General features: G+C 38.3%; 1 protein-coding gene and 1 pseudogene across 3 annotated transcripts; one reads left to right on the forward strand and one right to left on the reverse strand.

Moving 5' to 3' along the window:
• Nucleotides 1–55,365: 55,365 nt before the first annotated feature.
• On the reverse strand, nt 55,366–96,109 carry LOC141582934 (eukaryotic translation initiation factor 1A, Y-chromosomal). 3 transcript variants are annotated; one of them, XM_074392388.1, is made up of 9 exons: nt 95,844–95,894; nt 74,024–74,090; nt 72,590–72,745; nt 69,392–69,475; nt 66,181–66,284; nt 64,365–64,415; nt 61,051–61,132; nt 59,341–59,432; nt 55,366–56,732 (listed from the first exon to the last, which is right to left on the reverse strand). In XM_074392388.1, the coding sequence occupies exons 3-9, from the start codon at nt 72,603–72,605 to the stop codon at nt 56,727–56,729; spliced, it is 435 nt and encodes a 144-aa protein (XP_074248489.1). In that variant the 5' UTR covers nt 72,606–72,745; nt 74,024–74,090; nt 95,844–95,894; the 3' UTR covers nt 55,366–56,726. The 3 variants fall into 3 exon arrangements, with proteins under 3 accessions (XP_074248489.1, XP_074248488.1, XP_074248487.1); XM_074392387.1 differs by lacking the exon at nt 74,024–74,090 and having other exon boundaries at nt 95,844–95,908; XM_074392386.1 differs by lacking the exons at nt 72,590–72,745; nt 74,024–74,090 and having other exon boundaries at nt 95,844–96,109.
• LOC141582939 (etoposide-induced protein 2.4 homolog pseudogene) lies at nt 78,118–79,515 on the forward strand (annotated as a pseudogene).
• Nucleotides 96,110–144,179: the final 48,070 nt, after the last annotated feature.

The raw sequence follows: 144,179 nt of genomic DNA on the forward strand, positions 1-144,179 counted from the left end.
AGTTTCGCTCTTGTTACCCAGGCTGGAGTGCAATGGCGCAATCTCGGCTCACCGCAACCTCCGCCTCCTGAGCTCAGGCAATTCTCCTGCCTCAGCCTCCTGAATAGCTGGGATTACAGGCATGTGCCACCATGCCCAGCTAATTTTTTTTGTATTTTTAGTAGAGACGGGGTTTCACCATGTTGACCAGGATGGTCTCGATCTCTTGACCTCGTGATCCACCCACCTCGGCCTCTCAAAGTGCTGGGATTACAGGCTTGAGCCACCATGCCCAGCTTGCTTTGCTGTTTTAAAAGAGCAGGTCCCTGGGTATCTTGGAGGTGCTACAGGAATGATGGAGTTGAGAAAAAGTGATGGTGATAATGGGACAAAGTTCTTGAACAGGTGTGAGGGAACTAAGATGTACAGCCAGGAGTTTGGGTTGCTCTGTGAGAAGGAGGTGACAGTAGAGGTGTGGCTTGGAGTGAAGGCTGACTAGAAAGAGGAGACTGTTCCCATCAGACAGATTGTATTTGATTTTAGTTCACTGGAGTCTCGCCATAAAAAAACAAAGATATCTTTTGCTTTGTTTGGCAACTCTCACACTCAGGATAGAAGGGTAGTGACACCCTTGCATGGGTCACTGCAGGCAAACTCAATTTCCTGGGCTTAATGATCCTCCTGCCTTAGCCTCACAAACAGCTGAGACCACAGGCACTCAACACCATACCCAGCTATTTTTTTTTTTTTTTTTTTTGGTAGAGATCTGATTGCACTATGTTGTCAAGGTTTAAAAAAAAAATTTTAATAGTCTACCATTTCCTTCATTTCAAAGTGAGATATTATCATCATCATGCATAGGTGTCATTACAAAAGAGTGCATACTTCCAACTGTTTACTTCCTGCTGAGTTTCCCTAAGTATCTTTTACACGAAGATAAGTGTTCTTAACAAAACCCTGTTCTTCAGAACATTCACTTCACGTTCTACCTATAAATATTCTTCATCTCTGTTGCTGCTATTTCCTCCCTCTGTTATTCTCCAGAGGGGAACAATAACCTCTTCTTGTGGCTCACTCCTATAATCTTAGCACTTTGAGAGGCCAAGTTAAGTGGATGACATGAGGTCAGGAGTTCCAGACCAGCCTGAATATGGAAACCCTGTCTCTAAACATACACAAAGCACCCAAGTATCCTGGCAGATTGTAGTCCCAGCAACTTGGAAGGCTGAGATAGGAGAATTGCTTAAAGTTGGCAGGTGAAGGTTGCAGTGAGCCCAGATGGCATCATTGCTCTCCAGCCTGGGTGACAGACTGAGACCCAGTCTCAACAACAACGATGACAAAAAGTCTTTATTTTTTATTTTCATTTTTAAAGAGAATCATCTGTTCAGTGAGCTACAGCTTAAACTCCAAAAATAAAATAAAATGGGAGCTTAAATGGACAAGGAAATGTGTTTTTGTTTGTGTATGTGTTCTGTTGCACAGGCTAGAGTGCAATGGAACCATCTCAGCTCACTAGAACCTCTGCCTCCTGGGTTCAAGCCATTCTCCTGCTTCAGTCTCCCCAGCAACCAGGACTACAAGTTCATGACACTACACCCAGCCAATTTTTGTAATTTAATAGACAAGGTTTCACCATATTGGCCAGGCTGTTCTTGAACTTCTGACCTCATGATTCACCCTCCTTGGTCTCCCAAAGTACTATGAGTTACCATGCCTGCTGGGAAAATATTTTTAAGAATCACTGCAATGAAGAGTCCATCCATCTGAAAATGTAATTGTGGTCACAGTCAAGCTTCCACTACAGCAGCAGTCAAAAATGTTTTTGGCAGCAAGGTCTGGTTTTGTGGTGGTTTCATGGAAGGCAGCTTTCCACAGACAGTGGACAGGGAGTGGGAAAGGGGATGGATTTGGGATGAGACTGTTCAACCTCAAATTAACGGATATCAGTTAGATTTTCTTAAGGAGTACATCCCCTAGATCTTTCACGTGCACAGTTCACAATAGGGTTTCTGCTTCCGTGGGAATCTAACCTTGCCACTGATCTGATAGTAGGCAGATCACAGGAGGTAAAAATTGCCTGCTTGCCACTCCCCACCTACTGTGCAGCATGGTTTCCCAGGGGTGGGGACTCCTGCACTACAGCACAAAGAAACCTCTTTAGAACTAGTCACCACTCCTATACAACATATTATTGCAAGTTCTGGCCAGAGAAATAAGATAAGAAAAAGAAATAAAGTGTATTCAATTAGGAAAAGAGGAAGTCAAATTGTCTCTATTTTCAGATGACATGATTGTGTGTTTAGAAGACCCCATCATCTCAGCCCAAAATCTTCTTAACCTGATAAGCAACTTCAGCAAAGTCTCAGGATACAAAATCAATGTAGATAAATCACAAGCATTTCCATACACAAACAAGAGACAAACAGAGAGCCAAATCATGAACAAACTCCAATTCACAACTGCCACAAAGATAATAAAATACCTAGGAATACAACATATAAGGGATATGAAGGACCTCTTCAAGAACTACAAACCACTGCTCAAGGAAATAAGAGAGGACAGAGATGGAAAAACATCTCATGTTCATGGTTAGTAAGAATCAATATTGTGAAAATGGCCATAATGCCCAAGTAATTTATAGATTCAATGATATCTCCATCAAGTTTCCATGACCTTTTTCACAGAACTGGAAAAAAAAAATCTTAAACTTCATATGGAACCAAAAAAGAGACTACATAGCCAAGACAATCCTAAGCAAAAAAGAACAAAACTGGAAGCGTCATGCTACCTGACTTTTAAATATACTTCAAAACTACAGTAATCAAAACAGCATAGTACTGGTACCAAAACAGCAATACAGACCAATGGAACAGAACAGATGCCTCATAAGTAATGTCGCATTGATCTTTGACAAACCAGACAAAAACAAGCAATGGGGAAATGATTCCCTGTTAAATAAATAGTATTGGGAAAACTGGCTAACCATATGCAGAAAGCTGAAACTGGACCCCTTCCTTACACCTTATACAAAAATTAACCCTAGATGGATTAAAGATTTAAACATAAGACTTAACACCATAAAAACGCTAGAAGAAAGCCTAGAAAAATCATTCAGGACATAGGCAAAGGCAAGGACTTCATGACTAAAACACCAAAAGCAACGGCAACGAAAGCCAAATAGACAAATGGAATCCAATTAAACTTCTGCACAGCAAAAGAAACTATCATTAGACTGAACTGGCAACCAATAGAATGGGAAAAAATTTTGCAATCATTACATAAATGCAAATAAATATGAAATTGAGATATCATCTCACACCAGTTAGAATGATGTTCATTAATAAATCAGGAGACAACAGATGCTGAAGTGGATGTGGAGAAATAGGAACACTATTACAGTGTTGACTGGAGTGTAAATTACTTCAGCCATTGCGGAATACAGTGTGTTGATGTCTTAAGGGTCTAGACACAGAAATATCATTTGACCAGCAATCTCATTACTGGGTATATATCCAAAGGATTATAAATGGTTCTAATTTAAAGACACATTTACAAGTATGTTCTTTGAGGCACTGTTCCCAATAGCAAAGACTTGGAACCAACCCAAATATTCATCGATGATAGACTCAATAAAGAAAATGTGGCTTATATACACCATGGAATACTATGTAGCCATAAAAAAGGATGAATTCATGTTCTTTGCAGAGACATGGATGAAGCTGGAAACCATCACTCTCAGCAAACTGACACAAGGACAGAAAAGCAAACATTGCATATTCTCACTCATAAATCAGTGTCAAAAAATGAGAACACATGGACACAGGAAGGGGAACATCACACACTGGAGTCTGTTGGGGGTTGGAGGTCTAGGGGAGGGATAGCAGGGGGTGGGAAAATTGGGGAGGGAAAATATTAGGAGAAATACCTAATGTAGATGATGGGGAAGGGAGGCAGCAAACCACTATGGCATATGTATACCCAGGTAATAATCCTGCAAGATCTGCATATGTACCCCCAGAACTTAAAGTAAAAAAAAAACAAAAAAACAAAAAAACCTTGAAGATTAGAAAGGAAGTGTCATGTGTATATTTTGGAGATGTCCAGTGTTATGGTTGTAAATAGGTTAATATTACTTTTTTTTTGTCTGCAAATGCTTATGTATATTAGACTGCTCAATAAATACTTATTGATTATCTGAAAAAATTAAAAAAATAAAAATAAACAAAGAGTCAAATAAGCCTTCACTGATGATTCCCTAATGGTTACAGGCAGGATAAATATGAAGACCGATATCAATAGACTGTCCCAAAATCTCTGCTCAATTGGGCTCTTTAATGGATGGTATTCCATGAACTGAGAAAGGTACACACCAACAGTACTATAGATATGTATTTTTATACTTTCAGAAATATTAAAGTGGGCTTTAAGATTTCTGTTAAGAAAAAACTTAAACATTTTCTTGATTTAAGAAAAAGGTTTTAAACAATGCAGTGAGTACTTGATGATAGACTGTACCTAATTGATAATGTCATATTTTGATGATTGATGTGTTGTTTTTACAAATCCACCCATCACTATTTCTAGTACACATTTCATGAAGAGAGACTCTTGCACATTAGTCCTGAAATGTATGCTTCCTGGAAGGCTATCTAGGGCTGTGAGATATGGCTTGATTTTAGGTGTGGTCTAAGCAGGGTCTAGCATTTCCTTGCCTTCCCTGAGAGGATGTGGTTCACATGGGGTCCTGGGAAGCCTGTAATCTCAGTGGACCCCTTTCCTGTGAACACTGCCCATCATTCGTGAGTCCACCAGGGGTAATGAATTTGATGATGCAAATCGACCTGAATGTCAACCAAGCCAAAAACACCCAAAATAAAAATGCAGATGAATGGGGGAGGGGGAAGACCATTGATCCCTCCTAAGATTAAAGGCACCCATTGGTTCTTTTCAACAACTCATAGCATATCATCACTTCTCTCTTCCCTCAGAATAGAATCAAGTGCTATACAATCCTTTTGAAACAATCCTATACAATCCTTTATGTGGTGCATTACCAATTTCTGTCTGTTTCTACTGTTTTTAGTGGGATTCTCCTATCCTCAGGTCTGACCCAAGATACCCACAGCAGGCGCCTTTATTCGCATTCTATGTCCTGGCCAGGCACAGTGGCTCATGCCTGTAACCCCAGGACTTTGGGAGGCTGAGGCAGGTGGATCACAAGGTCAGGAGTTCAAAACCGGCCTGGCCAATACGGTGAAACTCTGCCTTTACTAAAAACACAAAAATTAGCTGGACATGTTGGTGCACACTTGTGGTCTCAGCTACTTGGGAGGCTGAAGCAGAACAATCTCTTGAATCTGGGAGGAAGAGCTGCAGTGAGCCAAGATTGTACTACTGCACTGCAGTCTGGGTAACAAAATGAGACTGTCTCACGGAAAAACAAAATTCTGCATCTTTCCAGTCCCTGGTAAAAGGATAATCCAATATCAACATGTTACTGAAAGAGAAACTACTTTCATTTGAAAAATCTACGTGGCATGACAACAGCAAATGCACATTCAGTCCTGCTCCCTGATCTTCTCCATGGTGGAAATGCAGGAGTTGCTGTGGGCAGAGGACGTGGAGTTGGCCTTGCCCCTGTTAGTTGGTTCTCCAACTCCCATCCTCCAATCTCAGTATCCAGAGTGCATCATTTCAGAGATAAATGCTAAGAAGAAGAAGAGGCAGGAAGAAGGTTTTGTGCCACAGACTCAGAAAATTGAACAGAAGACATGGGTTCCTTCAAAAAAGAAAACATGCAAAGAGCTTGAAATCAAATGGCTGAGAGCCCTGAGGATGGCAGACATGACACCCTTCCTTAGGTAGGGGAACAGCCAAAGATGTCTGGTTGTGGAAGAGCTCACAGTCCACTTGGGATACACGATGGACAGCATTTGCTGGGTCTGCCCAGGAAGCCTATACTTGCTCAACTCCCTCTAGGCACTGCTCTCAACTAGGTAGGGACATTGGAATCGTGGCTGTTCAGGCATCCCAGAAGGTTACCTGTGTATTCCAGATATGAACGCACTTGTCAGAGGATCTGCTGGCCAAGTACTCCCCATCAGGGCTGAAAGCTACACTGTGGACAGGCTCCTGATGCTTTGTAAGTATGTGGGTGCAGATGCTTCATTCCACATTCCATAGTTGCACCATAGAATCAAAAGCAGCACTAGCAAAGTGTGATAGAAAGCAAAATCATGTACACACAGCAGTTTCTAAAAGTTCTCCATGATGTGTTTTGGATCTCCAGGAGTTGTCCTTCTCAGCATTTGTTTTAAAACAGTAAACTGAGGAGCTTTTTCTCTTCTAAAATATAATTCAGAAGTATTAAAAACAAAGCCATAGTCATTAAACACATAGACAAAAGTTCTTATTTTTGATGTTCTTATTAGAGAAACAAATTGATATCTACATTCATTTGTGCACTTCCTATAGATATGAACAGTCAATATTTTTGTAGAATATTAATCTAGTTAATTAAAATGGTCCTACCATTTAAAACACAACAGCTAATAATACTAAATTAATGCAGAAACTATATTTGGAAAAATGCCCAATTAAGAATAAACATTCAAAAAGTTTTTTTAGGCCAGGCATGGTGGACTGCATATGTAATCCTGGTGCTTTGAGAAAAGAGATGATAGGCTCCTTTGATGAAGGAGTTGGAGACTAGGCTAGGAAACAATGGTGAGATTCTATCTCTGTCTATTGATATATAGAGAGAAATACACACACAAAAAACACACACACACACATATGTATATATGTGTGTGTGTATGTACATGTACATATACATATGCACACACATATATGTACATATACATGTATATATACATGTATATACACATATACACGTATATATACATGTATATACACATATACATATGCAAATATCTGTGTGTCTATATATATATATAAATAAAAAATTCCTTTTGCTTGAAAATTCGTATATGTATATATACCCATATATCTATATACATGTATATACACATACATATATACATATTTGTATGTATACTTGTGTGTGTGTGTGTGTGTGTGTTTGTGTGTGTGTGTATGTATGTGTCTTCAAGCAACTGAAATTATTGTATTTTTTTGAGACTAAGTTTTGGTCTTGTTGCCCATGCTGGAGTGCAATGGCACGATTTTGGCTCACTGCAGCCTCTGTCCCCAGAGTTCAAGTGATTCTTCTGCCTCAGCTTCTTGAGTAGCTGGGTTTGCAGGTGGGCATCACCATGCCTGGCTAATTTTTGTATTTTTAGTAGAGACAGAGTTTCACCATGTTGGCCAGGCTGGTCTCAAACTCCTGAACTCAGGTAATCTACCTACCTTGGCCTCCCAAAATGTTGGGGTTACAGGCATGAGACGCCACACCTGGACCAAAACCAGGGTTACGTGAAAGGGAGGATGGTTTTGGCCCCTTCAAAGTGAGGTACCATTTCCTTTCCTCTGAAGGGCTTCAACACATGGGCAGGGATATAGTTTAGCAAAATTCCTGTCATCGTTGTGTAGGGTGGAGCTGTACCAGTTGTGCTGCCTCCACTTACCTTGTCAAAATGATGCTCGAATTTGGGTTGCTGATGGCAGGCCTGGCGGGTCTCCACTTGTTGGTGTAGATCTCTTTGCTCTGAGCCTGAAGATCATGGATGCACACGTCCTGCTTCATACTCCAGATCTACAGGACACACCAGCCACAACATAAGCAAAAGTTGTTCATGCACCCAGGAATGATGTGGCATAATTCTTCTGGGGTGCACATGAGCCTGCTGGCCCATGGCGGGGTAGGGGTTGTCCAGTGGTGAGAAACCCTGCGGGGAGGCTGGGATTCTCAGTGGGACCCCAACTGACAAATCGGAGTTCACCAGATGACAGAGGAAGGAGCCTGGTCAGTAACAAATAATCCTTATGGAAGAGTGATCATGAGACTGACACTGAGCTCTCGGGATTGTGTGGGATTAAGCAGACCACCCTTGCGATGCCTACTCTACCTTCAATGTCATGTTATCTGAGCAGGATGCTAGAAACATTCCAGAAGGATCGCATTTGATGGTATTGACTTCGTTCTGAAAAAGAGCAGGGAGTCCGAGAAAGACCTCAAGGCCTGTGAGTAGATGAGGTGGCCTTCCAGCAGTGGGCAGCAGCATGCCACTGTTGCTGCTGAAGACCCTTGGCTTCAGCCTCACATCAAACAGCACGTCCAACCAGCCATGCAGTTTCCTTTTTCTCACTTTGTCTTTTTCATTTATATAAAACTACAACTATATTCCACACATCACCAGCCACTCTCATCAATATTTAAGAAGAAAACATTCCCTGAAAGTAAGGAAGGCAAGTAAAGAATTCACATACCATAAATCTCAGCAAATAAAACCACAGTTATTGTAAAAACTGGGCTTTGAAAATTATTCTCCTATGTACTTTTTAAAAAAATTTTTGAGGCAGAGTCTTGCTGTTGCACAGGCTTTGAGTTCAGTGTCCTGATCCTAGTTCATTGGAGCCTTGACCCTCTCAACTCAAGTAACCTCCTGCGTTAACATCCCAAGTAGCTGGGACTAAAGGCAGGCAATACCACACCCAGATAATTTTTTTTCTCTTTCTTTCTTGATAGAGATGGGTCCCTGAAACTGCTCTTGAACTTCTGGGTTCAAGTGATCTTCCCAACTCTGCCTGCAAGGTAGCTGGGACAAAAGGGAAGCACCACCATGCTCGGCTATTTTTAAAAAATATATTTTTATTTTACAGAAATCGGGTTGCCCAAGGTTGACTTGAACTCCTGGGGTTGAGAAGTTGCTCTGTCCTCAGTCTCCCAAAGTGCTGGAATTACAGGCATGTGCCACCATGCCAAGTCTCGTATGCAATAATCCAACAGTTTCTTTCCATGTCTACACCCATTACAAGGCATTTATCTTCTGCAGGTGAGTGGAGGTGGAGGGAGGGATAAATACAAGAAGTGAACCCTCAGCTATTGTCGAGTTTAAGTGGGGTAAAGTCTGACTCAGGTGAAAGTTTACTGAAATGCAGATGCAGGCAGTTACACATGTGCAAGGGAAAACTGACGCAAAGAATGAGCAGCAGGAACAAACATAACACAGGCAAAATCCTGGCCATGGGCTCCTCATCCACTGCAAACAGCCACATAGCTAAAAGCACAGGATGAGCGCTCTAACACACAGGCTCAGAACACAGGGAAACCCTGAGATGAAACCCAGGAGGATAAAGGCAAAAGTGCCCAGGAACCAAGGCAGAAAAGGACACAGCAGGTCAAACACATATAAGAGAACCATACACAGCAAAGGCTCATCTGGAAAGCACTCTGCCCAGGAGAAATGAGGGGGCAAGATCCTTCCTGGGGAGTGACATTAGGGTCCCATATGCCCCAGGCAGTCCCACTATCTGATGCCTGTTTTCCTGACCTGCCAATTAACTAACTTCACACTGAAAATTAATTTCCTAAATAATTGCAAACTCCTAAGGGCTCTAGTTTGGATGACAAACTGTATGGTCAGGCTGCTTTCTAAGGATACTGAATTTTGAAAGATGTGAACTGGACAGTGACAAGCCACATGTGTGCTCTGTGTGGTATGCGTGCCCCACAAAATGGAGGAAGAAGCCTTATGACCAAAGAGCAGGCTGCTGTGAAAGCGCAGGGAGGGTGGAGGAGGCTGGCTGGAAAGGGGGCTGACAGAGTATGAGTCTCCAAAGCTCTCTATGAGTACGGATATGTGTGCCTGGAGCAGGCTGCTGGAATGGCCGGTAGGACAGACATGGCCTGCTAAAGAGGGGACTGTGAGCATATTTACATGTCTGTAATCATGGATGGGTGTGCCAGAAGGCTGTTGGGGGAGAACCTGGAAAGGGTGGAGTAGGCTGGAAAGGAGGCTGAGACTGAGTAGGCTTAAGTGTCTGTGAATATGGATGAATGACCCAGGAGCCGGCTGCTGGAAAAGCCTAGGGAGTGAAGAAGGGGGCGGCTAAAGAGTGAGCTAACATCCTTAGGTATCTGTAAGCATGGTTATTTGTGCCAGGAGCAGACTGCTAGGAGAAACTAGGGAGGGCAGGGGAGGCTGCTGAAGAGGGGGCTGGGAGAGTGTAAGCATACTTAGGTATGTGTGCTTGTGAATGTGGGTGATAGGCTATCATGGGTGGCACTGACTGCAGCTGCTGAAAGGAAAAGTCACAGGACCAGAATGTGGAGCTGGTTACATTGGCCTTTCTGTATCCAAACCCACACAAAGGAACAAATTTCTTCCTGAGAGTGGATCCTCCAGCCTCCAATCCAAGTCCCAGTTCCTGTGTGGCCTCCAGAGCTGATTATTGGGTTTCCACTCAGTCTCACTGTCTTGGAACTTTGTTCAGGACCATCGGCCACAGTTAAGATCCATTTAAAGGGCCAACTTCTATGCTGGCAGCAAGGTCCAGGGCAGTACAGTTGGTAACCACAGACAGTGTGTGCAGCTCTATTCAAAACCTGAGGATAGTCCAGGGTTAGAGGAGAAATAAATTTAGATCAGAAAAAGAGAGTCAGTTTGGAGCCAGGAGTTTAATAGGACAATAGGTGTCTGTGCTCTAAAAGTGTCTTTCTTTGTGTGAGGAACCTTGGGCCAAGGGCAGGGAGAGGTTGGCGCTAGGAGAATAAGGAAGGTAATTTACATTGGTTAAGTTAGTGGCATGATGGCAAATCTCCAGGAACTGTGATCATCCTCTCCTGCTTGAACAGGGAACCCCCACACTACCCTTGCACAATGTACAGATATTCTGGGTGTTGGTGAACAGAAAGACAAGATGCCATGGGCCCTCCTGGGGCTGCTGTTGATGTACCCTGAATTTTCTGAGAGAGGCAGAAACAGAGGCCAGCAGCCACTGCCAGAGCTGTGGCATTCACATGGGCAGTAGGAGCTCCGGAGGTGCCACGAATCCTCCTCAGAGGGTGGAGAGGACACATAAACGGTACTGAAGGGTAAGGAAGAGTCTGTGTTGGACTGAGGGCTGCTGTGGGAGTCTAAGTCAAGGAATGTACTAGGTAGGAAGTAGTATGGGTTGAGGTGCTTGGTTGCATGTGTCTTTAGGGGGACAGAGGCACAGGGTGTGTTTGGACACTAGACCAGAAGGTTGAGGCTAATAAATGGGTTTGAAAGCAGACCTGCAATTGCAGAAATAAGGTTAGAGAGCATAGAAATTGATGAATTTGACACAGAGATTTAGTGAAAGAGCAGGAGAAGCCTCAAAGGCCTCAAAGGGCTGTACTACAAAAAGAAATTTGTTGAGTTAGCTGTTGTTCATATTGTTGTTGCCTGGCATATAACAGGACCTTTTTCAGTCTCTGCTTGCTTTCAGGGTTTTCTTTGTCATTGATTTTGATGTTTGATAACCATAGGCCTAGGTGGGTAGGTGCGGTCCTGTTTATATTTATTCTGCTTGGGATTTCCTGTGCTTCTCAAATGATGATGTTTTCTACCAAAATTTTTTTAAAAAGCATTATTGCCTCTGTGAGTAGCAATAGCTGCCATTTTGTGATCTACTCAGCCATGTTGTGGTTTGCATAAGTTTCAGTTTAATGTTTCCTGTTGACAAGTTTCAGTCTTTGTTTCCTTGCTGATAAGTTTCAGTAATGTTTCAGTTTCTGTTTCTCTGCTGATAAGTTTCAGTTTCTGTTTCCTGCTGATAAGTTTCTGTTTTGAAACTTATGAAGGCGGAATTTCCCAACTGCAAGCTTCCTTTGCCCCGCCTCTCTGCCTGTGCCTATTTAAGCTGTGAGCTTAGCAACAATAAACGAGACTTGATCAAACCCCTGTCTTGTCTCCATTCTTCACATCTCCTGTTCCCATCCATCCCCACTCTCTCCCTTCAAGCTCCTGTTGTTGTCCTGCAGGTCGGGACATGCCTCAAATGATTTTCCTTTTTTTTTTTTTCTTCTTTACCTAGTATGCTCATACCTTTAGGCTGCCTGATATGGTCCCACGGGCCAGTAAGCATCGATTCATTTTTCAGTATTTTATCTGTTCTTCAAACTGGCAAATTTCTATGATCTCTAACCTCACTTCTGCAATCTTCAATGTGCTGTTAAACACACTGGTGTGGTTTGGATATTTTTCCCTGCCCAAATCGCAGGTTGAGTTATAAAAATCCTGATGCTGGAGGTCAGCCCTGATGCTGGAGGTCAGCCGTGCTTAGATTAAGGGGGCAGATCCTTCATGGCTTGGTGCTGCCTTCATGGCAGTGAGTTCTTCTGAGACATGGTGATTTAAATGTGTGCAGCAATCTCTCTCTTGCTCCTGCTTTGGCCACGTGAGACTCCTGCTTGCCTTTCACTTTCTGCCATGACTGTCAGCTTCCTGAAGCCTGCCTAGAGCAGATGTTTTCTGTACAGCTGCAAAACTTTAAGTCAACTAAACCTCTTATAAATTACCAGTTACAGTCATTTCTTTATGGCATTGCAAGAACAGCCTAATGCACCTACCTACTAACATTTTCAATTTGACATTCTACTTCTCAGTTCTCAAATTTCCTTTTAAAAAAAATAATTTAAATAAATGGAATCTCACTGTGTTGCCTGGGCTGGAGAGCAGTGGTGTGATCACAGTTCAATGCAGCCTCAGCCTCCTGGGCTGACCGTACAAGTGCATACCACCACACATAACTAATTTTTAAAATTTGTTTTGTAGAAAAAGGGTCTTGCAGTGCTGCCCAAACTTAAACTTCTGGCCTCAAGTAATTATCTGGCTTCAACCTCCCAAAGTGCTGGGATTACAGGTGTAAGCCACTATTGCCAGCCTTCATTTGTTTTTCAATAATATCATTTTATAAAAATTTATTTTAGATGTGGCACATCTATTCATTTATTGTGAGCATCCTTCCTTTATGTTTCCTACATTTTTCTTATAGCTACTTTAAAGGCTTTGATGCTAAATCCACCATGTAGGTCATTTCCAGGTCAACTGTTCTTACTGCTCACCACAAACCAGGTGACTCCATCCCCCTGGGTTGGCCACAACAGCTCAAGCAATCAAGCCCTGCAGATGAAATAGTCTACTGCTGTAGTATCTTTTAAATCTAGGCATACAAGAATTGGCCCCCACATCACATTCTCAAAAACTCAAATCCAATGATGAGAGCTCCCACTTACTGTGTGTCCCTGGAAGGTTTTGGCTAAGTGTTCACAGCCGAGCCTGCACACATGGATACACACATCTGGGCTACAGAAGGCAAAGGCCATATTGTTCTGCCAGTCCACATCAAGGGCAGGGGCTGCAGCAGGGAGAGAAGACATTTGCAGTTATTCACTCTGCACACAGCTCTGTGGATTTACAATGAAGAGCACACTCAGGTAGCCTCTTTCATTATTTACTTATTTTAGAGACAGGGCCTGCTCTGTCACCCAAGTAGAGTGCAGTGGCTCAACGGCGCATGGCAGCCTTAAATTCCTGGACTCACTGGGTCCTCTAAAGGGTCAACGGATCCTCCCACCTCAGCCTGCTGTATAACTGGTACCACAGTTGTCTGCCACCATGCCTGGTGAATTTTTTTTTGTTTGTTTAAAAAAAATTTTTAATAAGCATATTCAGAATGGCAGACAAGGAATGGGAGAAGGGAATTATTTTACAGTGCAAAATTACTATGCATAAATTTAACATCTAATTTGAAATTTTAAATGCCTATTTAAATACTGCTTCAAATACATTTTAAAACTCAACAAACCTGTATTGAACTGAATTGCAGATCCTCAACTCTATTTGAAAATATATCATGAAACAGAAAATATCATTCCTAATGAAAATAACAGTGCTTTGTTGGGTGTGGAAATGAGGCGGGTCAACTAAATCACTATTAACATATTTCTTTTCCCAATGTGGTTTGTCAAGAGTTCAAAATTTCTGAAATGTACTAAATCTTAAGCAAATTTAATTCATGATATTACTAAAACCTTTTAAATAGTGCAATGACTTATCAAGTTATAGTGGCTGCATTATGAAGAACAAATTGCTGTGTGAAATACGTGTACAAACATAAAATACATTTAGCCTGGTGAATTTTAAAATTTTCTGTAGAAATGCGGTCTCTCTACATGATCCCAGCTAGTCTTCAACTCAAGTGATCCTTTGGCGTTGGCCTCTCAAAGTGTTGGGATTACAGATGTGAGCCACTGCACCTGGCCAAGAAGCTCCATTTAGTAACATGATAAAAATGTTACCAGAGTGAATCTGGGCATGGTGGGTCATGGCTCTAATCCCAGCACTTTGGGACCCCAAGGCAGGCTCATCATCAGGTCAAGAGATTGAGACCATCCTGGCCAACATGGTGAAACCCTGTCTCTACGAAAAATACAAAAATTAGCCAGGCATAGTGGCGCATATCGGTAGTCCCAGTTATTCAGGAGAATGAAGTAGGGGAACAGCTTGAACTCAGGTGGACGTTGCAGTGAACTTAGATTGTGCCACTGCATTCCATCCTGAGCAACAGAGTGAGACTCTGTCTTAGGAAAAAAAAAAACCAAACAAACAAACAACAAAAAAAAAAACAGTCCCTAGTGTGATCGCAGTTTCTCTCCTTATGAGACCTTAAAGACCCTCTCCCGTGATATTTCCAGGGATGACAAGAAGTCCTGGAGGAAAGCCCTCATGATACTTCCTGTGGCTGAAAACCTGCAGAATCTCCAGCTCCCATGGCACAGGTAAGAAGGACGGGTAGGAGGGCTTCCCTGCCTTCTGTACACCTGGTTGCTTCCCCCTGTATCACTGTTAGGAGATAATTTGATTCTATTTTAGACAGAGAGGAGAAAAAAGGAGAGGAAAGATTTCATGCCCTATTTTCAGGATTCCTCAATATATTTTTATAAAACAGCCTAAAACACATTAATGCATTCCATCGAATGTGAAATAATTACAATCAACAAGAACTTCTTTGGAGATGAAATGGGACGTAAGCTTCAGGAACCAACACCCTCCCTGACTCTGAGCCCTTTTCAGGTCCAGGTGGTTCAGGATCACAAAGACAGAACAATGCAAAGCTGAACTCCCCTTGTACTTTAGTTACAGCTATGGGTCTTGTTCTCTACCTTCTGGTTTATTTCCTAGGATGGCCACTGGAAATCTAGCACCTTTCCAATGCATCAAAATGTCCAGGGCCCTAGTTAAAAGCCAGGCCCTGGTTCTGTCATCATAGGGTCTGCTTCATAGTGCTGGACCCATATGGGTGGCAGCAAGGGCACTGAAGTCCCAGCAACTGCAGCTGCAGATGTTGCAAGTAGTGCCAGACAAGGGCAAATATTAGCAAGTCGAGGCATTTCAGGAGATCAGCAAAGTACCTGGGACACAGACTAAGCTGGAGGTGTGGATGTTCCCATGCTGGGGACAACCCTGTGCTCTCATTCTCTTCTATTTCTGGGGAAATGTGGCTTCCACGGTTCAGTCCTGTCCTCTAGCAGAGAGTGGTTGGGTAAGAAGCTGTGGCTGTGAGTGACCATTCTACCTCCTCTTAGGTGCCCATAGGCATGCTGAGCTCACATCCGTGGGCTGTCTCCACTGCAGAGATATGCCATTAGAGCACTCGCTAGACTCACTCCCATCTCATGACAGAGAACTGATGAGCAGAAGAAAAGGCTGTGGGATGTGAAGATGGGAAGACACAGGAGAAGAACTGCATTTTAAAACAATTTCCTCCCTTCCCCTGAAAGCTCTGAGCAAACCCATCCCCTTATTAAGGATCATAAAGCTTCTCACATGTAGAGGACCTCTACAACCCAGCCATGTGCACAGAACCCTGAGTATCAAAGGTAATGATTTAGGGATATGAAAAGTACTGTGCTCCAATACATGAAAAATGCAGAGAAAGCCTCTTCCTTCCAGGGGTTCATGGTAATTTAAAGGTATAATACCTTAAGGAATAGGGTGCCCACAGTTTTGAGGGCTAGACATCAGCATTTAACCACCTTTCATAACCTTGTGCTTTCCAAACAAGCCCACAGAAATTACTTTTAGCTACTTAGTGGGTGTCACAATGCCCCAGGAGAGGAGTTGGTGTTACAGCAACTCTGCCCAGCCCAGAACTGTCATTGATTTACGTAAATTCTATGGTCCATTCTGTTACTTAAGCTATGTTCCCCAAGGTAGCCACAAACACAGAATTAGCCAATACTGAAGCACTACTTCTAGGGGAAATAGAGAGTTAGCTTCTGCAAAACTCTGGCCACAATGTCGTCATCAACTGACCAGTGCAGAAACTCATTTTATGTGCCTTCCTTCCCGCACCCCGTGCCCCCCTGCCACTGGTCCCTTGTACATGGGGTCTCAATGAGTTATCCAGGCTGGAGTAGTACAATTATAGCTCTCTAGAGCCTTTGAACTCTTGGACTCAATTGATTCTCTTACCTTAGCCTCCTAAGTAGTGTGTGGTACCATGCCCAGCTCATTTAAAAAGATTGTCTTTTTGTTTGTTTGTTTGTGTTTTTTATGTTTTGTTTTGTTTTGTTTTGTTTCTGAGGCAGAGTCTTGCTGTGTTGCACAGGCTGGTCTCAAACTGCTGACCTCAAGCAATTCTCCCACACTGATTTCCTAAAATTCCAAGATGACAGCAGTGAGCCACTGTGTCCAGCTGTGTGCATTTCTTAAATGCAGTCAGTGTTGAACTGAGAAGAATCCAACTTTCTCTGAATATACTAACCATCGACTACCTCTCTTCTTCCTCGGTCTCTAAGTAAGAGGTTTCACCCTCCATGTGCTATCATCTGTTAGTGCAGGCACCCCATTAGCTTTCCCATCCAGCCCCACCCCCAGGTGGAAGGTGCGGGTGGGAGGATGCAGGTGTCAGTAGTAGTCTCTTCTGCAGCCAAGATCATCTCTTTCATTTCTTCCCCATCAGCATGTTTCTTGATAGTTCTTGACCCATTTTCCTGTTTCTCATTTACAACATCATGTGAGCTAAATGGTGCAAATTCCTGGTCTAGTCTATGCTTGAGGCATACAGTTTAATGTACCCAGAAATGTGACAATATGGTAGTCCAGGAGATAGTGACCAGCACCTGATAACTCTTCCATCTAAAAAGAAGGCCCCCTGTCCTCAGGCAGTAGGCCCCACTCTGAGCCAGCTCCTGCAACCAGGATGCTTGGAACCATATGGGTGAATGGCCAGTAAAGGCTAAGCTATGGTAGGGGGCTCTGTGCCCTCCCTGCCTTGCATGGGCCACTGTGGTTCAATAGCCCTCATCCTTTTCTTTTTGAAGTACTCAGAGATTTACAGGATGCTGCAAAGGTAACACAAAGAGGTCCTGTGTCCCCTTCACCCAGGTTCTCCTGAGGGTTATTTTTTGTGTAGGTAGCTATAGCATTGTATCAAGACTGGAAACTTGACATTGGTGCAACTTGCCTGTAGAGTGCTGTGTGTCAATTTATCACATGGGTAAATGTGTATAGCTGCAATTGAGACCCAGAGTGTTCCATCCTCACTAAGATCTCCCTCAGGCTATTGCATTGGCAAGCCACCATTCCTTGTACTCTTCCTAAACTTCCTTACTGCTGATCCATCCCTGGTTTCCATTATTTTTTGTTTGTTTGAGAGGGAGTCTTGCTCTTTTTGCCCAAGCTGGAGTGCAATGGCATGATATCAGCTCTCAGCAACCTCCGCCTCCGGGGTTCAGGTGATTCTCCTGCCTCAGCCTCCCGGGTAGCTGGAACTGCAGGCACCCACCACCATGCCTGGCTAATTTTTTGTATTTTTGCTAGAGACAGGGCTTTCACCATATAGGCCAGGAGGGTCTCAAACTCCTGACTACATGTAATCTACTCACCTAGGCCTCCCAAAGTGCTGGGATTACAGGCACTAGCCCCGTGCCTGACCTCTATCATTTTATTATTGTGAGAATGTTACATAAATGGAAGCATGGGGCATGTAACTCTGAGAGTGGTCTTTGTCCCTCAGCAAAATGTCCTTGAGATCTTGGGCTATAGTGCATCAAGTTAATTTCTTTCCAAGGCTGAGACCTACTGATGGGAACTGAGTCTACCTCATGGCCAGCCAGATTATATGTGAGAATAACACCATGCAATTCAGAACAATGCAGTTTGTGGTCTTATTGGGCCAAGTGGATAGCAAATTCTTCAATGTGGCCCTGGGGTCACTTTGGGAAAGACTATTTTCTGATGAAAGATTTTACAACTTCCTAAGATACAAGAGTTAAAGGAAACAGCCAAGTGTGGTGTCTCACACCTGTAATCCCAGCACTTTGGGAACCCAAGGCAGGCATATCACATGAAGTCAGGAATTCAAGACCAGCCTTGCCAACATAGGGAAACACCATCTCTAGTCAAAACACAAAAAAATTAGCTGGGCGTTGTGGTGGGCACCTGTAATCTCAGCTACTTGGGAGGCTGAGGTGGGAGAATTGCTTGAACCTGGGAGGCAGAGGTTTTATTGAGTTGAGATTGCACCACTGCACTGCAGCCTGGGTGACAGAGTGAAACTCCATGAAAAAAAAAAAAAATTTAGAGGAACCTCATTGATATTTACCTTGGTCATCTATTTCTCTGAAAAACAGAAGCCAGAGCTTTGTGCATTAGATATCTTCCCTTACTCCCCAGATCTGCATGTCTGGCATTTCAGGGCTGTGAACCTGTCATGTCATCCTTCTTGCCTACAAAGATAGGTTTTGCATTTAAGCCAAATGTGATGGAATTCCACCAGGAACGGCATTCTCACTAGCCAGTTGCTTTCATTTGCACAGTCTATAGCACACAGTAGCAAGTGTCTGGCATGAAGATGACACACAGATCACAGGTTGTAGCTGGGGTTGCCAGGGTCTGGAAAGACATAATGGGTACAGGGTTTCTCTTTGAGGTGAAGAACACTTCTGGGATGAGTATGGCATATGCTACCTGCATTTGGAGACATTTGTCTCCAGTATGCTCAGCACCTTCCACCTTTATCAATGGTATTCAATTAAAGCAACACCAATAATGAATTTCACCAGTAGCCCTAAGAAGTATGTTTTATGTAGGCCCCAAGATGTGCAGGAGTGGTCATGGAGGAGATTTTCTCCCTCTCCAGGGAAGCAGAGCAGAAACAATGTCCTCGCTGGGTCTCTTGCACTCTCTGAGCTGCCTATATGAGGAAGAGTCCCTGTTGCTGTACCACATGTAATAACAGATGTGGGCGCCTACACATCATGCCTCAACAGGACTCCTGGCTAATGGTCTTGTTTTCTGCGGGACCCATGTACCCTGCGTGGCCCCTCTCCAGGCACTGAGATGAGCTATGTCATCTGGGAGAGTCCTTAAGATTAGGTCTCCCATTCAGAACACCTTTTAAGCACCCCAAACTGTCTTACAAGAAAGATATTCAGATCTCCTCCTGGACAATGCTCCTAAGACAGCTGATAAAATAATCAACTTTTGCCACACGCATTACAGGATTCCCTCAAGATGGTACAGACATTCATCATTAAGGAAGTGGCACCCATCCCCTTTTGTCCACTTTAAAGCAGTCTACAGTCTTCCTAAAGTCTCTTAGCTCTGGGGGTGGCCACCAGTCTTCATTTTAATGGAAGAGGACACAGCTAACAACAAGACTGAGTTACACAGATAAGGGAGTTGGGAAAGAAAATGCAGACTCGGGAGGAAATCTGGTAAATCAGAGTCTCTGCAGATTCTAGACCCCTGCTGCTGCATGTGATCTGGGCTGGCCCCTACCATGCAAAGGGTTGTGGTTATGTCCAGAGCAATGGCTTCACATATATGCAAGAAGGCACTAATACTGCAGGGCCTTGGCTACCAACTGAGAATTTAGGTTTCTGAACAGTTGTTGCGTTTCCCTAACAGATGCAAGTGGCTCACTCTGCTAACACTTGCACAGTGTATTTATACCGCATACCCACTCTCCTTTGGGGGTCTACAGTTTTGGCTTGTGTAGGCAGTGGGTGCCTATGTGACCAACTCCCAATAAAAACTGTGGGCACTGAGGCTCTATGGAGCTGCCTGCTACAGGTAAAGTTAAAACTAATTTCTGGAAGAATTCAGCATGGCCTGTGACAGTCCACTAGCAGTAGACACTTTGAAGCTCTGGATTTGGCCAGGTGCACAGTTTCCCTTTACTGACGTTGCACTAAATTACTGTGCTGTTGGAAACTTATTCACAATGCTGAGTCTGTTACAGTCTGCACTGTTATCAAAATGCAGCCTTCAAAAACTCCTGCCTCACTATCCGGCTATGGCTCACACACAGGGTGCAACGTCTGATAAGGTGTTTAAGAATTTCAGCCAGGGTGAACTGGTTAGGACAGCATACTTGGACAGGGAGGTGAAGCCAGGCTCTCAGGGGTAAGGCTTGTGCAAGGGAACTCCCAGTTTAGGCAGAAGGCTGCAGGCAGAAGTACTGAGCACCTCACCAGTGTCTATAGTTAGGAGTTGGCCTTTGAAGATAAAGACAAGGTAAGCAGCCCATCTTAGAGCAGGGATCAGTGGGACAGCTCATGATCTAGGCAGGACACATGTATAACTCAGCACAGCGAATTCTAAGCATGGCTCCCAGGACAGGGTCTCCTTTGTCTCTGCTCTAGTTTTAAATTGGTTTTCTGATGTCTGAGTTAGTTGGTAGTAGGTGTACCGGGTCTGAGCAATTTTTATGCTGTGACTATTCAGCTGCCAAAAAAGAAATTTAAAAATTCATTATCATGTCTTCATAGAATGCCAAGCATCTCTAAGGGACTGCTGATAAGAAAGCTGAGTGGACATTGGCGTGTAAAGTGACCAGGAACGCTGACCTGAATGCTGCCTTTCTTTGATCTTATTCACAGTGGGTTCTACAGAGGATCACAAATCACATCTCCTTATCTAAAGATATCAGGCAAATACCATCTAATAACCATGTGTACAAGGGTGACTGGGGATAACCAGGACCAACTGGAAATTTCCTGCTGGAGATGAGACATTTTATTAGAATGTACCTTTCCATGGTATCACTTCCATGCATGTAGGTAATTGCCACTGTTAAATGCCATCATTCTTTCCAAATGTCCCCAGCCTTCAAACAGCAAGTCCATGGCTCAAGTATTATATTCTTATTGGAGCCACCTTTATATCAGGCTTTTTAAAATTTTCTGTTTTAGAGACAGGGTCTGACTCTATTGCCCATGCTAGAGTGTAGTGGCTTGACTCCATCATATGCTCACTGCAGCCTCAACCTCCCCAGCTTGAGCAATCCTCCTGCTTCAACTTCCTGAGTAGCTGGGACTACAGGCACATGCTACTACACCCAGGTCATCTTAAAATTTTTTGGCAGACATGGGGTCTTGCTATGTTGTCCAAGCTGGTTTTGAACTTCTACTCTCAAGTGATTTTGCCTGCAAGCTTGAACTCCTAGGTTCAGTACTTCTGCCTGCAACCTTCTGCCTAAACTGAGCCTATTACAGACATGAGCCACAGCTCCTGTCCCATATCAGGATTCTCAGTTCAAGCAAAACTACCAGGCATTCAAACTGAAGAAGTCTCTCCTGGGAGTGCCTTAGGGTCCTGGTTTTGGGCTCCTGGGCAGGTTTGTTTTTGATGGGGACACCTGAAATGCCATGCTTAGGAAAACCAGCCTGGAAAGTGGATGCTTTTGTCACAAGTAGCAGGAAAAATCAGTTTTTTTAAATTGTATTTATTTGTTTATTTTGAGATAGAGTCTTACTCTGTCACCAGGCTGAAGTACAGTGGTATGATCTTGGCTCACCACAACCTCTGCCTCCCCAGTTCAAGTGATTCTTATTCCTCAGCCTTCCAAATAGCTAGGAGTACAGGCATGTGCCACTGTACCTGGCTAATTTTTGTACATTTAGCAGAGACGGGTTTTTCACCATGTTGGCCAGGATCTCGATCTCCTAATCTTGTGATCCATCGCCTTGTCCTCTCAAAGTGCTGGTATTACAGGTGTGAGTCACTGCTCCTGCCCTTTGTTTTTTGAGACAGGGTCTCACTCTGTTGCACAGATCTGAATGCAGTGGCACTATCTCAGTTCAGTGTAGCTTACATATCCTAAGCTCAAGTGATCCCCTTACCTTAGCCTCCCAAGTAGCTGGGACTGCAGGCACATGCCACCATGCTCAGCTAATTTTTAAATTTTCTGTAAGAGTCGAAGTCTTGCTCTCTTGTGCAGGTTGGTCTTGAACTCCTAGGCTCAATCAGTCCTCCTGCTTTGGGTTCCCAAGTGCTGGGATTATAGGCATGAGCCACCACACCTGGCCAATAAAACATTTCTTGAGGATCAGAAAACTGGACTTTTGGTCTAGTCTCAGCCTGCTGAAATGTAACAGTGGTGGAGAATGCCTTGATGTGATACAGGGGCACTGTGCCAATGTAAGAGTGGAAACGCTGCAGGTAGCACCAGGGCCAGGAAATAGAGTAGAAGACCTATCAAGCAGGAAGGTGCCCATGGAGGAGGAACACCAGTGGGCCCTACAGAGATGTCCCTGTCAGTGTGAAGAATCACACGTAACAATAGCATATGCCTGCAACAATAACCATATGCCTAATGCAACAATAGCCATATGCCTGCAATTGGCCAACTTGGTTAAAGGCATGTAGATATCTCTACTCTGTCAATATGTAGGCTTAACAGGTACTCCGCATTAGAATTTCTTAAGATTTTTTAAAAAATTGATACAGAATAAATTTGAACTTCAGGTCTGGCCCCAGCCTGTTGAGATTTAACAGTGGTGGAGAGGACAAGTTACCTTTCTGTACTGAAAATTTCTTCCTTAATAGACACCAACTTCTGGAAGTTCATGAATATAAATTACTTTCTTTGATGTAGGATGGTCATACTGGTCCATTCTCACATTTCTAATAAAGACATAGCCATGACTGGGTAATTCATAAAGGAAAAAGGTTTAATAGACTCATAGTTCTACATGACTGGGGGATTCTCACAATCACGGGAGAAAGTGATGGAAGAGCAGTCATGTCTTACACAGTGGCAGGCAACAGAGCTTGTGCAAGGGAACTCCCATTTATAAAACCATCAGATCTCATGAGACTTATTCACTACCACGAGAACAGGATGTGGGAAACCACACCCATGATTCAGTTATCTATACCTGGTCCACCCTTGACACATGGGAATTTCAGATTTGTGTGACAGCACAGTCAGTGGGGTGCAGGCAAACAACTATATCCACTATAAAAACAAATACAGCCATTTTCTTAATTTTGAAAACCTGAGGATCATGCCCCATATCCCTGCACAGCGAATAAATGGCCTGTGCTTACAAGCTGGGTATTATTTTAATCTCCTTTTCCTACTCCATAATTGTGGATCTTATCAATAAAAAGCCAGTAGCGGCCAGACGAGGTGGCTTACCCTTGTAATCCCAGCACTTTGGAAGGCCAAAGTGGGTAGATTACAAGGTCAAGATCTCAAGACAATCCTAGCCAACATGGTGGAAACTTGGGTCTACTATAAATTTGTAAATTAGCTGGGCATATTGGTGCATGCCGTACTTCCAGCTACTAGGGATGCTGAGGCAGCAGAATCACTTAAACCTAGAAGGCAGAGTTTGCAGTGAGGCATTCAAGCATGGCAATGGAGTGAGACTCCACAGTCTCCAAAAAACAAAAAACAGAAACACAAAAACAAACAAAACCTCAGTAGACAGGTTTCTTAATTCTACCCAAGGCAGATGGCCTTTAGGTCACACTGTCTTAAGAGAAGTGATATTAATAGTCTAGGAGAGCTTTCATTAATGCTAGATCTGATTCTTTAGCCAGAGAAACGCTTTAAGAATTTGTTTGGTGGTGCACACACATGCGCATTCTCCCCTGGAAGAGTGCACATATGCATGCTGTGAACTTACAAACATGCTGAAGTGATATCATTAAGGGTTCAGTGACTAGTATGTCCAAGTGTAGCAGGTTCTGTGAGTAGAAATTCGGTGTCTCTTACTGACTTGCTATGCAATTGTTGGCAATCACCTAACAGAGAATGATGTCCTGGAATTTTTGCAAAGAACAAAGTGATGTCCAGTGACGGGGGCCAGGTGCCCTCCGCAGAAACTGTGAGTTCAACGATTCTACCATAATTTGGCTCAGTCAACACAGAACCCTGGAGGCTAAGACTAAACATGTCCACAAATGAAACACTTTTATTTATGATGGGCCATAACATGTGTTATAGAAGAGTTCTCAAGATTAGCAGTGCACACGGTTTCCTAAAGTTGAAGATGAGAGGAAAGAAGGTCAGGTTGAAGGATTGTAATGGTAAAAATGGAACGGGGAGGTCTTCCAACTAGATCGTAAACAAACAGTAGGGAGCAACTTCTAAGACATTTATAACAGGTGGGTTTTTAAGAAGACATTAGGATTTGCCCAGATTTAGAAGAAAGCAATGAACGCAGAAAGGCCGACTGAGCTTCAGAGCCCATGCACTCACTGATTCCATGTTCTCCGTTTTCTTCCCTGTTCACTGTGGCCTCAGTTCTCTGGTGCATTTTGCTGGGCAACAGCGGCTCGGGTCATGGTGGCAGGTTTGCTGTTTCTGCTGCCTCCGCAGCTGCCACACTGGCTTGCTGCTGAACTAGCTTCTGTCCGAACGCCTGCTGCCGCTTCTGCATACATCAGAGACAAGTACTCTATGAGGCAGCCGTCGAACACTGTGCCATCCTGGGGAAGCAAGCCAAGGGACAGCAATCAACTCCTGCAGTTGAGAGGTCTCGGAACTCGTCTCTGCTCTGCAGGAAGAAGAGGCACGGGAACAGGAGCATAAACACTTGGTTCCCAGCAGCCAGGTGGTCAAGAGGGAAGCAGCTTGTATCCCAGCCCTTGAGCCTGGGGTGAACGGATTCCATGGTGTGCAGAAGGCAGGAAACTGTGCAGGTCGAACTGTTTATAAGAACTAGGTATGACAGCTGTTCTGAGTGTCAAAACCAGTTGCAGCATTCAGAACAAAAAGGCCATTTGTTCTTGACAAAAATGTGCTATCGCTAATGCAATGATTCTCACTGTAGGTGACTGTGCCTCCTTAGGGGACATTAGGCAATGTCTGCAGATACTTATGGTTGTCACAACTATGGAAGGAGAAGTGCTCCTAGCATTTGTTGGGTACAGCCCAGGTATGCTGCTCAACACCCTACAGTGCCCAGGATGGCCCCACTACAGGAAATCAATTATGCAGCCCCAAATACTGAGTGCTGCAGTAGAGAGGTTCTGCCCAGGTGGTATCACTTGCGCAAAATCTCTGCAAATGGCTATCCACTATATAGGAGGGTAACACTTCAGAAATCAAGCCGAAACGACATGCCCACACCATTCAGGACTGCATTCTAGGTCCATCTGTCCATGGGATTTAATAAAACACATGCACACTATTACTTGAAATAATTCCCTGGGTTCAGGGTTGAGAATAACTAGAGCCTTGACACAAAAACATCATTTCATTCTGACTCATCTCTTTTTTCTTTTAAACATTCTTTGAATCTGATTTCCATCTATCACACACACACACAATTCCACACATGTTTAAAAATACAGGAGGAAGTTGTTTCCTTGTGAAGCATGCTAGATATTCAAATCACATGAAACTCCATGCCCTGCGGTAGTGTCTGGTGCACAAGCAAACACATTTTCTTACAGTGTAAACTTTAAGTACCTCAGGAACAAGGAAGAATTTGAAAGGCTCCTGTTGAAGTTAGAGAATAACTAAACAAAACATCACCGCAGATGACTTCTAATTATAAGAGAATATTCAAAATAAGTAAAACATTACAACTTACATAAAGAAGCAGGCTTATCACCTCCTCAGCCACTCTTGGCTCTGATTCTGGCCATGGACTGAGAAATGGTGATCGATTCATTACAAAATTTCACACTCCCTTTCTCCTTCAGAAAAATAGGTTCTTAAGGTAGGGAATTTAACAGCAATTCACACTTCACTTCTGACACAAAATTTCCTCTCTATAATGCATATACAGGGTAACAACTTTGTAATTATACCTCATCCTCTCTATTTACATAAGGCATACACCAAGTAACCAAGGGAATCTTCTAGGGGGAATTTAAACTGTAATAGGGCCCTTGAGCCCATATGCTCAGGCCTGCTCCCACACTGAATGCACTTTCATTTTCAATAAATTCCTTAATTTATTCCTTGTTTTGTTCGTGCACTTTATCCACTACTTTGTTCAAGATGCCAAGAACCTGGACCCTCCACCAGTAACATATTTTGGCAAGTCAACCAGGAGAAAATTCAAGGAAAGGTAGGACCAAAGTCTGGGATTTCTTTATCTCTTTCCTTTCTCTCCATACAAGGGAATTCCTCTCCTTCTCTTTTTCTTTCCAACTCAGGACCCTTGCTGGGCAATGAGTAAACCTGAAAGCACTGCAGGTTCCTGGCTGTGGGCAGTGAAAATGAAGGGGTTTCCATATAGATGTGCCTAACTGCCACTACTGAAGATGGCAGGAAAGGATATAGAAAACAGTAGCAATAATTGCAGGCCATTACATTAATTGCCTCACTAAAGAACTAAAAATATCAACTCTATCACTTTAAGTAAAACAGTGACTAAACTCAGCCTGCATTCCTGAGTCAGCTCCCTCACAGAGCCATTGGTGCTCACCTAAGGTCAGAGAATATCAACACGCGAAGATTGGACCCCAAAAGAGGAAGCTCACAGGAATCCTGTAGACCTCAAACTCCTAGGAGGATGATCTTGGCAAGGTTCTGAGGTCAAATAATAAGCCCTCCTTAGAATTTTCTCTAACAGTTGCAATGCTGCTTGACCCCAAAATTGTTCAGAATCTGAAGTTTACATTCTAGTGGGAAAGTGGGATGGAATTTCATGTGTCCATGCTATTGTACTGCTGTTCTAACCAAGAGACTTGCTTAACATGTGATGCCCACTTTTGGTAAGGTTCGGCCCCAGTGCTGTTTGGAGTCTGAGAAGGTTTGGACTTTAAAAATCAGACTGCTATGTTGACTGCTTTACCTGAAATCTCGGTCCAGAGATTTCACTGGATTATCTGCTGGGCAAAGTAAAACTAGTAAGCTTGTATTGCTGTGTCATGGCTAAGGTTCCATGCCATTGGATCTCCATTTATGTGTGTGTATACATTTCTAGAAGTTTTTATTTCTATATACACTTATAGTTACATGTGTGTCTACCAAACTGTGTTATAAGTAAAAGAGCTCTCATAAATTAAGTCTAAATAATTTTCAAATTTATATGCCTTAAGTATAACTTTTCTAAATAATCTAGCTTTAAAATCATAGGAGGAAATAAAATTATAAATGACTTCACAATTCTCAGCATATATTTTCTCTGAATTTTGTGTTTATCTTTGTTACCTGTACCTTGAAATCCCCAAGCCCCTTTCCTTCTTTCAGTTGTCCTAGTTTTCTAGAAAGAATGAATGTTCGAATTTCACGTATGTTGATTAATGTCCTATGTCTCCCTTGTTAAAAGTAAAAATGAAGTACAAGTGAATCAGATAATTGTTTTGGGTAAACTTTTTCTGTAAATTAAAATCTTAAGGTTATTTTTTATGATCATTTAATATCTGAGTCATTTCCAATTAAAAATGGGTCGTAAGATGGAAAAAAAAATATGTTTCTAAAACAGTAGAATTTTTTTTTTTTTTTTTTTTTTTTTGAGACGGAGTTTCACTGTTGTTACCCAGGCTGGAGTGCAATGGCACGATCTTGGCTCACCACAACCTCCGCCTCCTAGGCTCAGGCAATTCTCCTGCCTCAGCCTCCTGAGTAGCTGGGATTACAGGCACACACCACCATGCCCAGCTAATTTTTTGTATTTTTAGTAGAGATGGGGTTTCACCGTGTTAACCAGGATGGTCTCGATTTCTTGACCTCGTGATCCACCGCCTCGGCCTCCCAAAGTGCTGGGATTACAGGATTGAGCCACCGCACCCGCTGAAATTGTTTTGTACTCAGAATTACATGTTAACCAGAATTTTTAGCTTTAGTAAACTGAAACTTTGGTGAAACCCTAAAAGCAAGAAATCTTGAACTATCAAATATGGGCATTTATAGAATAAATAAATAAATTTATTTATTCTATATAAAAATAAATTTATTTATTTATTTATTTATTTATTATAAATATTTATATCTATAAATAAATATCTATAAAAAAATATTTATATCTATAAAAAAATTCTGGTTAACATGTAATTCTGAGTACCAAAATGTGCCAGAAATGGTTGTTAGTGAAAATGAAACAATCTTATTTAATTCAGAAATTAATATACATTGCCTCTGAATTTTATGTTTATCTAAAAGCTAGTTTAAATTACAGATGTAAAAAGGTTATTTATGAAATGTGTTGAAAAAAATCATTAGGTAGGGGAGAAAGATGTGGAAAAAATTTAAATGATAAAATATTCTTTAAAACTTAATAGGAAATTAGAGACTTGGCTAATTAACATTTTTCATAGTTACAGCTCTTGCTCTGATTAAAATAAAATAAGAAGTATTGTAAAGAAATGTATTGGCAGCTTGGCGATTCTTCTTTTTTTTAATGTAGTTTAGTATAAAGCTGGATTTGCTGGAGAGCCAAATTTTATTTACATGTTTGTGCTCCTTCACCCTGTTTTTACTGCTTTGCAAAGACAGTACTGGAGTACTTATTGGTCATGTGTCTAAAGTGAATTTCACAGCAGCACAGGATGTATAATGATATTGGTAAACTTCAAAATATTAAATTGTGAATCAGTAACAAAATATTGAACATGTGAGTTTTTGGGGTCCCTATGTAACATTGTAGTTTTAGGGTTAGTTGATTAGGAAATTTGAGCATTTGTTTCCTATTCGGATTTACTTCTAATTTTTATTCATTTCCTGTTTATTCTTCTCTGATTTTCCTTGGGTATGCATACATGTACATATATATATATATATATATATATATATATATATATATATATAATCATGATGTTTTTAAATTCTTAGTGGAAGGCTTATATTTGTTTCTGTGAATATCTTGTTTCCTATGCACTTCTAGCAAGGAATTAATATGCATTCCCTCCATTTTTCTTGAATTCCTCAGCTACCTTTGTTGGGTCCACAGGAATTAATTAAGCACACCATTTTTCTATCTTTAAACAAACTTTTTAGATTTTAGGTTTCCAGTGTGCTGAGTATAAGCATGTAAATAAAATATGAGTAATATTTTTCTTTCTCTGCCTAATTTCTCCAAAATTTGTAAACTATTTTTGAATATTCTTAATTTATTTTTTTAAAAAAGTGTTTATTTCCATATCATCAATCAGGCTTGCTAGGGCAGCCCAGGGAGAGAGAACCGAGAAACCTGACATGACAGCAAAAGGGTTGGAATTTCTTCCCAGTCAGTCTCAGGTCTCTTTGTCTGTGCAAACTGTTTAAATGAAAAGTAAAATTCACTGTTTATGTCCTCTGAAAGATTTAATTAATTCAAAAGTAGCTTAATTAATTGGCTTAATAATATAAACTTAAATCAAATATTTTGTCAGAAAAGTAAAAAGTGTGATGCCTTTTGTTTAGTTCATGTTACTTGAGCAATCTTTGGAAAATAGAGATGGGTTTAAAGTTTATTGTTAAGATACAGTTCTTTTCAAAATGTAAATATATGATCTAAATTATATTCAGTATTAAGTTAGCTAAATGCTTTTTGATCATAAACTGCATATTTGACTTTTGAGAATTGTTTAACTTACCTGCTTTTGAGCTAGGTAAGGCCTGGGGACATGTACAGCTGACCATGCCACTGGTTGTGCTGGAAATAATTATGTCTTTTCAGCACCTAGCACATAATTACCATAATTGAAGTCCTTAATCTATCTTGAGTTGAGATAAAAGTCCAGTTTCCTTCTCTTACATGTGACTGACCAATTATCCCAGCAATATTCGTTTAAAAGTTTGCCCTTTCCTCACTTTAAGTTTTTGTTTGCTTTGTCAAATATCAGTAGGGTGTAAATATTTGGGTTTATTTCTGGGTTCTTTATTTTGTTCCATTTTTCTATGTGAAAGGTTGACCAACAGGATCGAGAAGCAGATTCAGGGTCAGGTTTATCAAGTTTATTTTAACCTGCCAGGCTGGCTACTTCACCATAAGCAGTAAAGCAGCAGCCTGGCTTACAGACTGTGGGGGTTATACAGAGGATTTGCAGGTAGCCAGGTGCTAATAATCTAAGAAAAACTGCCTCTTGGTTCTTAAATCCTTAACTGGGTCACCATCCTGGGTTTGAGAGCCGGGTGAAACCACATCCTGGAACCCAGGTGCCCTGTTTGCAAGGTGTGAGACTGTTTTTGCTGTGAGTGTGGCTTAGCACAGGAATATGGGAAAAGGGGTCTATGGGTTTGTCTTGCTGTGACCTTAACACTACATGCCTATTTTAAACCAGTACCACACTGTTTTGGTGACTATGGTCTTATAATGTACTTCAAAATCAGTAGTGTGATACCTCCAGACTTGTTATTCTTTCTTAGTCTTGCTTTGTCTAGGCATACTTTTTTTTTTATTCCATATGAATTTTAGAATTGTTTTGTCTAATTCTGTGAGGATTAATGGTGGCATTTTGATAGGGATTGTATTGAATTTGTAGATTGCTTTTGGGAGTCTGGTTAGTTCCACAATATTGATTCTAACCTTTCATGAGCAAGTGATGTGTTTTCAATTGTTTGTGGGATCTATGATTTGTTTCAGCAGTGTTTTGTAGTTTTTTTGTTGAGGCTTTTCAAATCCTTGGTTTATACCTATATTCACATACCTATGTATCTAATCTATATTTATATCTCTCTCTATATATAAAGCTATTGTGAAAGGGGTTGGGTTATTGTTGGTGTATAAAGAGCTACTAATTTACATACATTAATAGTGTATTCAGAAACTTTGCTGGATTATTTTATGAGTTCCAGGAACTTTCTGGAGGAATCTTCAGGGTTTTCAAGATAAACAATTCTTTTGTCAACAGTGGCAGTTTGACTTTCTCATTACTGGTTTGGATGCCCTTGTCTGACTGCTGTGGTTAGGACTTTCAGTACTATGCTGAAGAAGATGGTAAGAGTGTGCATCCTTGTCTTGTTGAAGTTCTCAGAGGGATTTTTTTCAACTTTTCCCAATTCAATACTATGTTGGGTGTGGATTTGTCATAGATGGCTTTTATTACATTAAAGAATGTCCCTTGCATGCTGATTTTGCTGAGAGATTTAATCATAAATGGATGCTGGATTTTGTGAAATGCTTTTAATTAATCTATTGAGATATTTGTGTGTTTTGTTTTTAGTTATGTTTATGTGGTATACCACATTTATTGATTTTTGTGTGTAAAATCATCCCTGCATCATTGGTAAGAAATCCACTTGATCATGGTAGATTATCTTTTTGATATGTTTTTGGATACATTTGGCTAGTATTTTGTTAAGGACTTTAGAATCTGTGTTAATTAATAATTATCAGTCTGTAGTTTTCCTTTTTGGTTATGTCCCTCTCTGATTTTGGTATTAGAGTGATGGCGGCTTTATAGAACAAATTGAGGTGGGTTCCTTCTTTCTCTATCTTATCATTAATGTCAAAACATTTGGTACTAATTCTTTAAATGTCTCGTGGAATTATGCTATGAATCTGTTTTGCCCTGGATGTGTTTGTTGTTGGGAATTTTTAAATTTCCATTTCAATCTTGCTGCTAGTTATTTGTCGGTTCAGGGTATCTAATTCTTCTTGATTTAAGCTAGCAGGGAACTATGTTTCCAGCAATTTTTTTATCTCTTCCATGTTTTCTAGTTTATGTGAGTAAAAGACTTCATTGTACCTTTGAATTATCTTTTGTATTTCAGTAGTGTCAGTTGTGCTATCTCCTGTTTTGTTTCTTAGTGAGGTTATTTTGGATTTTCTCTGTTAATCATGCTAATTGCCTATCAATTGTATTTAACTTTTCAGAGAATCAGGTTTTTGTTTTATTCATCTTCTGTATTGTTATATTTGTTTCACTTATATTTAGTTGTGCTCTGATTTTGGTTATTTACTTTCTTATGCTGCATTAGGGTTTTGTTCTTGTTTTTCTAGTTACTTATGGTGTGACTTTAAAATGTCAGTTTGTGCTTTTTCAGTCTTCCTGATGTAGGAGTTTAGACCTATAAAATTTCCTCTTAACAGTGACTTTGCTGTATCCCAGTTTGGTATGCTGTATAATTATTGTTGTCAGTTCAAAAAAGTTTTAAATTTCCATCTTGATTTTGTTTTTGACCCAATGCTCATTCAGGAGCTGCTTATTTAATTTCTATGTATTTGCATGGTTTTGGGGGTTCCTTTTGGAGTTGATTTTTAGTTTTATTTCAGTGTGGTCTGAAAGAATGCCTGAAATAATTTTTCTTGACTTTTTTGAGGCTCATTGTATGGCCTATTATATGGTCTATCTTGGAGAAAGTTTCATACACTGTTCAATAGAATGTCTGTTCTGCAGTTGGTGGATGAAATGTTCTGTATATACCTGTTAAGTTCATTTTTTTCCAAAGTATAGTTTAAATCCATTATTTCTTTGTTGACTTTCTGTCTTGATGACTCATTTAGCGCTGTCAGTGGAGTATTGAAGTCTCCCATTGTTATTGTGTTACTATCTTGTTTCTTAGGTCTATTAGTAACAGTTTTATAAATTTGAGAGCTCAGGTGTTAGGTATGTATATGTTTAAAATTGTGATATTTTCTTGCTGGACAAGCCCCTTTGTCATTAGAAAATGTCCCTCTGTCTCTTTTAATGGCTGTTGTTTTAAAACTTGTTTTGTCTATTGTAAGAATAGCTACCCCTTCTTCATTTTGGTGTCCATTTGCATAAAATACCTTTTTCCACTTCTTTACTTGTTTACATGAGTTCTTATGTATTAATGAATCTCCTGAAAGCAGAAGATAGTTCGTCAGCTGAACTCATCAATTTCGTGGTGCTACCTCTTTAATGTGTAGCATTTAGGCAATTTACATTGAATGTTATTATTGAGATGTGAGGTATCACTGCACTCATTGTACTATGTGTTACCTATGTACTTTATTATTGTTATTTTGTGCTTTTTAACTTGAATTTTTGTTTTGTAGATATTGTGTGAATTACAGTTTAAAGAAGCTCTGTTGTGTTGTATTACTAGAATTTGCATCAATATTTAGACCTTCTTTTTACCAGTTCTTGTAGTGGTGGCTTGATAATGGTCAATTCTCTCAGCATTTGTTTGTCTGAAAAATACTGTATCTTTCCTTCATACATGATCATTATTTTTACTGGATACAAAATTCTTGGCTGATAATTGTTCTGTTTGAGGAGGTTGACGGTAGGGTCCCAATTCCTTCTAGCATGTAAGATTCCTGCTGAGAAATCTGCTGTTAATCTGATAGAATTTTCTATATACTTTACCTGGTGCTTCTGTCTCAGAGCTCTTTTTTTTTTTAATTATTGCATTTTAGGTTTAGGGGTACACATGAAGAACATGCAAGATTGTTGCATAGGTACACACATGGCAGCGTGATTTGCTGCCTTCCTCCCCTTCACGTATATCTGGCATTTTCCCCATTCTATCTCTCCACATCTCCCCACCCCCCGCTGTCCCTCCCTTATTTTCTCCTGACAGACACCAGTACGTAATGCTCCCCTCCCTGTGTCCATGTGTTCTCCTTGTTCAACACCTACCTATGAGTGGGAACATGTGGTGTTTGATTTTCTGCTCTTGTGTCAGTTTTCTGAGAATGATGGTTTCCAGGTTCATCCATGTCCCTACAAAGGATGCCAACTCATTGTTTCTGATGGCTGCATAATATTCCATTGTGTATATAGGCCACATTTTCTCTGTCTAGTCTATCATCAGTGGGTATTTGGGTTGGTTCCAGGTCTTTGCTATTGTGAACAGTGCTGCAATGAACATTTGTGTGCATGTGTCCTTATAGTAGAACAATTTATAATCCTTTGGATATATACCCAGTAATGGGATTGCTGGATCAAATGGCATTTCTATTTCTAGGTCCTTGAGGAATCTTCACACAGTCTTCCACAATGGTTGAACTAATTTACACTCCCTTCAACAGTGTAAAAGTTTTTTATTTCTCCACATCCTCTCCAGCATCTGTTGTCTCCAGATTTTTTAATGATTGCCATTCTTACTGGCCTGAGATGTTATCTCAATGTAGTTTTAATTTGCATTTCTCTGATAACCAGTGAAGATGAGCATTTATTCATGTTTGTTGGTCTCATGTATGTCTTCTTTTGTAAAGTGTCTGTTTATATCCTTGGCCCACTTTTGAATGGACTTGTTTGTTTTTTTCTTGTAAATCTATTCTAGTTCTTTGTAAATTCTGGATATCAGCCCTTTGTCAGATGGATAGACTGCAAAAATTTTTTCCCATTCTGTTGGTTGTGGATTCACTTTAGTGACTGTTTCTTTTGCTGTGCAGAAGCTGTGGAGTTTGATTAGGTCCCATTTGTCTATTTTGGCTTTTGTTGCCAATGCTTTTGGTGTTTTGGTCATGAAGTCCTTGCCTATGCCTATTTCCTGAATGGTTTTGCCTAGATTTTCTTCTAGGGTTTTTATGGTTTAGGTCTTATGTTTAAGTCGTTAACCCATCTGGAGTTAATTTTAGCGTAAAGTGTCAGGAAGGTGTCCAGTTTCTGCTTTCTGCACATGGCTAGCTTGTTTTCCCAAAGCTGTTTATTAAACAGGGAATTCTTTCCCTGTTGCTTGTTTTTGTCAGGTTTGTCAAACATCGGATGGTTGTAGATGTGTTGTGTTGCCTCCAAGGTCTCTGTTGGAGAGACCATAGGTCTATATCTTTGTTTTGGTACCAGTACCATGCTGTTTTGATTACTGTAGCCTTGTAGTATAGTTTGAAGTCTGGTAGTGTGGTGCCTCCTGCTTTGTTCTTTTTGTTTAGAATTGACGTGACTATTTGGGCTCTCTTTTGGTTCCATATGAAGTTTAAGGCAGTTTTTTTCCAGTTCTTTGAAGAGAGTCATTGGTAGTTTGATGCAGATAGCGTTGAATCTGTAAATTACTTTGGGCAGTGTGGCCATTTTCACGATATTGATTCTTCCTAACCGTGAACATGGAATGTTTCTCCATCTGTTTGTGTCCTCTCTTACTTTGTTGAGTAGTGGCTTGTAGTTCTCCTTGAAGAGGTCCTTTACTTTCCTTGTAAGTTGTATTCCTAGGTATTTTATTCTCTTTGTAGCAATTGTGAGTGGAAGATGGTTCTTGATTTGGCTCTCTTTAAGTATGTTATTGCTGTATTGGAATGCTTGTGATTTTTGCACATTGATTTTATATCCTGAGACTTTGCTGAAGTTGCTTATCAGTTTCAGGAGATTTTGGACTGAGATGTTGGGGTCTTGTAGATATACAATCATGTCTTCTGCAAATAGATAATTTTACTTTCTAAAATAGACAATTTTACTTTCTAAAATAGACAATTTTACTTTCTCCTTTCCTATTTGCATACCCTTTATTTATTTTTCTTGCCTGATTGCTCTGGCTAGAAATTTCAGTACTATATTGAAAAAGAGTGGTGAGAGAGGGCATTCTTGTCTATTACCAGATTTCAAAGGGAATCCTTCCAGCTTTTGCCCATTCAGTATGATGTTGGCTGTGGTTTGTCATAAATAGCTTTTATTATTTTGAGATATGTTTCATAAATACCTAGTTTCTTGAGGGTTTTCAGCATAAAAGGCTGTTGAATTTTGTCGAAGGCCTTCTCTACATCAATTGAGATAATAGTAGTTTTTGTCTTTGGTTCTGTTTATGTGGTGAATTATGTTTATAGACTTGCGTATGTTGAACCAGCCTTGCATCCCAGGATGAATCCATCTTGATCATGTTGGATAAGCTTTTTGATGTGCTGTTGCAATTGGCTTGCCAGTATTTTATTGAAGATTTGCATCTATGTTCATTATGGATATTGCCCTAAAGTTTTCTTTTCTTGTTGGGTCTCTCCCAGGTTTTGGTATCAGGATGATGTTGGTCTCATAAAATAATTTGGGAAGGATTTCGTCTTTTTGGATTGTTTGGAATAGTTTCAGAGGAATGGTACCAGCTTCTTTTTGTATGTCTGGTAGAATTCGGCTGTGAACCCATTTGGACCTGGGCTTTTTTAGGGTGGTAGGCTCTTAATTGCTCCTTCAACTTCAGTCCTTGTTATTGGTCTATTCAGGGTTTCGACTTCTTCCTGCTTAGGCTTGGGAGGAGGCAAATGTCCAGGAATTTATCCATTTCTTCCAGGTTTACAAGTGTATGTGCGTAGAGTTGTTTGTAATAATCTCTGATGATGATTTGAATTTCTGTGGAATTTGTGGTGATATCCCCTTTATCATTTTTTATTGCATGAGTTTAGTTATTCTCTTTCTTTTATTATTAATCTAGCCAGTGGTCTCTATGTCAATCTTTTTGAAAATCCAGGTCCTAGATTTATTGATTTTTGAAGGATTTTTTGTGTCTCTATCATCTTCAGTTCTGCTCTTATCTTAGGTATTTTTGGTTTCTGCTATGTTTTGAGTTTTTTTGACCTTGCTTCTCAAGCTCTTTCAATTTTGATGCTAGGGTGTCAATTTTAGATCTCTCCTTGCTTCTCGTATGGGCACTTATTGCTATATATTTTCCTCTAGAGATGGCTTTAAATGTGTCCCAGGGATTCTCATATGTTGTCTCTTCATTCTCGGTTTCAAAGAACATCTTTATTTCTCCCTTCATTTTATTGTTTATCCAGTCAACATTCAAGAGCAATTTGTTCAGTTTCCATGAAGTTGTGTGGTTCTGAGTTAGTTTTTGAATTCTGAGTTCTCACTTTATTGCACTGTGGTCTGAGAGACTGTTTGTTATGATTTATATTTTTTGCATTTGCTTAGGAATGATTTACTTACCATTATGTAATCAATTTTAGAATACGTGTGATGTGGTGCTGAGAGGAATGTATATGTTGGATTTGAGGTGGAGAGTTCTGTAAATTTCTATTAGGTTTGTTTGTTCCAGGTCTGAGTGCAAGTCCTGAATGTACTTGTTAATTTTCTGTCTGGTTGATGTGTCTAATATTGACAATGGGGTATTAAACTCTCCCAGTATTATTATGTGGAAGTCTATGTCTCTTTGTACATCATTAAAACTTCCCTTATGTATCTGGGTGCTCCTGCATTGGGTGTGTATATATTTAGAATCATTAGCTCTTCTTGTTGCATTGATCCTTTTACATTATGTAATGTCCTTCTTTGTCTCTTTTGATCTTTGTTGCTTTAAAGTCTATTTTATCAGAGATGAGAATTGCAACTCCTGCTTTTTTTTCTCTCTCCATTTGTTTGGTAAATCTTCCTCCATCCCTTTATTTTGAGCCTTTGTGTACCCTCACATGTGAACTGGGTTTCCTGGATACAGCACACCGATGGGTTTTGGCTTTTTATCCCATTTGCCAGTCTGCATCATTCGATTGGGGCATTTAGTCCATTTACACTTAGAGTTAATATGGTTATGTGTGAATTTGATCCTGCCATTTTGATGCTAGCTGCCTGTTTTACCTGTTAGTTGATGCAGATTCTTCATTGAGTTGATTCTCTTTACCATTTGGTATGTTTTTGGAGTGGCTGGCACTGGTTGTTCCTTTCTACATGTAGAGCCTCTTTCAGGAGCTCTTGTAAGGCAGGCCTGGTGGTGATGAAATTTCTGAGTACTTGCTTGTTCACAAAGGATTTTATTTTTCCTTCACTTATGAAGCTTAGTTTGGCTGTTTATTAAATTCTGGGTTGAAAGTTCTTTTCTTTAAGGATGTTGAATATTGGCCCCCAGTCTCTTCTGGCTTGTAGGGTTTCTGTTGAGAGAACTGCTGTGAGTCTGATGGGCTTCCCTTTGTGGGTAACCCAAGCTTTCTCTCTGGCTGCCATTAGCATTTTCTCCTTCATTTCAACCACGGTGAATCTGACGATTATATGCGTTGGGGTTGCTCTTCTTGAGAAATATCTTTGTGTTGTTCTCTGTATTTCCTGGACTTGAATATTGGCCTGCCTTGCTAGGCTGGGGAAGTTTTCCTGGATAATGTCTTGAAGAGTATTTCCAGCTTGGATTCATTCTCTTCATCTCATTCAGATATACAGACAGGTATTGATTGACTTATGACCTATGCAACTTACAACCATTCGACTTTATGACCACATTTGCTAGACATGACTGCTCTGTGTCTGGCAGCCCAAATGTTGCCCAGCTGGGCAATAAAATGTTTTGTACATGTTTGTATATTTTGATATGTTTTGCAATTGGGAAAATGTTTCCTATGGTATTTTTTACACCTGTATTTGTATTTTTGTATGCACCTGTATTTTGTAATTTTGTATGTTTTGCAAACATTAAATCAGTTGTACTGGTAATGCAGCATTTTACTTAAACCTGACAAATGTAAAAATAAGAAACAAAATTGTGTAGAGATGATACAAATGGCATAAAATGAACAAAGAAAATTATGATATATAAAAATAATGAAAGAAAATTATGATAAAATATGACTTAAAGATTTTCATAACCTCATTTCACAGTACTGTACTGTACATATAGCCTACTCAACTTACGATCGAATCATCTTATGACCAGTCTGTCAGAACCAATCGTGGTAGTAAGTCAAGCACTAGCTGTATCAAACATAGATTAGGTCTTTTCACGTAGTCCCACATTTCTTGGAGACTGTTCATTTCTTTTTACCCTTTTTTTCTCTAATCATGCCTTCTTGTTTTATTTCATTGAGTTGATCTTTGACCACTGGTATCTTTTCTTCTGCTTGGTCAATTTGGCTGTTGAAACTTGTGCATGCTTTGCAAAGTTCTCGTGTTGTGTTTTTCACCTCCATCAATTCACCTATATTCCTTTCTAAATAGTCCATTCTCATTAGCATTTTGTTAATTTTTTTTTCAAAGTTCTTAGTTTCTTTGCATTGGGTTAGAACATGTTCTTTTAGCTCACAGAAGTTTTTTATTACCCACCTTCTGAAACCTGATTCTCTCATTTCATCACACTCATTCTCCATCCAGCCTTTTTCTGATTCTCATTCTCCATCCAGCCTTTTTCTGATTGTTGTTCTTTTGTGGGGGTGGGACCAGCCGAGCCTGATCACCTGGATCCCTGTCTCTGAGCATTTTTTTTTTTTTAGTTGAACAGTGGACTCTCTCCCAGGTGTTCCAGTCACCTGTTAAAAAAGGTGCTGGATCTGTATGATTTTCCATGTGGTGACTCACTGCACTGGCTGCAACAGCGGCACTGAGATTTGTGGTGCTTTTTTTTTTTCCCCAGGAATCTCCTGGCCTGGCTCACTGTTCAGTTCCCTTTTTAATCAGATGAATGGGACTTTCCAGCGCTCTAATTGCCAGCTAAAAGGGCACCCGGACCAGTGTATTTTGTATGGAGAAGTGCTGCACCCGGGCACAGGCAAAGCAGGGTGCTGGCCAAAACAGCTGCACCAACCAAAACAGCTGTGTCAGCCAAAACAGCTGCCCTGGCCAAAACAGCCACACCAGCCAAAACAGCCATACTGGCTACCCATGGGGCTTCTCTGCCTGGGAATCTCTCCTCGTCTGTGGGCAATAAAAATCCATCTGGAAATGCGGCGTCCATTCACCCTCTGTGCTTTCACTGGGAGCTGCAATCCTGAGCTGTTCCTAAATGGCCATCTTGGCTCTTTCTTCATAACATCTATTAAGGACAAAGACTCTCCAGGTCAGTTGTTGAAAAATAAATTCCAATGCCGGGTGCGGTGGCTCAAGCCTGTAATCCCAGCACTTTGGGAGGCCGAGGTGGGTGGATCACGAGGTCAAGAAATCGAGACCATCCTGGTCAACATGGTGAAACCCCGTCTCTACTAATGGTGCAAAAATTTAGCTGAGCATGGTGGTGCGTGCCTGTAATCCCAACTACTCCGGAGGCTGAGGCAGGAGAATTGCCTGAACCCAGGAGGCGGAGGTTGCGGTGAGCCGAGATCCCGCCATTGCACTCCAGCCTGGGTAACAACGGCGGCGAAACTCCGTCTCAAAAAAAAAAAAAAAAGAAAAGAAAAGAAAAGAAAAATTCCAAACCTTGGGTCTACCTTTTCCTGGATTTTCTCCTGGCTGGCTTGCCAAAATATGTTTTCTAAGCCTTTAGAAATCTCTTCTTATTTTTACCTTAAGTCAGGCTTCCCCAAACTACGCCCCGCGGGCTGCATGTGGCCCCCTGAGGCCATTTATCTGGCCCCCAGCCTCACTTCATGAAGGGGCACCTCTTTCATTGGTGGTCAGTGAGAGGAGCACAGTATGTGGCAGCCCTCCAATGGTCTGAGGGACAGTGAACTGTCCCCCTGTGTAAAAAATTTGGGGATTCCTGCCTTAAGTTTACCTGAGTTCTTATGCGTTCGTTGAGTCTCTCATGTATAGCAGACATTTGGTTGGTGATTTTTAATACATTCTACTATTCCGTATCTTTTAAGTGGAGCATGTAGGCCATTTTCATTCAGTGTTAATATTGAGATGTGAGGTCCTTTTCTATTCATCATGTTACTCATTACGTGGACATTTTGTTTTTTAAATTGTGTTTTGTTTCATAGGCCCTGTGAGATGTATGTTTTAAGGAGGTTCCATTTCATTACATATTAACTTTTTATTTTTAAATGATTTAGGACTTTTTCCAGCAGTTCCTGCACCTCCCTAACCTCCTACTTCTAGTAATCTACAGTTTTTATTTTTCCCATATTTATGCTGATGTGTACTCAATGCTTAGCTTCTACTTGTAAGAAAATGTATTTGATTTTCTGTTTCTGGATTAATTTGATTACTATTATGACTTCTAGCTCCAGCCATATTGCTGCAAACAATGTGATTTCATTCTTTCATTCTTTCATGGAATTTTACAGCACATGTTTTCTTTTCTTTTCTTTTTTTTTTTTTTTTTTTTTTTGAGACGGAGTTTCGCTCTTGTTACCCATGCTGGACTGCAATGGTGCGATCTCAGCTCACCGCAACCTCTGCCTCCTGGGTTCAGGCAATTCTCCTGCCTCAGCCTCCTGAGTAGCTGGGATTACAGGCACGAGCCACCATGCCCAGCTAATTTTTTGTATTTTTTTTTTAGTAGAGACAGGGTTTCACCATGTCGACCAGGATGGTCTCGAACTCTCGACCTTGTGATCCACCCGCCTCGGCCTCCCAAAGTGCTGGGATTAGTCTTGAGCCACCGCGCCCGGCCTCTTTTTTTTTTTTTTTTTTAATTGCATTTTAGGTTTGGGGGTACATGTGAAGAACATGCAAGATTGTTGCATAGGTACACACACGGCAGTGTGATGTGCTGCCTTCCTCCCCATCACCTATATCTGGCATTTCTCCCCATGCTATCTCTCCCCAACTCCCCACACGCTGCTATCCCTCCCCTATTTCCCCCCAACAGACCCCAGTGTGTGATGCTCCCTTCCCTGTGTCCATGTATTCTCATTGTTCAACACCCGCCTGTGAGTGAGAACATGCAGTGTTCGATTTTCTCTTCTTGTGTCAGTTTTCTGAGAATGATGGTTTCCAGGTTCATCCATGTCCCTATAAAGGACACAAACTCATCATTTTTGATGGCTGCATAGTATTCCATGGTGTATATGTGCCACATTTTCCTGTTTACCACTGATTGCCATCAAGGTTGATTCCACAACTTAGCATGGTGATTAGCATACGAGTGCCCATGTCTTTTTGTAGAATAATTTATTTGCCACTGACTATACACCTAGTAATGGGTTTGATGGGTTGAATGAGTTTTGGGTAGCTGAGTTTTGAGTTGTTTGGGAGATTTCCAAACTGCTCTCTACAGTGGTTGGACTAATTTATATTATCACCAACAGTGTATAAGTGTTTCCTTTGAACTGCAACCTTGCTAGCCTCTGTTGGTTTTTGACTTATTAATAATGGCTAATCTGACTGGTGGGAGTTGGTAGCTCATTGTGGTTTTGGTTTGCATTTCTGTGATGATTAGTGATGCTGAACAGTTTTTCATCTATTTGTTAACCACTGTACAACTTATTAAAAATGTTTGTTTGATGAGGATAGCACTAAATCTATAAATTACTTCGGGCAGTATGGCCGTTTTTACAATATTGATTCTTCCTAACCATGAGCATGGACTGTTTTTCCATCTGTTGTGTCCTCTCTTATTTCCTTCAGAGAACTGGAGAAAAAACACATTAAACTTCATATGGAACCAAAGCAGAGCCCCCACATTCAAGACAATCTTTAGCAAAAAGAGCAAAGCTGGAGGGATCACACTGCCTGATTTCAAACTATACTATCAGGGTACAGTAATCAAAACAGCATAGTACTGGTACCAAAAACAGAGCTACAGAACAATAAGACAGAACAGAGGCCTCGGAAGTAACACCACAGACCTACAACCATGTGACCTTTGACAAACCTGATAAAAAGAAGCAATGGGGAAAGGATTCTCTGTTTAATAAATGGTGTGGGGGAAACTGGCTAACTATGGGCAGAAAGCTGAAGCTGGACTCCTTCCTTTTACCTTATACTTAAGCCTTAACACCATTAAACCTTTAAACTTAAGCTTTAACACTATTAAAAACCTAGAAGAAAATGTAGGCAATAGCATTCAGAACATAGGCATAGGCAAGGACTTCATGACTAAAACACCAAAAGCAATGGCAACAAAAGCCAAAATAGACAAATGGGATCTAGTTAAACTTCAGAGCTTCTGCACAGCAAACAAAACAGTCATTAGAGTGAACCGGTAACCAAGAGAATGGGAAAATTTTTTTGAAATGCATCCATCTGACAAAGGGCTAATATACAGAATCTCAAAAAACTAAAATAAATCTACAAGAAAAAAACAAAACAAAACAAAACAAAACTTCAAAATCTCATTTAACCAAACTCATGCTTGAAGTCCAGAAACCCTGGGCCTCTCTTCTGCCCATAGCCCTAGCTTGCATCAAAGTCAGAGGCTCTTTCCTCAGCCCATTTGAGTAAAATCTGGACATCATTTCCTCTTACAAAACATACCCTCTTCTAACTCTCAGCTAGGAGAATACCTCCCAACATTTTCTTTTATCTGCCATCTCCTCTGTGAACAAGCAGAACAGGTCCTCCCAAAGCCCCATGAAGGAACCGCCAACAGACTCTCCTACCATGAGAACAAGTCTTCCTAAAATCTCTTAACTCAGCAGGCCTTAAACTGAAGTGGGAAGGTCCTTTTCAAGTTCTTCTCACAAACCCCACTGCAGCTAAAATCTCAGGACGTATCTCTTGATACCCTCTTTCCAGATTAAACAGAGCTCCTGAAACACCCAGTCACCTGCCAGCTGCAATCCTCCACCAATTATTTAGTACTCTTCTCAGCCCAGCAAAACTCTACCTCACTCCTGTTCCTGAGGAAGACCCACTGCCGTTTCCTCCCTTCTCCTAAAGCCCCAGGTACTTCCCAAATCCCTAAAGAAACTTAAATGCCCTGCCCCTGCCTATCCTGCCACTTTACCCTCTTCCTTTACTCTGTCTTTGAAGACATCTGGCTTTACCCCCAAGCTCCCACTCTTTACTCTCCTTGGGAGTGGATAAATGACATATTTTTCCAAGACGTTCTGTACAACTTTCTCCAGATGAAATGCAACTGTTAATGCTTTTTACTCACTCTTTTCCTGTCTATCCTTCCTACTCCCTTGGCTGCCCTGCACCACTGCACCCTGGCTACCTATCATACCTACCTACCTCTACAAAACCCTCAGCTTAACCCACTCTCTGCTGAACCAATCCAACTCAAACCTAGCAAAGAAATGCTAGCTATGCCTCTCCCTGACAGCTACTACGTATACTGCTACTCCTACCCCTGCAAAAACTTGGGTGTTTACAAATTTAACCTATCATCCCCAATATGAAAGTAAAATCCTCTCCTAGCCCTTAAACATGCACCTATTAGCCAAATTTCCCATCTCTGAAACAACCAAAAATACTTTAACAGGACAGGCAGTACAACTTCTGCATTTCTGTATTTCCAATCTCACCCAATATACAGACAATAGTAACAAACCCATATAAGGCCCTATAACCATGAATACAGATTTAACTCTCTAAGCCCTAATTTGCTTTCAACACAGTCTGTCTTCAGGTCTACCTCTGGGGCACCTATTGTTTCCATCAATGCCACTGTACCTTACAGTTTCAAGCCTCAACTGAGTATGAAAACTTTCAAGTCTTCCAAGCTGCTCCATTTAACTGGCCTGTTTCCAGGACCTCCTAGAGTCTTTTGCAATTCCCTACTTATGAACAATGAGGATTTTGCAGTGGGAGGCATATTTGTTACATGACTATACACCCGTGGACTCTTTGCAGCATAGCCCCCACTCCTGAAGAATGACACCTTATACTCACATTTAACCACTCTTATAAATGGATCCTAGAAGATAAAAAATGATTCTTTCTCCAGTGGGAAAAGCAAAATACACAGAGTCACGCATCCTTCCCCACTAACCTTTTTTAGCCACTTACCAGAGCTGTCCTAGCTAGCACCGTAGGCACATGGGAAAATAAGGGTAAATTCGCACAGCTTTTTGATACAGTAAGCAGTTCTGTCTGCCCAACCAAGGCATATTTTTCATGTTTGGAATCTCAATTTACCTATACTTCTCCACTAATTGGACTGGCATAGGTAATCAGTACCCTATTCTTTTTAAGCCCCCAAATAGACATTGCTCAAGGGAACCAAAGCTTACTAGTCCCCATCAAAGTTCAAGTCTGCCAGCTCTGAGCTGTACAGCTAATACTTCTACTAATAGGACTTGGAATTACTGTGGCCACAGGAACAGGAATAGCAGGGCTGTCCACCTCTCTGTCCTACTTTGCACCCTTTCCAAAGACCTCCCAGACAATCTGCAAGACATAGTAGAATCCATTCTTACTCTTCAACCGCAAATAGACTCTCTAGCAGCAGTTACAGTAAAAAAAAAAAAAATCAAGGTTTAGACCCCCTCACTGATGAAAAAGGAGAACTGTGTACCTTTTTTAGTGGAAGAATGCTGTTTCTGTACTAACCAGTCAGAAGTAGTATGAGATGCTGCTTGACAGTTAAATGAAAAAGCTTCTGAAATCAGACAGTGTTTCTAGGACTCCTGGGCTAATCTTTGGAGTTGGGCAGTCTGGCTCCTGCCACTAGCTGGACCTCTGGTTTCTATCCTTCTCCTTCTAGCAATTGACCCCTACCTACTACAACTCCTCACTCTTGGCCTTATTAAAGCTTTCACCCATGAAACAATACAAGCTATATTGCTGCTCCAAGAATATGGATAGTTCCAGGAAAGGCAGTTCCTACAATCTAGTCATTCTCCAAATGTCACCTCTGTCCAGCCAGAAGCAGACAGATGACAAAGGCACTCCTCCTCTATTATCTATTAAAAGGCTGGAATGTTAAGGACCAAGCTGCCTCAGAAAACCCTCTCCATGCAGGCTGACCCCTTACCCCATTCTGATTGCTCTGCAGCAGCATTCCTGAACTCCTATCTGGGTGCCACATCAAGGCTGTCTGAAGTGCTACAATGAAGCAAAGCTTGATTACAGCAATCCCAGGCAGCTTGAGGGAGGACAGAGAAAGCAAATGTTTATCCATACTTGTAAATTCCTGTTTGATATTTACCTTTAAATTTTTTTTTGTTTGTTTTTTAAATGCTGTCACAAAGTCTCAGGATAATGTATTGTAAGTCTGTCACAAGTTGAGAAACTTTCTCTGTACTTATTGCAAGCTGATAGATTACTTCAGTTCTGAAACTCCTTTTTGCCCCTTTCAACCCAAATAAATCTCTAGTTTTGCAAGCTCAGAGCTGCCTCCCTGATTGTTATGTGGCAGCTTAGCAGGTTAATAAAACTTGTTTACCTGACTTTAGGTCTATTCTCCTTTCTCTTGGCTAATCCTACTGTTTGCTTGTTTCTAATCCGTTTAGGTGCAATGTTAGATTGCTAACTTGAGAACTCTCAAACTTTCTGATGAAAACTTTTAGGGCAATAAATTCTTCTTTTAGCATGGCTTTGACTGCCTCCCAATCATTTTCCTAAGTCTATTTCATTAGTTTCAATGCTTTAACTTTTATTTGTCTTCATTTTAATGTCCACCTGGAGTTATTAAAGAGGAATTTGCTTAATTTCCCTGTAGTTTGATGGGTCTTCCTGTTGATCTCTATTTTTATTATAGTGTGGTTCGTGAGTGTGCCTGGTATGTTTTTTAAATTTATTGAGGTGTGCTTTATGATCAAGCATGTGGTTAATCTTAGGATATATGCTGTGTGCAAATGAGAAGAATGTATATACTGTGCCTGTTGGATGGAGTGGTGGTCTGTAGTAATCTGTTAGATCTCATGAGTCAAGGGATGCGTTCTGTGTAAGAATCTCACTGGGGACGTTGACATCTTCCATTATAATTTGTGGTTGTTTAATAAATCTGGGTGATCCAATGTTGAGTGAATATACATTAGGATGGTATCATTACATCATGCCTTTTATTGTTTTTCTTAATTATTAGTGGTTTACGGTTTATCTAATATATGAATTAGCAATTCCTGCTTTTTGTCCTCACCCCTCCCCACCTGTTTTTAGATGGAGTTTTTCTCTTGGCTCCCAGGCTGGAATGCAATGGCATGATCTCAGCTCACTGAAACCTCCACCTCCCAGGTTTAAGCAGCATCTCGTACTACTCCTGCCTCAGACACCCCAGTAGCTGGTATTATAGGCACCATGACTGGCTAATTTTTATATTTTTAGTAGATACAGGGTTTCACCATGTTGGCCAGGCTGGTCTCAAACTCCTGACTTTAAGCGATCTGCCCACCTCAACCTCCCACGGTGCTGAGATTACAGATGTGAGCCACCATGCCTGGTCCTTATCCTATTGTTTTACTTTGTGCTTGTGGGTACTATTACATGTGAGATGAACTTTTTGAAGACAACATATATGGGTCTCATCTTTCTGTCTATCCTGCCACTCTATGTCTTTTAACTGGGACATTTAGTGCATTTACATTTAAGACTGGTATTTATATGTGTGATTTTTATCTGACAGTGTATTTTTATCTTTCGTTGAAAACTTCATTGTGTAGTGGATTTATAGTACCAATGGGCTATGTGCTTAAATGTGAGTTTGGTGAGAGGTGTCATTCTCTGGAGTTGTACTAGCACTGAAAACTCTGGATTACAAAGATATCTTTATTTAGAATCCTTCCTGCTGCTGGTGTAACTGGCTTCACAGTGTCAGACATACCTCTGAGTCTCACCAACCCAGATTTTAGAGTCACCATTAAATGGTACCTTATGTCCTGCAACCAAAGTTGGCACTGAATACAATTGCCAGCTGTTCCATAATTACATGATACACTGCTGCTTGGACCCACATGTTCAGGCATACCTTTGTCCATAGATAGCCCAATACTATGCTTCGCTTTCCAGTGTTTAAGTTACAGTTATAACCTGGCTCCCTTGCCCCAGCCTGCTAGAGGGTGCCTCATAATCATAGGCCCTGACTTTGGCAATCTGTATCCAACCCTACCAAAGAGAATGAACTTGTACCCTAAGACCTAGGTGTTATAATAGATTTGCAAGATCCTAAGGTAGAACCCTGGTTCCACAGGCGCTCTGAACACCTGAATCCTAAAACCCAGTATCACTATTGCTGCTTGTAAATTGTGTCAAACCCGACACCAAAAAGAATCTCTCAGCTAAGTATTTTTACCACTGGGAAAACTAGTATTTGTGCTATATGTTCAGAAGTCAATGCAGGGGCCCGGTGCAGTGGTTCATACCTGTAATCCCAGCACCATGAGAGACCAAGGGAGGTGGATCGCTCAGGAGTTGAAGAGCAGCATTGGCAACATAATGAAACCTCATCTCTACAAAAAATACACACATTAGCTAGGCTTGGCAGCAAGGCTGTAGTCTCAGCTACTCAAGGGCCTGAGGCGGGAGGATCACTTGAGCCCAGGAGGTAGAGGCTGAAGTGAGATATCGCTATTGCGCTCCAACCTGGGTGACGGAGCCAGATTCTGTCTTACTAAAAAATGATAAAGTACAATAGAAAAGAAAAGAAATGGATACGGGAATACAAGTAACATGAAAGAGGAGAAAAAACAAGACATCCTCAAAGAAAAGAAACACAGTAATTCCCTTGTAAAATATCTCAAGAAAAACAAAATACAAAAATTACTGAAAAAAGAATTCAAAATAAGGAAATGAGACCTAGGAGATACCGAGACATTTAATATAATCAGAAAAATAAATTCCTCTTAATCAGAAAGTTAACGGAGATAGAAATTATTTAAAAAATAAAATTTGACTCTGAATTCAATAAATTAATTTTTTAAAATACAATAGATTCAACAGTAGACTAGAACAAGCAAAAGGAAGACTCTGAAGACAGGTGGCATAAAATTACTGAATCAGAAAGGGAAAAATAAGAATGAAAATGTATGAATGCAGCTGACAGGAAGGGACTCTGTTAATCAGACAAACTTCCACATTATGGGAGTTAAAGTTGTGATGTCACTTTTGTTTGTGATGGCTGTATCCAAGACCTAAAGGGGCGTGTAAGTATAGTGACCATGGCAAATGTGGTTGAGTGTGATAGGTGAGGGGTAGGGAGATTGAAAAACAGTAAAAAAGATTAGTTGGATTTGAAGTCACATGGCAAATAAGTGTTGCCGCACTATTCCCTTGGTTGGCTAAGTACCTTGTGGAATCAGGAAAAGGCAAACTAAAGAAACGTTTCCTTTTTACTTACAATGGGCAACTAGAACTTTGTTTTTTAGCCTTATTAAAATTTCTAAAATTGGTAGGTTTTGTTCCTTACGATTTGTAGAAGCATTTTAATGAGGTAACTTATGCATGTTACTAGTAACTTTTTTACAAAATCCAATATTCGTAAAAATTAAAGATGCATTTCAGATTTGAATTATTAAAAAAAACTAATAGAGTATATGAAATTAACATATCTCTTCAAAAACAAACTATACTAGTAGGCAGTGAACTTTCTAAATAAAATATCCACTAATACTCTTTATCTTTTTATATACTTAACAAAAGAGTATCTTAAATTTGCACTGAAATTTTATATTTTATTCTACATGTATAATCCTTGATTACTTATTAAGCTGTGAAGAGAACACAACACATAATAAAAAAGATGAGCCTACTATTTATTTATTTTGAGATGGAGTATCACTCTGTCACCAAGCTGAAGTGCAGGGGGGTGATCTGGGCTCACTGCAACCTCTGTGTCCCAAGTTTAAGCAACTTTTCCAACTCAGCCTCCTGAATAGCTAGGATTACAGATGCCCACCACTACACATGGCTAATTTTAGTATTTTTCGTAGAGATGGGTTTCACAATGTTTTTCTGGCTTATCTAGAACTCCTGAACTCAGGTGATCCACCTGTGTGGGTTCACAAAGTGCTAGGATTACAGGTGTGAGTCACAGTGTCCAGCCCAAGGTTAGCCTTTTAAGAGTTATGATGCTATTACAAAGTAAAAATATGTATTTCATTTATCTCTTTGCATATAGAATATTTTAAAATGTTAATTCATCAAATATGATTTAGATCACAGTTTGACATGACTACTGTACAACACTCAAAAAATGCAATCCCATATTTAGAATCTGGCAACAGCTTCCGTTCAGATCAATAAAGAGGCAAACACTTTCTTTACTTTATTCCAAATGATACAAACACAATTTTATATCAAGTTGGTACAAATTACTTATAAAGTACTGTAAAATTCCTGATTAAGGACTTGATAAAATATGATCAGTGATATCAATATTAAAACTATAAACTTTTTTTGTAGGACCATATAGTAGTGGCATATCCTTCATTTTTGCAAAGTACCTTCAAGCAACTTATAGAACTCTATCTTGAATGTAAGTTGATGACATTGACTACAATTATTTTAAATAATGTTAAAAAGAATATACAGATGTCTAGTCCACATGGTCTTTCTATAATAGGAATTAAGAACTGTAGATGTATGTGAAATACATAAAATATGTAGATTTTAATACCCAATATTTCTGATATCCACTACAAGGTGTTAGGAGTTACTCTACCTACTGTAAATGAATGTACACATAGATCTTCCAACATTTCTGAGGAAATATTAAGTTATTGTTTTGGATAGTATTGATACACATTCCTTTATTACAGTGGTTTCTGTTTCACTCTCTAAACAATATAATTCAAATTCATTTAAGATTAAATGTAATCATTTTACTTAACTTTATAAAGTTTTTAATTTTTAAATTTTTTATTACACTTTTAAGTTCTGCAGCTGTAATCATTTTAAACTCAAACATTTGTTTATCATGATCAATGACAACCACATTTTATTCAGCCCATCAGTAATTGTCATTGCACATCTGCTATTCACTTCATAGATATCAAAGAGCATGGTTTCATTTCTTCCTTTGTACCATTTGACAAGCCCAGGTGACATTTCACAAAAGTAAGTAACTGAAAGATGCAACTGGTTAGTTGACTCAAGCACAGCAGAAAAACAAAATGAAGTGCTGCCCAGGTAAAATTTGAATGAAATATAAATGGGAGTTGTAGAAACAAGTGATTGTAGAGATATTGTAAGGTTTATTCCCGAGGTAAAATGAGGAAACTGAGGCAAGAATAAAAAAATGATAAACTAATTTATTCCACTCCTGGGTGCGGTTCTGTGGTCTAGGAAGGGGCCAAAGAATTTATACCCAGCTGTTCAGGGCATGGGGTTTTACGGGGAGGGAAGGCACTTGATTGGCTATTGGGGAAACAAAGTGAAGGCAATTCTATTGGCTGTTGAGAAGCAGAAAGTACATGGAGCTAGTTGCCATTGGTAGGCAGGAGGGATCTTGGGTAGGTGGGCCTTGATTAGCTATTGGGGAAACAAAGTGAAGGCAACTGTATTGGCTGTTGAGAGGTAGGAAGTACATGGAGTTAGTTGCCAGTTGTAGGCGGATGGGACCTAGGGTAAGTGGTTTGGCTGGGAGTGTGGGGGTATGGGGAAGACTGCTACCTGTCAGGGTTTGGTGGGGCTTATTGAGATACCATCTCAGGCCAGTAAGAATGGGGATCATTAAAAAATCTGGAGACAACAGATGCTGGAGAGGATGTGGAGAAACAGGAACACTTTTACACTGTTGGTGGGAGTGTAAATTAGTTCAACCACTGCGGAAGACTGTGGCGATTCCTCAAGGACCTAGAAATAGAAATTCCATTTGACTCAGCAATCCCATTACTGGGTATATATCCAAAGGATTATAAATCATTCTTCTAGATGGACACGTGCACACTAATGTTCAATGCAGCACTGTTTACAATAGCAAAGACCTGGAACCAACCCAAATGCCCATCGATGATAGACTGGACAGGAAAAATGTGGCACATATACACCATGGAATACTATGCAGCCATCAAAAACGATGAGTTCATATCCTTTGTAGGAACATGGATGAACCTGGAAACCATCATTCTCAGAAAACTGACACAAGAGCAGAAAATCAAACCCCACATATTCTCACTCATAGACGGGTGTTGAACAATGAGAACACATGGACACAAGGAAGGGAGCATCACACACTGGGGTCTGTTGGGGGGAAATAGGGGAGGGACAGCAGGGTGTGGGGAGTTGGGGAGAGACAGCAAGGGGAGAAATGCCAGATATAGGTGGTGGAGAAGGAGGCAAAGCACACTGCCATGTGTGTACCTATGCAACAATCTTGCATGTTCTCCACATGTACCCCCAAACCTAAAATGCAATAAAATAAAAATTTAAAGAAGATTAAAAATAATTTTTCTGCAGGGATTTTTAACAGCAGGCCAGCAGGCTGGAGGTTAGATGCATAGTTTAGTGCTGAGCTTGGGTTTGGGTATGGTATGCAGAGGCGGGTGTCGGGAAGCCATAGGGCGAGGCCAGATAAGGAGCTTGGGTGATGAGGAAGTTATCAGGTGTGGAGAGTGATGGATGTGTCCGTTTGACTCCTGGTGAGGTGACCGGCCTTATAGATATTATATTCCCAACATCCCAGCTACACATGCAGCCAAACAAACTTAGTAAATTTAATTGAAATAAATGAGAAAAATGGCTGTGCCTAAAAAAAAGTCGAAATATTACAGAGAATATGACAACAGGAAAAAAATTCATGAAGAAATTTTGATTTCATGACATTAAAAGTGAACTGATGAAACATTGAATGACATTTTGCCAAGTTACAGAAGATAATTCACTTTTGGGAGTTGCATGGCAGAATGCAAGCACTGTTTGACCTATTATTAGTAAAATTTTATGAAACAAAACATTTACTAAATGCTTTTAATATTTTGTTAATGTACTACATAAAATACTTTTTCGTTTCTCTATAAATTGTGATAATTTATCATGTTTTTTAACAAGAAATTTTAACAATTGCAGAGCAGCTGTAATTTTTCTCATTTTCTAGCGCTGTCTTCAGTTTCACCTTGTGGTTATCTTGGTAATCACGTACTAATTTGTGCTTTTTGTGGTCTTGTACTACCATGCAAAACAAGGCCAGTCTGCATTATCAATACCAGTTTACAGATTATTGAGACCGCTTACACATGGCCATCGGGCCAGAGGGTAGAGCTGGAATTTGGATACAGGCAGTTTGACTCCAGCACATGTGCCCTATACTTCCTTATTGCATTAGCTTGCATTGTGTGTGTAGTGAGGATTAAGAGGAACATATAAAATCCAATAAACTTTCCAAATCTGTTTATTCCACACCTGATAGTCTCCAGTCCCGTCAAATTTGTAATAGAACGTAATTTAGATTTATTCCTGTTTGGAATATAAAGAAAAAAGAAGAATAAAATGGATAATTTTTTTTTTCTTTTTGAGACAGGATCTTATTCTGCTGCCCTACAGGCTAGACTACAGCGATGCAATATTGGCTCACTACAATTTCACCTACTGGGCTCCCATGCCTGAGACTCCTGAATAGCTGGAATTACTAACATGCACCAGCACCACACCTATCTTTTGTATTTCAGTAGAAACAGAGTCTCACCATGTTGTCCAAATCGGTCTCAAACTCATCATGTCAAGTAACCTGCCTGTTCTCAGCCCCGCACAGGTGCTGGGATTACAGGTATGTGCCACCATGCCTGGCCAAAATGTACGTTTGAAAAAGAGGTTTAATGTGCTCAGTTTCACAAGGCTGGGGAGGCCTTACAGTCTTGGCAGAAGGCAAATGAAGAGGAGAATCAAAACATAGATGGGGCAGATAAGAGAAGTATGGGTACTTCCCTTTACAAATGCAGCAGGATCTGACCCCATGATTTAATTACCTCCTGGTCCTTCCAGATTCAAGATGAGATTTCTGTTTGCACACAGCCAAATCTATCACCCAAAACAGTATAAATTAAGCTTATCCTGTTTTAAGCAGGGTAAAATTCATCCAATTTTTGTCATATATGCTTATTAAAAAGCCTCCATTTTACTATTTTGTATGTCAAGCCAAACAATGTTAAATTTAATTAAAAAAAATTTTTTTTTGAGACAAAGTTTAGTCACCCAGGCCGGAGTGCAGTGGTGGTAATCTTGGCTCTTTGCAACCTCCACCTCTCAGGTTCAAGTAATTCTGACTCAGCCTCTCGAGTTACTGAGGTTTCACTAAGTTGGCCAGGCTGGTCTCAAACTCCTGAAGTCAACTTCTGGAGTCAAGTGGCCCTCCGCCTCTGCCTGCCAAAGTGCTGCAATTACAGGTATGAGCCACCACATCAGGGTCAAATATGCTTAAAACTATATAAAATACAAATAAAAATGTTACCAATAAATCTAGCCAGATATTTTATTCAACATGTGTTTACTTATGTGTGAATGATGACAGCATACACCTAATTAGTATTTACATGCTTGAGTAAACTACCAAGCACAGGTTTTATAAGCAAATGTATTAACGACTATGAGTACTAACACATGGGAGAAAAAGGAGTGGAGGCACTACAAGTACTGACAGGGGAAAAAGGAGTGTAAGACATCACGCATAATTCACAAGCTCCTGAAGAACAACAAACTTTTTAGGCTCAATATTAAAATGTTAACAGGCAAAAAAATGTTAGCATGTCTTTTTTACATGAATGCTTATCATTTAGCTACTTTTGTTAATACTCTTAACTGCAAACAAAATAAACATCACATAAAAATTGCAACCATACCAGATTCATTATGTACTTTCTTGGCAATAAACGTCCACTGATATCAATATAAATGCATTTTTGTCTTTCACATAATTTTATTTCTTGTGTGCATGATTTATATCACTATATTCTCCTAAAACAACATCATTACCTTCTTGCCAATTTCATCCTTTATTGGAAGCATAAATCAATGAAACTATTTAAAATTCCTAGTAAATATATCAAAATTAATTTCCTCAAGCTGTGCTGCATATAACTACAGCCTACAACTTCAGTCTAATATTTGGTAACTCTAAATTTTCCTGTATAACACACTATACTGAACTAACAAACAAAATGTGTTACAAACATATTGGAACAAGTTATACTTCTTAATTTTTAGACCAAACACAGTTGTTAGAGGAATCTTGTAAGAAAAAGAAAGTGTTTGACTGGTTTTACTCCTATTAACTGTGTAACTTATGCAGAGTTCCAACATTTTTAACAAAATGTGCAACGTGGGTTAAGTACTATAAATTATGCCATATACTTTTATGAACATTAGGTTAAAAATGTAGAGAAGGTTTGATAATCTGTGAACAAGTTAAGTCAACTCTTCAAAAATATTAAAAAATAGTCTTCAGACACATTTCACCTAGATAAATGTTTAGGAATGCCACAGAATAAGAATCATAAACCAAAACTCTGTAAACTTTCATTTCTTAATCTTAGATTTAATAACGTACCAACATTCTGGCCTTAGATTTTTGACTCCAGAGTTTTCACATGAAAGAACTAAAATGACAATTTCTTTTTTTTTTTTTTTTTAAGACAGTCTTGCTCTGTCACCAGGCTGGAGTGCAGTGGTGTGATCTTGGCTAAATACAACCTCCACCTCCTGGGTTCAAGCAATTCTCCTGCCTCAGCCTCCTGGGTATCTTGGACTACAGGTGTGGACCACCATGCCCAGCTAATTTTTGTATTTTAGTAGAGATGGGGTTTCATTATGTTGTCCAAGATGGTCTCAATCTCTTGATCTCGTGATCAGCCCGCCTTGGCCTCCCAAAGTGCTGGGATTACAGGTACAAGCCATCTTGGCTGACCAATGAAGTTTTACTCTTTCATATTTACTTGTATTACTGAAATCATGTGATTTCATTTTCCCTTTATATTTTCATTACTTATAAATTATCAAGAGAAAAAATATATTTCACAACACTATTAAAGTTATGTAAGACAGTACCCAGTGAATTCTAACTAGTCCAGCCTTTATTTTCACTTTATAACTTTAAGAACAAAACTTTAAAAGGGAAAACTGTAATATAAAATCTTACTAGCATGTATTAAAAAAAAAATCAGTACTCACAATGAAATACACTAACATCACAAAGTTATGCCAAAATACACACAACATTACTCTTTTTTATTACATGGATTATTGTAGCTTTTCCATTCAGATTTTGAGAGGAAGTCCTGCTCTGTCACCTAGGTTGGAGTTCAGTGGCAAGATCTCAGTTCACTGCAACCTCCACCGTCCAGGTTCAAGCAATTCTGCTGCCTTAGCCTCCTGAGTAGCTGGGATACTGGCATGACCCATTAATTCTTGTATTTTGAGTAAAGATAGCGTTTCACCACGTTGGTCAGGCTGGTGTTGAATGCCTGAACTTAGGTGATCTGCCCACCTTGGCCTCCCACAGTACTAGGATTACAGGTGTGAGCCACCACACACCCAGCCTGAAACTATCTTCCCATACAGTATGGCTGTCTCTTCCTCTGGCAGTTTAGGAACAATGTGAAAAAAGCTGTTTATAGAATGTACTATAAAATTATTTTTCATTCATACATTGTAATTTACTTGTTCAATGAAGACAAAGACTGTGGGTTGCAATGAATTACTTTTGAAAACAAAATGGCATAGCAGTATTTCCAATGGTAAGATAATTGGTTGCCACCTAGGGTTCAATTTCTGCAACTGCTACACATTCTAAACTGCTACTCAAAGTTGCTACCCTTTAAAATCTACACGTTGGAAATGCTTCTTTTTCCCCTTAATAACAGGAGGCACACATGACAGAAGAATTGATAAGGCATAAATGTTAGTATAAAAATACATGTGGCTAGATAAATATAAAAAACATGTCCATTTTTTTTTTTTTCTGATTCCAAATATAGACTTGTCTTCTTTAAACTGTACCAGGAACTTTGGGAGAACATCTAAGTAGCTGAAACATACAAAAAGACTATAGAGTAAATAGATTAACTGAAAGTAGGACTTATAACTTATGATGACCACAAAGCAGAAATGTATTCAAAATATCCAATTACTTGAAGTTATCACAGTAGAAAAGGTATTTATTTGTTTTTACAGCAAATATTATGATCTTTTCGCTCTTAGTTCCATTACATCAAAACAATAAAGTATTAGCATTTAAGATAATTCAGTGTCATCAGCTTTTACAGAAATAAATACTTTAAAACAATGAAAACAGTTAAGTTGCTTTAACGAACGATAAATGAAACGAATTTCTCTTCTTAACTGGTGATAGTCAAAATCCCAACTGTAGAACAATCCTCAGAAAACTTCAAGTGTTAAATCACTCAGTTCAATTTAGATCTGTAATTGAAGAGAACATCAGATCCATATATCTAATTGCAATGTTCTACTGCATATAAAGACTCCTGGTAGCAATCTGGGAAGTAAATCCTTTTGAAATGGGTATTCTGTACCAGTGAGAAAATGATTTTTCTCATTTCCTTGTGTTATCAGTAAATCTTCATGGTCTTTCAGAATGTTACTATATATCAAAACATCTTTGAAGTTTTGCATCTCTTTATTGCCTTTTGTGGTAGTGATTATACACCTTATATTGTGAGGGTGGACACACACGAAATAGAATGTGATTCTTTTAAGAATGGGATGAATATGGTCCTAATCAAACAGTTCATTTAGTCAAAGAAGTAAAACTAAAACACCTATAAATCTTCTACAGTGCTCTCTAGCAATAAGCAAAACAAACTCTTATAAATAAACTAACTTTCCTTTAACAGCCATTGTCTTTATATTCCTTCCCTTATCACAATACTGTGTCTAGTTCCAAAGGAAACAGTGGAATCGATCTAAATAGTTTTCCTGTCCCACTTCCTTAGAAAAATCTTAACATGCCTAGTTCCTTACTCTAATATCTGTGTATGTAGCTTTGTGGTCCTGTATGCAGTCTAGATAGGTTCTTTTAATTTTCCAGAGGCCTTCAAGCCCATTGGCTGTGGAAATGTTCACATTTGCCCTTAATCTACAACACAATGTTTATGCTTCCGGTTATTGCAACATGAAGTAAATACCTTTTCTGTTTAATTCCCAAAAGACCTCTAACTCAGGGTCCCCAAAAGGAGGTACATAAAGAAATTAGAATATGAAAGGAAAATATCTTGGGCCCCGAAAATTACTAAGAAAAACTCAAGGTGGAAATTGCTTAGGGCAAACCTGCCTCCCATTCTGTTCAAAGTGGTCCTTCAGCTCATTGAGTTAGAAGTATATCTGTGTGCCTACTTTACAAAGGCTAACAAAGACACCTCCCCTTTCCAATCTGAAGCAATGTGCTTCTCACATATATTGACTGATGTCTCATGTCTCCCTAAGATGTACAAAACCAAGCTGTGCCCTGACCACCTTGGGTGCATGTCCTAGCAACTTCCTGAGACTGTCATGGGTGCATCCTCAATCTTGGCAAAAATTAACTTTCTAAATTAATCTGACACCCGTCTAAGATTTCCTGGTTCACAAGAACAACAGGTTTTTCAAGCTTTTTCATTTTCTCCTTTTGGGTGTGCCTTAAAATTTGTATTACATTAAGGTAGATTTATGACTCAGAACCATTTCCTAAAGAAAAAAAAAATTAAAAATTTTAGAGTACTTTATGTTTTAAAAAATGTATAAATGCATATATGTACAACAGAATTATGTCCTCAGTTTATTTTCTTTAATTCAAAGTGTAAGTAATCTAAATAGTTTGGAAATGTGCCAAAATGTAAGCTGTACTATCAGAAGAAGAGAAGATGGGTGTGATAGATGAAGAAAAGCTGTAAATTCTAGAATCCTGTTGGTGAGTATATGAATGTTTACAGAAGAACTTAAAAATCCTTCTATTCCTCTGAACAGCTGGAAAAGAATTTTAATGAACGTTGCAGTAAAACAAAAGCTGTAGAGATCCCTGATGTTTCCAAAGACTGGCCTTTGTAATTTTTTTTTTTTTTTTTGAGACAGAGTCTCACTCTGTTGCCCAGGCTAGCGTACAGTGGCAAGATCTCTGCTTCCCGGGTTCAAGCCATTCTCCTGCCTCAGCTTCCTAAATAGCTGGAATTATAGGTGTGCGCCACCATGCCTGGCTAATGTTTGTATTTTTAGTAGAGATGGAGTTTTATCATGTTGGTCAGGCTGGTTTCAAAATCCTGACCTTGTGCTTCACCTGCTTCAGCCTTCCAAAGTGTTGGGATTACAGGTGTGAGCCACTGTGCCCCGCTGGCCTTTGTAATTTTGAAAGCTCTAGTAATTGCGCAGATTACGTTAAGAATGACTGCTTATTAATATCCAGTCAATCATAATTTTGGGTTTGGTATATACAGGTAGTTTTTGAATCACATTTTTATAAAAGAGATATTGATCAAAAAAGCCTACACCCAAATGAAGTTAAGCTACACCAACCAATTCCATATTTAGTACACACACACACACACTCACCTCATGGAAAAAGGGAAGAAAATCAAGGTGAATTTTATTTGAATATAATTAACTTAAAAAGTAAGATAAGGCATTTATTGCTTTGTGAATTCTGCTGCTTGGTTACTAGGAAGAACAATCATTTCCACAAAATAGGTACAAACCAAACCCCAAGAGTACCTGGCTAATACAAACTGATGCTCAACAATGTAATTCTATCACATACCGTGGCAAAAGGCCCGACATTTTAACAAGCCTTTCAAGTATATTGTAAATTTCAGTGCTGCATCAAACTGGTTCAAACAAGATTCTTTTAACAGACTAAGTAAGCATTTCTCTTGAGAGGACATGTTCTCAGAACTATCTCTTTAGAAACTCTTACTTAACTTTGATTATGACTGCCTACTGCCAAAGTTAAAATTAATTTTTGAAGAAAAGAATATTCCAAAGGATTGTAAAGTTTACAGATAATGCACAGATAAAACATCTATTAGGTTTATCTACTTACATCGTCAATGTCTTCATCATCATCTCCAATATCATCAAACTGGATTTCATCATCATCTCCAGGACCAAATGTGTCTGTTTCATTGATTTTAGCTGAAGATAAAATAACATACTAATTATATAATCGAGATTTTGCCTGTAATCTCAGCACTCGGGGAGGCCGAGGTGGGTGGATAACCTGAGGTCAGGAGTTTGAGATCAGCTTGGCCAACATGATGAAATCCCATCTCTACCAATAAAATTAAAGAAAAAAAAAACTGCCTGGTGTGATGGTGCACAAGTGGAATCCCAGCTACTTGGGAGTCTAAGCCAGGAGAACAGCATAAACTTAGGAGGTGAAGGTTCCAGTGAGCCGAGATTGTGCCACTGCAATCCATCCTGGGTGACACATGTGTGCTGTATTTTTTCTTTTGTTTTAAAAAGATATTTACAATGTTCACTTAGCACACAAACAAAAGGTATTTTAAATATGGCAGGCAGACTAATTATACTAACTAAATAGCTAAACATTTCCATGTAGCCTTCAAAAACAATTTGAGCACAGGTTAACAACTTATCCTCAACATATATAAAGTTATCTTATTAAACAGATTTTTCAAATCAGTGAAAAATTCTTGGTTAAATCATAATCATGGTTATCCCTAAGCAATAAAAGTGAAAAAAGGAGGTGCTAGCTCAATTCCCAATTATCTCAGCACTTCCTGAAATGCCAATAATTTCATCAGGATGTTCATGTTTATACAAAAATCTTATTTTCATGATAAGTTGCAATGTGATAAATAATGAAAACAGCTGCCTAGTAAAATATGTAGGATTTAAAACAGTGCATATTCTCTTTGATGGTGCTATGAGGGACTTATTTTAATCTTGCCAAGTTTTCCACAGTAAGCATGCATGATGTCTACTTTTAAGAAAAAGAAAACACAATTGTTTCTTTTTTTTTTTTTTTTTTTGAGACGGAGTTTCGCTGTTGTTACCCAGGCTGGAGTGCAATGGCGCGATCTCGGCTCACCACAAACTCCGCCTCCTGGGTTCAGGCAATTCTCCTGTCTCAGCCTCCTGAGTAGCTGGGATTACAGGCACGCACGACCATGCCCAGCAAATTTTTTATTTTTAGTAGAGATGGGGTTTCACCTTGTTGACCAGGATGGTCTCGATCATTTGACCTTGTGATCCACCTGCCTTGGCCTCCCAAAGTGCTGGGATTACAGGCTTGAGTCACCGCACCCGGCCAATTGTTTCTTAAAAATAATCCCATAGTTACAACTTTGGTAAGATTAACTGAATACTTTTTTCTATAAGAATCAAACATTAGTATTATAATTGTTGCCTTTACTTAAATGAAAACTGCCAATCTTTTGAGAATTTTTTAGAAAAACACTAAACAAAATGTACTCCTTTGAGTGATTATATACAAATCCAGAGCTTATGAATTCAAAACTCATCATCAAAGGAAATTTCATAATTCAAAATCTCTTTATGAGAGGTTTTTACTTTTAAGTTCACAATGTCGTTATTTGAGATTTCTACTTACTAATATCTTTACCAAATTATTAGAAGTATACTAAAGTATAGGCAAGACTACTTATAACAAATTTTTAAAGTATACACTAAAACAGTATGTAAAACAGAATTCTACAAAAATTCCTTCACCTAAATTCCACAAACATTAATATGAAATAACAAGCAGATATAATCATTTTGATATTACCATGTTCTGGAAGCTCGCCATATGCCTTCAGACTTCTAGCTTCATCTGCATTGTACTTTAAAATTACATCAGCTTTGTTATCCTTAGAAATAAACAAATAATGTTCAAAACTGCTTATACCAAAGTATCACCAGTTGTTTCACAATTTACTTTCAAACTTAAGACATCTAACAAAAGCCCACATAATGTTTGTTACAAATGGTCCTGCTTTTCTTTGCCTACCCCAATACCCTTTAGAAAAAATTCTTGAGTCTGAATAACTAGGAAGTGGTTTGTGTTCCTTAGTAAACAATAATTAATAGATATGGAAAGATACATACAGATTTCATTTTAATAAAGGCACAAAAGGTAAGCCCAGTCTTTTATATACTATTACCTTTTAATTAGAAGTCTCTTGGAAAAAAAACCGAAAGACTAATAAAAAAATAAAAATAAAAAAAAATTGCAGGCCAGGCGCGGTGGCTTAAGCCTGTAATCCCAGCACTTTAGGAGGCCGAGGCGGGTGGATCACGAGGTCAAGAGATCGAGACCATCCTGGTCAACATGGTGAAACCCCGTCTCTACTAAATACAAAAAATTAGCTGAGCATGGTGGCGCGTGCCTGTAATCCCAGCTACTCAGGAGCTGAGGCAGGAGAATTGCCTGAACCCAGGAGGCAGAGGTTGCGGTGAGCCGAGATCGCACCATTGCACTCCATCCTGGGTAACAAGAGTGAAACTCCATCTCAAAAGAAAGAAAAAAAAAAAATTGCAATGTAACCATTGAAAAACACTCTCCTGAGAAGTTCACCCTTCCCCATTTAAAAGTATTTTATCCAACTTGGGATGAGGTGGAATTTAGATTGCTTACAATTTGCAATTTAAATAAGATCTAAACTAAAGTGATCTGTCACAATGGCAGTAAAACCAAAACTTTTCAAACCATTATGTGCAAACAAGATTTTGTTAAGACCGGTGACTCGAATAACATAATAGACATAAAAATAACGTTTTAAAAGCAAAGTACAATTACATATACACACATATAAAGTCAATGTGCAATATATATTTAATATACACACATACATGTACATACATACACACACACACACACAAACACACACACACACACACACACAGTCAATGTGTAATTAAGTCTATCAAAATAAATGCCTCCATGCAGTGATTGTAGAAATGGCAGAACAAGGACTTACTTAGATTTGTTTCTTCATAAAAGAAATGAGAATACTAACAAAAATGGGAAAGGCCATAGATAGTAATCTGAAAATTAACCAAATGAGTGGAATAAACACTAAGGAGTGTTTATTCAAGAAAAACAAGTGAATCTCACTAAGAAAAAGCAGTGTGGCTTTTTAAGTTTCCCCATTCCTATTTCTCATCTTAGTTTCATAAACACCAACAGCCTCCCAGCTACTGAAAAACACAGAACAAATTTGAAGTTCCCTGTTAATGCTATTCTATAGAAAATAGACTGGCAGTTCCTGGAAACCACCATTTTAAGAGCTTTTCTTTCACTTAACTGATTCAGAGCTTATACATTGTGATTGTTTACCTCCCAGGGCTTTTGTAGAAAAAATAATCTGTGGCAACTTTTTAAAATGCTTAAAGTGGTGATAACAGTTCGGACAAAAAAGAAACTAACCAAAAACAGAAGAAAAAGCTCTGTAATGAGATATGCATAGGAAATGTGTAAAGTCCAAAATACTTCGCAAATCTAAAAGGCCAAATATAAGTTCAGGGTAATGTACATGATAAAGACACACATATGAAAGCCCTAATCTTACCCCTGACTGAAGTTAATATCCTGCACAGCATGAGATGAAGAATAAGGAAAAGGTGTCAGTTGACTGACACTGGTTGAATGTTCAAAGTATTACTCTACATGTTCAAGATTTCTCTTTAAATGCTTAATTCCTTAGTGGTTTTAATGAAATCTTAATGCAACATGAAATGTCTACTAAACCACGAACTACTCAATGGCCAAAGAATTAGTTCTGAAAAGTCACCAAACAAGCAGTAGTAACAACAGCCCTGAGAAGTAGGAATCTGAGTTCCAGAACAGCTAGTTAAAATGTTCAGTTTTCAAGAAATAAATTAAGACATGTAAAAAAGTAGCCCAAACACAGGAAAAAAAGTATTATTCCAGAGGAATCCCAGAAGTTGGACTTAGTTTATATAAGACATAATATGTTTAAAAACTTAAAATAAATCATGTCTAAAAATATTAAGAAAATTCTAAAAATGGTATTTCAAAAAACAAAGTCAATACAGAGAAATCATGTAAAAGTAGAAATTCTCAAGATGAAAAGTAATTTCAATATGCCATCTAGAATGATGAAAAGACCAATCAGACAAAAGATCAACAGAAGACTTTAACACTAACAAGCAACTAGAAGGAAACTCCAACTAGTACCAAGAGAATAAAATTCCAGACATAGCAGTATTTTTTAATGTGGTTAAGCAATGGTAATAAGTTCCATGGACAGTAATCAAATGATTTTACAGACCTATGACATGTAAATAGTTTCAAGCTTAGAGATAAATGCCTACTACTGTCTTTGTTCTATACTGCTCATCTTAAAATTAAAGCATATACAATAGTTTGTACTGTAACTACTTGTGTGCATGCTTAACTTTATACTACCAAACTATAAAACTTTTAAAGGAGAACTGATTTACTCAACGGCATCATCTAGACTTGTGGTTTCCCAATTTTAAGTTTCAAAATATTAAAATAATATTAGGTGCATGAGTCTCCTAGATTATTAAATTTTGCTTTGGCAAATCAGGACACTAATAAAAAATTACTACCTATATACTATCATTATCATTAAAAAAATATTAAAAACATATTTAAAAACAAAAACAAACAATTGCGTTCCATGAAAAACAACTACATATCTTTTAATTTGACTTCAAAGCACTAAAATTCAGCCTGCTCCAATACTATTTCATGTCTGAAATGCCTAGCTGAATGCCTTTAACACCACTGGTCTTTAAATGGATGAGGACAAAATGGTCTGCAGTACTTGTCTGAACCTGCTAGAAAACATTTACTTACACATGGTATTAATAATAAAATCAAAGAATTAAAACAAATTATGTTTCCACAAAATACATGTACCATTAACTATCTGTGCGAATTATTCCGAATTTGAAAAATTCTAATCTTAAACACACTGGCCCCAAACAAATGATGATGGCAGAACACTGAGAAAGTACAAGGGGCTGGAACAAGTTAAAGATGCTAGTTCCTATCTTCTAAACATCAACAACTACTTAAAGACACAACACATACTTAAATGTTATTTTTACCTGATAGTCTCGTAGACCAACCAATATAATGTCTGAAGTATTTATCCAAACCTGTAAGAAATTTACTGCAGATTATTTTAAAAATAAAAGCAAATAAGAAGGAAAATGTTTAGTGGACCTTCCCATAAAACAGATATGCTATTCACCTACTGTGAAAAAAAATAAAATTAAGAATTTGATGCCAGGCCATGTGTCTCACGTCTATAATTGCAGCACTTTGGGAGGCTAAGGCACGAGGATCACCTGAGCATAGGAGTTTGAGACCAAAACCAGAAAACATACAGAGGCCTAGACTGTATAAAGAGTCAAAAAATTTAAAAAAGTTGGGTGTAGTGGTACGTGCCTGCAGCTGCTTTAGAAAGCTGAGACAGGAGGACTACTTGACATGGAGGCTGAGGTTTAGTCATGACTATGCCAGTGTACTCCAGCCTCGACCACAGAGATCCTGTCTCATCAAATTGGGAAAAAAAAACATAACATATATACGTAGTATAGTGGTATGTAGCACATAGGTACGGTCTGGTATGGAAAAATTATAGTACCAGTTGAGTTTGTTAAAATTTTCTTACTTAGAATGTTAAAAATAAGTAATAATTTTATTTCAATTACTCAAGAATTTAAAATTCCAGATGATTCTTTGTCATAGAAATTGAGACATGCAATTGTCTAAAATACAGAAGATGTATCTAACAAAATGATTCTAAAGCAACCAATCTACATAAATATAGCCACTGCTATTGTCCTAACATTTGTATTCTTCAAGATTTATGTTGAAATTTTAATCCCCAAGGGGATGGTACTAGGAGGCTGGGCCTTTGGGAGGTGATTATGTAATGAGGGCTGATACTCCATGAATGGGATTTTTGCCCCTATAAATGACGCCCAAGGGAGTTTGTTCCTCGCTTCTGCCGTGGGTGGAGAAGGCAGAAGGCACCACCTATTAATGAGAAAAATGGGTCCTCACCAATATTAAATGGATTTCTCTTTCTCAAGAACTAAAATTTCTGTTGTTTATAATCTACCCAGTCAATGGTACTTTGTTACAGCAGCCCAAATGGACTAAGATAACCCATAAAAGTGCCACTAATTTGGAAACAAAAGGATGTTAACAAACCAAATAGATTCTTTTTCTTTCTTTTTGAGATAGATACTCGCTCTGTCACCCAAGCTAGAGTGCATTAGCAGAATTCTTAGCTCATGGGAACCTTGAGCTACTGGGCTCAAGCATCATCCTGCCTTACCTGCTCCTGAGGAGCTGGAACTATAGGTATATGCTGGCTAATACTTGCAGAGAGCTCAGCCAAAAAAACGTTATTATTATTTTAATTATAAAATCTAAGTACCAGAGACTTTTAATCAATTTGATTTATAATACTACCTGACATGGTATTTGTAACAAATCTGTTGTCTACCATTTAATATTCCAATTTTCCTCATACTACCTACAACTATTTCCTCCAAGACAAAATGTAATAAAGGAATATGCAGCAATTGTTCTCTGTTAACGTAAATTCCCAGATTTTGTATTCTTTCACAGTATTAACATTTGAGTCAAGACCATTTGTATTATATATCAAAACATGTTTAGTCAATACTAAAATCAGAGTAAACATTTCTGGCAGGAATACAACAGAATTCAAACAAAGGAATTATTCTTTAAAAGTAAATCTAAAAGTTATCAAAGACCTTTTCTATTTATTCTTATTGTCATGAGTCACTGTTGTATAAATTATTTTGGGAACTCATAAATTGCTTAGATCATGTATTTAAAGCAGAGACTTTTTAAAATTGAAATTAAAGAAATCTACACACTTACCTTTTTTCTCAATTTCCCTCTGATATGGCATAACCGCTTTACGCCATCAAAACACAATGCTTCCAGTCGTCCATTTCCCAACATTTTGATTACCTGAGCATACTCTGAGAAGAGGAGATTAAAAAAAGGGTGAGATCCTGTTCAACATTTGTTAAAATGTAATGAGTGAAATTTAGCTGTTTGGTTGGACATGGTGGCTCACATTCGTAATCCCAGCAATTTAGGGGGCAGCCAAGGCAGGTGAATCTCCCGAGGTCAGGAGTTTGAGACAAGTCTAGCCAACCTGGGGAAATCCCGTCTCTAGTAAACATACAAAAATTAGCTGGGTGTGGTGGCAGGTGCCTGTAATCCCAGGTACTCAGGAGGCTGAGGCAGAAGAATGGCTTGAACATAGGAGGCAGACGTTGCAGTGAGCTGAGATTATGCCACTGTATGCCAGCCTGGGTGACAACAACAAAATACCATCTCAAAACAAAAACAAAAAATCTTCACTTACTGCTAAATCAGATCAAACTACAAAGAAAAATAGAATAAAACAAACAGCAAAAAGTTTAAGAAATTCATTCAGACAGTCCTATTTCAAAATGTCACATATTATGTTTAATAAATGTCACGTTTCTTATCCAGGGAAACCAGAGAACTCTTTAGCTATCAATTTCTCTGGCCTCTCCCAGCTATGCACATATATTTTAACACCTTTATTTTTATAGTGAATAAAGCCTAAGTCAAGAACTTGTTCAGTGTTACAAATGCCAATTCCATGACAAGCTACTTCTATTAGTAGAGGCATTTTAATTACCTTCTCATTCTGATTATGTCAATTGTTGTTTTCATGATTTTACACTTCAGTTTTGATTATCAAAGTGACTCATTGCAAAATATAGACTATAACCCTTCATCAGTCTCTCTCACATGAGCCCTAACTCAATCTTCACCAACCTTAATCTCAGAAATGACTGAGAAATTGTAGTTTAACTATTAAAAATTCCCACTTGCCTTAGACTATCTCAGTGATTATTCTAAAGTTCTTGGAAAATGGGAGTGATATTCCTAAGTAAAATGTCACATGTTTAATTGAAATACTTTCAAAACTGCCCTGATTCCACTGCTACTAGAAAGCACTCTTATAAGAATATGAGCATTAGTCAGTACAGCCATTCTCTTCTAAGTGGCAGGAAAAAGAAACAGAAGAAATAGAGGGAAACAGACAATTCCAAAATTTTCACACTACTAAGGTTTCTTCTTAGAACTATCCAAGAGAATATCAACTAACACATAATTATATTTAAGAGATAAATTTATAAAGCTACATTGAGAGGTTGCTATATACGTGGCAACTGGGTCCATTTTACAAAAGTCAGTGAGGTCAGCTTATCATTAAGCACTTCTGCAACATGGATAAAAATAAAAACGAAGAATGAATGGAAATTAAAAAACTGGTCCTGAAAGTACACTCAATATTTATTAGAAGTGAAAGATGATGGTTAAATAGGTGTCTTTTATCAGAAAATATGTTTCATATAATTAAAAGATGTTAGCTTTTTAGGGGCTTCTATCTAGAACATAAAAGACTACCAAAAATCCCACACAGAAACATACATAGTTTTTGTTACAAATATTAAATGATGTATTTATGTTGAAAATAATTAAATGTGGAGAAATCTGAATATAGATTATCTTAAGAGATTAGGACTCTTCAAAAAATGTCCTGTTAGGGAACTATTAAATTGTAAGCTAATCTAAACAGTCATATGTAGTTAGTGGTTACCTATTTGAAACAGCATAGTATACAAGTTGATAACAATATTACATTAAAGTTAAATTTGTGCAGTAATTCTACTGTAGTTAGAGAAAGAAAAGTGCTTTATCTTAGAAGATATATGTGGAAGTATTTAGGTCTAAAGCCTGTAAATTCTTGTTACTAGGTATCTGTACAGAAATTCAAAATGGTTAGAAAAACGTGTATACATGCAGATACGCAAAGATAGAAATAAAGTAAATGATATAAAGGTTAAAAATTGGTGAATTCAGTTAATGAATATTTACAATTTTGTTGTGTACTAATATTTCAAATTTTTCCTATGTTCATTGCTTAAAAAAAAAAAAAAATGAAGACAAAAGCAAATGCACCAATGAATTTATTTTGTTCTTTTGTATGTTAGTCTGTATCTCCTTTTATCAATCCAGTGGGGTTAGTCAATTATTAAGACTTTATTACAGGCTGGATGTGGTGGCTCACACCTGCAATCCCAGCACTTCGGGAGGCTGAGGCAGGTAGATCACGAGGTCAACAGATCAAGACCAACCTGGCCAACACAGTGAAACCCTGTCTCTACTAAAATACAAAAATTAGCTGGGTGTGGTGGCTCACGTCTGTAGTGCCAACTACTGGGAGGCTGAGGCAGGAGAATTGCTTGAACCCAGGAGGCAGAGGTTGCAGTGGGACAAGATCGCGCCACTGCACTCCAGCCTGGTGCCTGGTGACAAAATAAGACTGTTTCAAAAAAACAAACTGCATTACATTTTATGATAAGGTACTAGCGGCAGAGGAGCACTTGGGGTTCAAAAAGGTTTTATGATTTTATCCTAAAAAATACCCATGTTCTACTAATAGTATATAACATTACTCATTACCAACGTATGAAATATGTATTGATCACAGTCTATGCTTAATTTGCTCTAAACTTTTTTGAGACCGGGTCTTGGTCTGTCACCCAGGCTGAATACAATTGTCCCCACACAGGGCCCTGCACCCTTAACCTCCTGGGTTCAAGCGCTCCTCTCTCCTAATCCTGCAGAATACCTAGGACTCCAGTGGTGTGCTACCATGCCTCATTATTATTATTATTATTTTTGTAATAACAGGGCTCTGTCCTATGGCTCCCAGCTTTAAGCAAGTGAAACGCCACACTTACCAAAGGGCTGGGATTACAGGAATCAGTTAGATTGTTCCTCCACATTAAACAATGAAACTGTGTTTACAAAACTGCTCACAATGAATCCTCTATCCAGACTTAATTTATCCTAGAAATTATTTAATAAACAAATTCTGGATAAATGTGGATGATGAGAAATAAAAAAAGGAAAAATGGAAACATGGGACAACTGCTTAGGATAATGACTACGACTCCTTTAAGAAAAAGACTGGAAATTATATTCATGGCAACAACGAAACATGTTAACAAAAGAAGCCTAACTTAAAAAGTCTTACCTTGTCCATCCTCTTTAAACACCAACTCTCTTTTTTCAGATTCATTCTCATTTTTACCCCTGCGCCTGTTTTTACCACCTTTACCTAATTAATTTAAAAAGATAAAAAATTAACTGTAAAAATCTACGTATCATATACATTAAAGTATAAAACAAAAGAAGACTTTTGAAGCTTCCTTTTCAAACCACTTGCAGGAAAATTGAAAATGTATCATTTAAACACATAACAAATGTGTTTAAATGTATTTACATTACATTAGCATTACAGAATTAATAGGACTTGTCAGAGTTCTCTTTAAGTCTTTTACCACGTTTATATTTGGACATTTATTTGGATTCTTCTGAGATATTATCGTATGTCAAACTGTATAAAAGAAAAATTTTATTACTCAAATAACTATTGTGAAGATTTTGTTCATGCTTTCCAAATAAAAACAGGACTCCATTCATTTTCTTCTATAGCATATTTTAATTCTACTTAATGATTAGTCCTGAATATCTTTTCATTTCAACAGCTGCAGACCTGGACCAACATTTTAACTGTTAAAGTATATTAATGCTGTATCTTGATTTCTTCCAATGTTTCACTATTATTACACAACGCTGCACTGAGTATCAGTCTGCAAACAACGTTCATAAGATAAATGAACAGAAGTAGAATTTCTGCGTTAAAGTTTACAAATTCACTTCCTTACTCTTTTGATCAACTATTTCAACTGCCATCGTATTTCTTTCCATTTCTAAATTTTCTCGTATTGCTAGACACAGCTAGGGTATTTCCTTGTAGGATTTTCTATTGAATTACCAAGGAATTGGGGTACTTTTCAGTAACATTTTCTCCCCATTACAGAATGTTGATCAAAATAGTAGCCATTTCCAAAAGGAGGGTTAAAGAATGCAAATTAAGTAATATTAGTGGATTGATGGAAGATTTTGAATAAAAAAGATAACACTGCAAATAGAATAAAATATATATACTTGACCACTGTAAAAGCCAGACGCCTAATTCTTGAATGCATCCAATACCTCTGGGGCAGTTACAGTACTGTGTGCCACTATAAAACAAAGTGACTCATCCACATTCTGATCCATTCTTAATAGTACACACCAAAACTAAATTTCTAGAAAGGAAAACACATTCTGTATTTTGAGTCATTAACCTTGCCTGAACTTAGTTCTGTAAGGACAAGGATCATACTTGCTTTGCTTAGTGAGTTTTACAAAAGTTTGGCAGCTTTTCAAATGACTAAATAATGATTAGTTCAAGTTCTAAAAGAACAGCAACTTTTAAATTGCATATAGCAATCTCAAAGGTGGACGCACCTTACTCTATCTCTTCAGGAGTAGGCCAAAGGCTGCCCTTTTCCTGTTGTGAAAATGGGTTTCTAAGATTTCTGAAGAAAACCATCTGAATGAGTGCAAAGGAAAAGTCATTCTACCCATGGCCCATGCTCATTTACACGTTTACTTGGATAAACCTCATCACAATATTAACAGGTATCTAGATTTTTAGATAAACAAAAACAAACAAAAACCAAGAAAACCAAATGAGCAAGTTTTATTTCTACATTAGTAAGTCTAATAAAATATAGGGGGTCTTCAGAAGTATCGTTCAACTAATAAGCCCAGCAGATAACACTGATTTTGCATAATAAAAACATTCAATGGGAGGCCGAGGCGGGTGGATCACGAGGTCAAGAGATCGAGACCATCCCGGTCAGCATAGTGAAACCCCGTCTCTACTAAAAATACAAAAAATTAGCTGGGCATGGTGGCACATGCCTGTAATCCCAGCTACTCAGGAGGCTGAGGCAGGAGAATTGCCTGAACCCAGGAGGCGGAGGTTGCGGTGAGCCGAGATCGTGCCATTGCACTCCAGCCTGGGTAACAAGAGCGAAACTCCGTCTCAAAAAAAAAAAAAAAAAAAAAAAAAAAAAAAAAAAAAAAAAAATTCAATTCAGGATGGGGATTATCTAAAAAAAAGATACAAAAAAAAATTGGGGAGGGGCAGCAGAGGACTTTACAAATCTATGCAGTAATTCTTAGATATACTTCTTATATGTGCCTCAGATATGATTAAAAAAAAAAAAAGAAAAAACTGTTCTCAATTTACCATAATTAACCAAACCCTTATCATTCTCCTTTTATTGTAATATCGTGTAGCAGAATTCACTATCTTTTAAGAGAATGAGACTAGGCATGCACATACCACAACTAAAGTCGTTTAATATTCTTTTTAATCTTCCTTTCTAGGACCAAAAAATCCACATCTCGTACTTAAACAAATCAGATGTGTTTTGGAGATACTCTTTCTAATAAGAATTTTCTTAGGCATCATTCAGTTTAAAAGTTCTACCCTACAAGAACAAAGCAAGCCTTACTATTTAAGGAATAGTGCCAGGTACCGGTACAGTAACATCAACACAGATTTACTGGACACACTGCAAGGGAGAAACTGTGATCTTTAGAGTTGAAAGCTTATTTAAGAGAACTGTGAATCTCACCAATAGAAATAAAGGTGAGGACAAGAAACCTACTGAAGTTGTTCAGTACTATCTGAGAAAATAAGTTTACTTACAACTTGCATTCAAGCCTAAGCTTGGTGTGAAAATTTAGCCGCAGAATGAAGGTAACGTTTGTCTCTACTCTCACATTATTTATTTGATAAGGAAGTTGAAAACTTGCCTAAATATGTAACACATATTCTGCAAAAGAATGATCAACTTTCTTAAAAAAGCTGACGCAGAGTAAAACGCCAGAGATGAAACTAAACATGTTTCAAGGTTTCTTCACTGTTTAACACAAAAAAGGGAATATCCTTAACAACACTTTTAACTGTTCCGATAGATGTCTTTAAAATTAATAACTGTTTCAGGAAAGTAGCAAGGAAGTTTGTAGGAGCCTATTCTTGAAGGCCAGGCCTTCGGGATAAGTCAGCTCAACCGTCTCTTCCTGTAAGCGCTAAATCTGGCCTGAAAAGTATCAAAAGCCTACTATCTTCCGAAGAAGGCCTCATAAAAATGGCGGCCGTCCCACCCCAGTGTGACCAAACTGAGTACGCCCAGCTTCTTTCCCTAACACAGAAGAAGGGGCGCGGCGCCCAGTACCCGAGGGAAGAACGGTCACTGCGGCCTGGAACAGATGTCGAGATTAACGGCAGAGCAGGCCGAGGTACAGTCCCAGAAGCCTGCAGAATTACCTTTATTCTTGGGCATGGTGACGTTGGGGTCCTCGTGCGACCTCTTTCGACTCCTTTCTGGCGGTTACCACTCCACAGCAGGCCGAACTAAGATGTCGCAGACGGGTAAGCTGAAGACACTGGCCACTGAACTCTCCAACACACTTCCGACGCGCACTTTGTGACGCCAGCAAAAGGGGACGGAACTGATTATGATACTTTTCCCCGCCTCTCTGTATCGAGGGCGTGGCCAAATGACTGACAGTTAGTAGATCACGGTAGGGGGAGTTTGGTTCACGAATAAACTCGGGGCGGGGCGGGGCGGGGCGGGGCGGGGCGGGGCGGGGCGGGGCGGGGCGAGCCTCAGCATGGAGAAGGCGGAGTCAGGGACGGAGGACCTGCGCGGTCGGGTCTACTGCTAAGTTAAAAAACCGTCTTCCGAAATCGCCGGGCGCGATGGCTCAAGCCTGTAATCCCAGCACTTTGGAAGGCCGAGGTGGGTGGATCACGAGGTCAAGAGATCGAGACCATCCTGGTCAACATGGTGAAACCCCGTCTCTACTAAAGATACAGAAAATTAGCTGGGCATGGTGGCGCGTGCCTGTAATCCCAGCTACTCAGGAGGCTGAGGCAGGAGAATTGCCTGAACCCAGGAGGCGGAGGTTGCGGTGAGCCGAGATCACGCCATTGCACTCCAGCCTGGGTAACAAGGGCGAAACTCCGTGTCAAAAAAAAAAAAAAAAAAAAAAAAAAAAAAAGACACACACAGAAAAATTAGCTGGGCATGGTGGTCCGTCCCTGTAATCCCAGCTACTCAGGAGGCTGAGGCAGGAGAATTGCTTAAACCCAGGAGGCGGAGGTTGCGGTGAGCCGAGATCGCGCCATTGCACTCCAGCCTGGGTAACAAGAGCGAAACTCCGTCTCAAAAAAAAAAAAAAAACGTCTTCTGGCCGGGAGCCGTCGCTCAATCATGTAATCTCAGCACTTTGGGAGGCTGAGGCAGGTGGATCACAAGGTCAAGAGATCGAGATGAGCGAGACGAGACCGTCTGGTCAACATGGTGAAACCCCGTCTCTACTAAAAATACAAAAAAAACTTAGCTGCTCATGGTGGCGCGCCTGCAGTCCCAGCTACTCGGGAGGCTGACGTAGGAGAATTGCCTGAACCCAGGAGGTGGAGGTTGCGGTGAGCCGAGATTGCGCCATTGCACTCCAGCCTGGGTAACAAGAGCGAAACTCCGTCTCAAAACAAACAAACAAAAAAACATCTTCTGGGCTGGGTGCGGTGGCTCACGCCTGTAATCCCAGCACTTTGGGAGGCCGAGGCAGGTAGATCACGAGGTCAAGAGATCAAGAACATGGTGAAACCCTGTCTCTACTAAAAAATACAAAATTAGGCGGGTGTGGTGGCACGTGCCAGCTGCTTGGGAGGCTGAGGGAGGCGAATTGCTTGAACCTGGGAGGTGGAGGTTGCAGTGAGCCGAGATCACGCCAATGCACTCCAGCCTGGTGAAGCAGCGAGACTGTCTCAAAATAAATAAATAAATAAATAAAATAAAATAAAATAAAATATATATCTCTTTCGGGGCCGGGAGCGGTGGCTTACTGCCCTAATCCCAGCACTTCGGGAGGCCGAGGCTGGCTGATCACGAGGTTAGAAGATAGAGACTATCCTGGCCAACGTAGTGAAACCCCGTCGCTACTGAATTTAAAAAAAAAAAAGAAAAAAGGAAAAGAAAAAGCTAGGCGTGATGGCACATGCGTGTACTCCCAGCTACTCAGGAGTCTGAGGCAGGAGAATAGCTTGAACCCAGGAGGCAGAGATTGCAGTGAGCCGAGATCGCTCCTCTGCCCTACATCATGGGTGACATTGAAAAACTCCGTCTCAAACAAACAAACAAAAACAGTCTTCCAGTTTCACAACTTACTGTGGCATTTAACTCTAACCGCCTAAATTTTAAACGGGCCCTTGCTCTTATACAATGAGATTGGAGGACTGGTGTAGGACAAGGACCCTTATGAATGATTATTACTTTCCTCCATCTTTTTTTTTTTTTTTTTTTTTTTTTTTTTTTTTTTTTTTTTTTTTTTTTTTTTTTCCTTGAAACGGAGTTTTGCTCTTTCTGCCCAGGATGCCGTGCAGTGGCCAGATATCGGCTCACTGCGGCATTCTTCTTTTGGTTTCAAGTGATTTTCCTGCCTCAGCCTCCTGAGTAACTGTCATACAGACGATGGTCACCACGCCCTGCTTATTTTTGTGTATTTAGTAGACAAAATGGGTTTTCACCGTGTTGGCCAGGCTGGTTTCGAACTCCTGACCTTGTGATCCACCTGGACCTCCCAAAGTGCTGGGCTGATAGGCGTGAGCCACTGCACACGTCCTACTTTTCTCTATCTCTGTCTTCTCTATCTCACCATAAACTGTGTCAGTACAGACACCACATCTGTTGCCTAAGCCTCTGAATCTTGCTGTGTATCCATGACTTAACCAAATGTCTCAAACAGACTGGCTGTGGTGGTCAAATTATTTCAAGATAAATTCCACTGGGTTATGGTATTCGATCATTTAGTTAACTGTATTTGCTGTGCTGTTATTATTAACTTCCTTGCTACTTTCCTGAAACAGTTATTAATTTTAAAGACATCTATCGGAACAGTTAAAAGTGTTGTTAAGGATATTCCCTTTTTTGTGTTAAACAGTGAAGAAACCTTGAAACATGTTTAGTGTCATCTCTGGCGTTTTACTCTGTGTCAGCTTTTTTAAGAAAGTTGATCATTCTTTTGCAGAATATGTGTTACATATTTAGGCAAGTTTTCAACTTCCTTATCAAATAAATAATGTGAGAGTAAAGACATAAACGTTACCTTCATTTACTTACATGTATATCACAGCACTGTTCATAATAGTAAAGATATAGAATCAAGCTAAGATTCTACCAAGTCATTATTGGCAAAAATAATAATAATAATCATAAAGTCTTATGATATACACAAAATAAAATACCTTAAATCATAAAAAATAATAAAGTCATATATTTGCAACAACATCAGGAGAACTGGAAGCCATTATGTTAAAGAAGATAACACACAGGTAAATATTTCAAGTTCTAAATTACAAATAAAAGTCAAACAATGTGTATGAGTAGATTATGCACTGATAGACACTGGACTATCATAAAGTTTGGAGGTACAGAGAGGTGGAAGACAAGAAATTACTTAATGGATGCAACGTCCATTATTTCAGTGGTTGATGGGGATCTTTTGTTGTACAGAAGCTGTGGAGTTTGATTAGGTCCCATTTGTCTATGTTGGCTTTTGTTGCCAATGCTTTTGATGTTTGAGTCGTGAAGTCCTTGCCTATGCCTATGTCCTGAATGGTTTTGCCTACATTTTCTTCTAGGGTTTTTATGGTGTTAGGTCTAATGTTTAATTATTTAATCCATGTGGAGTTAATTTTAGTGTAAGGTGTCAGAAAGCGGTCCAGTTTCTGCTTTCTCTACATAGCTAGTGAATTTTCCCAACACCACTTATTAAATAGGGAATCCTTTCCCCATTGCTTGTTTTTGTCAGGTTTGTCAAATATCAGATGGTTGTAGGTGTGTGACTTTGCTTCTGAGGCCTCTGTTCTGTTCCATTGGTCTATATTTCTAATTTTGTACCAGCACCATGCTGCTTTGATTACTGTAGGTTTGTAATAAAGTTTGAATTCAGGTAGTGTGATGTCTCCAGGTTTGTTCTTTTTGCTTAGAATTGTTTGGCTATGCAGGCTCTGCTTTGGTTCCATATGTAGTTTAAGTGTTTTTTTTCCCAATTCTGTGAAGAGGGTCTTAGGTAGCTTGTTGAGGGTAGCCTTGATTCTATAAATAACTTTGGGGAGTATGGCCATTTTCACGATGTTGATTCTTCCTCACCATGAACATGGAATGTTTCTCCACTTGTTTGTGTTCTCTTTTATTTCCCTGAGCAGTGTAGTCCTCCCTGAAGAGGTCCTTCACATCCTTTGTATTCCTAGGTATTTTATTCTCTTCGTAGCAATTGTGAATGGCAGTTATTCTTGACTTGGCTCTCCTTAAGTCTGTTATTAGCGTATAGGAATGCTTGTGATTTCTGCACGTTGATTTTGTATCCTAAGACTTGGCTGAAGTTGCTTATCAGTTTCAGGAGATTTTGAGCTGAGAACAGGAGTCTTCTAAATAAACAATCACGTCAACTACAAATAGAGATAATTTGACTTCCTCCTTTCCTACTTGAATACCCTTTATTTCTTGTTTTCCCTGATTGCTCTTGCTAGAACTTCCAATACTATATTAAATAGGAGTGGTAAGAGAGGACATCTTTGTCCAGTGCCAGATTTCAAAGGGAATGTTTCCAGTTTTTGCTGATTCAGTGTGATATTGGCTGTTGGTTTGTACTAAATAGCGTTTATTATTTTGAGATACGTTCCGTCAATACCTAGTTTAATCAGGGTTTTTAGCATAAAGGGCTGTTGAATTTTGTCAAGGCCTTCTCTGCATCAATTGAGATAATCATGTGGTTTTTGCCTTTGGTCCTGTTTATGTGGTGAATTATGTTTATAGACTTGCATGAATCAGCTTTACATACCTGGGATGAATCCTACTTGATCATGGTGGATAAGCTTTTTGATGTGCTATTGCAAACAGGTTGCCAGTATTTTATTGAAGATTTTTGCATCTATGTTCATCATGGATATTGCCCTGAATTTTTTTTTCTTGCTGAGTCTCTGCTGGATTTTGGTATCAGGATGATGTTTGTCTCATAAAATGATTTTGGAAGGATTCCCTCTTTTTGGATTGTTTGGAATAGTTTCAGAAAGAATGGTACCAGCCCCTCTATATGTCTAGTAGATTTCGGCTGTGTACCTATCTGGACCTGGGTTTTTTCTGGGTGGTAGGCTCTTAATTGCTGCCTCAACTTCAGAAAGACAGTTTTTATTAAAACAATGTTCTACTCAAGGAAGATGAACCTTAAATTGCGTTACATACAATGAGTGAAAGAAGACTGATTTTTTTTATGATAAAATAAAATTATGGATCTGCTTTTTGAAAAACATGCCTAAAATCAACTTTCATCTTACTGATACCAAGGAACTCTGCCTTTGCATTTTCATGTAATTAGTTTTCTTTTTTTTTTTTTTTTTTTTGAGCTTTTATTTAGGTTCAAGAATACATGTGTAGGTTAGTTATATAGCTAAATTGCATGGCACAGGGGCTTGGTTTGCATATTATTGTATCATCAAGTAAAACACATATTGCCTAATAGGTAGTGTTTTATTTTCATCCTGTTCCCAACTTCCACACTCAAGTAGATCCTGGCTGCTATTATTTCTTTATAACTGTACAAACTTAATGATTATTTTCCTCTTATAAGTAAGAAGATGCAGTATTTGGTTTTGTGTTCCTGCATTAATTTCTTCTGAATAACGGGCACTGGCTCCATCCATGTTTCTATAGAGGGCATTATCTTCTTTAATAGCTACATAGTATTCCATGGTACATGCATATCACATTTTAAAAATCCCTTCTGGCGGGCGCAGAGGCCCCGGCCCTGGGAGCGCCCCGGCGGAGCTGGCCCGCGGTAGGCAAGGGGCCGGGCTGGAACCGCGGCGGCGGAGCTGCGGTTTCCAGGTCCTTCATGATGAGAGATTGGGGGATACTTCTCTCTCCTCTGTATAGTTGATAGTTTGGTGGTGAAGAGATGGCTGACAGTGTCAAAACCTTTCTCCAGGACCTTGCCAGAGGAATCAAAGACTCCATCTGGGGTATTTGTACCATCTCAAAGCTAGATGCTCGAATCCAGCAGAAGAGAGAGGAGCAGCGTCGAAGAAGGGCAGGTAGTGTCTTGGCACAGAGAAGAGCCCAGAGTATAGAGCAGAAGCAAGAGAGTGAACCACGTATTGTTAGTAGAATTTTCCAGTGTTGTGCTTGGAATGGTGGAGTGTTCTGGTTCAGTCTCCTCTTGTTTTATCGAGTATTTATTCCTGTGCTTCAGTCGGTAACAGCCCGGATCATTGGTGACCCGTCACTACATGGAGATGTTTGGTCATGGCTGGAATTCTTCCTCACGTCAATTTTCAGTGCTCTCTGGGTGCTCCCCTTGTTTGTGCTTAGCAAAGTGGTGAATGCTATTTGGTTCCAGGATATAGCTGACCTGGCATTTGAGGTATCAGGGAGGAAGCCTCACCCATTCCCTAGTGTCAGCAAAATAATTGCTGACATGCTCTTCAACCTTTTGCTGCAGGCTCTTTTCCTCATTCAGGGAATGTTTGTGAGTCTCTTTCCTATCCATCTTGTCGGTTAGCTGGTTAGTCTCCTGTATATGTCTCTACTCACTGTACTGCTTTGAATATCGTTGGTTCAATAAAGGAATTGAAATGCACCAGCGGTTGTCTAACATAGAAAGGAATTGGCCTTACTACTTTGGGTTTGGTTTGCCCTTGGCTTTTCTCACAGCAATGCAGTCCTCATATATTATCAGTGGCTGCCTTTTCTCTATCCTCTTTCCTTTATTCATTATCAGCGCCAATGAAGCAAAGACCCCTGGCAAAGCATATCTCTTCCAGTTGCGCCTCTTCTCCTTGGTGGTCTTCTTAAGCAACAGACTCTTCCACAAGACAGTCTACCTGCAGTCTGCCCTGAGCAGCTCCACTTCTGCAGAGAAGTTCCCTTCACCGCATCTGTCTCCTGCCAAACTGAAGGCTGCTGCAGGCCACTGAGTTGCCTGCCATCCAAAGGGGATGGGCGGGATTGGAAGGAGGCTGTGGCAGCTCTTTCCTTGTTCACCTCCCCCTGCGAGGGAAGGCAGGACCCACTCTGCCAAGGGCCCTCTGCATATTCCCTTCTCTCTGAGGAATTGGAATTTTTGTCTCTGGTGCACGTAAGGCAGACCGTTTCCGACACCAGTGTGTGGATTTTTAACATCACCGTGAGTCTGAAAAGACCACAGGTTTTTCTGCAGCTATTTTCTAGTATTTGCCAGTCCCTGTGCCTGGACTGATTTGAATACTTTGTTTTTCTCCCTGTGCCATTTATCTTCCCACCTTTCCATCCTGCCTTCTACCACCCTTGGATGAATGGATTTTGTAATTCTAAAAATAAATAAATAAATAAATAAATAAATAAATAAATAAATAAATAAAATAAAATAAAAATCCCTTCTGCCATTGGTGGTCATTTATGTAAAGTCTACGTCTTCGCAATTTTAACTTGACCTAAAATGAATATATGTGTGTGCGTGTGTGTGTGTGTGTGTGTGTGTGTGAATAATTTACATTCCTCTAGTTATCTACCTAATAATGAGATTGCTGGGTGAAATAGCAGTTCTGTTTTTAATTCTTTGAGAACTTAAACTGCTTTTCACAATGGCTAAACCAATTTATATTCCTACTAACAGTGTTTAAGCATACACTTTTCTTCAGAACCTCACTAGCATCTGTTTTTGTTTGTTTTTTTTGTTTTTGATTTTTTAAACTAAAAGTCTTGGATCTGACATGAATGAGATGATATCTCCTTGTGGTTTGGGTTTGCATTTCTTTAAAAGTTAGTAGTATTAAGCTTTTTTTTTTCCCCCATATGCTTGTTGAGTCCATGTATGTCTTCCTTTAATAGGTGTCTAAGTCCTTTAACTGCTTTTTAAAGTCTTTTTTTTCCTTGTAAATTTGCTCCAGTTTCTTAAGGAATTTGAATATTAGCCTTTTTTCCGATGCATAGTTTGCAAATATTTTATTTCATTCTGTAGGTTTTCTATTTATTTTGTTAAAGCTAATTTTGCTGTGCAGAATCTTTCTTATTTTTTATACACAAAGAGTCACATCATACAGAATGTGCAGAACCTTTTTAACTAGATCTTATCAATTTCCTTTTTGTCTTGCAATTGTTTTGCAGTCTTTAAAAGAAAATATAAGCCAGTTACTATGTTTAGAGTAACATCTCATATAGCCGGGCGCGGTGGCTCAAGCCTGTAATCCCAGCACTTTGGGAGGCCGAGGCGGGTGGATCACGAGGTCGAGAGATCGAGACCATACTGGTCAACACGGTGAAACCCCGTCTCTACTAAAAATACAAAAAATTAGCTGGGCGTGGTGGCGCGCGCCTGTAATCCCACCTACTCAGGAGGCTGAGGCAGGAGAATTGCTTGAACCCAAGAGGCGGAGGTTGCGGTGAGCCGAGATCGCGCCATGGCACTCCAGCCTGGGTAACAAGAGCGAAACTCCGTCTCAAAAAAAAAAAAAGAATAACATCTCATATAAAGGGATTTTTAAAAAAGTTTTAGTTTATACTTTTAAATCTTTAATTCACTTTTAGTAGAATTTTTTGTATGGTTTAACTAGCAGTACAATTTCCATTTTCTGCCTAGGCTAGTCAGTTATCACAGTAGTCTTTACAAAATAAAAAAACTTTCCTTATTGCTTATTTTTGTCTATTTTATCAAAGATAACGTTGTAGGTTTGTCGCATTATTTCTGGGCTCTCTATTCTGTTCATTCATGTGTGTCTGGTCTACCAGTATGATGCTGTTTTGGCTACTGTAGCTTTGAATATAATTTAAAATTTTGTAATGTGATGCCTTCAGCCTTGTGTGTGTGTGTGTGTGTGTGTACCTATAATATATAATTTTTGGGGGGGCTTGGGATTGCCTTACTATAAAGCTTCTTTTGGGTTCCATATAAATGTTAAAAATAAGAGTTTTCTTTCTCTAATTCTGTGACTAACATCATTGGTAGTTTGGTACACATAGCATGAAATCTATAAATTGCTTTGAGTAGTATTTCTATTTTAACAATATTAATTCTTCCTATTAATGAGCATAAAATATTTATTCATTTGTTTGTGTCATCTAGAAGTTTTTCAAGCAGTATTCTGTAATTATTTGACTTTCTTGGTTAGCTCTATTTTTAGGTATTCTTGTGTGTGTTGGGGGCAGAATTTTGTGAATGGAGTGGTTAGATTTTTTGATGTATAGAAATGCCACTGATTTTCATACATTGATTTTGTATCTTGAAAATTTGCTGAACTTTTTTAAATCACAGAAGAGAAATTTTGTGCATAAAATGGGCTTTTCTATATATAGAATTATACCATCTAAAAACAGGAATAATTTCGCTTCCTCTTTTTTTATTTCAATGTCTCTTCTTTGTTTTTCTTCTCTAAATGCTCTGGCTTAGGCTTCAGTACCTTGTTGAATAGAAGTGGTGAGAGAGAAAATCCTGGACTTTCTCTGGATGGCAAGGAGGCAGTGTCAACATTTACCGTTCTGTGTGTTGCTGACTATGCATTTTTCATGAATGTCTGTTATTATTTTGATGTATGTTTTTTCAGTGCCTAACTGGTTGAAGGTTTTTATCTTGAAGAAATGTTAAATTTTATTAAAAATCTTTTTTTGCATCTGTTAATTATGGGGTTTTTTGTTTGTTTTAGTTATGTTTATCTGGTAAATCATATTAATTTTTATGCATGTGTTTTGCCAACATTACATCAAAGAGAAAAAGCCTACTTGTTTATGGTGAATTAGATTTTTGATATGCTGCTGTATTCAGTTTGCTATTATTTGGATGAATATTTTTACACCAGGAATATTGGCCTGTAGCTTTATTTTTATTTTTATCTCTGCCAGATTTTGGAATCAGAATGCTGTTGCCCTCAAACAGTGAATTAGGGAGTTCATTCTCCTCACTATTAAATATTATTTTCAGTACAAATATTATATTTGCCTTACACATCTGGTATAATTCTGCTGTGAATAATCTGTTCCATCTTTTCTGTTTGGTAAGCTTTTTATTACTTACTCAATTTTGGAACTCATTAACAGTGTGTTCAGAGATTCAATTACTTATTAGTTCAGACTTGGGAGATTGTGTGTTTATACATACTGTTTCTTCAAGGTTTTCTATTGTATGTGCATCAAAAAATTAATAGTCTCTGAGGGTTTTTAATATTTCTCTAATTACATTTCTAACATATCCTTTGTCATATCTGATTGTTCATTAAAATTGTGTCTTTTCTATTAGTCTAGCTAGCAGTAAATCTATCTTATTAACTCAAAATTTAGACCCTAATTTTACTGATTTTTGTATGATTTTTTAGGTCTCAATTTCTTTCAGATCAACTCTGATTTTGCACACTTCTTGTCATCTGCTAGGTTTGGATTGGTTTACTTGTGTTTCTCTAGTTCTCCTACTTTCTTCAGTTATTTTATTAATAATTGTGATGTAAGGTGTGCATTTGAAATTTTTCTAACACTTTGATGTGGACATTCAGTGCTATAAAGATTTTCTTCAACACTACTATGGTTTTGTCAAAGATTTTGGTATGTATATTAGTTTCAAAGAATTTTTTAATTTCTGCATTAATTTAATTGTTTATTTAAAAGTCATTCAGGAGTAGATTGTTTTATTTGCATGTCATTGTATAGATTTTTAGCCTTAATTTCTATTTTTATTGCATTATGATTGATATAATTTTATTTTTCCTGAATTTCTTGAGGTCTCTTTTATGCCTGATTTTGTGGATAGGTCAGTTTTGACTATCTCCAATATACTGATAATTTTCATTGTTATCTGAATTCTATTTCTGACATTTCATTAATTTCAGCCTGTTTAAGAACCATTGCTGGGAAGATAGTGCAGCCATTTGAAGACAAGAAGCCACTCTAAGTTTTCTAGCTTCCAGAGTTAGTGCACTGTTTCTTTCCCATCTTAGTGGGCTGGTATTTCTTAATTTTTTTGAGGTTTCTATCTTTTAGATAATTTTAAAAATTATTCTTTCTTATTTGATGCCCTTGGAGGTTTTATTTTGGCATAAAATGTGTTTGGTTGATTGGTTTTAATTTTTCTTTACTCTAGGGTCTTTGAAGAGTGAACTAGAATTGAATCCAGTCTCCATGTCCCCATTTCTTTTGTTGGGTGTTTTAGTTCACATTGCTACTTCATGCAGAGTTCATAGTTGGCAAACAAGTTGTATCCTTGTAAGACTGGTCATATTCTACCATCTCTGTGCTTCCTGGGGAAATAGATTTGTGTCTGCCCTCCAAGTTTAGGCAGAAGCAGGCTCACTTGAGTTGGAAGGCTTCATGGGTGTGACTCATCTGGTTAAAAGTAATAGGTTTGGGTAGAATTTTTCACATTGTTTTCAGGGTGTTTCTAGGACAACAGGAGTCTGTATCTCTAGGCAAATTCAGGCAGAGGTAGTACTACAGGGCTGCAAGCTCTAGCAAGTGTGACTAACCTGACTACCGGCAATGCCTGCCCAATGAGTAGAAATGCCTGCCCTCCACCATTCAGGAGTTCCCTGGGACAACAGAAAGATATATCCAAGCAGAGATGCTGGTCTAAAAGCTATAGAAGATATTGCCTGCCTATTTGCAGTGGCAGCAGTGAGTCCAGTGACACACTCTGCTTTTGGGTTTTTTCTACGAAAACAGAAGGTTGTTTTCTCCAACTGAATTGACATAGAAGACGGCTATGCCAGAAGCTCTAGCAAGCATTGCCTTTCTGTATGGCTATAATTTTCAGGGATAGGTGGTACAACACAGGTTTTTTTCTCAGACAAGAGGAAATCATTCCCTCTAGTTGAATCTGCACAGAAGCAGGTCCACACAGCCAGAACCTCCAGCAGATGTTACCCACCTGGCTATCAATGGTGGGATGGATTGGATCACCTGCTCTGACATCTAGATGCTTCATGGATCAACAGGAGGTTGAGCCCACTGCTTGATCTCACACAGAAGCAAAGTGAGTGGGATAGATATAGTCTCTAGCAGGCATTGCCTACCTGGCTACCTGTGGCAGTGGCACATAGGATAATAATGTACAGGAATTTCCCAGGACAATAGGAAGTTTCACTCTCTAGCTGAGTTTATGCAGAAATGGAGTCACTGGAACAAAAGCTCTATCCAGCCTTGTTTGCCTGGTTCACAGTGGCAGCGGCAGTGGCAGGTGGGGTCATATGCCGTGTCATCTGAGTATTTTCTGGGACAAGACGCAGCTGTGTCCTCGTCTAAGTTCAGACCGAACAAGGTTGTTGGGCCAGAGCATATACAAGCATTGTCTATCTGACTACTGGTGATTTTAGGTGAAATTTTGTGCTCAGCTCTCCAGGTGTTTCTCCAGTCAGCAGGAAGCTGTCTCTCCCACTGAGTTCACAATAAAAAAGGGACCACTGGGCTAAAAATTCTAGCAAGCATTGCCTGCATGACCACCAGTGGTGGGGATGTGCCATGTGGCTGGTCAAGTTTGGGCCGAAGAACTGTTACCAGCAGTGAGTCTGGGTGAGTTCCTTGGTTATTGTTTTCTCAAGATGAATAATCTGGTCAAGAGACACAAGGTGTTTTCTTAGAAAAGAAGAAATCATTCCCTCTAGCTGAGTCTACATAGAAGCAGATCCACTGGGTCAGATTTAAGGCATAAAGAAGAATTTATTGAAGCAAAAACAAAAATACACTTGGAAGGAACCTAGTGAGAAATTTAAAAAATTGAGTGCCCCACCTGATTTTTGGCTTATGGCTTCTATAAATTTACTTTTTTGTTTAACCTAATCTCTTCACATTATTTTCTATGTACGTGCTGTTGCTGTTAGCTAATTGCTACCTCTTCAGGTTATTGCCAGTTTTTGGGAGGGATTGCATGCAAAATTTGGTGGTTGAATTTATGTGCATGGTCTCTTAGGGTAATTTTGTCTTACTGGTCTAGTGTTCCCAGAGAAAGGTCATAAATATGTCAAATGCCATTATTTTTCCCTTCCTGTGATGTCTGGACATGTCCTCAGAGAAAGATCAAACTGTTGAGAATGTCACTCATATAAAGAGAACACCAGGCAGGCTCCATGTGGGCAACAAAGCCGTTTTATTTTGCACTTGGGTACAAGGGGGCCAAGTCTGAAAAAGAAGTTAGGCAAAGGAGGTAGGAAAGGGAATTGTTTATATAGGTTAAGGTAAATGGTCAGGTAATGGTGGTAATCTATTTTAAGGAAAGGGAGGGCATCATAAGATGCATGGTCACAAAGTTAGGGGTCATCTGTTACAAACAGGCATGATAATAATGGTGGGGGCTATCAGTTGCAACTAGAGGGGAGCATGAGGGAAATTACATAGTTACAGGGGTGGGTATCTTGAGAAAACCAGTGTCTGGGGAAATGTTTGCAAGACTGAGCAGAAACAATAGTTAGAGATTGCAAGGAGAGAGCAATTAGTTGAGGCAGGAACCAGTGGTTTCACTTCTTTCTGTGGCCACTAGGCTACTTCAGACTTTCTGTCTCCTGGGGACCATCCCTAGGTGTACATGCAGATCACCAAAAGTATAATGGCCAAGCTTGGACTTGGAGGTCTGACAGTCCCGTCTTCATATATACATATATATAAGGAAAATGTCAGAGAAGGAAGTAGGGGCAATATTTCTATGGCTTCTTCAAGTGCGATGAGGCTGTGTGGACACCTAAAAGAATAGTCTGTGATTTTGTAGTTAAGAGGAAGTCTTGGGCAAAGGTTAGAATAGTGTCCAGTATATGGGCTGTCCCAGAAGTCTTGGATGGGAAGGGATATGTGCATGTTCTGGAGAGGCGTCACACCCTCATCATCACTGGTCATTAGATAAATGGAAATCAAAACTATATTGAGATACCATTTCATGCCAGTTAGAATGGCGATCATTAAAAAATCTGGAGACAACACATGCTGGAGAGGATGTGGAGGAATAGAAACACTTTTACACCGTTGGTTGGAGTGCAATTAGTTCAACCATTGTGGAAGACAGTGTGGCGAATCCTTAAAGACCTAGAAATAGAAATTCCATTTGACACAGCAATCCCATTACTGGGTATATATCCAAAGGAATATAAATCGTTCTACTATAAGGTCACATGCACACAAACGTTCATTGCAGCACTGTTTACAATAGCAGAGACCTGAAACCAACCCAGATGCCATCAATGATAGACTGTACAGGGAAAATGTGGTGCATATACACCATGGAATATTATGCAACCATCAGAAATGAGTTCATGTCCTTTCCTTTCACCAATGTTTGTTTTGGTCAGGGTTTTCAAAGTTTAGGTGGCTCTAGATGTGTGGTGTTATTTTGAGGCTTCTGTTTTGGAACTAGTACCATTTTGTTTTAGTTACTGTAGCCTTTTAATACTCTTTGAAGTCAGGTAGCATGATGCCTCCAGCATTTTGTTTTTTCCTGAAGATTGTCTTTAATATATGTGGGCTTCTTTTCGGTTTCATGTAAAATTTAAAGTAGTTTTTTCTAATTCTGTAAAGAAAGTCAATGGTAGCTTGAGGGGGCTAAAACTGAATCTAGAAATTTTGGGACAGTCATTTTTAAAAAATCAGTTCTTCCTTATCCCTGAGTATGGCATGTTTTTCATTTGTCTGTTTCCTCTTTTATTTCCTTGAGTTGTCATTTGTAGTGTTCTTTCAAGAGATCATTTGCATCCCTTTTCAGTTGTGGTCCTAGGTTTTTTTTTGTTTGTTTTTTGTTTTGTTTTGTTTTGTTTTTTTACTTTGTAGCAATTGCAAATGGAAATTCACTCATGATTTGGCTCCTTGCTTTTCTATTATTGGTGTATAGGCATTGTTATGATTTTGAACACTGATTTGTATCTGAGACTTTACTGAAGTTGCTTATTCAGTTTAAGGATATTTTAGGCTGAGATGTTCAGGTTTTTAAAATATAAAATCATATCATCTACAAACAGACAATTTGACTTCTTCCCTTCCTAATTGAATATTTAATAATTCTTCATGCTGCCTGATTGTTCTCTTCAGAATTTCCAATACTATGCTGAATAGGAGAGATGAGAGAGAGGCATCCCTGTTTCAAGCCAGTTTTCTTTTTTCTTTTTCTTTTTCTTTTTTCTTTTTTTCTTTTTTTTTTTTTTCGGTAAATTGCCGAAAGAGAACCCAGAAGAAAGAGATCTTCATCTCAAAAGTTTCCAGAAATCTGTTATAACTTATTTTCTCACTCTAAAGAAAAATTTAGCCATGTACTTTAATACCTAACAGAACCTCAGTAAATAGTATAAACTTTAGACCCCACAGACCTCGCATCTGCCCCTTCACTGTATTAAAACTGACTCTGTTTCTTGATCTCCTCCACTGAGGTTCAGGCTCCTTAATGAATGTCTGTCTTATCTTTGTATTTTCAGAGCACAGTGATTGGCACATAGTAGGTGTGTGTTTTATACTTCCACATACCATAAATGAGAATATAAGAATAAATCTCCCATTTTCTAAGAGATAGGACAATCTGCCCTCTTAAATTGCCCTTGGAGCCTTTGACCAGGAAACTCAAGCTGCTCATGTAGAATGCTAGCAAGCACACTAGGCATGGTGGCTCATGCCAGCAATCCCAGCACTTTGGGAGGAGGACAGATCACTTGAGGCCAGGAGTTCAAAACCAGCCTGGCCAACATGGTGAAACCCTATCTGTACAAAAAAATACAAAAAATAGCCGGGCATGGTGGCACACGCCTGTAGTCCCAGCTACCCAGGAGGCTAAGGCAGGGGAATCACTTGAACCTGGGAGGTAGAGATTGCAGTGAGCCAAAATGTCAAGCCAGTTTTCAAAAGAAATGCTTCCAGCTTTTGCCCATTCAGTATGGTATTTGTTGTGGGTTTGTAATAAATAGGTCTGATTATTTTGAGATACATTCCATCAGTACCTCATTTATTGAGAGCTTTTAGCATGAATGGGGTATTGAAATTTATTAAAGGTTTTTTCTGCATCTATTGAGATAATCATGTGATTTCTGTCATTGGTTCTGTTTATGTGATAGATTACACTTATTAATTTGTGTATGCTGAACCAGGCTTGCATTGCAAGGATAAAGCCAAATTGATTGTGGTGGATAAGATTTTTGACGTGCTGCTGAATTTGGTTTGGCAGTATTTTGTTAAGAATTTCTGCATCAATACTCATTGGGGGTATTGGCCTGAAATTTTTAAAATTTTCTTTTTTTTGTTATTTTCTGTCTGCCTTTGGTATTAGAATAATGCTGGCCCTCAAAAAATGAGTTAGGGAGGAGTCCCTCTTTTTCTTATGCTTGAAATAGTTTCAGAGTGAACAGTACCAGCTCCTCCTTGTACCTGTGATAGAATTCACCTGTAAATCTGATCTTGGGCTTTTTTTTTTTTTTTTTTTTTTGACTGCTAGATATTAATTACTGCCTCAATTTCTGAACTTGTTATTGGTCTATTCAGGATCAACTTTCCTCCTGGAATTTAGTCTTGGGATAGTGTATGTATCCAGGAATTTGCCTATTTTTTCCCCCTAGGGTTTCTAATTTATTTTGACTATTGTGATTCTTTTTTGTGAAATCAGTCTTTGAACTCTTAGATTCTTTTCTCATCAGAAAGATGAGAAACTATATTTCTGTCAGTACTTACATTTATTTTCTAAAATTAAGTTTTTAGCTCCATTCTATTCATTTGGTTTTTATTTAAATGTCAATTTTATCTTTGATCTCCTGTAACCTTCTTTTTTATTCTGAAAATTCTTGGAACATAATTGAGTCTTGATAATATTATTTTGAAGCTTGCTAATATTCATTTCTATGTCTATTAAGAATTTTATTACTGTCATTTCAGCATTTTCATCCTGGAGAATCAGTGTGTTTGTAGGAAAGTAAGTCACTTGTGACTTTTTACTTGACAGAGTTAATGCACTGAAACTTTATCAACTTTGTCCACTGTAGTTCATCCCTCTTTGAAGTGGCTTGTTTTTATGATTTTTTTTCCTTTATATTTTTTGATGTCCCTAGGCATTTGATTTTGGTATATGGTATGTTTACTTCACCGACTTAAATGTCAAAATTTTTGAGTGGGTCAAGGTTTATTCCAAGATTCCTGGACTGTGCACTGTAATTCTGGAGGATGATATTGGACCCCCAACATTTCTGGCTTGCTTTCCAAGGCTAGAAATCTGCTGCACTGGAGGGCCTACCATTCTCCTAGGCCACTGGTCACAATACTGGTAGATTGTCTCAGGAAAAAGATCTCATTACATCATGCAAGTGAGACCTATGCTCATTTTCAAGTGTCAGTAGCAGCAGTAGTTCAATGAAGGGCATGTTCATAGGCCAAGGAGTGAGGGTGTGTGTAGGAGTGACATACTCCATACAGATTTTTCTCAGCAGCAGTATATTCCTGTGGCATCAGCATTGGTGGGACTTCCAGGTGCATATGTCCACAACAATGACATTGTTGGTGCAAAAGTAAGATACTGGTGGGCATGAGGCTTCCAGAGTCTGCATGTATTCACAACAGTGACATTGTTGATGCAGATGTGAGATATGGTGGGCACACTCCATGTGTGCATTCACACTGGAAACAGTGTGTATGCAGGCTGAAAATAGAACCATTGATCTTTATACACTTTTACATTGGCAATGGTGGTGCAGCACGTCAGGTAGGGTTTACACATGCTGGCACAAGTAGTCCAGTGGGTTGGACCTGCACGACCACATAGGTGATGAAGGAAAGAAAATGTTCACCTATATATATGTGCACTGGAATAGCAATGTAGATCACCATGAGTAAGTTCCTGCCAGCAAAGTGGCACAGGGAAGCTTCTGTCAGAAACAGTGTGGGTGAGTTTGTGAGCTTGAGTAGGGGATGCTGTGCTGGAGCTCTCTGAGAGCTCAGCACGGTCTTCCAGCACAGGCGCTATGACGTAAGCACCAGAAAGTGCTACAGTTGGCCTTCACACAGTAATGCAATCATAATAGCCAGGCTGTTACCCCCAAACAGCCAGGTTATAAGTGTTGAACTAAAGGGGTGCACTTACATTTTACAGGCTTCATCTCATGGGCAAGATTATTCTGCTATGTTTAGTTATCTCAGTTGCCTTAAGTTTACTGCCTCTTCGGGGAGCAAGAAAAGCATTGGTGGATCAGTATCACTGGCCATCTTCTATTAAAGATACTCCCATTATAGCTCTCTGGTTTCTGCCCTGTTACACCTCTAAGCATTTCTGTTTGCCAACTCAGTGTCTGTGGAGGTTCTTAAGTTTCCCTCTTCTAAGATTTTTGATATCCATAATGAGAGCATTTTTCTCCATTCCTGTTGAATTCACCACTTCTTTCCAGGAATCTGTGGAAGCTGAGAACAAGTTCTGATGTATTGTAGCCCCAGGAAGGGTTCTCAGCTTTCTTGTCAGATGGATCTTTTGGAAGAACTTATTTTTTTTTTTCACTTTGGTGAATTATCTCAATATTTTTTTGTTATTTTTAATGAGTAGTATAAAGCAAAACGTTTATAATTTGATAAAATCCCATTTCTTCATTTTTTTTTGGCGGGGGGCATCTTTTTCTCAGCTTTACCAAGAAATGTTCGCTCAGACCAATGTCATAGAGAAATTTCTTCAGTGTTTTCATTTAGTAGTTTTATAGCTTGTAAAATAAAATGTAAATAATACATTTTAATTTTAATTTTGTATATCGTAATAGAAGTCTAGTTTTCTTTATCTGCATATAGATATCCAGGTTTCCCAGCATTACTAACTAAAGAGAGTGTCCTTTCCACAATGTATGTTCTCAGCACTTTTGTTTAAAATAAGTTTAATTTACATGCATGTATTTACTTCCAGGTTCTTTATTCATTTTCATTAGTCGAATGCACCTGTTTTTATACCAGTTTCAAAATAGTTTGATTACTATAGCTTTGCAGCATTATTTTAAATTAGCCAATGTCATTTCTCCAATATTACTACTTCTGCTTAAAATAGTTTACTTTTTTTCCTGAACATTTCATGATTTCATAAAATTTTAAGGTTTTTAAAATTTCTGTGAAAAATGTCATTTTGTTTTTTTGACCGTGTTGCAACAAACATCAACATGAGTTCTCATTACAAATAATAAGTTCTCATTAATTTTTTTTTTTTAATTCTGGTTGAGTTTAAAGTAGTTTTATTTATATGTATAATAAATTGGATTACTTTCTTAATTTTCAAATTGTCCCGACCTGCAGGACAACAACAGGAGCTCGAAGGGAGGGAGTGGGGATGGATGGGCAGGAGACACGAAGAATGGAGACAAGACAGGAGTCTGATCAACTCTCATTTGTTGTTGCTGAGCGCACAGCTTAAATAGGCCAGTCAGGGAGGTGAGGCAAAGGAAGCTTGTAGTTGGGAAATTCCGGCCTTCCTAAGTTTCAAAACTGAAACTTACCAGCAGGAAACAGAAACTGAAACATTACTGAAACTTATCAGCCGGGGAAACAGAAACTGAAACATTGCTGAAACTTATTAGCGAGGAAACAAAGACTGAAACTTGTCAACAGGAAACATTAAACTGAAACTTATCAGCAGGGAAACAGAAACTGAAACTTTACTGAAACTTAGCAGGGAAAAGAGGAAACTGAACATGGCTGAGCAGATCACAAAATGGCGGCTATTGCTACCCACAGGTCCCCCTTTTTTATTTTATTTAGAAATTAGGCTGAGGGGTAGTTATGCCCACGGGAACCTTGCCTGTCTTAGGTCAGAGGACCCCACATGAGAGAACATTGACTCCATATCTGTCATGGGGAGGGGAAAAACATTTTCCTCCCAGTCTCAGGTGGAGTGTCCTTACTCATGCTCCTCAGTAGCCCATCATTGGCTAACCGGTTCAGCTCGCTGGGTGACCTGAGAGGAAAGGTATAACCTTTGTGTTTTATGAATCAAGCTCCATCTCCAGGTCTGTCATTTCCAGCCTGTGGTAATGGACCTGAATGGGCTGCATCTTTATGGCCTCAATTTGTGATCTTAAGAAGCTCATGAGTTTGCTGAGTATAACAGGACTGATAGACATTGTTGACTCCTAAAAAGGAAAAAGATAGAAGACCCTCAGGGCTCGGTGTCGTCCCTGGGTGGAGTTGGTTTTTCGGATTTTTTTGGTATCTACTTTCTTTACAAGTCTCTCGGGAAGCCACCTGGCCGAATCAGCTTCCTTGGCATAAATGCACACTGATCTTTGACCCCAAATCAGGACCGGGTCCGGGCCATGCCATGCGCCCATCATGGGATCTTTCCACATTAACGATACATAATGGCTTTTGGATTCAAAATGCCAGTGTCGATTGGCAGCAGAATGTCCTTCTTGATCCAGTGTTAAAAAATTTAAAATAAATAAAGAGTGTGATAAAAGGTTTTTTGGTGATCCCTTATGGGGGTACCATTCCCCATTTTTAATTTTATTTAGAGTGTTTTTTTATGGTGAGATGAGCTCTTTCTACTATGCCTTGTCCCTGGGGGTTGTATGGGATGCCTGTAACATGTTGAATGTTTAGGTGAGTACAGAATTGAGTGAAGGCTGTACTGACATAACCAGGCCCGTTGTCAGTTTTGATTTTACGTGGACACCCCAGGGATGCAAAGGCAGTTAAAAGGTGAGCAATAACATGTTTTGTGGCTTCTCCAGTTTGTAAAGTGGCAGAGATATATCCACTACAAGTATCAATGCAGACATGAACATATTTAAGGTTTCCAAATTCTAGGATGTGGGTGACATCAATTTGCCAAAGAGAGTTAGGTAGGAGGCCTCAAGGGTTAACTCCAAGATGTGGGACCAGTAAGTGAGGTGCACATTGTGTGCAGGACTTTACTATTTGTCAGGCTTGTTCTCTAGTTATATGATGGAGTAGTCTTAAGGATTGAGCATTAAGATGATGCAAGTTGTGCGAATGTTGTGCTTGAGCTAGAGGGGTGTTAGGGAGTTGAACTAACAGAACACGGGTGGCTAGGTCTGCCTTGGCATTTTCAGAGGCTAATGGACTGGGTAAGCCTGAATGAGCATGTAAATGCCCAATGTAGAAAGGTTGTGTTCTGAAAATAAATAGCTTTTGTAGTTGAGAAAATAGTTTTGCAGCGGTTGAGGTGTGTTTTATGAATGGGGCTGTTTCTAACTTTGGGACAGAGGTAGCAATGTATGCACTGTCTGTATAAACATCGAGAGGATCATTGGGATACACGGGCAGACGAAGATTGGGATTGAAAGCTGATAGTTTGGTTTGGGGTAACAAAGGCTGCAAGCCCTGTGGATGACCCGTCAGTGAAAATGGTAATTCCATTTGGAAGAGGATGAAGTCCGGTATTTTTTGGGAAAACGAAATCATGTCTGTTGGCAAAATCTAGAAGCTTATTGGGAGGATAATGATTATCGAGGTTGCCAGTATATGAGGCAAGTGCAATGGGCCATGCTTCAGTATTTTGCATGAGCCAATGGATCTGCTGTTTGGTATAAGGTTGGACAATGTTGTTAGGTTCCAGTCCGAAATATTCCTTGCCTAGGGTTCTTCCTTTGGTAATTAGACTGGCTACCATAAGGTAGTAAGGTTCAATGACTTTAGTGGGCATATTAGGAAGATGGATCCACATAAGTGGAGCAGTTTGCCAGAACACAGCTGTGGGAGATAATAAGGTATGACATATAATAAATTGGAGTGGTTTGTCAATATCGAAAAAGGTGATGGTTTGGTTATTGATAGCTTGGTTAACTAAATTGATAGCTGATTTTGCTTCAGGGGTGAGTTGTCTTAACAAAGTAGGACTGGGAACCCTACCAATGTATCGTATAGGGGCTTGAGATCAGCTTTGCATAACTTTAGATAAGGTAACAGCCAGTTTATGTCTCCTAATAATTTTTGAAAATCATTGAGGGTTTTAAACAGTGTAGCCTGAGTTGCAGCTTTTGAGTCGATAGGCGAGTTCCACTTAACTGAAATCCTAGGTAGGTGTAGGGATCAGTAAGTTGCACCTTCTCTGGGGTGATGACTAATCCACTAGCAGTAAGGGCAGTTTGTAGACTTTTGAAACAAGACAAGACCACCTCCTCTTTTGCTGCTGCTAAAAGTTTATCATCCATATAATGGATTATGTATATATTCTTCCAATATTTTCTAACTTCGGCAATGGCGATGACCACATATGACTGACATAAAGTGGGACTGTTGGCCATGCCCTGAGGCAAAACCTTCCATTGATATCTCTTCATAGGCTCTTTAAAGTTAATTGCGGGAAGGCTGAAAGTGAAACACTTACAATCCTCTGGATGGAGAGGAATAGTAAAGAAACAGTCTTTTAGGTCTACAATAACTTTGTAGAATCCCAGAGGTATGGGTACAGGGGAAGGGAGGCTGGGTTGTACACAAATATACACCACCCTGTTCCAGGGTGCCCAGGGATATTAATTACAGCCAAACTTGGTTATACTCACTTTTTTTTATACCACAAACATATTTATAAATGAAAATGTAGCATCACCATAAACAGTTTGAAGCTGGACTATCTACAGACAAAATTAGCAACAAATCTGATGCACTGTAAATTCAAGTCCTCAGGACAACAAAAGTGATTAAGCAAGACCTCAAGTAACAATGTTAATGCCATTTACAAAGGAAAAAACTGATACAAAAACATTCAAAACCTGAACATCACTTGGCATGTAAGGGGGAAAAAAAGCAAATTAGCTGAAAGGTTCATAAACACAGGGTCTTATTTACATTACACAAAGCTCAGGTGTTAGCCTTGAACGTAACTTTCAAAATACCTTCAAATATTTCCAACTCAGATCACAGAATTTTGGTATCGAGCCACTTCATCCTCAAGATTATCCCAATCAATACCCTCATCAATGCCTTCATCCTCTGAATTATTGGCTCGACTGGCTAGCCATACAATCCTCTTTCAATATTTTGGATTAGCTAATTTTTGTTTAAGGCCTGCAGCTACACATTCAGCAAATTTCTCTAAGGAACACACAGGCCCACTTCTCTCCGCGGGTTTTTGTTCCTCTTTACCAGAGTTGCTATCAAATGACATTAAGTCAGCTTCCCCTTACTTTTTCTCCTTGCCCTCTTTGGGTTCTGGTTTTTCCAAAATGAAAGAATCTTCTTTTAAGAGGGGGGCTTTTATCGGACAATTTTTTGCATGAGTCCCTCAGGCAGGTTTCCCCTTGGCTTATGACATTAGCAATGACTGGATCGTCATGTTTTTGGGTAATGATCTCATTTATCAGATTCCAGTATGAGAAAGCAGCTACAGGGACCTTTTGAAGCCCGAAAGCATCATAATAATCTTTTAGGGCATCCCCTACTCTTTTCCAACATCTTTGATCTATGGTTCCTTCTTGAGGGAACTAGGGGCAAACATCCTTAATATAATTAAAATATTTAATTAACCGGTTTATTTTCACCTTTACTCCTCATGCCTTTAATGCTTTGCTGAGTTCTTCTACAAACAACTCATGCTTACTAATTTCCTGACCCATAATATTGTCGTCCACTTACCAGAGAGCAAGGCCGCAGCAGGTTCCTGCTGTGACTCTTTCTCTGGATTTCTTCCTTCAATCCGGCCGGCTTCGACGACATCCATCACGGTGTCCCTCTTACTTCGAGCCCCATGTTGGTTGCCAGACTGTCCTGACCTGCAGGACAACAGGAGCTCGGAGGGAGGGAGTGGGCAGGAGATGCGAAGAATGGAGACAAGACAGGAGTCTGATCAAGTCTCGTTTATTGTTGCTGAGCTCACAGTTTAAATAGACCAGTCAGGGAGGCTGAGCTCACAGTTTAAATAGACCAGTCAGGGAGGCCGGGCAAAGGAAGCTTGCAGTTGGGAAATTCCGGCCTTCATAAGTTTCAAAACTGAAACTTACCAGCAGGAAACAGAAACTGAAACTTATCAGCAGGCGAAACAGAAAGTGAAACATTGCTGAAACTTATCAGTGGGGGAAACAAAGACTGAAACTTGTCAACAGGAAACATTAAACTAAAACTTATGGGCAGGGAAACAGAAACAAACTTTACTGAAACTTATCAGCAGGGAAAACAGGAAACTGAACATGGCTGAGCAGATCACAAAATGGTGGCTATTGATGCCCACATCAAATGACTCACTATCAACATATGAAAGTGCTATTAATATTTGAATGTTGATTTGTCTCCTGAAACTTTAAGATGTTTATTAATTCTAATTATTTTTGGTAGAGGCTTTAGGTTTTTCCTATGATCAGGTTATGTCATCTAAAAGAAAGGAAATTATAACTTACTTTGGAATTATAATATATTTTCTTTCTTTTTAAAAAATTTCTCTAGCTAGAATTTTCCAGTATTATAGTGAATAAAAGTGACGATATTATTCTTTTTAGATCTTAGAGTACACGGTGGCTCAAGCCTGTAATCCCAGCACTTTGGGAGGCCGAGGCGGGTGGATCACTAGGTCAAGAGATCGAGACCATCCCGGTCAACATAGTGCAACTCCGTCTCTACTAAAAATACAAAAAATTTAGCTGGGCATGGTGGCACGTGCCTGTAATCCCAGCTACTCAGAAGGCTGAGGCAGGAGAATTGCCTGAACCCAGGAGGCGGAGGTTGCGGTGAGCCGAGATTGCGCCATTGCACTCCAGCCTGGTAACAAGAGTGAAACTCTGCCTCAAAAAAAAAAAAAAAAGATCTTAGAGTAAATACTTTTCCCATTTACTATGACATTAGCTGTGAGTTTGTTGCATATGGCTTTTAGTTCTTCTATATATGCTTTTTGTATGTTTTTTTCTTATTATGAAGCAATGTTTTATTAAAATTTTTGGCATCAATAGAAATGATCATATAATTTTTGTCCTTTATTCTGTTAATGTGACATATCTCCTAACTGATTTGCATATCTTGAATCCTCATTACTAACATGGAACTAATTCCACTTGTGCATGTTAAAAAATTTTACAAGGTGTCATTGAATTAAATTTGTTAGGATTTTGTTAAGTATTTATCAATCAGTAACTATCAGAGGTCTGTTTTCTCAATCTGGAGTGTCTTTTTATTTTTGCTTCAATTTTATTAATGCTCTAATATTTATTTTCCTTTTCTTCACATGATTTTGGATTTGGTTTGGTCTTTTTCTTCTAGTTCTTGAAGATGCATCAGGCAAAAGTCATTATCCTAAATAAATGCAGAACCAGGAAACCAAATACTGCATATTCTCACTTATAAGTCACAGCTTACTACTGAGTACACATGATCATAAATAAAAGATGAATTAGACACTGGAGGCCATTAAAGAAGGGAGAGAAGGAGAAGAGTAAGGGTTGGAAAACTACCTACTGGGTACAGTAATTGCTACCTGTGTAACATTATTATTGGTACCTTAACCTCTGAATCATACAATGTGCACATGTCTGAAATCTAGATATATATCTTCTGAATCTAAAATAAAAGAATAAATGCATCATTAGGTTATTTGAAGATTATTAAAATTTTTAAGTATTACTTAAAATACAATAGCTTATTACTATCAACATTTATTTTATAACATACTGTGTGCACTGTATTTCATAGGTTTGGGTATACTATGCTTCCATTTTATTTGCTTTATTTTTTCATATTTTTATCTTAACATTTTTATTAATCTATTCACTTAAAAATATATTGTTTAATTTCATGTTTCTATAGTTTACACAGCTTCTCTTGTTATCAATTTCTAGTTTTATTTCACTGTGGTTAGAGAAGATATTTAATATAATTTCATATTTTTTTTTGAATTTTTAATGATTTGCTTTCTGTCCTGACATATGGTCTATCCTTGATAATGATTTACATACACAATAATCTCCATTATGCAGGTGTTAGATACAATGTTCAATACACTTATTAGATCCATTCATTTTATAAAGTTTTATTTTTACATGAAATATACTAATTGTACATATTTTCACATATTGAATCATGTCTTAATACATAGAGAAAATGGGTAATTAATTATATCCAGGAAATTAGCATATTCTCCATATCAAACCTTTATTATGTATTTTTATTAATATACAAAATCCTACTTTCCAAGCATTAGAAAACATTAACCAAAATTTACTCTCTACTTCAATGAATTCAGTTTTTAAATAAAATCTCAACATGATTATTATTTTGAAATTCTTTTATGCATCTTTTTACATAATGATAATCATACTGCATATACAACTTTGTATCCTATTTTTCCTCATAGATATTATATTATAGACATTTTCTATTTTAGGATATATCCTAATAATTATAAATTTTAATGACAGCATAATATTTCTTATTTTATTTTTCAAATTTTACCTTAGGTTCTTCTTAAGGTTTCTACATACGTTAGATAAACCTAACATATTCATTTCACTAAATTTGAATTTACATGACTTATTTAACTTAATGCTATTTCTATCAAGCTCATGTATGTTGTCTGAATGAAAAGATTTTACTGCTGTTTAATGATAGAAAAGTATCTCATTATTTGTATAATGTTTTGATTGGCATTTAGATGGATTCTATATATTAGGTATTGTAAATATTGCTAAAATAAACCTAGGGGTGCAGCTATCACTTCAACATAATATATATTTTTTCATTTAGTAACATACCAATTACTGAAACTGCTGGATTATATAATAGCTCTATTTTATTTTAGGAGTTATTTGTTTTTACTAATTTAAAAATAGCTCTACATTTTACTTCACCAAAGACATAAAATTTTTCTTCTTTCTGCACCTTCTTCAGTAGTTATACTTGTCTAACTTTCAAATATCACTTTTTAATGTCAGTAAGATATTTTATTGTAGTGTTCATATGCATTTTTCTGATTATGTAGATAAATTTTAAAATTCTTGTATAAATCTGTTTTCACACTGCTATAAGGAACTATTTGAAACTAAGTAATTTATCAAGAGAAGAGTCTTAATTGAGACACAGTTTCACATGCCTGGAGAGACCTCAGGAAACTTACAGTCATGGCAGAAGGTAAAGAGGAAACAAGAACCTTCTTTATAAGGTGTCAGTAGAAAGTAGGTAGTGCGGGGGAAACTGTCACTTATAAACCATCAAATTTTGTGAGAACTCCCTCAATATCAAGGGCTGAGGGTGGGGGAACTGCTCCTAAAATTTAATCACATATCAGGTCTCTCTTTCAATACATGAAAATTACGATTCAAGATAAGTTTTGCATGGGAACACAAAACCAAATTGTACAACTTATTAAATATTTGTCTTTATTGAAAAAATGTCTATTCAAACATTTAACTATATTTAATTTAAAGAATCTTTCCTTTTTTTTTTTTGCTTTGAAAATGTTTTCCACATTTTGTAAGTTGTCTATCTTTTCTGTTGATTGTTGAAGTATAGAAGCTTTTGTTTGATATGTTCTTACATGAATATATATATATATATATTTGTCTATGCTTTTTAAGCTTACCAATATTTTTTCAAAGACTAATGTCCTGCTGTGTTTTTCTAATGGGCAGAAGTTGTTATAAAGAGGCTGAGTTCTCAATTTGATTCTCAGTTATTGTAGATGGTGTATAGAAGTGCTGCCAATTCTTGTATATAGATTTTGTAGCTTGACACTTCTGAATTTGTTTATCAAACTTAGAACACTTGTCTTTAGAATTTTCTCAGTATACAATCATATAGTGAACTAAACAATAGTGTAACTTCTTCTTTTCCAATTTAGATTCCCTTTATTTATTTCATTGGCCTGGTTATCCTGGCTATGACATTCAGTACTATGTTAAATAGAAGTGATGAAAGTGGTCATATTTTCTTGTTCTAATTAAAATGCCTTGAATTTTTCCACATTCAATGTAATTTTTACTGTGGGCTTGTCAAATACGGCTTTTTTTTTTAGATGAGCATTTCCCTATTCCTATGTTGTTGAGTGTTTTTATCATAAAGGAGTGATAAATTATATCCATGCTTTTTGCGTCTATTGAAATAATCATTTTTGTTATTATTTCTGTTAGTGTAAAATATTTTTTTGCAGTCTACTAATGCATGTTAAATTATTTCTGCATCCCTGAATAAAATTCACTTGATTATGGTATATTAATCTTACTGATGTGCTGTTATATTTAGTTAGCTAGTATTCTGAGAATTTTTGCAGCCATGTTGATAAGAAATATTTGTCTCTAGCATCCTGTTTATATGTCCTTTCCAGTTTGGGATATCAGGGTAATACTGGCTTTATAAGAAGAGTTAGGTACAAATCTATTTTTTCCTCAGTAATTTGAAATAGTATCAATATAATTCGCACCAACTTTTCTTAAAATTTCGGGCAGATGTCAACTGTAAATCTGTCTGTCTCTGAGCTTTTTGTATTTGCAATTTTTAAATTACTGATTCAGTCTAACTGCTTGTAACTGATCTGTTTATGTTTACATTTCTTTCTAATTTAATCTAGAATTATGTGTTTCTAGATACTTTATTCATTTTCTTTAGATTTTCTAGTTTATGTACATGAAAGTCTTCATAAAAGTCTCAAAAAAGAATTTTCTTTTTATATGGTGTTAAGTATAATGTCTAATTTTATTCCCAAATGACTTTGTATATTTCTCTTTTTTGTTTAGACTAGCTAATAGCTTATAAACGTTATCTTTCTAAATGACCAGCTTTATTATTATTTTACTAATCTTTTGTATCTTTGTTGTAATTTTATTTAGTTTTGTTCTGACCTTTGTTATTTATTTTTTGTTAGCTATCAGTTTAGTTTTTTCCTATTTCTCTAGTTCTTGAGGTGTAAAGTTAGGTTATAAATATGTAACCTTTCAGACTTTTTGATGTAGGCATTTAGTGCTATGAACCTTCATCTTAGCACTACTTTAGTTGACTCTCAGAAGTTGTAATAGTTATGTCTTCCTACTACTGATTTCTAATAATTTTAAAAATTTCACTCAGTTTTATTGTTAACCAAAAAATAATTCAAGAGCAGATCGTTTAATTTTCTTGCATTTGTATATTTTTGAGGGTTTTTTTTTTTTTAATTTCATTCCTAGTTTTGTTTTTTGTGGTCTGATAATTGATATAATTTTAATCTTTTTAAATTTATTGATATTTGTTCTGTGGCTTATCATATGGTCTATCTTGAGAATGCTTTATGTACTAATGAGAAGAATGTATATTCTTCACTTCTTAGCTAGATTGCTATTTAAATTTCTATTAAATTTATTTTTTTCTAGAGTATTTTTAGTGTATTGTTTCTTTGTTGACTTCTTATCTCAGTTAACTGTGTTGCTCTATGTTGTCAGTGGATTATTGATGTTCCCTACTGTAACTGTGTTGCTCTCTATCTGATTTCTTAAGTTTAGAAGTAAACCTCTTTATGAACATAAAGTGCATATAAATTTAGACATAATTTTTTATTGGACTGATCCTTTTATCATTACATTCTTTGTCTTTTTATTTAAGTTGTTCCTTAAAAGTTTTTCATCTGATGCAAGGATACTGCTACTCAATTTTGATTTCTATTTGCATGGAAAATCTTGTTCCACCCTTTTCTTTAGGTCATTTACTTTCAACATTAATATTGATACAGGAGGCATTATTGCAATAATTATGCTGCTTGTGACCTACTTTGTTATTTTATTGTTAATGTTTAACAGATCCTGTGAATTTCTTTCTCCCCCTTCCTTCCTTTTTTTTCTTTCCTTCTTTCTTTCTTCTCCCTCTCCCCCTCCTCCTCCCCCTCCCCCTCTCCTTCCCCCTCTTCCCCTTTACCTCTCCCTGTCCCTCTCTCCCTCTCTCTCTTTCAGTTCTATTCTGGTGCATGTCAATCTTTTGTTTTATGACTTAGAACTATTTCAGCATTATTGCATGGTTGGTTTGACAGTAATTACTTCCTTCAATATTTATTAGTCTGAAAATAACTTCATTTTTCTTTCATAGAGGAAACTTAGATTTAGTAGATAAAAAATTTGGCACTGTTAGTTATTCTGTTTAAGAAAGTTAGAAATAGGACTCTAATTCTTTATGGCTTGCATAGTTTTTGTCGAGAAGTTTCCTGATGAATTTGTCGCACTCATATCTGAATTTTTTTTCAGGTTGACGTTAGATGGACCAATGACTATATGCCTTAATAAAGTCATTTTTTTAAAATAAATAACTCAGGATTTTTTGGAGATTCTTCGATATGCAAATCTATATTTCTAGCCAGCCAAGAAATTTCCTTATTAATTATTCTCTCAAATTTTTCAAATTTTTATTTTTTTCTCCCTCAGGAACAACACTTATTCTTAGCTTCGGCTATTTTACAAATCCCATATTTCTTAAAGACAGTTTACTTCTTTTGATTTCTGTTTGATTCAGTTAATTTTAATTTGTACACATCCCATATTTCTTAAAGGTAGTTTATTTATTATGATTTCTGATTCAGTTAATTTTAATTTTTACATCTGAGCTTTGAAATTCTTTTTTCTACATGGTCTAATCTATTGCTGAAGTTTTCCACTATATTTTATTCCCTGAATGCATTTTTATTTCCAAAAGTTCCAATTGATTTTTCTGCAGAATAGCTGCCTTTTCAGAAAATATTTTATTCATACCCAGAATTTTTCAAAAAATTTTATGTGTTTTTTTAATCCTTTTTTTCTGTTATCTCCTTGAGTGGCTTAATTCTCAGGCTTTTGAATTTTTTACCTAGTATTTTAAAGAATATTGATCTTAATTTGGCTCTCTTGCTCAGGATCTAGTGTAATTGTTTTCTAAGTGTTTTAGAATCCTGTTTTTTTTTTTTTTTTTTTTTTTTTTTTTTTTTTTTAACATTGCCAAAATTATTTTTCTAGTTCCTTCTCATTTGGTTAGACAAATTATATTTAAAAAAATTTTCTAATTAGTGTATTTAAAATGTTTTCCCCTTAAGGATGTTATTTTTTAATATTTATAACTTATTATAGCCTAACTGTGCCTTTGCTGCTTTCAAGGGGGCAGACTCTTAAGTTTTTGGTTATAGAAAATTTCTTTGTGATAGTTTTCTTGGATGCTAGTTGTACTCAATGTGTATTCAATGTACTCAATGTGATAGCAAATTCACAGTCTCCTATGAAGTTAAAATGTCAAGAATCTCTTTAAGCTTACCTTGTTCCACCAGAAACATGCATATTTTTAACATTTATTTTGTTTCCATTTTATTTACTGTATTGAAAAGTTTAGCCTTCATGGCTGTAGTGGAGGTCTCACTATGTAGAAACTGGTTGTAGGTGAAGCAAGTTGGTAGGTAAAATACTTAATACTAAGCAGAAGATTGGTGATGGTTGCTGAGAGAGCTCTGGGTAAACACACTGACATCTTATTCAGGAAAGGGAGGAAACAGCCAAGTTCCTTTGCCATGGCAACGGGAACATGTATTGAACAAGGCTTCTGACGGTTCAGAATGGACACATACCATTTTTTATCTGCAGGCATGTCGACATTTCAAGTAGGTATAAATTTTTACTCTACCTTTCAGACAAGCCTAAATCTGAAGAATGTTCTTCTTTGGGGATATGTTACTATGAAGAGTTCCAGAGAGCTATAGGTATATAATGTCAGACTACTGCGGGAAAGTATCCAGTTATTTCTGCATTAATGGATAAAGAGAAAAATTATATTAGGTCTCCAGCTATGAATTCTAACTAAAATAAAAATTCCATAAAACCAATTTTTAAAAGTAAAAATACAGATTATAGGAAAAAACAGTAAGATCCATTAGAAAGTCCGATATCAACACAAATAAATGAGAAAAAATGCAGACATAACAGAAAAAATAAATTGGTAATAACCAAACAAAAAAAAAAAATTTAAAATTACTCACAAGTAGCCGGTCGCGGTGGCTCAAGCCTGTAATCCCAGCACTTTGGGAGGCCGAGGCGGGTGGATCACGAGGTCAAAAGATCGAGACCATCCCGGTCAACATGGTGAAACCCTGTCTCTACTAAAAATACAAAACATTAGCTGGGCATGGTGGCGCATGCCTGTAATCCCATCTACTCAGGAGGCTGAGGCAGGAGAATTGCCTGAACCCAGGAGGCGGAGGTTGCGGTGAGCCGAGATCGCGCCATTGCACTCCAGCGTGGGTAACAAGAGCAAAACTCCGTCTCAAAAAAAAAAAAAAAAAAAAAAAAAAAAAATTTACTCACAAGTTAAAAAATACTATTGAAAGCTATTATACACTAAACCAAGCAGAAAAAAAATAGAACTTGAAAACAAGACTTTAAAGCTAACCCTGTAGAAAAGTACAAATGTTTAAAAATAAATGAAAAACAAAAAATATATAAAAACAGAACAAAGGCTTTGAGAAGTATGGGATTACGTAAAGCCACTGATCATATAAAATACAGGCATTCTTTATTCTTTCCATTATTACCTTAAGGCCTTTTATCTTTTAAAGAATACTTAATACTAACATTAATGGGCTAAAAGAAACTTTCAGACAGCAAGAAAACTCACTGCTAATATTAAGTACACAGAAAGACACAGAATATCATAACACTACAACTGAGGTGTATAAACTACTGTTGTAAGTAGAAAGATATAATGGTCAATCAATTAAAAATAACAACCACAACTTTGAAAGACAGTATAAAATGAAGAACAAAAACAACGAAGTATTAAAAAGCAGAGTATAATGCTAAAGAGTTTGTTATCAGTTTTTAAAAAATAATTATATCATAATATTGCTATGATATAATTCAGCAATCCCAGTGCTGGTCATATACATAGAAGAAAGAAAATCAGTATATAAAAAATCAGGGGGACGATCCAAGATGGCCGTTTAGGAACAGCTCAGAGTTGCAGCTCCTAGTGAAAGGGCAGAGGGTGAGTGGACGCTATATTTTTATTGCCTATGGACCAGGAGATTCCCAGGCAGAGAAGCCCCACCGGCTGCCAGCTTGGCTGTTTTGGCCAGTGCGGTTCTCTTGATTGGTTCCGCTGCATTGACCTGCACAGCTTCTTTGTCGGCGCCCCGGATGGTGGTTTTTCATACAAAATACACTGGTCTGGGTGACCTTCTGGCTGGCAATTGGAGCCCTGGGAAGTCACCCATTCACCTGATTAAAGAGGGGACTGAATAGGGAGCCAGTCCAGGAGATTCCTGGGCAAAAAAAGCCTCACAAATCTCAGCACTGCAAAGACCTGGAACCAACCCAAATGCCCATTGATGATAGACTGGACAGGGAAAATGTGGTACATAAACACATGGAATATTATACAGCCATCAAAAATGATGAGTTTGTGTCCTTTGTAGGGATGTGGATGACCCTGGAAACCATCATTCACAGCAAACTGACACAAGAGCAGAAAATCAAACACCACACGTTCTCACTCATAGGCGAGTGTTGAACAATGAGAACACATGGACACAGGGAGGGGAGCACTACACACTGGGGTCCGTTGGGGGGAAATGGGGAATGGACGGGGAGTGGGAATTTGGGAAGAGATAGCATGGGGAGAAATGACAGATACAGGTGATGGGAAAGAAGGCAGCAAACCACACTGCCATGTGTGTACCTATGCAACAATCTTGCATGTTCTTCACATGTACCCCAAAACCTAAAATGCAATTAAAAAAAAAAATCACTGTTTGACAGTGCAGTGTTAAAATCTCCTATTATTATTATGTGGGATTCTAAGTCTCTTTGTAGGTCATTAAGAAATTGCTTTATGAATCTGGGTGCTCCTGTATTAAATGCTTATTTAGGATTGTTAGCTTTTCTGTAGCATTAATCCTTTTACCATTATATAATACCCTTCTTTTTCCCTTTGGATTTTTGTTGATTTAAAGTCTATTTTATCATGGACTAGGATTTCATCTCCTGCTTTTTTTTTTCTGTCTATATCCATTTACTTGGTATATATTCCTTTATCCCTTTATTTTGAACCTACGTGTGTCCTTGCACTTAAGATGTATTTCCAAAATACAGCACACTGATGGGCTTTGACTTTATATCCAATTTGTCATTCTGTGTCTTTTGATTGGAGCATTAAGCCCTTTTACATTTACGGTTAATATTGTTATGTGTCAATTTGATCCTGAGTTTTTGATGCTAGCTGGTTGTTTTGTCCTTTAGTTGACACAGTTTCTTCATTGTGTCAAAGGGCTTTATCATTCGGTATGTTTTTGAAGTGGGTGGTGTAAGGCCATTGCCTCGCTGGGAGCTGAATGGACACACCCATCCCTCTCCATGCCTGATAACTATGTCATCACCCCAAGCTCATTATCTGGTCTCTCCACATGGCTTCCCTGCACCCGCCTCTACATACCATACCCAAGCTCACAATCAGCACCAAACCATGCACTCAATCACCCGGCCGCTGTTGAAAAACGCTGCCAAAAATTTTAAAGAAGCCCCATCAATTCCTGCTCAATAGCAGTCTGCCCCATATGCCCCCAGCAGGTCCACATACCCAAAGTCCTGCCCACCTACCAATGACAGCTTGCTCCATACATGTCCTGTTTCTCAACAGCTAGTGAAATTCCCTTCACTTTGTTTCCCCAATAGCCAATCAATTGCCTCCCCTCCGTATAAAACCCCTCGCCCTGAACAGCCAAGAGTGACTTCATTGACCCCTTCTTGGACCACAGAACCTCGCCCAGGAGCTGAATAAATTAGCTTCTCATTTTCTACTTGCCTCAGTTTCCTCATTTTACCTCAGCAATAAACCTGTAGGTGGTACTGGTTGTTCCTTTCTATATTTAATGCTTCTTTCAGGATCTCTTGTGAGGCAGGCCTGGTGGTGATGAAATCTCTCAGCAGTTGCTTGTTTGTAAATGATTTTCTCTTTTGCTTATGAAATTTAGTTTGGCTGGATATAAAAATTCTAGGTTCAAAGTTCTTTTCTTTAAGGATGTTGAATATTGGCCCTCACTGTAGGGTTACTGCCAAGAGATCTGCTGTGAGTCTGATGTTCTTCTTTCTGTGGGAAACTGACCTTTCTCTTTGGCTGCCATTAGCATTTTTTTCTTAATTTCAACCCTGGTGAAGCTGACAATTATGTACCTTGGGGTTGCTCTTCTTGAGCAATATCATTGTGGTGTTCTCTGTAGTTCCTGGACTTGAATGTTGGCCTGCCTTGTTAGCTTGGGGAAGTTCTCCTGGGTAATGTCCTAAAGAGTGTTTTCCAGCTTTGATTCATCCTCTCCATCACATTCAGGTACACCTATCAAATGTAGATTAGGCCTTTTACATAATCTCATATTTCTTGGAGGCCCTTTTCATTTCTTTTCACTCTTTTTTCCTCTAATCTTGACTTCTCATTTTATTTAATTGAGTTGATCATCAATTTCTGATATACTTTCTACTGCTTGGTTGATTCAGCTATTGAAATTTGTGTATGCTTTGCAAAGTTCTTGTGTATTTTTAGCTCCATCAGGTCATTTGTATTCTTCTCTAAGCTGTTTATTCTTGTTAGCATTTCATGTAACCTTTTTCAAGGTTCTTGATTTCTTTGCATTGAGTTAGAACCTGTTCTTTTAGCTTTGAGAAGTCTGTTATTATCCATTTCCTGAAGCCTGTTTCTGTCAATTCATCAGAGTCATTCACCATCCAGTTTTGTTCCCTTGATGGTGAGGAGCTGTGATCCCATGGAGGGGAGGCATTCTGGTTTTTGGTGTTTTCATCCTTTTTATGAGGCTTTCTCCCCATCTTCATAAATGTATCTACCTGTATGTGGGTAATAAACCCCATGGGCACTGAGGATGGAGAACTGTCTAGACCCCAGGCACTGCTAGTGCCTGTAGAATATCTTAGTTTATAGTGTTATTGCTCAGAGGTTTCCTTTACATAATCCTTCATATATAATCATATATTAGTGCTTGAAGTGCAACTTACTGCTTACATATATCATTTATATAATCATATTTAATACTTATATCTAGCATACTTAGTTCAATATAATCTTTCTATATAATCATACAGGCATTGATCGACTTATGACCTATGCAACTTACAACCATTCGACTTTACGTCCACAATCGCTAGACACGACTGCTTGGCATCTGGCAGAACAAATGTTGCCCAGCTGTGTGTATGACAGTGCGAACCAGCTTCTGGCAGCACTACCATCTCCGCATGCACCATTTCAATTGTACATATAGCCTACTCAACTTATAACTGTTCCGTGATCCCGATCATGGTCATAAGTCAAGCACTAGCTGTATAGGTATTGTAGTCAGAGCTGTACTAACATATATAGTGCTGATTACATAATTCTTCTATGTAACCATATAGTAGTTTGCAGTAGAAGGATGCCTAGTCACAGAACAGAAGCAGTACATGGGAAAACAGCCAGACCAGGACAAGAACCAAAGACCCAGGTGGTGATGTCTCCGCCTGAAAGGGCCTGTGCTGTAGCTGACTTGGAGCAAGTGACTCTCCTCCTGATAAAGGAGTTGTAGTACCTCGTATCCATCTTCTGGGGAAAGTAGGTCTCAGACCTGAGATCCTGGAAGTAACTGAGAGAGAAGAACCCCTTCTGGTGTGACCAGTCATGGTGGTTGTACACCCTGTCAGTCTTTTCTCATTTCTGTGCTAGCTCAAAGAATCCTCCCATAAATATCTAAAGATAAGTGTACAAGTCTGTCAGCTCCCACTACTTTAAGCTTATAGTATTCTTCTACTAGAAATTCTTTGAAGTCTTTAGCCCTCAGAAAAGAAACGTTTTTCATGACAATTGTTGCACATAGCCCACCTCCTTACCTCAGTGACCTAATGGGGTTGGATCCCTTTTCTGCACATGACCCTCTACTACTGTGCACCTCATGGCCCCGTTGTGCCCAAACCACCTCTCTGTCCAGATGACATAATGGAGTGGCACCCTCACTTGAGACTCATATGATAATGTATGCCCTATTACTAAGCCTATGGATAACCTCACTCATGACCCTGTCCCTTCTTGCACCTAATATATAAAGATGTTTGTATGCATTTGGGGGCCACTGCTGATCTCTGCTCACAGGTGGTGTGGCTCCCCAAATCTAGATGCTCTTCGCCACTTCTGCAGTGTCCTGTCTCTTTACTTCTTGAATTCTGCTCCTCAACACAGCATAATGGACATCCCACGATCCTGTGAGGCCTCCACAGCCCTACATCTGTGGTCTTTGTAGATGGCGACTTTCAAATGGGGTTTGAGTAGATGCCCTTTTTGTTGATGTTGAAGTTACTTCTTTCTGTTTTGTAGTTTTTCTTCTCACAGTCAGTCACCTCTGCTATTGGACTACTAGAGGTCCACCCCAGACCCTATTTGCCTGGGGATCACCTGTGGTGGGGGCAAAACAATAAGGGTTGCTGCTGTTTCTTCTTCAGCTGTCTTCATCCCAAAAGCGTACTTGGCAGATGTCAGCCTAAGCTCTCCATTATAAGGTGTCTCTTTGGGTATACTGGGGTCAGGGAGCTGCTAGAGGAGACAGTCAGTCCCTTAAAACAGCTCAAGTGCTGACCTGGGAACTCTGCTGTTCACTTAAGAGCTGCTGGGCATATTTGTTTAAGTCTGCTGTAGTGAAATTCATAACTACCTCTTTTCCCATGTGCTTTGTCCTGGGAAGGTGGAGCTTTATTTATAAATTCCTGACATACTGCTGCCTTGTTTTGGAGATGCCATACACAGCAAGTAGCTAGTCTAGTCACAGTCTGCCAGCAGAGGCATTGCTGAGCTGACATGGGCTCTACCCAGCTGCTGTGTAAACTTTCTTGCCATTTTGTTTACAGAAGTACAGTTAGAACGGCCTCGATAATGGCAGTCTGCCTCACTAATGGTGGACAGCCTCAGTAATGGACTGCCTTTGTCATGTTTACTGTCTGTCATAATTTGCAGTCTCATTACTTGTTTTTGTGTTTTCAACTACATTTTAAACTAATGCAGGCTATTTCTGTGAACAAACCAGCAATCTCCAGCTGCAGCTCAAAAAAGACAGATTAAGATAGTTAATGGAAAAATGTGGAATACACTTCTAGTTCTGGGCAGCTATTCTACAAATCCTGCCAGATCATAGAGTAAATAGACCTACATAACACGGAGGTTTTCTTTTTGGGAAATAAGACCAAGGAAGCTAACCACAGCCAAGACACAGACACACGAATCTTAACAGGCCTAACTATAGCCACTAGGCATCACAGCATTTCAGCAGCCCCAAAATCTGCAAGCTGTTGTTAACCCCCTCTCACATTTTAATACATATCTTTTGGTAAACTAAACTTTTTTTTTTCACCAAGAATATAGCAAGCTTCCAATGGCAATACAAACAAAACCATACATTAATGTGACTTTATTCGAGAAATTAATAAACCAGGCCTGGGTGGAATCTTGGATGATGTTTCCTATTCAAAGTGTGGAACAGAAAAATCAGCATCCAATTTCCCTAACAGCAATAAGGGTTTCTACTGCTGAGGGGGCATAATGATGGAGAAGAAAAGAAAAAAATCAGTTTGGTAGACTACTATGGCTTCCAAAGAGAAGGCTACCAGAGAAGTAGCCTGCCTAAAAAATCACATTTGGCGAATATAGAGAAACCCGGGGAAAACTCAGGCTGAATCTACACAGGGAAGAAAGCAGAGTCCAGCACAGAACATTTGGTTCTTTGTGTAATTAACTGTCTCGCTTGCTAATTAGCTGTGTAAGACAATATCTAACGATGAGTTGGCTAGTAGAATTTCCATTAGCCCATCTACAGTGAAAAGGAAAATAAAGCCCAGGGCTCAGAATATTGTGGGAGATCATTTAATATTGTCGCCTTGCAATCTAGCTGATCAGCTAAAGACTTGTACGCTGGTGGGAATAACAATAATTATGGTAGCCCTATTCTATGTTATTCAATTAAAAATACTGAACTTTACTTTCCACACCACCCCATCATCAAAATTAATTAAAACACAAAAACATAAACACTTGAGAACTAAAATGAAAATCTATTCTCCTCTTTCAATATCCCAACAATCTTAGGAATCTGCCTGGCAATATTAATTATTATATTTCTTACCACATTCGTTATGCCCTCTAATAGCCTGATCAACAGCCGACTTTCCTCTCTCCAACAATGATTAGTTCAACTTACACTAAAACAAATAATAACAGTACATACTATTAAAGGACAAACTTGATCTCTCATACTCTTAGCTCTAATTAACTTCATCACCCTAAATAATCTCCTCGGATTTGCACCCTACACATTCACACCAACAATTCAACTATCAATAAATTTAGGCATAGCAATTCTTCTATGAGCAGCCACTGTACCACTGTACTCATAGGATTTCAATTTAAAACAAAAGCATCGCTAGCCCATTTCTTACCTCGAGAAACATCTATGCCACTTATTCCCATGCTAATTATCATTATTCAACCAGTAGCACTAGCCTTGTGATTAACAGCTACCATCACAGCAGGTCATCTACTAATGCACCTAATGGGAGGAGCCACATTAGCTCTACTATCTATTTATCTCTCCTCTGCAACAGTCACTATTAATTATTCTCATCCAATTAATTATCTCAGAATTATCTTTAGCTCTAATTCAAGCCTATGTTTTCACATTTTTAGTCAGCCTTTACTTACACAAAAATTCATAATGACACAACAAACACATACTTATCATATAGTTAACCCAAGTCCCTGACCACTAACAGGACCCCTGTCCACCTTTCTAATAACCTCCTGTCTAATTATATGATTTCACTTCAACTATACTTTTCTCCTTACTGCAGGACTATTAACCAATATAACAACAATATTTCAATGATGACATGACATGGTTCAAGAATGTACATATCAAGGCCATCATACTATCTCTGTTCAAAAAGGCCTCTGATGTGGAATAAGCCTATTTATTATCTCAGAGGTTTTCTTTTTCACCGGCTTCTTCTGAGCATTTTAACATTCTAGCTTAGCTCCAACCCACAATCAGGGGGGCATTGACCCCCACAGGTATCTTTCCCCTTAACACTCTAGAAATACCACTTCTAAATACATCTGTTCTACTTTCATCAGGAGTTTCAATTTCTTGAGCACATTGTAGCCTAATAGAAGCTACCTGAAAAGAATAATTTCAAGCACTAACCGTAACTATTGCAATAGGCATTTACTTTACTCGTCTACAAATCTCAGAATACTCTGAAGCTTCTTTCACTATTTCTGATGGAATTTATGGTTCTACATTCTTTATAGCTACAGAATTTCATGGCCTTCATGTCATCATTGGGTCCACATTCCTTGTCACATGCCTTGTTCACCAGCTAATATATCATTTCACATCCAACCATCACTTTGGCTTTGAAGCCGTCGCATGATACTGACATTTTGTAGACTTAGTATGACTATTCCTCTGTATCTCTATCTACTGATGAGGATCTTACTCTCTTAGTATAAACAGTGCCATTGACTTCCAATTAATAAGCCTCAATAGACCAGAGAGAGAGTGATAAACCTGGCACTAACTTCAGTGACTAATATTCTTCTAGGTCTGCTACCAATTATCATCATGTTCAGACTCCCACGGTTAAATATCTATACAGAAAAAGATAACCCCTGTGAGTGTGGGTTTGATCCTACAACCACTGGCTGCCTACCTTTTTCCATAAAATTTTTCTTAATCGCTATTACATTTCTTCTATTTGACCTAGAGGTTGCCCTGCTATTAACTCTACCATGAGCAACTCAAATAAGTAATTTAATACGGAAAATCAACATAATTCTTGCACTAGTGGTTTTCTAGTGACAGGATTATCCTATGAATGAACTCAACGGGGTTACACCAAGTCAAATTGGTAAAAAATTTAATCAAAACAAATGATTTTGACTCATTAAATTCTGATAAATCATGTTTACCAAATGCCTTTCTCAGTACCACACTAGCATATTCTATATCTTTACTAGGGTTATTAGTTTATCGATCCCACCTAATATCATCCCTACTATGTTTGGAAGGTATATTATCATTATTTATCATAGCTATACTCATAACCTTAAATATGTACTTTATGTTAATATCTATAATTAATATAAATGTACTTTATATTAATATCTATAATTAATATAAATGTACTTTATATTAATATCTATAGTACCTATTACTCTAGCATTCACTGCCTGTGAAGCTGCAATAGGTCCAGCCCTATTAATTTTAGTTTCTAACTTATATGATCTACACTATGTGCAAAACTTAAATCTACTTCAACATTAAAAATTATTTTTCAAACAATCATGTTACTTCCAATAATATGACTTTCAAAAAACTATATGACTATAATGACCTATAGCCTATCAATTAGTGCCCTCACCCTTCTATTCTTACACTTCCCAAATAACTCATGTAATTTATTATTAATTTTCTTCTCAGACCCACTGACATCTCCCCTTCTAATCCTAACAGCCCGACTACTACCCCTAATGATTTTAGCAACCCAACATCATCTTTACAATAATTTCCTCCTGTGAAAAAAAAGTACATATCAACATTAATTTTCCACAAATCTCCTTAATTATAACATTTCCTGCCACAGAACTAGTTTTATTTTACATACTATTTGAAACCACTCTCATTCCTACTCTAATCATTATTACCAGCTGAGAATACCAAACAGAATGCCTCAATGCAGGTTCATACTTCTTATTTTATACATTAGCAGGATCTCTTCCATTACTCATTACACTCCTTTACTGCTTAATCAGCCCAGAATCATTAAATATACTAGTAACAATAATCACTACTAAATAAATGTTGCTTTCCTGAACAAATATCATTACATGGTTGGGTGCATAATGGCTTTTATAGTCCAAATACTCCTCTATGGACTTCACTGATGACTTTATAAAGCCCATGTTGAGGCCCCCATTGTCAGCTCAATAGTACTTGCAGCAGTACTACTGAAACTAGGTGGTTACAGCATAATATGAATTACTCCTGTTTTTAATCCCCTAACAGAAAACATAAGCTACCCCTTTCTTATTCTATCCCTCTGAGGAATAGTTATAACAAGTTCTATTTGCTTATGACAAGCTGACCTAAAGTCACTCATCACCTACTCTTCTATAAGCCAGATAGCACTTGTTATTCTAGCCAACCTTGTTCAAACTCCCTGAAGCTTCACTGGTGCAATTATCCTTATAATTGCCCATGGACTTACTTCATCTTTACTATTTTGCCTAGCAAACTCAAACTATGAAATAATTCATAGTCAAACTGTATTTACCTGAGGCCTCCAAACACTACTCCCACTCCTAGCCCTCTGATAGCTCTTAGCAAATCTTGCCAACCTAGCCCTACTTCCAGCTATCAACCTAATAGGAGAACTCTTCACAATCATAGCTTCCTTCTCCTGATCTAACTTTACTATTATATTTACAGGACTTAATATACTAATTACAGCCCTATATTCATGACATATATTTATCTCAACATGGTGAGGATCATTAATGTATAGTACTAGCAATGTCACACCCCTCTTCACACAAGAAAGCATGCTAATATTAATGCATATCGTACCAATCCTCCTCACCCTAAATCCTAAAACAATCATAGGACTTATGCCCTGTAGCTATAGTTTAATCAAAACATTAGATTGTGAATCTAGCAATAGAAGTCCATAACTTCTTACCTACTGGGGAAGTATGCAAGAACTGCTAATTCATTACCCCTAACAGCTTGGCTTTCTTAACTTTTAAAGGATAGCAGTTATCCATTGGTCTTAGGAACCAAAAACATTACTGCAACTCCAAATAAAAGTAAAAAATGCATTCTTCCACCACCTTAATAACACTAATCCTCTAATTCATAAGTACCCTAGTTATCCCCTGTAAAAAGTTTTTATAACCACATTATGTAAAATTAGCTATCACATATGTCTTTACCATTAGCTTTGTATCTATAACAATATTCATTTTTACAGGCCAAGAATCTTTAATTTCAAACTGACTTTGAATATCATTTCAAAATCTCATATTATCACTAAGTTTTAAACTGAATTCTTTTCCACAATATTTACCCCTGTAGCATTATTCGTCAGTCTATTGTAGAATTCTCAATACGATATATAAATTCAGACCCAAATATTAATGAATTCCTTAAGTACTTACTCATTTTCCTTATTATAATACTAATTTTAATTACTGCTAACAACATCTTTCAACTTTTTATTCGGTGAGAAGAAATAGGTATTGTATCTATTTTACTAATCAATTGATGGCACTGCCAAATAGACAACAACACAATAGCCCTTCAAGCAATCCTGTGCAATCATATTGGTGATAATGGTCTTATTCTAGCAATAGCATGATTCTTTGTATACTTCAACTCATGAGATGTTCAACAAATATTTATCCTTAACTCTACCCCAAACTCCATCCCACTAATAAGCTTCCTTCTAGCTGCAACAGGAAAATCAGCCCAATTTGGTCTTCACTCTTGACTGCCACCCACTATAGAAGAGCCTACTCCAGTTTCAGCACTACAACCAAGTGAGCTACCCAAGAAGAACTAAAAGATCACACCCGTCTATGTGGCAAAATAGTGGGAAAATCTATGGGTAATGGTGATACCGAGCCTGGTGATAGCTGGTTGTCCAAGACGGAATCTTAGTTTAACCTTAAATTTACTTACAGAACTATTTAATCCCCCCATAAATTTAATTGTTAGTCTAAAGAGGGAAAGCTCTTTAGACCTTAGGAAATAACCTTTCATAGAGAGTAAAATATTTTACTGTCAGAGTTGGCCTAAAAGCAGCTGCCAATTAAGAAAGTGTTTAAGCTCAATATAAATTATTAATACTCAATTATCAATATGCAATTATTCTTATTCTTACCCATCTTACTGAACTCCTAAAACACATTGGACTAATCTATTACTTAATATAAGCATCAACGTTAGTATAAGTTACATAAAATTATTCTCCCCACATAAGCTTATTTCAGACCGAAACAACTACTGTTAGTTAACAGCGCAATCATTATATCCTACAACTTAACTAATATATTACCCAAACTGTTCACCCAACACAGGAATGCCTCCCGGAAAGATTTAAAAAAGTAAAAGGAACTTGGCAAAACTTACCTCAGCCTGTTTACCAAAAGCATCACCTCTAGCCTCACCAGTATTAGAGGCACTGCATGCTCAGTGACATAGGTTTAATGGCCACAGTACCCTGACCATGCAAAGGTAGCATAAACTTGTTCTCCAAATAGGGACTTGTATGAATGGACACACGAAGGTTTAACTGTCTCTTACTCTTAATCAGTGAAATTGACCTATCTGTGAAGAGGCGGGTATACCTAAATAACACAAGAAGATCCTATGGAGCTTCAATTTAATAATACAAACTAATATCTTAAAAACCCACAGGCACTAACCCACTGCCTATGTATTATAAATTTTGGAAGAGGTTACCTTGGAGTACAACATAGTCCCCTGAAAAACGTATTCCAAGACCTCCTAGTCTAATTAAATCTACACTTATTGACCCAATAACTTGATAACGGACTACGTTACCCTAGGAATAACAGTGCAATCCTACTCTAGTGTCCATATCAACAATAGGGTTTATGACCTCGATATTGGATCAGGACATCCTAATGGTACAGCCGCTATTAACATTTCATTTGTTCAATGACTAAAGTCCTATGTGATCTGAGTTCAGACCAGAGAAATACAGGTTGGTTTCTATCTGTTAAACATTTCGCTCATTATGAAAGGACAAGAGAAATAGAGCCTATTTCACAAAACACCCTCACAAATCAGATGATTATTATCTTAATCTTTTATGTTATTATCTTTTCCCAAGAACAGGGCTTGTTAAGATGGCAGACCCAGCAATTCATAAAACTTAAAACTTTACAATCAGAGATTCAATTCCTCTTTTTAACAATATGTTTATAATTATTTTACTTCTACTAATTATTTCTGCCTTAGTCACTATAGCATTCTTGACACTCATAGAATGAAAAATCTTAGGCTATATACAGTTTTGTAAAGGCCCTAACATTGTAGGACCCTATGGAAAACTTCAGCCAATTGCTGATGCAATAAAACTTTTCACAAAAGAACCCCTACTACCTACACATCCAACAAAACCCTATTCATAACTGCCCCAAACCTAGCCCTTTTCATCACTCTTCTCTTATGAACCACCCTCCCCACAGTAGACCTCCTAGTTAACTTTAACTTAGGCCTTTTATTTATACTAGCAATATGAAGCCTAGCCGTTCACTCAATCTTATGATCTGGATGAGCATCCAACTCAAATTATGCACTAATAGGCACTCTGCGAGCTGTAGCTCAGACAATCGCATATGAAGTTACCCTAGCTATTATTCCACTATCAACCCTACTAATAAGTGACTTAATTTACATTCACTTATTACAACACAAGAACACTCTTGATTTCTACTACCATCGTGGGCCCTAGACATGATATGATTTATTTCCACATTAGCAGAAACCAACCAAGCTCCCTTTGGTCTAACAGAAGGGGAGTAAGAACTAGTTTCAGGATTTAACATTGAATATACTGCAGGTTCATTCACTCTGTTCTTTATAGCAGAGTATATAAACACTGTCATTATGAATGCTTAACTATTACTATCTTTTTAGCAACACCCTACACTACAGCTATACAAGAACTCTATACAATCTATTTTATAGCTCAAACCCTCCTCTTAACCACCCTGTTTTTATGAATTTGAACAGCATACCCTCGATTCTGATATGATCAACTAATACATCCCCTATGAAAATTGTTTTTACCACTTACACTAGCACTATGCATATGATGTATTTCAATACCCATCCTAACATCTGGCATCCCACCCCAAACATAAGAAGTATGTCTGACAGAAGAATTACTTTGATAGAGTAAATTACAGAGGTTTAAATCCTCTTATTTCTAGAAGTATAGGAATTGAATCCATATCTTAGAATTCAGAACTTTCCGTGCTACCTATTAGACCATATTCTAAGCAAGGTCAGCTAAATAAGCTATTGGGCCCATACCCTGAAAATGCTGGTTCAACCCCTCCCATACTAATCAATCCTTTAGCCCACCTCATTATTTCCCTTACAATTTTAACTGGTATCATAATCACAATACTAAGCTCACACAGATTTCTCATTTGAATAGGCTTAGAAGTAAACATAGTAGCTACTATATCAATACTAGTCAAAAACACAAGCCTCCACTCCAAGGAAGCAATCACTAAATACTTTTTAATACAGGCAACTGTATTCAGAATTCTAATAATAGCTATTCTCCTCAATAATTTATTCTCCAGACAATAAGCAATTAACCCATCTTTAAATCAAATTATGTCTACAACAATATTAGTAGCCCTAGCAATAAACTTAGGAATAGCCCCACTTCATTTCTGACTCCCAGAAGACCCAACATATTCCCCTAATACCCAACATTGTTATCCTCACATGACAAAAACTAGCCCTATGTCAATTAAACGACAAATCTTCCCATCAATCAATATAAACAAGGTCTTAATAATCTCAAATTTTTCAATTACAACGGGCAGTTGAGGAAGACTTAACCAAACACAACTGTGCAAGATCCTAGCTTACTCCTCAATCACTCATATAGGGTTAATAGTAGTAGTACTATATTACAACCCAAGTAGTACCATTCTAAGCCTACTCATTTATCTAACAATTTGTATATTCATAATATTTTACTTAAATTCAAACATAACAACCCTATCACTATCACACACCTGAAACAAAATTACATGAACAATGCACAAAATTTCACTAATGACACTATCTTTAGGAGGCTTACCCCCAGTAACAGGTTTTTCTCCCAAATGAGCCGTCATAGAAGAGCTTACAAAAAATAATAATCTTCTTATCCACCTTACCATAGCTATACTAACTCTGCTAAACTTATGGTTTTATATACACCTAACATACTCCATTTCAATAAGAGTATTTCCTACATCTAATAATACAAAAATTAATTGACAGCTCAAACACATAAAGCCGATACCATTTCTCCTCCGCCTTATTACTTCTTCCATCTTCCTCCTGCCCACATCCCGATTAATGTTAATAAAGGAGAAATTTAGTTTTAAAAGATCAAAAGCCTTCAAAGCCCTCAGTAATTAGATTGTAGTTAATTTTTGTGTTACTCTAAGGATGGCAAAACTTTCTTTCAAATCAACTGAATGAAAATCAATTACTTTAATTAAGCTAAGCCCATTCTAGATTGATGGGACTTTAACCCACAAAAATTTAGTTAACAGCTAAACAACCTAATCAACTGGCTTCAATATACTTCTCCCACCATAAGAAAACAAAACAGGGGAGAAGGCCAGGCAGGATTTAAGCTGCTCATTTGAATTTGCAATTCAATATGATATATCACCTCGGAGCTGTTAAAAAGGGGACTATTTTTCTGTCTTTAGATTTACAGTCTGATGCTTACTCAGCCATTTTACCTTTCTTTACCTATGTTCATAAACCACTGACTATTTTCAACTAACCATAAAGATATCGGAACATTATACCTATTATTTGGTGCACGAGCAGAAGTAGGAACAGCCCTAAGCCTCCTAATTCTAGCAGAATTGGGTCAACCAGGAAGCCTAATAGAAGAGGACCATGTTTATAATGTTATTGTCACTGCCCACACATTCACTGTAATCTTCTTTGTAGTCATACCAATCATAATTTGGGCCTTTGGAAACTGATTTATTCCTCTAATACTTGGTGCTCCTGATATAGCGTTCCCTGGAATAAATAACATAAGCTTCTGGCTTCTTCTCCTGTCACTTTTTCTCCTACTTGCATCTTCAACACTGGAAGCTAGCCCTGGAACTGGTGGAAGACTTACCTAAAACAAACCCACAGAAGAAATGTTTACAACTGTATATAAATAAGAGAAGTAACTCTTTGTGCTTGCCTAGAGAGCTACCCACCACTACATAAAATGTATTTGTACAGACCCTCTTTCTTATAAGACAAGTCACTCAAGCAGCTACAGATATAGGAGTTTCTCATAAAAGTTCCTGAATTCAACTGCAAAAAATAGCAACTTAGTCTGGCTCTCTTCTTTGCTGCATGGAGTTTTTTCTTTTTTGGCTTTTTTAACTTTTGCTTCAACCTCACCATTTATGTCTACATGTCTCAATGTCTCAGTTTTCTTTACTATGAGACAATGAGCTCAGCAAACACCTCAGAAAATAAGACCAGTGACCCTAACCTATTTCTTTGGCCTCTGCACGTTTTTCTGCATCAGCTTCCTTTCATTTCCCAGATTTGCTTGATAGTTTGTGCCATTTAAAATTACTATAGTTAGAAGCTTCTTTTACCATATGAACACCCTCAAATTATCAGAAGTGTAAATAGCATTTAAAAAAAAAATTAGGTATTGTTTCTTTACCATTTACTATACCTTTGTTATGCAGAAGCTGTTTAGTTTATTGTAATTTAATTTATCTTTTTTCATTTGTTGCCTCCTTTATTCAGTGTATATAATAATTGCACATGCAATCTCATGGAGGTTTTTCTATTTTTTAAATAATCTTATGAATTCAAGTCTCAAATTTAAATTTTTAATCAATTCTAAGTTGAATGATTATCACATATAGTGTGAGACTAGGGTATAGTTATACTGTACTGCATGTAGATATCAAGATTTCAAATATTATGCATTAAAGAGACTGTCCTTTTCCTAACATACTTTCTTGGCATTGTCAAATAAACTTGACTAAAAATTACATGGAAAGATTGTATGGCACTTCACTTTGTTCCATTAATTTCTGTATCTGTTTTAATATAAACAGTGTGCTGATTTAATTATGATAGGTTTGTAGAATATTTTAAAGTTTGATTGTAAAATGCCACAAGCTCAGCTCTTCATAGCTTTGACTATTCTTTTTGTGTGTGTCTCTATTCTGTTTAGATAATCATTTCTGTACAAAATGTCATTGAAATATAAGTTGCTTTAGATCTGTAGATCATGAAAGGCATTATGAGTATTTTATTAATAATATTTTTAGCATTTCATAAATATATTTTGACATGTATTGAATCATACATAATTTTTAACATTTAATTTAGGGTGCACATGTGGATGTCTGTTATTTAGGTAAACTCATGTTACAGGGGTTTGTTGTACATATTATTTTATCACATAAATATGAAGTCCAGTGTCCAATGGTTATTTTGTCTTCTCTCTTTTTCCCCACATTTTTTCCTCAAGCACACCATAATGTCTATTTTCTTCTTTGTGTTCATAAGTTATTATTATTTATCTTCCACTGATAGCAAAATATGAGGCATTTTGTCTTCAGTTTCTGCATTAGTTTGCTACAGATAATAGCCTTCAGCTCATCCATATTCCCACAAAAGGTATGAGCTCCTTTGTTTTATTGGCTGCCTAGCAATCCACAGAAGATACATATCACCTTTTTATTCAATCTTTCACTGATTGGCATGTATTTGTATTCCACATTTCTGCTATTGTGAGTAGTGCTGCAGTAAAAATTTTTGGCAATGAATCTTTAGGGTAGACTAATTTATATTTTTGGGGGTATATAACTGTAATGGGATTGCTGGAATGAATGACAGTTCTGCTTTTATCTGTTTGAGTAATCCTCAAACTACTCTCCACAATGGTTCAAATAATTTACAATTTGACAAATAATGTGTAAGCGTTTCATTTAATCTTAAGCAGAAATAACCAGAAATAAGCAGAATTTGTTAATTTTTGCCTCTAAACAATAGTCATTCTGCCTGTATGAGATGGTTCCTTATTGTGATTTTTATTTGCATTCATGTAGTGATTATATATTTAGATAGATAGATAGATAGATAGATAGATAGATAGATAGATAAAATTGCTGGTGATTTTTGTACATTGATGTTGTATTCTGCAGCTTTCTGAAGCTGCTAATCAGCTGAAGTACCTTTTCGGCGGAGGCTATGAGCTTTTCAAGTTATCGAATCATGCAAACGCAAACAGGAATAGTTTGGTTTCCTCTTTTTCTACTTTGATGCATTTTATTTCTTTTGCTTGCTTGATTCAACTTCTGATCCTAGAACTTTTAATACTATGTTGAACAGAAGGGACGACAAAGTCATTCTTGTCTTGTACTAGTTTTCAAGGGAAGGAATTTCAGCTTTTGTTCATTCAGTGTAATGTTGGTTATGGGTTGGTAATAGATGGGTTTTATTATTTTAAAATGTATTTCTTTAATATCAAGTTTATTGAGAGTTAATAACATGATGTGATAAATTTTGTTGAAAGCATTTTTTGCATATATTAAGATTAAATCTTACCTGGCATTGAAGCCTACTTGATAATGTTGAATTCGTTATTTAATGTATGCTGGATTGTGTTCGCAAGCATTTTATTGAGGACTTGAGGATTTTTGCATTGATTTTTATTAAGCTTGTTGGCCTAAAGTTTTATTTATTTATAAAGTTTTATTTGTTGTATCTCTGTAGCGTTTAGTATCAAGATAATGCTAGCCACACAGATTAAATTGGAAAGGTTTCCTCTCAATTGTTTTGAATAGTTTGAGTAGGTATAGAAGCAGTTCCTCTTGGTTGCCAATTTATGAGTTTGTGATTTTGTTGTTGTTGGTAGGCTATTTCTGATTTAATTTTGGAGCTTGTACTGTTCTGTTCAAGAAATTAGTTTCTTCCTTGCTTAGTCTTGGAAAGATGCATGTGTCCAGTAATTTGTTTATCTCTTCTAGTTTCTCTAATTTGTGTGCATAGAAGTGATGATGCAGATTCTGATTATTGTTTTTATTTCTGTGGGGTCAGCAGTAACATTTGCTTGATTCTTTTTAATTGTGTTTATTTGGATTGTCTCTTTTTTAAAATATATACTACTCCACTTAGTGGACTATTTTATTATGTTTCTTTTTTTAAAAAAAAATCATCTCCTGGATTCACTGGTCTTTTAAAGGTTTTTACATCTTCAGTTCCGTTCTATTTTTTGTTATTTCTTGCTTTCTGCTAGATTTGAGGTTGATTTGCTATTGCATCTCTAATTCTTTCAGTTGTGAATCACATATTGCTTTCTTTCTTTCTTTCTTTTTTTTTTTTTTGAGGCGGAGTTTCACTCTTGTTACCGAGGCTGGAGTGCAATAGCGCGATCTCGGCTCACCGCAACCTCCGCTTCCTGGGTTCAGGCAATTCTCCTGCCTCAGCCTCCTGAGTGGCTGGGATTACAGGCACACGCCACCATGCCCAGCTAATTTTTTGTATTTTTAGTAGAGACAGGGTTTCACCATGTTGACCAGGATGGTCTCAATCTCTTGACCTCGTGATCCACCCGCCTCGGCCTCCCAAAGTCCTGGGATTACAGGCTTGAGCCACCGCGCCCCTCCCCATATTGATTTATTTCTAAATTTTTAATATAAAAAATTGCATGCTGCCGGGCACGGTGGCTCAAGCCTGTAATCCCAGCACTTTGGGAGGCCGAGGCGGGTGGATCACGAGGTCGAGAGATCGAGACCATCCTGGTCAACGTGGTGAAACCCCGTCTCTACTAAAAATACAAAAAACTAGCTGGGCGTGGTGGCGCGTGCCTGTAATCCCAGCTACTTAGGAAGCTGAGGCAGGAGAATTGCCTGAGCCCAGGAGGCGGAGGTTGCGGTGAGCCGAGATCGCGCCATTGCACTCCAGCCTGGGTAACAAGAGCGAAACTCCGTCTCAAAAAAAAAAAAAAAAAAATTGCATGCTATAAATTTTCTTTTTCTTTTTTTGAATTATATTTTAAGTGCTGGTATACATGTGCAGAACATGCAGGTTTGTTACCTGGGTATACACTTGCCATGGTGGTTTGCTGCACCCATTAACCCATCGTCTACATTAGGTATTTCTCCTAATGCTATCCTTCCTCTAGGATTCCACTCCCTGGTACACTCAGTGTGTGATTGTCCCATCCTAGTGTCCATATGTTCTCATTGTTCATCTCCTACTTATGAGTGAGAACACGTGGTGTTTGGTTTTCAGTTCTTGAGTTAGTTTGTTGATAATTATGGTTTCCAGTTTGATCCATGTTCCTGCAAAGACAGGAACACATCATTTTCATGGCTGCATAGTATTCCATACTGTATATGTGCATATTGGTTCTGATAAATTTTTTTCTTAATGCTGACTTAGCTGTAACCCAGAGAACCTAGAATGTTGTATCATGTTTTTTTAAAAAAAGTTTTAAAAGCTATTTTTTTAAAAAAATTAATTTCTGTCTTGAATAGATTCAAAAGCATGTTGCTTAATTTATATGTAATCGAATGACATTGAGTAATTTTTGAAGTCTTCACATCTGTTTTTATTGCATGGTGGTTCAAGACTCTTTTGTATGATTTTGGATTTTTTCACATTTGCCAAGGATTGTTTCATGTCCAATTATGATTAATTTTAGAGTATGTAACATGTGGCAATGAAAACAATGTATATTCTGTTCCTTTTGTGTGGAGAGCTCTGTCAAAATTTGTCAGGTAAATTTGGTTTAATGTAGAGTTTACATCTTAAATATCTTTGTTAATTATCTGCCTCAATGATCTAACGCTATCAGTAGAGTTTTGAAGTCTCCCACTATTATAGTATTGGAGTCTGTGTCTCTTTGCAGGTCTCTAGAAAGTTGTTTTATAAATTTAGGTGTTTCTGTCTTTGGTACATACAGTAAGAACAGATATTTAGAAAGATCGTTGTTAGAATTGAACTCTTTACCATTATGTAATTCCCTTATTTGTTTTATTTTATCTTTGTTGGTTTTAAATCCTCTTCTTTTTTCCTTCCTGAAATTAGAACTGCAAGTTTTGCTTTTTGTGTCATCCATTTGCTTGGTAGATTTTCTTCAATTTTCTTCCTTTCTTTTTCTTTTTTTTTAATTGCATGAAACAGTCTCACTCTATCACCCAGGCTGGACTTCAGTGGTGCAAACTTGGCTTGCTGCAATCTCAGCCTCCCAGGTTCAAGCAATTCTCCTGAATCAGCCTCCCAAGTAGCTGGGACTACATGCCACCTCACATGGCTAATTTTTTATATTTACCATTTAGTAGAGACAAGGCTTCATCATGTTAGCCAGGATGGTCTCAGTCTCCTGACCTCATGATCCACCTGCTTTGGACACCCAAAGTGCTGGGATTACAGGTGTGAACCAATGCTTCTGGCCCTTTTCCTATTTTAAGCCTGTAAGTGTCAATACATGTGAGATGGCTATCTTATAGACAGCACACAACTGAGTCTTGATTTTTTTATCCAGCTTGCAACTCTGCTCTGTACCTCTTAAGTGGGACATTTAGGTCATTTACATGTAAGGTTAGTAATATCTGTATCTAATCTTGATAGTGTGCTCTTAACATGTAAACATTGCTGTGTAAATAAAGTTATTATGTTTGTTGTTTGTGTAGTTGCTTTATCATGACACTGATGTTTGTGTACAAGTGTGTTCTTGTATTTTCTGGCAGTGATTTATTTTTTCTATATTTAGTTATATTTCTAACATCTCTTGTGAGATACATCTGGTGGCAGTAATTTCCCTTAGTGTTTACTTATCTTTAAAAAAAAAAAATTCTCCTTAACAAACTTTAGTTTGCCTTTAAGTAAAATTAGCAATTAAATTATTTTATTTAAGAATGTTAAATGTAGGCCCCAATCTCTTCTGGCTATAGAGTTTTAGCTGAGAGGTATGCTGTTAGTCTAATTTAGTTCCTTTTGTTAGTGGCATGCCTTTTCTCTCTAGATGTCTTTTAACAATTTTCCTTCAGTTTGACGTTGAAAAATCTGATACGTATGTGTCTTGAGATTTTTTGTGTGTGTGTGTGTAGAATATTGCAGGAGTATTCTGCATTTTCTGAATTTGACTGTTGGCCTCTCTAGCAAGATAGCAGACGTTTTCAAGAATAATATTCTGAAATATGTATTTCAAGTTTTTTACGTTCTTATACTCTTTTTCATGAATTCCAATATTTTATAAACTTTGCCTCTTTAGTTAATCCCATTCTTTCCAGAGTTTTGTTTACTCCTTTTAAAAAATTAGACTTTATGACTAAAACACCAAAAGCAATGGTAACAGAAGCCAAAATTTACCAATGCAATCTTATTAAACTAAAGAGCTTCTGCACAGCTAAAGAAACTATCATGAGGGTGAACAGCAAACCTACGGAATGAGAGAAATTTTTGCAATCTGTCCATCTGACAAAGGGCTAATATACACATCTACAAAGAACATTAACAAATTTATAAAAAGCAAACAATCCCCTCAAGAAGTGGACAAAGAATATGAACAAACACTCCTCAAAAGAGACACTTAAGTGGACAAGAAACATATATAAAAGAGCTAATCAGAATTTCACCAAGATAGCTGAATAGAGATAGCTCTGGATAGCACTTCCCAGCAAAAGACATGCAGAAGGCAACTGATCTCCACATTTCCAACTGACGTACCAGGTTTATTTTAATGGAACTGGTTGGACAGTAGGAGGGAAATGAAGGCAGGGTGGGGTGCTGTCTCACCCAGAAAGTGCAACTGACCAGAGGATTGGGGGACTTCCCCACACCCCTGGAACTCCATTTCAGATACTGCACTCTCCCATGACCTCTGCAACCAATAGATCAGTAGATCCCTTATGGACTGAAAAGCACCCCAGATTGCCAGTACAGATATGAATGGTAGCTACAGCTGGAGCCACGGGTTGTTGGCACAGATCTGGGGTGACATCTTTCCTCCTTCAAGGGATCACAGCTCTTCACCAGAAAGGGAACAAAACTGGATGGATAATGAGTTTAATGAATTGACAGAAGCAGGCTTCAGAAAGTGGGTAATAAGAAACTTCTCTAAACTAAAGGAACGTGTTCTAATCCAATGTAAAGAAAATAAAACCTGGAAAAAAAGGTTAGATGAAATGCTAAATGGAATAACTGGCTTAGAAGAGAATATAAATGACTTGATGAAGCTGAAAAATACAGCACAAGAGTTTCACAAAATACACACAAGATTCAACAGCTGAATCAATTAAGCAGAAGAAATGATATCAGAGATTGAAGATCAACTCAATGAAATGAAAGAAGAAGGCAAGATTAGAAAAAAAAAAAAAAAAGAGGGAAAAGCAATGAACAAAACCTCCAAGAATTATGGGATTATGTGAAGAGAACTAATCTATGTTTGATAGATGTACCTGAATGTGACAGACATAATGACTTCAAGCTGGAAAATACTCTTCAGGGTATTATTCAGGAGAACTTCCCCAACCTAGCAAAGCAGACCAAAATTCAAACCCAGGAAATAGAAAGAACATGAAAAAGGTATTTCTCAAGAAGAACATCCCAAAGGAAAATAATCATGAGATTCACCAGGATTGAAAAAGAAAAAAAAAATAATGCTAAGGGCAGACAGAGAGAAAGGTTGAATCACCCACAAAGGGAAGCACAACAGGCTCAAAGCACATCTCTCAGAAGACACCCTGAAAGCCAGAAGAGTGGTGGCAATATTCAGCATCCTTAAAGTGAAGAACTTTCAATCAAGAATTTCAGATCCAGCCAAACTAAGCCTCATAAGTAAAAGGGAAATAAAATCCTTTACAAACAAGCAATTGATGAGAGATTTTGTCACCACTAGACCCGCCATACAAGAGCTTTTGAAGAAAAAACTAATCTTGAAAAAGGACAACCAGTAACAGCCACCTCAAAAATGTAGCAAATGGTAAAGACCAATGACATAATGAAGAAATTGCATCAACTAACAGGCAAAACAAGTCAGTAAAAAATGACAGGATCAAATTCACACATAACAAATGTAAGCAGTCTAAATGTCCTATCAAAAGACACAGACTGACAAACTGTATGAAAAGTCAAGAACCATTGGTTTGTTGTATTCAGGTTACCCATCTCACATGCAAACACATGCAAAGGCTCAAAATAAGGGCTGTAATAAGATTTCCTAAGCAAATGGAGAGCCAAAAACAAAACAAAACAAAACAAAACAAAACAAAACACAAAACAAAACAAAACAAAAAAACAAGGGTGGCAATCCTAGTCTCTGATAAAACAAACTTTAAACCAATGAAGATCAAAAGAGAACAAGAAAGGCATTACATAATGGTAACAGGATCAATGCAAGAAGAAAAGTTAACTATCCCAAAAAATCTGCATCCAATACAGGAGCACCCAGATTCATAAAGCAAGATCGGAACAACCTAATAAGAGGCTTGGACTCCCACACAGAAATAGTTGGAGACTTTAACACCCCACTGTCAATATTAGACAGATCAATGAGAGAAAAATTCTAGAAGGTTATTTAAAACTTGAATGCAAATCAAGACCAAGCAGACATAATAGACATTATGGAACTTTCCACCCCAAATCAACAGCATATACATTCTTCTCAGCACCACATCACACTTACTTTAAAACTGTCCACATAATTGAAAGAAAATCACTCCTCAGAAAATGCAAAAGAATGGAAATCATAACAAAGAGTTTTTCAGACCACAGTGCAATCAAATTAGAACTCAATATTAAGAAACTAACTCATAACCACAAAAACTTCAAGGAAACTGAACAACTGACTCCTGAATATCGACTGGATAAACAGTGAAATAAAGGCAGAAATAAAGATGTTCTTTGAAACCAATGAGGATGAAGACACAACATACAAGAATATCTGGGAAACATTTAAAGCAGTGTCTAGAGGGAAATTTATAGCAATATATGCCGATATGAAAAGTGAGGAAAGATCTAAAATTGATATCCTATGTTCAAAATTGAAAGAACTAGAGGAGCAAGATTAAAAAACAAAAAACAAAACAAAACAAAACAAGACAAAACAAAACAAAAAAACAATAATTTAAAAGCTAGGAGAAAAGCAATAACTAAGATCAGAGCAGAAATGAAAGAGATAGAGACATAAAACTCCTTCGAAAATCAATAAATCCAGGAGCTTGCTTTTTGAGAATATCAACAAAATAGACCGCCAGCCAGACTAGTAAAAAAAAAAAAAAAAAAAAAAGAGAAAAGAATTGAATAGTTGCCGTTGATTCTTGAGAAATACAAACTATTATCAGAGATTATTACAAACAACTCTAGACATATGAACTAGTAATAGCCTGGAAGAAATCAATAAATTCCTAGACACTTACATCCTTCCAAGACTAAACCAGGAAAAAAAAGTTGAATCCCTGAATAGACCAATAACAAGGTCTGAAGTTGGGGCAACATTTAATAGCCTACTAATAAAAAAAAGTCCAGGTCTAGACAGGTTTACACATAAATTCTGCCAGAAGTACAAAGAGGAGGTGGTATCATTCTGTCTGAAACTATTCAAAATCATACAAAGACAGGCAATCCTCTCTATCTCATTTTTATGAGACCAGCATCATCCCAATACAAAATCCCAGCAGAGACACAAATAAAAAGAAAACTGCAGGCAAATATCCATGATTAACATTTATACAAACATCTTGAATAAAATACTGGCAAATTGAATGCAACAGCACATCAGAAAGCTTATCCAAAACAATCAAGTAGGTTTTTCACAGGCATACAAGGATGGTATAACAAACACAAATCTATAGAAGTAATCCCTAAACAGAACCAAAGACAAAAACTGCATGATTATGTCAATAAATGCAGAGAAGGCTATCCACAAAACTCAAAATCATTTATGCTAAAAACTCTCAGTAAACTAGGTATTGATGGAATGTATCTCAAAATAATAAAAGCTATTTACAACAAACCCAAGCCAATATCAAACTGCATGGGCAAAAACTCAAAGCTTTCCCTTTGAAATCTGGCACTAGACAAGAGTCCTGTTCAATATAGCATCGGAAGTTCTAGTCAGAACAAATAGGCAAGAAAAAGAAATAAAGCATATTCAATTAGGAAAGGAGGAAGTCAAATTGTATGTATTTGCAGATAACATGGTATATTTATAAGACCCCATTGTCTCTGCACCAAATCTCCTTAAACTGATAAGCAACTTCAGCAAAGTCTCAGGATACAAAATGAATGTGCAGAAATCACAAGCATTCCTATACAGTTATAACAAACAACCAAATCATGAGTAAACTCTCATTCAGAATTGCTACAAAGAGAATAAAATACCCTGGAATACAACTAACAAAGGATGTGAAGGACCTCTCCGAGCAGAACTACAAATCACTGCTCAAGAAAATAAGAGAAGACAAAAACAGATGAAAAAAAAAATTCCATGCTCATAAATAGGAAGAATCAATATTGTGAAAATGGCCATGCTGCCCAAAGTAATTATAGATTGAATGCTAATCCCCAACAAATTACCATTGACCTTCTTCACAGAATTAATTAAAAAAAAAAAAGAAAAACCCAAAACGTTAAATGTCATTATGAACTCAAAAGAGAGCTCAAAGAGCCAAGACAATCTTAAGCAAAAAGAATAAAGATGGAGGCATCATGCTACCTGACTTCAAGCTATACTGCAAGGCTAAAGTAATCAAAACAGCATGGTACTTGTACCAAAACAGAGACATAGACCACTGCAAAGTAACAGAGGCATCAGGAGCAACATCACACATCTACAACCATCTATCTTTAACAAACCTAATAAAAACAAACAACAGGAAAAAGGTTCTCTGTTCAATAAATGGTGTTGGGAAAATTGGCTAGCCTTGTGCAGAAAGCTGAAAGTGGACCCCTCCTCACATTTTACAATAAAATTAACTCCAGATGGATTAAATATTTAAGGATAAGACCTAACACCATAAAAACCCTAGAATAAAACCTGAGCAAAACAATTCAGGACATAGGCATAGACAATGACTTAATAACTAACACAGCAAAACAATGAAAACAAAGTCAAAATAAGCAAATGGAATCCAATTAAGAGTTTCTGCACAGCAAAAGAAAAAAAATCATCAGACTGAAATAGCAATAAAGAGAATATGAAAAAAGTTTTGCAAGCTACACATCGGAAAAGGGCTAATATACAGAGTCTACAAAGAACTAAAGCAGATTCACAAGAAACAAACAAACAAACAAAAGCAAAACTATTCAAAATTGAATGAAAGATATGAACAGACATTTTTCAAAATAAGATATTTATGTGGCCAAGAAACACATAAAATAATGCTAGTCATCACTGGTCATTAGAGAAAGGCAAACCAAAATCACATGCCAGTTAGCATGGTGATCATTAAAAATCTGGAGACAGTAGATGCTGGAGAGAATATGGAGAAATAGGAACACTTATACACACATGGAAGACAGATAGAGAGAGACAGACAGAGAGAGAGAGAGAGAGAGAGAAGGAAAGAGATAGAAAGAAAGAAAAAGAAAGAAAGAAAGAAAGAAAGAAAGTAAGGAAGAAAGAAAGGAAGAAAGAGAGAAAGAAAGAAAGAAAGGAAGGAAGGAAGGAAGGAAGGAAGGAAGAAAAAAAGCGAGAGAAAGGAAAGGCAAGCAAGCTCATCATCACTGGTTATTAGTGAAATGCAAATTAATACCACAATAAGATGCCACCTTACTCCAGTTATAATGGCAGTTATTAAAAAGTCAGGAACCAATAGATTCTGAAAAAGATTTGAAGAACTAGGAATACTTTTGCACTGCTGGTGGGAGTATAAAGTCGTTCATTGTGGAAGACAATGTAGCAATTCCTCAATGATCTAGAACCAGAAATACCATTTGACCCAGGAATCCCATTACTGGGTATATACCCAAAGGATTATTAATCATTCTACTATGCACATGTATGTTTATTGCAGCATTGTTCACAATTAAAAAACAAAACAAAACAAAACACTTGTAACTAATCCAAATGTCCATCAGTGATGGAATGGATAAAGAAAATGTGGCGGAATGCTGGGAAGATGGCCGCCTAAGAACAGCTCAGGACTTCAGCTCCCAGTGAAAGTGCAGAGGGTGAGTGGACGCCGCATTTCCAGATGAACTCTTATTGCCCACAGACCAGGAGATACCCAGGCAGAGGGGTCACCAGCGTCGCAGTCCCAGCCGCTGCGGCTGGTTTGGACCCCGCGGGGCTGATTCCGACCGTGCGGCTGCTGTGACCACTCCCTGTTGCTGCTGTTCTCCGTACAAAAGCCACTGGTCTGGGAGCACTCTTAGATGGCGATCAGAGCCCTGAGATGGCAGAGTTGCCCATTCATCTGAAATAGTGAGTCAGGCCAGGAGATTCCTAGGCAAAAAATCCACCAGGAGCCAGTGCTGCAGTTCGAGCTGACTCAGTGAGTCTCAGCACAGGAGATCCCGGCGCCTTTTCAACAAGCGACCGGAATGCGGGGTTGTTCAACTTAAAAGAAAAGACTCTGAGTCAGGGAGCCAGGTGATCAGGATCGGTTGGTACCACCCCTCCACCCACAACAACAAGGAAAACAAAAAGAGTAATTGGAAACCCTCTGGGTTGAGCCCTTCAAACCAAGCACAGCTGAACCAGGATGGTTCCGCTCAGTGGGGGAGGGGCTTCCGCCATTACTGAGACTCTCCACTGCTACAGAGGCAGGCTGCCATTGCCGAGGCAACCCGCCACTGCCGAGGCAACCTGCCACAACAGAGAGAGTCTGCCATAACAGAGGCGGGGCCACCGTTGCCCAGACAGTTCTAACTAGGCCCATATAAAAAGGACTAAAGGGAAGAGCTCAGGGCAGCTGGGCGGAGCCCACAGCAGCTCAGCAAATCCTCTGCAGGCAGGCAGTGGCTAGGCATGCTGCTAGCGGGGCGGGTCAGACCTGAAAGAAAAATCAAAAAAGGCAGTAGTGCAACGGAAACTCATAAAGCTCCAACTCCCTGGGGCAGAGACAGACAACAGGTGGATAAACCCACAAAAATGGAAAGAAACCAGCGCAAAAAGGATGAAAACTCCCAAAACCAGACCACCTCTCCTCTTAAAAGGGATCACAACTCCTCACCAGCAAGGGAACCAGACCGGATGGAGAAGGAGGGTGATGAAATGACAGAATCAGACTTCAGAAGGTGGGTAGTAAGAAACTACATTGAGCTAAAAGAACATGTTCTAACCGAACGCAAAGAAAATAGGAACCTTGAAAAAAGATTGGACGAACTCCTGACGAGAATGGACAGCATAGAGAGGAGTATAAGTGAATTGATGGAGCTCAGAAACGCAACAAAAGAACTTCGTGAAGCATGGACATGCTTCAACAGCCGAATTGACCAAGCAGAAGAAAGGATATCAGAGGTCGAAAATCAACTCAATGAAATAAAAAGAGAAGGCAAGAACAGAGAAAAAAGCGCAAAAAGGAATGAACAAAATCTTCAAGAAATGTGGGACTATGTGAAAAGACCTAATCTACGTCTGATAGGTGTACCTGAATGTGATGAAGAGAATGAATCCAAGCTGGAAAATACTCTTCAGGATATTATCCAGGAAAACGTCCCCAACCTAGCAAGGCAGAACAATATTCAAATCCAGGAAATACAGAGAACACCACAAAGATATTCCTCAAGAAGAGCAACCCCAAGGCACATAATCATCAGATTCACCAGGTTGAAATGAAAGAGAAAATGCTAATGGCAGCCAGAGAGAAAGGTCGGGTTACCCACAAAGGGAAGCCCATTAGACTCACAGCAGATCTCTCAGCAGAAACCCTACAAGCCAGAAGAGATTGGGGGCCAATATTCAACATCCTTAAAGAAAAGAACTTTCAACCCAGAATCTCCTATCCAGCCAAACTAAGCTTCGTAAGTGAAGGAAAAATAAAATCCTTTGTGAACAAGCAAGCACTCAGAGATTTCATCACCACCAAACCTGCCTTACAAGAACTCCAGAAAGAGGATCTACACATATAAAGGAACAACCAGTACCAGCCACTCCAAAAACACACCAAATGGTAAAAGAGCATCAAAACAATCAAGAATCTGCATCAACTAACCAACAAAACAGCCAGGTAGCATCAAAATGACAGTATCAAATTCACACATAACAATACTATCCCTAAATGTCAATGGACTAAATGCCCCAATCAAAAGACACAGACTGGCAAATTGGATAAAAAGCCAAAACCCATCAGTGTGCTGTATCCAGGAAACCCATCCTATATGCAAGGATACACAAAGGCTCAAAATAAAGGGATGGAGAAAGATCTACCAAGCAAATGGAGAGCAAAAAATGGCAGGAGTTGCAATTCTCATCTCTGATAAAATAGATTTTAAAGCAACAAAGATCAAAAGATACAAAGAAGGACATTATATAATGGTAAAAGGATCACTGTAACAAGAAGAGCTAATGATCCTAAATATATATGCACCCAATACAGGAGCACCCAGATACATAAGGCAAGTTCTTAATGACTTACAAAGAGACTTAGACTCCCACACAATAATAGTGGGAGACTTTAACACCCCATGGTCAATATTAGACAGATCAACTAGACAGAAAATCAACAAGGATATCCAGGATCTGAATACAGACCTGGAACAAGCAAACCTAATAGACATTTACAGAACTTTCCAACCCAAATCAACAGAATATACATTCTTCTCAGCACCACATCACACCTACTCTAAAATTGACCACATAATTGGCAATAAATCACTCCTCAGCAAATGCAAAAGAACAGAAATCATAACAAACAGTCTCTGAGACCACAGTGCAATCCAGTTAGAACTCAGAATGCAGAAACTAACTCAGAACCGCACAGCTTCATGGAAATTGAACAACTTGCTCTTAAATGTTGACTGGATAAACAATGAAATGAAGACAGAAATAAAGATGTTCTTTGAAACTAATGAGAACGATGACATAACCTACCAGAATCTCTGGGACACATTTAAAGCAGTCTCTAGAGGAAAATATATAGCAATGAGTGCCCACATGAGAAGAAAGGAGAGATCTAAAATTGACACGCTATCATCAAAATTGAAAGAGCTAGAGGAGCAAGATCAAAAAAACTCAAAACCTAGCAGAAGACAGGAAATAACTAAGATCAGAGCAGAACTGAAGGAAATAGAGACACAAAAAAACTCTTCAAAAAATCAATAAATCCAGGAGCTGGTTTTTGAAAAGATCAACAAAATAGACAGACCACTAGCCAGATTAATAAAAAAGAAAAGAGAGAATAACCAAATTGATGCAATAAAAAACGATAAAGGGGATATCACCACAGATTCCACAGAAATCCAAACCATCATCAGAGATTATTACAAACAACTCTATGCAAATAAACTAGTAAACCTGGAAGAAATGGATAAATTCCTGGACACCTGCATCCTCCCAAGCCTAAACCTAGAAGAAACAGAAACCCTGAATAAACCAATAACATGGTCTGAAGTCAAGGCAGCAATAAAGAGCCTACCACCCAAAAAAAGCCCAGGTCCAGATGAGTTCACAGCTGAATTCTACCAGACATACAAAGAGGAGCTGATACCATTCCTTCTGAAACTAATCCAGACAATTCAAAAAGAGGGAATCCTTCCCAAATCATTTTATGAGACAAGCATCATCCTGATACCAAAACGCAGCAGAGACTCAACAAGAAAAGAAAATTTCAGGCCAATATCCATGATGAACATAGATGCAAAAATCTTCAATAAAATACTGGCAAACCGATTGCAACAGCATATCAAAAAGCTCATCCACTATGATCAAGTAGGATTCATCCCAGGGATGCAAGGCTGGTTCAACATACGCAAGTCCATAAACGTAATTCACCACATAAACAGAACCAAAGACAAAAACCACATGATTATCTCAATTGATGCAGAGAAGGCTTTCGACAAAATTCAACAACACTTTATGCTAAAAACCCTCAATAAACTCGATATTGACGGAACATATCTCAAAACAATAAAAACTATTTACGACAAACCAACAGCCAATATCATACTGAATGGGCAAAAACTGGAAGCATTCCCTTTGAAATCTGGCACTAGACAAGGATGCCCTCTCTCACCACTCCTATTCAATATAGTACTGGAAGTTCTAACCAGAGCAATCAGGCAAGAAAAAGAAATAAAGGGTATCCAAATTGGAAAGGAGGAAATCCAATTGTCTCTATTTGCAGATGATATGATTGTATATCTGGAAGTCCCCATCATCTCAGCCCAAAATCTCCTGAAACTGATAAAAAACTTCAGCAAAGTCTCACGATACAAAATCAACGTGCAAAAATCACAAGCATTCCTATACACCAGTAATAGACTTCAAGAGAGCCAAATCAAGAATGACTGCCAGTCACAATTGCTACAAAGAGAATAAAGTACCTAGGAATACAACTAACAAGGAACGTAAAAGACCTCTTCAAGGTGAACTACAAGCCATTGCTCAACGAAATAAGAGAGGATACAAACAGATGGAGAAACATTCCATGTTCATGGTTAGGAAGAATCAACATCGTGAAAATGGCCATACTGCCCAAAGTAATTTAAAGATTCAACGCTATTCCCATCAAGCTAGCAATGACCTTCTTCACAGAACTGGAAAAAAACACCTTAAACTTCATATGGAACCAAAAGAGAGCCCGCATAGCCAAGTCAATTCTAAGCAAAAAGAACAAAGCAGGAGGTATCACAATACGGGACTTCAACCTATACTACAAGGCTACAGTAACCAAAACAGCATGGTACTGGTACCAAAACAGAGATATAGACCAATGGAACAGAACAGAGGCCTCAGAGGAAATACAACATACCCACAACCATCTGATCTTCGACAAACCTGACAAAAAGCAGCAATGGGAAAAGGACACCCTGTTTAATAAATGGTGTTGGGAAAACTGGCTAGCCATGTGCAGAAAACAGAAACAGGACCCCTTCCTGACACCTTACACCAAAATTAACTCCAGATGGATTTAAGACTTAAACATCAGACCTAATGCCGTAAAAACCTTAGAAGAAAATCTAGGCAAAACCATTCAGGACATAGGTGTAGGCAAGGACTTCATGACCAAAACGCCAAAAGCAATGGCAACAAAAGCCAAAATAGACAAATGGGACCTAATCAAACTCCACAGCTTCTGCATGGCAAAAGAAACAGTCAATAGATTGAATTGGCAACCAACAGAATGGGAAAAAAATTTTGCAGCCTACCCATCTGACAAGGGGCTGATATCCAGAATTTACAAAGAACTAAAGCAGATCTACAAGAAAAAAACAAACAAGCCCATTCAAAAGTGGGCAAAGGATATGAACAGATACTTTACAAAAGAAGACATACAGGAGGCTAATAAACATATGAAAAAATGCTCATCATCACTGGTCATCAGAGAAATGCAAATCAAAACCACATTGAGATACTATCTCACACCAGTTAGAATGGCTATCATTAAAAAATCTGGAAACAACAGATGCTGGAGAGGATGTGGAGAAATAGGAACACTTTTTCACTGTTGGTGGGAATGTAAGTTAATTCAACCATTGTGGAAGACAGTGTGGTGATTCCTCAAGGACCTAAAAATAGAAATCCAATTTGACCCAGCAATCCCATTAATGGGTATATATCCAAAGGATTATAAATCATTCTACTACAAGGACACGTGCACACGAATGTTCATTGCAGCACTGTTTACAATAGCAAAGACCTGGAACCAACCCAAATATCCAACGATGATAGACTGGATAGGGAAAATGTGGTACATATACACCATGGAATACTATGCAGCCATCAAAAACGATGAGTTCACGTCCTTTGTAGGGACATGGATGAACCTGGAAACCATCATTCTCAGCAAACTGACACAAGAGCAGAAAATCAAACAACGCATATTCTCACTCATAGGCGGGTGTTGAACAATGAGAACATATGGACACAGGGAGGGGAGCACTACACACTGGGGTCCGTTTGGGGGAAATGGGGGAGGGGCGGGGGGTGGGAAGGTTGGAAGAGATAGCATGGGGAGAAATGACAGATACAGGTGAGGGGACGGAAGGCAGCAAACCACACTGCCATGTGTGTTCCTATGCAACAATCTTGCATGTTCATCACATGTACCCCAAAACCTAAAATGTAATTAAAAAAAAAAGAAAAGAAAATGTGGCACATATACACCATAAAGTACTATGCAGTAATAAAAAAAGATGAGTTCATGTACTTTGCAAAAACATAGAGGAAGCTGGAACCTATCCTGTGTGCTAGCTGAAACAAGAACAGAAAAGCAAACACTGTATGTTCTTACAAGTGGGACTGGAACAATCAAAATGCATGAACACAGGAAGAAAACATCACACACTGGGGCCTCTTCAAGATTTAGGGGTAGGGGATGGAGATCATTAGGAGAAGTACCCAAAGTAGATGATGGGTGCAGCAAACCACCATGGCACCTGTGTAACAAACCTGCACGTCTGCACATGTATCTCAGAACTTAAAGTATATAAAAAAAAATTAAGTTTAGTGAAAGATGTTACATATTGCATTACTATCAATTATGACAATATGCTAATTTCCAGTAAATGTTACAAATGAGACATAATAACACAATGGAGATTCCTTTAAAAAATTGTCTTACAGTATTGTTTCAGAGACCCAGGCATCAGGTTCTGAGATTATTTCCTCAGCTTGTTTTCTCTGCTTTAATTCTTATAGTTGCATATTGAAATTATTGTACAGTGTTATTCAGCTGTCCGACACATTAGGTTGTTTGTTACAGCAGCTACTTTGTACTTAAGCTTCTGTGTTGGTTTCTGACTTTTAGTTCTCTTAGATTGGCTTTTGATTTTCTTTAATCTTAATGATCCTAATTTCTATGTATAGTCTAAATTTTACTTCTGTCAATTCACCCAGGTTAGCATAGTTAAAAAATATTTGGAGGGCTTACGTTGACATTTGAAGGACATATGACAGTCTGGTCATTTAAGTTACCAGAGTTCTTATTTGGATTCTTATCTCTGCAAGTGGTTATATTTTTAACTCTAGTGTAGACTGAGTACAGTCCATAGTCCTATTCTGAATTTCACTGGACCAATGTTTTTTGCAAGGTCTTTATTTAAACCTGGTTCCTTGTCTCTTGTTACACAAAGGGTGTGTTACTAATTTTGGTGCTGAAACATTGGAATGTGATTCAGCAGGTGACACTTGGGCTTACTGATTACTTGGTAAACACCTGCTAATTTGTAATTTTTTTTCCCCCACAGCTGCATCTGTGTTTATTCTTAATTATCTGAAAGTGTGGGTTTTTTCTTACTAACTTTTGAGTGTAGGTTATGACTTTTACTCCTGGACTACACAGTACTGCCCTGAAGCTATCTCTGTGTTTTTATTTCTTCCTATCTTGGAGCAGTAGATGAAAGAATCTTAGTAGTGGCTGTGGATAAGAATTGTTTGCTTGTTTCCTAGGGTCTCCGCCACAGGGAAATGATGGTCATCAGTCTCTCAATGTAATCAGCCCTGGATGGATTGCTCATGCTATAGGCACAAGCCACGGATTCTCTGTCCGATAATCAGCTATGTAGGGTGTGTGAAACTTAAGGGAGTAGGACTAGTCTCCTCTTCTTGAGTCAACCGAGAGCATGTTGGAGGTGTAGATAAGGACTTGAGTTCTTTTCTCCATTGTTAGTTTCAGAGTGTCAAAGGCAGTTCACTTCAGAGGTTGCAGCAGAAATGTTTTTAGTTACCTCTGGATGCTCTGTCCAAGGTTTTCCCAAGTTGCTACTAGTTGATAGCTCTGATGAGTGTGACTCTGTAGACACTCACTTAGCTCTGGAGGTCCAGGTCTGGAAGACATGCACAGCAAGAATATATGGGACTAGGCTATCACATAATAGTTTGGTTGCTCTTCTATAGGACTGCTTTAATATGCCTGTGGCTCATTCCAGTCCCTACTCACACCAATTGTTCAATCTTGATGTTTCATTAGTGAAGGCTGAAAAACAGCAAAAATGGCAGCATTTTTTTCTCTCTCTGGGAGCTTGATCCCAGGGAGGTATGAGCCTATTGCTAACCTGAAGGCACCTGTATCAGAGGACTGGGTATCATGGTTGAAAAACACACCTCTGAATAATAATGGGACTGGACACCCATTTTAAAAAGCTACCTGACCACTTTTATAGTGTAACTGTGCTGTGCTAAAGGGTTTGTTTCAGTTCCTGGTTGCCTCAGATACTTCAGAGCTTGACATCTCAAACAGTTAAATAACCTAAGCAATGAAATTTGTAGCTCACCCTCTCTTACAGCTCCATTTCAGGGAGGATACAAATCTCTGTTGGTTGGTGAACACCACTGTGGATAGGTGTCAGGCCCCACTGGGAGGACTCACTCAGTGAAGAGAAATAGGATCAGAAAACCACTATAAAAAGCAACATGGGTACATTTTGGTAGAGCAGCTGTGCTGTGCAGAGCGGTCCCCTTCACCTATGTCTAGTAGGCTTAGAATCATAAAAACATAAAGGCTGAATTGTCTAAGTCACCCAAAGAACAAAGATGGCAACCCAACTCTTACTCTGGAGTTGCTGTTTCAGGGGAAATTCAAGTCTTTGTTGGCTGAAGAACAGCGGTGAGGAAGGCTACACGTCTCACTTGTGAGATTCCAATTAGTAAGAAGAAACAGGATCAGGACCGCTTAAACCAGCATTTTGGAAGGCCAGCTGTGCTATGCTGAGGGATTCCTTCCACCCCAGTTGTCTCAGAGTCTCTAGAGCCTGAGGCCTAAAATATTGTGAAGGTGCCTAACCAAAAATGATGGTAGTCCACATTTTTGTTTGATACTTCCTTCTTAGGCGGTGAGATGACACTAAAAGTTGACATAGAAAGTACAAAGAAATTATTTATGCAGGCAGTGAGGGTAAAAGAGTCCTCAGCAAGGCTCCCCTTCTAACAAAAAGCAGTTTGATAAATTATTTGTTCTCACAAAGAGCACTCGAAACAATCCAGCTGAAAACTGAATAACAATATATAAAGTGAAGATACATAGGATCAGGGACCCACTATGAAAAGCAACCTGGGTACATTTTGGTTGAGCAGCTGTGCTGTGCTGAGGGATCTCCTTCATCTATCTCACAGATAATTAACCTAGAAACTTACATGAGTGAACGCTAGCAGCTGTTCCAACAGAAAAGGGCTGCCTGGGCAGCAGGCATACCACCATGAAGACACTATTATATGTTATTCTCATTACCATGCATACAGTAAAGAAACAGTTAACATGGCATTGCTAGGCAAAATCCCATCTACAATTGTGAAAAATTGGGGTAAAAGTGGCCAGCATTTTTGCACTCTATGAAAATGGCACCCCTACTCCCAACAGTTTCTTATGTTCTATGCAAATGAAACACCTGGTTCATCTAATCTTTTGTGCCCTATGTAAATCAGACACTTAATCCTCAAGCTCATCTATACAAAATCCTGCATGAAACAAGCAACCCATTTTTTTCAGGCCCACACTGTGCAGCAGAAAGCTCTTCTTTTTGCCTATTAAATTCCATTCTTAAGCCCACTTCTTCTATGTATTTGCATCCCAGTTTTTCATGGCCATGTGATAATGAACCTCATGTTTCACCCCCAGACAATGAAGCCACTTCTGAGTGACTGGCTGGAATTCCATCAGTGTGGCTTACATTTTGAGGTACTTTGGAAGTGGGGCCTGCAGGCTGAGCAGTGGCTCAGTTCCTGCATTCAGCCTCTTTCCTAAAGTTATGTATAGAACCTCCATTTTTTTTTCCTTCATTTTTTAGGACTCAGTTTCACTTCATCATCAGTCTGGAAGTGCAGTTGTGATGTCGGCTCACTGCAATCTCTGGCTGCTGAGTTCAAGCAATTCTGTCTCAGCTTAAGTAGCTGGGATGACAGGTGGCTGCCACCACACCCAGGTAACTTTTGTGTTTTTAGTAAAGCTATGGCTTCAACATGTTGGCGAGGCTGGTCTCGAACTCCTAACCTTGTGTTCTGCCCTCTCGGCCTTTTAAAGTGCTGGGATTACATCGTTGAGCCACTTTACTCAGCCCTAACCTCCTACGTTATTGGAGCTGTAGCTATGGTTGTCGAAAGCCTGAGTATCTAAGACTCTAGGATCTTTATGGATTCTTTCATGCCTTCTTTGTGGATACTCCACTTAGCTCTGTCTGTCATAGTAAGCACACAGGTGGAATAAACTTACAAAGAGATTTTCTTGCCTGAGGATTACAAACATTTGCAGAGAAAGTGTACTTTTTTAGGGTTATACATTCACTCACCACTTCGCTGGGTGGGAAAGTTTCCCTTGGCTCCTAGATGTTTCAGCTGAAGGTGCTGTATTTACTCACTCTTTTCATTATTTTCCATGAAAGCCATAAACCCTAGCTGTTTCTAGTTTGATATTTGACAGCACAAAAGGGTGGCTGTAATATATATAATAACTTAATTGCATATTTTTATATAATTGAAAGATAGTCATTAAATTTTAACTCAAAGAATAAATGCTTTAGGAGATAGTTATTGTATTCTCCATAAAGTGTCTGTTTTATATTACGTTTCTGTATAAAAACATCTTAGTACCCTGTAGGTATCTAATATATATAAGAAAATTAAAAATAATAAAAGAAAACCACAACTCTTTGTATGCTGATCTTATTACTTGTAACTTTAGTTTGTTTTTCAAACTCTCATGAGTTTCTGATGGAATCATTAGAGTTTCTAAATATAAGATTATGAGATTCCAAATATAACATTATGTCATCGGCAACTGGAATACACTTCACTTATTCCTTTCTATTAGAATGTTTCGTCTTTCTTATTTTTTTTCCTAAATTCTCTGGCAGGAATTCTAGTACTATGTAAAAGAGTATTTGTTAAGAATTGACATTCCGGTTCTGTTTCTAATCTTAGAAAAAAACCTTTCAATTAAAAATTCGTCAGGTGGCACATATACACCATGGAATATTATGCAACCATCAAGAACGATGATTTCATGTCCTTTGTAGGGACATAGATGAACCTGGAAACCATCATTCTCAGCAAACTGGCACAAGAACAGAAAATCAAAAACCACACGTTCTCACTCATAGATGGGTGAGAACATGTCCTCACTCATGAGAAAACATGAACACAGGGAGGGGAGCATCACACACTGGGGTCTGTTGGGGAGAAACAGAAGATGGATGGGGCTGGGGAGTTGGGGAGAGACAGAAGGGGGAGAAATGCCAGATATAGGTGAAGGGGAGGAAGGCAGCAAATCACGCTGCCATGTGTGTACCTATGCAAACACCTTGCATGTTCTTCACATGTACCCCAAAACCTAAAATGCAATTTAAAAAATGCAGAAACAAGATTAAAAAAAATTCATCATATATGGCCTTTATTGTGTTTATATACATTCCTTCTATATGTAGTACTTTGACAGTATTGAGAAACAAAATTATGATTATGTGAGTGTTTATTCCCAATACCTGTAAATAATCACATAATTTCTGTCTTTGGTTAATAAATACAGTATATTCATTTATATAGTTAAGTATATTAAACCATATTTGCATCCCTGAGATAAATGTTACATAACCATAGCAAAGAAATTTGTTTAATGTTATTACATTTTGTTTTCTAGTATTTGGTTGAATATTTTTGCATCTCTGTTTAGAATAAACATTGGTCTGTAGTTGTCTGTTTGTGCCTGTCTGTGTGTGTGTTTTCCTGACTTTAATAATAGGTTTCTGGCCTTGCTATTTTTATATAATATTGCTACTTATATGCCTTCTTCAGAAAAATATGTCAAAATATTTCATCTTTAAAAAAATTGGGTTAGAGAATGCTGGGAAGATGGACGCCTAAGAACAGCTCAGGACTTCAGCTCCCAATGAAAGTGCAGAGGGTGAGTGGACGCCACATTTCCAGACGAATTTTTATTGCCCACAGACCAGGAGATACCCAGGCAGAGGAGTCGCCAGCGCCACAGTTCCCGGCTGGTGCAGCTGTTTTGGCCCCCGCAGGGCTGATTTAGCCCGCGTGCCTGCTTTGACCACACCCTGTTGTGGCGGTTCTCCGTACAAAAGCCACTGGTCTGGGAGCC

The sequence above is a fragment of the Saimiri boliviensis genome, chromosome Y, assembly GCF_048565385.1.
Source record: "Saimiri boliviensis isolate mSaiBol1 chromosome Y, mSaiBol1.pri, whole genome shotgun sequence".
Classification (NCBI taxonomy): Eukaryota; Metazoa; Chordata; class Mammalia; order Primates; family Cebidae; genus Saimiri; species Saimiri boliviensis.

Bases quoted from the DNA above. Each gene is read 5' to 3' on its own strand.
- LOC141582934 (XM_074392386.1), bottom strand. From the start codon at position 95,928: ATGGATGTCGTCGAAGCCGGCCGGATTGAAGGAAGAAATCCAGAGAAA. The intron at 66,285-69,391 runs GTAAGACTTTTT...TCCTCTTCTCAG, and splicing joins GTTTAAAGAGGATGGACAAG to AGTATGCTCAGGTAATCAAA. The intron at 64,416-66,180 runs GTAAGTGTGTAG...AATTTCTTACAG, and splicing joins GAGGGAAATTGAGAAAAAAG to GTTTGGATAAATACTTCAGA.